General features: G+C 48.5%; 2 protein-coding genes across 5 annotated transcripts; both read right to left on the minus strand.

The window, feature by feature from the left end:
• Window positions 1–721: 721 nt before the first annotated feature.
• Window positions 722–10,636, minus strand: SLC29A3 (solute carrier family 29 member 3). Of its 4 annotated transcripts, XM_030453654.1 has the most exons (8): window positions 10,518–10,584; window positions 9,577–9,837; window positions 6,508–6,551; window positions 5,839–5,909; window positions 5,304–5,386; window positions 4,521–4,747; window positions 3,426–3,588; window positions 722–2,807 (listed from the first exon to the last, which is right to left on the minus strand). In XM_030453654.1, exons 2-8 carry the CDS (start codon window positions 9,723–9,725, stop codon window positions 2,138–2,140), a joined length of 1,407 nt encoding a protein of 468 aa, XP_030309514.1. In that variant the 5' UTR covers window positions 9,726–9,837; window positions 10,518–10,584; the 3' UTR covers window positions 722–2,137. The 4 variants fall into 4 exon arrangements, with proteins under 4 accessions (XP_030309514.1, XP_030309516.1, XP_030309513.1 ...); XM_030453656.1 differs by lacking the exons at window positions 5,839–5,909; window positions 6,508–6,551; window positions 10,518–10,584 and adding an exon at window positions 10,617–10,636; XM_030453653.1 differs by lacking the exons at window positions 5,839–5,909; window positions 6,508–6,551 and having other exon boundaries at window positions 10,518–10,578.
• Window positions 10,637–16,451: 5,815 nt separating this feature from the next.
• Window positions 16,452–66,553, minus strand: UNC5B (unc-5 netrin receptor B). The gene is made up of 17 exons (XM_030453537.1): window positions 66,455–66,553; window positions 30,790–31,011; window positions 26,846–26,989; window positions 25,087–25,190; window positions 24,025–24,205; window positions 23,323–23,490; window positions 22,849–23,013; window positions 22,078–22,110; window positions 20,994–21,188; window positions 20,452–20,844; window positions 19,936–20,023; window positions 19,678–19,846; window positions 19,330–19,563; window positions 18,225–18,374; window positions 17,804–17,968; window positions 17,523–17,710; window positions 16,452–17,068 (listed from the first exon to the last, which is right to left on the minus strand). The coding sequence occupies exons 1-17, from the start codon at window positions 66,546–66,548 to the stop codon at window positions 16,903–16,905; spliced, it is 2,859 nt and encodes a 952-aa protein (XP_030309397.1). The 5' UTR covers window positions 66,549–66,553; the 3' UTR covers window positions 16,452–16,902.
• Between the last annotated feature and the right edge of the window lie 76,398 nt (window positions 66,554–142,951).

A 142,951-nucleotide genomic window follows, 5' to 3' on the forward strand; every position in this document is an offset into this window, starting at 1 on the left:
GCCTTTAATCTAACACATCTGAGATACAGCATCTTTCCTTCTGCATGTTTCTCTCATCATTCTGCACTTTCTTGCCTACGCAGAGCATCAGATGTGACTTCACCTGGGCACTTTTTGGGAAATTACTTCCCTGCCATTACGTGCAATTCCCCATAAATTACCCATCCCCTTTTGCAGGGGCATCACCCCCCCGCTCCCAACTCCATCCCTATACTACAACACTCCCACCAGTGGTCCCTGCTTCATGTTCAGACCTGATTCTTGCCAACTTCGAACCTGTATTGATTTTTCCCTTCATTTCTCAAACTTTATCCTTTGTCTTTGGTGGTATTTCAATTGCTTCCCCTGGAAGATGCAGAAAGTATGCTCTCCACACCTACCAGCAGGTCATTTCAGGGTATTAATTTAGAATAACAAGGCTCTCTTCTTTTGGGCCTCCTTCACCAGGTTCTTCTCAGCAATTTCTCCCAGTTGACAATCCAAGATGGAAAAGAGGGATGACCAGAAGGAAAAGCACACACTAGACCTGTGCACACCAGTGCATCTCCAACAGAAACCACTCCCTACACCAGCACTTGCACAGGATCAAGAATTAACTTTATTAGCCCACCAGCATCACTACTCTCAGCACCTTCAAGCTGAAGTGGGCCTTTATCCATGTGTGTCTTACCAGCGAGCCCAAACTAAATGCTGGAAAGGATTTGTATAAAAAAAAAATGAGAGCTCATCAAGACTACATGCCACCTGTGACAATAACCACCAGAGATCCTGCTGGTGACCCAGCAATGCTAGGGTGGCTGTAGGTGGACAAGCACCAGCCCCATATCCTCCCTCTTGCTCCCCACCACATCCAGCACAGCAAGGAGACCTCCTGGCAACTCAGACCAGCAAGCAGATGTCAGGAGAGCATCACACTAATCAAGAATCCACTAATGACCCAGTCTTACAGGAAGTATTTTCCATGGGTAGTATCCCTGAGACAGCAGCTGCAATGACAGGTGATCCCTTTTCATCCAGTTCACATCTCACAGGCCATAAATCCACCCAGTTTGTGTAAATAAAAACAATAATGGTTTTCAGGCCAGGCTTTATTTGCATCTGGAAGTTTTAAATGACTTTAAAAGCTGGTCCCTTTTGGGTGGCCCATCTTTTCAGGTGGCACAGTACCTCCACCCCTCTGAAAGCATCTGGAGACCATATGCCACCTGTCTAACAAAATTAATCCCTTTTCTGCTGTGAACATCACGGCAGAGTTTCTCTAATACCTCTCTCTTGCTTTAAGAGACCTTTCAACACAGATTAAAGGCACCTTAGGTTGGGACCACTTGGCATTTTGCTCTCCCAGAGTTCAGGGGCAGGCAGGTAAGTTGGTGTCCATCACACCATGGTCACAGTGGGAGAAATGGTCTCTGTCTGGCCAGGACATACAGCCCTGGCACTAGTAGCACCATGCTGGATGATCCCTCAATTCAATCTTATCTGGAAAAAATAAAGTGCACAGAAATCCAAGTGGAGAGGTTTCCCTTATATTTGCTTTTCTGTGGTATGTGAATGTATAAGATCCTCCCAAAACAGTGCCCTGCTCCCTAGTGCAGCTGCTATCTGGTCTCAAAGCTTGCATGAAGGTGCTCCAGGGCTCGAACTCCCTTGAGCTCTACAACCACCACCACAGTCTGAGGAGAGGGGATGCCCCTGAGGCCACCAGAACATTGCAGACCTACACTTCTAATGACAAGGCAGCAAAACCCAAGGTGCCATCAAAACCCCCGGTTTCAAAAACCCCAGTTTCATTTCCAGACCAGCTTGGTGGCACCAGCAAGCCACCCTTCCCCATGGCACCAGGGTGAGGTCCAGGTTTCCCGGTGCTTCCCTGAGCTCCTTGGAGAGAATGAGAATTTTTCTTTGGTCTGTTTGCTCCAGTTGAGCTGGGAAGTGACAAAGGTCCAATGGAACCTCCCAAGCACAGGGGACATCCCTTTGTAGAAGGAGGACTTTTCCCTTGTATACAATCCACCCCAACAAGACAGGCAGCCTACCCTAAAACCACAGTATGCCTGGCTTTTGGGGTGAAAAAACCCAAACCTAAATACCTGACAGCAGCATGGCAAATCAAAGGCATTTCCCACAAGCTGCTCCTCTACAAAAGGTGCACAATGAGAACAGAGCAGGCAGACCCCACTGCCAGTCCCACCACGATGTAAAAATTCATCGCCACCCCTGCTGCCTCAGCCAGCTCTTTTGGCACAATCTTGGGGCCATAGATCATGACCAGAGTCCCCAGGTAGCCATTGCTCAGCCCCAGCAGGGTGGTGAAGACTACAGGGTAGATGTCTTGCTTGAAGATCACCATCTGGATGTGAGCCCGGGGCTGATAGTTGCTGAGGATGAAGAGAGGGAGGAAGACAGTCCTGAGGAGGACAAGGATGGGCAGCAGCTTGCTCTTGGGGCCGGGCACCTGGATCCAGGCAGTCATTTGCCTCCCACACCAGTCAGCAAAGTTGTAGAGGAGGAAACTGGTGAGCGGTACAAAGTACTTGGTGCTCCACACGCTTCCTGAGGACTTGTTGACAGACTCAATGTTGGAAGAGATAGAAGGGAAGATGATGATGGAGATGAAGAAGACATAAAAGAGGCAGAAGCCGAGGAGGGCAGTCTTCTGCAGGATGAGGCGGAGTGGAGGGACGCTGGTGCTTTTGGGGAGGAAGGAGGTATTTGTGATGCCTCCTGACTCTGCCTCATCTTCCATGCAGCTGTCAGGTGGCACAGTGGCCAGAGATGGGCTCTCCTTATGGCTGCCCAAGTAAAACCTGGAAAAAGAGAATGAGGGAGATTATTAGTTGAGGCTTGGAGAGAGAGCAGGAGAGAAGTTGGTGATGGATAGTCCACTGGATCCAGTGAAGGCAATTACAGAAACTCCATCACACCTTCAGCTCCCATCTCATACAGACAGATGACCCTCAGGGACCCATATTCTGTGAGGCAAAGACCCCTTTACAACCTCTGCTGTGTTCACTGCATGCAGTATTTTGGAGGCCACCTGGTTTTAGGGGTTGCAAGCACCAAGACGACCAGATGGTCATGCACATCAGGGCACAATGCTGCAGATACAGCCTCCCTACAAGGACACTCTGGCTGGCTGCTTCCAGATAATGGCTCTCCACTGACTTCATACATTTTGGAATGCATCAGCACCCCTCTACCCCAAAGAAGGCTTGCCAGAAACTCAGCACAGGCTGGGCCACAAGCCCAGTTTCAGTCCTTGGTTTCGATCAAATGGGGAAGTGTGGCTGGTGGTGGCAGAACACCAGAGCTGGACAGCACAGGGTAGGATGCTGGGACAGTGACAGGCACACCAAGCATCCCATGGGATCCCTGGGCATGGAGAGCAGCAATCCCTCCCAATCCACGCTGGCAGGGGCACAAACCTGGAGTATTCCAGCCTGGGAAGGAGGAGGTAGACCATGATGCAGAAGACAATGAAGACGTCAGCAGTGAAGAAGTAGGCCAGGGCACTGTCGGTGACATCGGCTGCTGCCGCCAGGTCTATCAGGGAGGCGATGGCGCTGATGGTGCCGCCCATGGCCTGACCTGTGCCAGAGACCCGAGAGCTAGAGCTCAGTGTCTGGGGACAGTCCAGCCTGAGGTGAGGGACCTTAAGGTGGCAGAGAGCAAACCACAGCACCTCCCATGAAGAGAACTTGGATGCAGAGGGAGAACCCAGAAACAGCAGCATCCTCTTATTAACACTTTCTGGCTTGCACATCCTCCCCTTCCCCTTCCCCTTCAAATCTGGCTCAGGGCCCAGCCCCACCTCCATTTCCATTTAACCACCTCTCTCCCATCCTACCCCAGATGGGAATTCAAGCCACCATCTTGGGGATGTGCTGATTTCTCCCACCAGATTAAACTCATTAAAACACTCCTGCCTTGGCCCCAGGAATAATTTCTCCCTCTTGATTTTTTTTTCCTCCCTTTTCCCCTCTTGGTTTGCCAGCTGTTCACAGCACATTTATAAGGTTATCAGCCCTGCAGGGAGCTCATCACTCACAGCTCCTAACACACCCCTCATCACTCATAGAAACACCTGGAAATGCTGAACAGAAAGGAGGAGACAAGGCAAATCTGAGGATTCCTCTAGCTGCAAACAAGAGGTGACGAGGGACACGTCTCCTTCCCCCCTTCTCCCTGCACAGGATGAATAACCAGGTCAAGCTGTCACGCTGGCTGGAGCTGCCTTGCAGGGTGCTCATCCCCCAGGCAGGGCTGGGGAAGGACCCACCACCCTCCTCATCTCTGCTCAGCCCTAAGCACTTCGGTATTTACAGAAGCGAGAGTGCCAGCTCATGTGACTGACCATGTTTCTCCTTCAGCAACTTCCCCTTATCTCCGAGACAAAGCGAAGTTTCTAAAATAAACCCCATATGACAAAACGCCAGTTGCAGGAAGGAAAGAAAACCACCCAGTCAGGGAAAACCCAAGAGGATGATCCCTCTGGGATGGCACAGCTCGGGGACACCCACCTGAGATCAGAGCCTGCAGGTTCCTGGTGGGGAAGCGGCTGCTCAGCCCAAAGATGCTGCTGCCAAGGATGGTGGAGGCACTGCTGACAACCACCACACAGCCAACAGTGAGAGTGAAGAAGCTGGTGGTCCAGGTGGAGGTGTCAACCTTCACTAGCACCGTGATCACCAGGAAGATGGCCAGCATGACAAAAAGGGAGGAGAGGATCCGGACACTGGCGGGCACCCTGCAGACAAGGAGATGAAGACACTGCTGAGTTTAAAGCTGTAATGTGAATCATAGAATCACAGAATGGTCTTGGAAAAGACCTTTGAGATCATCAAGTCCAACCATTAACCCAGCAATAAACCATGAGCTTCAGCATCACATCTACACAGCTTTTAAAAACATCCAGACTTCACCACTGCCCTGGGCATGCTGTTCCAGGGCTTGAAAACCCTTTCAGAGAAAAAATTGTTCTTAATATCCCATATAAACCTCCCCTGGCACAACTTGAGGCCTTTTCCTCTCATCCTAGTGCTGGTTACTTGGGAGAAGAGACCAACACAACACCAACTCCTTTGCTGCAAAAAGAATCAAGAAAAATAAAGAAAGGTGTGGAGAGAAGTAGTTAAGATTTTTCTCTGAAACCTTCAGGTGTCAGCTCCAAGGAGGCTGCACTTGTGATGCCCCGTGGCTTTCTCCCCAGGAGAAGACTGAGCTGGGATCCATGGCTAAAGCCAAAGAAAGGTAGGAGAGATGTGGGCAAATCCAGGGAGAACCAGGAATGAAGCAGGACTTACCTGTTGACAAGCAAGAAGTTTCCAATCAGGCACAGCACTGAGGGCACAGTTGAAGCAATGGAGATGTAACTCTCAAAATAGTCCTGCCAGGGAGAAAAAAAAGGTAGGAGGGGAACAACACGCGCATGTCAGGTCCTAAATACAGCCCAATACAGCACACATGGGCAGTCATGATGTAGGTGTCCACCTTGTTGCATCCTACTGCAAAGCTGCTCAGGACAAGAGGCAGCAGGAATGGGCCCCCAAGGATGTCTCATCCTCACCCAGCCCTGGGATAATTCAGGAAATTAGGGATGTAACCAGTTCAGAAGCAAAAAAGGTGAAGGAAATACCTGCCTTACTGCTGTACTGACCCCACAGGGCAGCACCTGAAATGAGGTGGTCTGAATTTCTCCTGCTGTATCCAGCATCATGAACAAACCCCTTTAAGGCTTAATCCTATTTGAGCTCTGTGAAGGATGTTTTTTTTATAGCTCAGGACACAAAAACATTAATATTATTAGCAAACTGCCTCAAAAACCCAACCTGAGCTTACCTTTCCAGGTGTGAGAATGTGCCTGAGCAAATGCAGCCCAAGTGGTGACACAGGAACATTATTTTCTCTGCCTGCATGCACAAAAGTCATGGAGAAACTATACTGAGGCTGAACACACATTTACTGTAGGGACTCATCCATCACCCCAGCTGCAGCATCAGTCAATACCCACCAGCCCCCCCACACAAGGGGCAAGCTGGGCAAGCAAAAAGCAATAAACAGAATAGAGAGAGAGATTTCTTTGCCAAGATTGCAGCCAAATGCTGACATTTTCAACCCATTTATTGTATGACTCTGTTAAAGCTTGTCGGCTCCATCTCCGCCCCTTGAGGTGCTTCATCCTGGATTTTTTCTGTGGGGATCTCAGCCAGCAGGCAGGACAATGCTCGCCAAGAAGATGACCTCCATCTCCACCCCTACGGTGATGGGCTGTCATTTTCTGCTGTTACCTAGCTACGAGAGATGGAGCCACATTGCATCTGAGCTCTAGAAGGCACTTGGCATTTTCTCTTTGTACTTTTTTTTTTTTTTTTCCCAGCTTTGCATTGCAGGCTTTTAATCAGTTTACAAGCATGTTCATTTATTCTTCCCTATCAGGAGCTTTAGTGTAAGCAACAGGAAATCTAATAATCACTCCTAGAGGGTCTTTACAGATGGAGACATAAATACCTGCAGTCAGGGCATCAGCTTGGAGATGCAGGAGGCTCAAAGCTCTATGGCCATAAAATGAATCATTGGAGAAAACACAAAGCAAAATGAAAAGTTTGCTGATAAAACTAGGACATTTTTACCAACCTACTTAAAACAAAGCCTGGGGATACTTAATATATTTCCAAGTTAATTTTCTTTCTCTTTTGAGGAGGAAAAAAGAGTGAGCAGAGGTGTACTTAGAATAATCCAGAGACATTGCTTTTTGAGCTCCCCAGGGAAACTTTCATTCACTCCCAAGCAGGCTCACACCAGTAGTGGGAAGAGAAGTGGGGAAGTATTTAAGAAAACGAGGAGCCTGGACTGCTCTGGGAAATTTTACCCTACCTTACTCACAGAAAAACTCTTCTGGGAAGAAAAGCTAAGGAGAAGGGTTTCAATTGCTGTCATTTCTATGAAAAAGGAAAGCCCATGCCCTACATTTTTAATGCAGCAGCAGAATGGCAGGTGGCAAATTTAATCCATGCCTGGACCCATGGAATATATCACTCTTCATACTCAACCCACCTCTTCATTCCTGCTTGGTAGACGTTAATCCAGCTCAGGCAGTGATGCTTCTCCCATTGCCACCCATCACATACATGTTTCAGGGCAAACTTTTGGCTATGCAAAATATCCTAGATCTTATCCCTTTTTGGCTGAGCCTCCCTGACTGGCCAGCTCAAGGGCCAAATACCCCACCACCGACACAGTTTTAAAGGAGAAACAGCCATGCTGAAAGACTATCACCCATTTCCTGGCTAAAGGTAAATAGCAACACCCAAGGCAAACCCAACCCTCTGTGCAAGGAAAGTGTCATTCCTCAAACACAGAGCTGAGGTGTGTAATGGAGGTGCCTGACCTTGCATTAACTGCAGCATCATCAGCCATGCTGCTGTGATGCACAACACACAAACAGTACCTTAAAGAGAAACAAAACAAGAACAAAGCATCTCTGTGGCAGATTAGTCACCACTATTGGCCAGTGTTGCCGAGATGCTTTTGCAAAGTAGTTTTTACTCTACTTCAGCACAGATTTGGCAGCTGGGTTCCAGCCGAGCTGGAAAAGCAACCCCAGGTCCACGGTGGTGGCTGAAGGCATTGGAGCATTACCTGGAGCACAGGGCATGAAATAAGCAGGCTGGTGCCATGAGCAGGCCCATCTTCCCACAGTCAAGCTCTGTTTGCTGTGACTCACCATCCCAGATCAGAAACAGGGCTGACTGTTTATTTTTTATCAGACTTGATTGCCATAGAAAAGCCAGGTTGTTTCTTACTGGAGGAAGCAAAAAAACCATTGTGTGGCAGCCCCACAAAAAGAGCAAAACCATCTTTTTGATAAAGTAATGGCTGATCTTCCCAGGAATACAGCCATGCAGGAGTTTTTAAGGAAGAATCATATAATGGTTTGGGTTGGAAGAGACCTTAAAGATTATCAAGTTCCTTCCATGGGACACCTCCCATTAGAACAGGTTGCTCCAAGCCCCATCCAACCTGGTCTTGAACAGTCCCAGGGAGGGGGCAGCCACAGCTTCTCTGGGCAGTCTGGACCAGTGTCTCACCACCCTCACAGAGAAGAATTTTTTCCTAATGTCTAACCCAAATGTCTCCACTTCCAGTCCAAAGCCATTTCCCCTCATCTTAGCACTCCACAACCTTGTAAATGTCCCTCCACAGTTTTCTTTAGGCCCCATTCAGGTACTAGAAGGTCTCTGCAAGGTTTCCCTGGAGACTAGAAGACATCTAGTGATATTTGCCCTACTTGAAAATGTGTTTTTCAAATATTTTCTTGGATAAGCCCGACAAAGATGCCATGAGGAGTAGGTAGAATGCAGGGAACGAGGAAGGGCATCATGCCACATAGTGGTGGAGCATCCTTCACCCCCTCTCTCAGAACCCATCCTAACACAGGGGCAGCTCATTTTGGGCTTAGTGCCATCAGTTTAAGCCACCCAGTATCTCAGTTTACACCAGCACACCATATACTTCAGCATTCTGGTACACACACCATCCATGACACTTGGCTTCCTCCCCACCAAAAACACAGCTGGCTTAGCAGCTATTAAATTAACACAGATGTGGAGGCTGTACTGGTCTGAGAAACCACATAGAAAACATGGGTGTCACACCTGGTTCTGTGTTCTTATAAAAATGAAATGTGCCCAAACCACTTGAACCACCAAGCTCAACAACAGGAGGAGGATGGGATGTGGCTTCACTGCACGGACACTTCACCAGCCGCAAAGAAACAGCACTGCTCTGTTTGGGGACATAGGGAAATAACCCAGATACAGCATGAGGAGTGAGAAAAGGAGGCTTTGGGAAGAAGAAAAAGAGAAGCTATCAAGCCTGCTGCCCCAAGGCCTGCTCATCAATAGCCCTGTGAAAAGCTCCTCGTTCCATATGCCAAAAGGCAGATGTTATTGCTGCAAGGAGAGACTCTGGTCACACCTGTGTGATCTTCGAGGGAAAGCAGTAAAACAGCTGAGGGGCTTGAGACTACAGCTCCAGGGCTCCTGCTAAGTCCTGCTGCTGCCTCTGCACCAGCCAGCACAAGGAAGGAAACACTTAAAACATGGTCAGTGCTCGTCCAGGGAGCCAGAAGTTCAGGGAAATTCATCTCCCAGCCTGCAGGGAGTTGCAAATGAACCCAGCTGGAAAAGCACAGATCCCTGTAGGACTTCAGGGCTCACCATGTGTGAAGGACAAAAAAAAAAAAAACAAAACTAAAAACAAAACACAAAGGTTTATACTGTAGAAATCATCCTATGAAAAGCAGCCTTGCTCATGCGGCGGGTTAAGTCAAGTTTTTTAAATGCATCCTAAACTTTAGCACAGGTTAATACAGGTAAAAGACAGACAGACTAAACTTTTAGTTTTAAGCACTTTTCTTGCTACCATTTGTGCTCCCCAAACAACCCCCTGCCTGTGGTTTGCAGCAGGCAAAACTCCAGAAGTTGTTGATCCACCTTTTGGGGAAGTAGAAGGGAAAAAGAGAATTTTGGGAAGGAAATCAGCTGGTTTTTTCTGCCTTGAAAGCAAAAGACTCACCCGCAGATCGGACCCTGCCTGTCCTGCCAGACCTTCCTGATCCGAGCAGTTTTGCAGCTTGTACATCCAGTAGTGCTTTGCCATGATGAAAAAATTCCAGGGTAGCAGTGACCCGATGCCCAGGAGGAAAAAAATAATGTAGGCCCCATGGAAGTGGTCTCTGGGCTTTTGCTGGATGTACCTGTTCACCGAGGGCTCCTGGAGCAGGGGCTCCTCATCTGGGAGAACGCTACTGGCTGCTGGGTGCATGATGCCAGGACGCTGCAAAACAAAAACAAAACAACCCAAAATAACCCCTCAAAATTATATTATCAGTTGAAGGTTTCAAACTGTTGCTCAGAAACCCCTGTATACAGCTCTTTTCTCTGGTCACTGATTGTCCAGCAAGTAGCAGATGAATGAACTGAACCAGCTGGGCTCAGACACCTCCAGCTTCCCGAAAGGGAGAGTTCCCATGTTTCCGTCCATAGTTAATAATTAACCCCTTGGCCTTGAGAAAGAAGGAAACGGCAGCACATTAAAAAGAAAAAATTTAAAAATTAAAAATTAACATATTGTAAACTAACACCACCATCAGGCTTTGCAGAGCGACCTGTGAGCTAATGTAACACCAGAGGGCTTTCTAAAAACTCTTGTAAATTAATGCAACATCACCAAGCTCTGCAAACCGGCTTGGAAACTAACAGAACGCCACCAAAGCCTTGCAAAAATTACTCATAAACCAGAAAAACGTCACCGGTCTTTTAAAAACAGCTTGTAAACTAATGTAATACCAGCAAGGCCAGCTTAAACCACCGCAGCAACACCACCAGGCTTCGCAAAAACAACTGGCAACCGGCTCCAGCACCCCACCCAGGCTTTACAAAGCGCCTTGTAAAGCCCAGGGGGAGGAGCCGGGCCGGACCGCGCCGGAAATCCGGGATTTTGCAAACAAAAAAAACCTGGCATTCCAGCAGGGGGAAGCGCCTCATCCCTCCCTCCGCGCATCCGTGCATCCCAACCGGGCATCCCCTGTCCCCCCTGGCCGCGGCAACACTCACCGGCCCCGCAGCCTCCGGCCCCGCCAACCCCGTCCGCCCCGCCCCACCGGGGGTGGCCCCGGGGGTGGCTCGGCCCCGGCACCGCCTCCTGCGAAAGCTTTCCTCGTTTTTTTTTCTTGTTTTCCTCCCTTTTCCCTTCCCTCGCAGCTATGAAGCGCTGGCACTCCGGCTGACCCCGTGCAGCTGACCCGCAAGCAGCACTCGGGGACCTCACGGTTTCAGATCAGAAGAGGTCTCTTAAAATCGGTGTTACTCCTCGGCTGAGGGCTTTGGGATAGAGTAAGCTTTCTCCCGGACTTGGGTATGTGAGACCATTGTCCCCTGTGTGAGGGCAGGGAATAAAAAGCATCCTCCGGAGACCCCTCACCGGAGCCAGGACACCAGCTCCTCCTTCATCACAGAATCACAGGCTGGTTTGTGTCGGAAGGGTCCTAAAGATCAACCAATTCCAAACCCTCTGCCGTAGGCAGGGGCACCTCCCACTGGTGTCAGTTATTAATTGAAGTAAGTGACATTTTGGGGGGGAAAAAAAATCACATTTGGAGAAAGAAATCTCATAAAAAGAAAACAAAAGAGATACACGGAATAAAACCAGCTTAAAGACAGTGAAATGGGAAAAATTGGAGAGAAACACGTCCCAATTAGGGAAAAACACATCCCATTTGTAGAAAAAAAATCCCAAGTATGCAACAGCCCATCCTTGAGACAGTCCTGCAAGACAGTTGAAAGGGATGGAAAGGGGTACTCCCCACAGCTTATCTTGGTTATAGCCTTGAGCACAAGGTAGAAAACACTGAGCAATTGCATGCAGTGTATTAATATATCATTAGCATATTAATGTACTAGTAGGATACTAAAATACCCACCCCCAAGCTAGAGAAACCCCTACTAATAAAAAGCCCCTCACTCTGTGAGCATGCATAATAACATTTCTAATCTTTGGCACTTTAAATGGAAATGAGGAACTAGTTAATCAATCATATGTGCAAATGACAGAATATATAATTAGAGATAAAGTTATTATTCATGTTTGTGGGTATTCATGTTTGTGGACACTTGTGTTTGAGGAAGCTGTTTGCTTTTTTGGAACACCATCCTGCTCCCTTTTCTGCACAGCAATGGGTATTAAAGCGATTATCTCCATGCTATGTGTGGATTGGCTTATTGCACACCAGGTGGTAGAACCCACCACCAGGACACCACCACCAGACCAGGATGCTCTAAGCTCCACCAAACCTGGCCTTGAACACTTCCAGAGAGGGGGCAGCCACAGCTTCTCTGGACAACCTGGGCCAGTGTCTCACCACCTTCATAGCGAAGAATTTCTTTCTAATGTCTAACCTAAAGCTTCCCTCTTCCAGTTTGAAACTGTGCCCCCTCATCCCATCATTCCATGCCTTTGTCAGAAATCCCTCCCCTTCACGCCCCTTCACGTACTGGAAGGTGCTCTGTGATCTCGTCAGAGCCTTCTTTTGTCCAGGCTGAACAACCCCAACTCTCAACATGTCTCCATAGCAGAGGTTCTCCAACCATCAGAGGATCTTTATGGCTTTCTCTGGGCTCATTCCAACAGTTCCATGTCTTTCTTGTGTTGAGGAGTCTAGAGCTGGACAGAAAGAGCAGCTCCATCACCTACAGTACCCAGAGCACATGGCAGGGTTTTTCCTCCATTGCACCTCTATCCAGCCTTTCTTCATCAAAAAATAAAACAGCCTGGTTTTTTGCAGAAGGGTCCAAGATGGTCTAGTCTGCATTTTTTCCCCCACATACAACTGCCTGTGGGACAGATGCAGACAGACCCAGATACCTCACTTCCCATCAGCACTGGTGCAAGCAGAGCTGGTGGTCACCTGGAAGCCAGGACCAGCCACCACCCATCTCCAGCCTCTCTGAGGATCAGATGGCCTTGGCCACCCAGATGTCAAAATAGCCCAAGACATGCTGTAGTGGGTTTTTTCCCCGTTTTGCAAGCAAACAAGCAGAAGCACATGACCTACCCACCGGCAATGTGCTGAGATGGAAAGGCTTCAGAGGAGCACGTGGGTTTCTCTCCAGAGGTTTCTCCTCAGGATTTTCATCCACATTGACATGCTAGGCTGGAAAAGCACCTGAGGAGATGGCACAGCCTATCTGAATCAGTAACCCATCAGCTCAGAGGGATTTGCTTGATATTTTTGACCTGCTGCTGTCTATCATGTCAAAAAACCCATTGCTGGAGAAGAGCCTCAGATCACATCAGCACAAGGGACTGTGACAGCTGAGCAGGGTAAACAAAGCCAGTCCACGCTTAACTGGAGCTGTGCGAGCCCCTCGGGCCAGCATTACCCACACCCAAGAGACCCTCTGCAACACAGACCCCCATGTCAGCTCCAGGCTGATTTTAGGGACACCCCTATACTTCAAAACAGGGTTTGGGGTGCTTCCCCTCCACCCCAACCCCAAATCTAGTCCATTCCTGGTCTGAATGCAAGGTGAACTGTGCCAGAACTGAGTTTCTTGGTTATCCCAGAGGATTACCAGGCATCCCATAGCACTGCTTGCCCTGGCCACACTGGAGGTAACAGAGCAAAGGGCAGGCAAGTAATGGTTAAGAGACTGAAACTTTCATGGACTGGAGAAACCAAGAGACCTTGATGTGGGCTGCTTTGGTGCTACTAGGTGTCCTCTCTGTGGCAGAATAAATCTGCCGATGCATAGTGATGGCAGGCACTCAGTTTCGGACCTACCATGAGGACTGAGTTCAATACATCAACTGAAGAGAAAATCCGTACCAGCTAGATTTCAGGGAGGAGCAAGGTGGGTATTTTGATAGAACATCAGATGGAATCAGACACCAATTGGCCAAAGCTATTCAAAGATCTGGGCCCTTAGAAACATGCAAATGGTTCCTGCAGAAAGAAACTTTGGAGACTGAGGCTAAAGGAATTAATATGAAAAAAACAAAACCAAAAGATTATCACTTGGGATGCAGCAGTTATATTTGGAGCTGGAAAGGCCACGTGGGAGCACTGTGTATCTTTGCATGGCTATGTTGTAATTGCTGCCATGACCGGGCAGCAATCTTCCCCCTGTATCTTCCCCTGGTCGCAGAATCCCCACGCCTGCCCAGAGTAGGGACAACATTGCCATCTCCTGGTGACACCTTGTTTCCATAGGCTGCGACCAGCTCAGATAGGGACAGTGGGACCGCTCCCTGCAAGACCTGCTGGTGGCTTTGCTTTCTCTGATACAGCCATTCCCCCTCCCAGATTAGGTCCCCTGGTCCTGGTCCTTGCTGGAAGAGTCATGACTTTCTGCAGGACAGGTGGACATCCCTCAGGAAAGTAAATTAACTTCTTGAGACAGTGGCTTACCCCATAAGACACAGATGTAGTGGCTCCTCTCCTGCCTTGTAATCACCCATGTGAGTCCAAAACAGCCCATAAATCAATCTGTGCATCTTACCTCCCTTAGGGACTCTGACAGCAACCTCCTCCCACCACTGGTGCTGGCATCCCTGCAGCATCTGACCCAAAACCAGGTCGAAGGGATGCTGATGGGGATCCCCACACTGCTGGTGCTGCTCCAGCTGGACCCAAATCCCTGCAGATGCAAAACCCAGCAAGAACTGGTGAGTGATGAGCACAAGAAGAGAGAGCAGATTGTTTTGGGGTTTTTTTTATTAGACTAGGAAATATAATTTATTGCATAAAAATTAATTTGTTACAATAGGAATTACAATAGGAATGCTAAACTTTATTTACAGTTCTTTAGTTTACAGAATAAACAGATGTGTTTTTTAGAGGATGCCACCAGGCCCATCCCCCGGACATATAAATATGGAAACAGATTGCAAAGCTCAGATTGCAGACAGACACTGCCAGCATGACACAGCTCCCAGGGCTGCCTTTCTCACATCACCCAGCCAGGGAAACCCCAGGTCCTGAAGAGAGACACAAAGGCCTCCTGGTAGCTGGCACCTATGGGAGATACTCAGAGGACTGGAATAGGGGGCAAACCCTGCCTCCTCCCTGCCCAGCTCCCAGTGCAGGTTCCCCAGTCAGAAAAATGGGGAGAAGCCCCCCCAACACACACCTCAGTGGGTCCAGGCCCACCGACAGGAAGGGGAAGACAATCACAGATGGATGGATGTATGGATGGATGTATGGATTGGATGGGAGGCAGAGGTGGCTGTGGGTGGGACGGAGGGAGGGACAGGCACACATCTGGGTGTAGAGTGATCCATGAACCAGACACAGAGAGAATGACAGCGAGAGAGATTCGGACGGCCCAAAAGAAGAGCCTCTTGTCTCACAGAGAGCACCATGGCGCCCAGAAAGGAGCCCTGTGAAATGCCAGCAGCCGGTTCGGTACATAAATTCTTCATTTCTTTCAAACTTACTTAATCCCCCCCAACTGCACAGAGATGGGGTCTCAGAAAACTGATACTTAAATGTATCTAAAGAATAGATAAAACCCTTCCTATGTGACACAGTTTGCCCTGCAGATGCCTTCACACCCAACACACATGAAAAAAGTTCCCTTTCTCCCACAGCCTTGAACACCTAGCAAGAAATGAACCCTGAACACCCCAAAACACAGTGGGGAGCAGCTTTAAGTGCTCAATTACTGCTTCAAGAGCTGCTGAAAGGAACCAAACCTGTGTTCAAGCAATACTGAAACCTCCCCACTTCCACCAAGCCATCCTGCAATGGTGATGCTCATGGCAGGGCTCTCTGATTTTGCTCTGGTCCCCGTGACACTGCTGCCCCATTTGCTCATGACACTGGTCCAGGACCCTGCACATCACAGCCTGAAGCAGGACCTGGTCTCAGACTCATAATACTTTCATCAGTGAAGAATCCATAGCCTTGCCCTGGGATCTACTCTAATCCTGAGCTTACCATAACCTTTCTATTTTTATTTTTTAAATAACAGATTACTAAAATATAGCACTTGCTGTGTAACTATTTCTATCTGCAGGCAATCTTAATTTTTACCCTTCATTGAGACACTGTATCTTTATGAGGAACTTTGTTCCAGCTGACCCCTTCATGACTTTCTGATTATCCTACAACTTCCCCATTGTCACAAAAACTATTACAGATCCAAAAAGGAACTGTGAGGAGAGGATGGAAACCTGCTTGATGCTTCCCATGCCATCCCTCATATGAAAATGCTCAGCTGAGGGCTTTCCCTCCCTGAATTCCTGCTGAAATACTGCATCAAAAACTGGGCATGAGCACATGGACCTTGGAGACCCAGGTGGTCTGCACAGGGGCTGCAACCTGACCCACCAGCCCTCTGCTTCCCCTGCACCCCTCCACAAACTGCTCATCCTCTCTCTTCCAACCTCAGGACCAAATTCTTTGGTTTGTACTGAAGTGATGTAAATGAATCCTAAAAACCTCCCCCAAAGGATGCCAGGGAAGAATTTAATAAAAAAAAACAGCCCCCCCCATCAGCTCCAAACCCTAAATGCAGGGCAGCATCCCTCATCCCTCTTAGACCCCTGGCTCTGCCAGGCACTGCAGCCAGGGAAAAAGGGAAAAAAATTCCTGGGGAAAGTCTCAGCTGTCCCTGAAGCAGAAGGGCTGTAGAGGCACTTCACCCTACAGACTCCCCGGGGGTCCCAGGACATGTAAACATGCTTTGCTCCACTTTTCCCTAAATGCTTTTCCCTATAAAAGTGGGTTCATCACAATCTCTCTCTGCCACCGCCACCACAGCAACACACTTGCTCTCACACACACACACAAAAAAGGTTTATAAATCTTTTTTTTTAATTTTTTTCTTTTTTTTTTTTTCTTTTTCTAAAAAGGACTCATCCAAAAATCTGGATAATAAATTATTTGCGTTTCCTAAGAAACTTTTTTTTTTCCTTTTTTCTTTCTTTGCCTCATTTGCCTGAAGCTTTTGATAGGAGCCACTCGCCTGGACTGTACTCATCTCTTCCACCTGGAAATGCTATTAAAGAAGGAGGAGAAATGGAGGGAAACCCAGAAGAAGGAGAAGAAAAGCCCCCATCCCGACTCGAGAAGCCCTGAAAATTCCTCCCCACGCCATGAGCACTGCTGGCTGCCACCCCAAAAGGAGAAGAAGGAGGAGGGGGAAGAGGAACACCGTGTAACACTTCAGTTGCTTGTAAACTCTGAGGATGGGTCTCTAAGGCTGAGAGTGAGCAGAAGCCACGGCCTCATCTCTTCCTCACTTGGCTGCTGCCTGGGGATGGACAAGTCTCCCCGTGACACCAGGGAAGGGTCCCTCCTTTTCACCCTCCTGCGCCTGCCGGCAGCAGGAAGCATCATCAGCAGTCCCCCTCTGTGGCCATGACCACCAGCATCTCACTCTTGCCCATCTCTTCTAAGGCACTGGCCAAGGTGTTGAGATCACCGTCCTCTTGATGCTCTGCTTCCCATAAGTCCAGGAGCACCCCGGTGGGGCTGGCTTTGGTGGCAAAGTAGTTCAGATACCTGCAGAGGGAAAGCAGAGAGGAGGTCCAGGTTGGTGAGGTGCCCTTCAGGGATGGAGGGACGGAGGATGCTGGAGCAGCAAACAATAGGAACCTTGATGGAAAGGCCTTAACACAAATGCCAAAATCCTTGAGACACAGCCTTCAATGTTTGATATAGGCATTGATGCAAAAGCAAAGCAAGCTTTTTATGGCTGAAATTACCCTCCCTTCCTTTGGACCTTGGAAGTGAACCCAGGCAGGAACAGCCCAACCATGGTTCCAAATAAAGAAGGACCAGTTCAAAGTGGCAAGAGACCCAGGACTGTGGCACAGATGGATCTAACTACACCTAGCTATATCCATAGTTCATTGGTGGGCATGTAACCTAACTGTATGCCTGCAGCATGGAAGAAGAGGAGTAAAACTTCCCTGCCCAGGGACAGGAGGGGAAACCAAAGCACAGGGAGACCCACCGATCCATGGAAAGCTTCTGGGCAAGAAGTCTCCAGTCGTTTCCCCTGGAATTGGGAGCATCCAGGCTGTTGCAGATTTTCTGCCGGATGGAGAGGGGGATTTTGAAGGCGTAGGGTCCCAGCTGGGTGGTGCTGGTGGTGGCAGCACTGCTGTGGTGGGAGCGAAGGGTGTCAAAGGAGCTGGCGTGCTGCAAGAAGAAGGACAGGGAGAGAGACACTGAAGCACAAAGTGGCTACCAAGCATGTCCCCTCACTGTCCCAGTCAGCTCCCCACTGCTCACCTCTCCCAGTGTGATGTGGAGCTGGAAGATCTGCCCTTCTCCTTCAACCTGCCGGACGCAGATTTTGCAGGTGAGCTCCGTGGAGGCCTGGCTGTACCTCTCCAGCGTGAAGGTGCAGTGCAGGGCTCGCTGGCTGCCACTCCAGATGTGATAGAAGGGGATTTCCTGCAGGCCACCAAAACATGGGCTAAGTGAAGGATTCAGCAGCTCCACTGGGAGATCCCACCTCGTTCAGCCAACCCATGGATGTGAATGGGAAAGAAGGACCCCACAGATAGCATCCCACCAGGAAAGACCATTTGAAAACATCCCTTTGGGAAACAACTCTGGAGACAAGACCAGAGCACTCAGCACCCTGCTGCTTGTCTGAAGATAGTGTCCCTGGTCTCAGACCCTAAGTGTCCCCAGCTCAGACACTAACCTGGTACTTGGCCAGCAGCTTGCTCCTCCACAGTGCATGGGGGATGTCGTGGATGGAGAGACGTAGGTTGTGGTAGCTGTCCTTGAAGGGCAGGGGCTTGGGCTCCTCCAGCAGGTACCCACCCAGCGTCCGCTCCAGCTCCAGCACCTCCTGCAGGCAGTGGGACAGGCAGCATGAGACCTAGGAGGTAAGCAGGGGCTCCTCCTCTCCCCACTCCACACCCAGGCAAGAGAAGCCAGCCCATGGGGATCCTTCCCCAGGAGAGCAGCCTTTGCCACCCTGACAGCTGCTCATCTCATTTAGCCCAACAATCCATGACCAACAGCCCAACCTACAACTTGAATTTTAGAACACATGAGCACCTGTATAGGGCTCTGCACTTCTCAGAGGATGCAAAGCTCCAAAAGAAAAACCAGGTACACTTTTCAAGACTGCCACCCAGTCTGGTTTTAACACCGTAATTACACCAGCAATTTTTAGGAGCAAACTGGAATTTGGGAGCTGGAGTGCTGGCTACATCTCTGCCTAGAGGCACCACAGCAATCCAGAACCTCAGGACAAGTCATAGAGAACTAAATAGCCACCACACTGCTGGTCCAGGCAAGAAAAAGCATCCAAACTCAACCTTTCTGTGCTGTACTCAATGCTATCAATGCCTCAAACCCTCCCAAGGAGGGAAGAGATATGTTTCCACTCAGGACTAACAGGACCTATGGAAAACCCGAGGCAATTTTCCGCAGAGGGGGAGAGAAAACCCATCCAGCAATAGCAAAACCTCTGGACTAATTAATGTCTGCAGAAAGGGGAGCCAGTATGGGAATTACAAAACACCCTCCTCATTTCCTTCTCAGAGGGTGAGGAAGGGCAGGGAAAGCAGTAAACATGCTTATTAGTTTACTGCTCTGGTCACTTTGCAGGCAGTTGCATCAGGTTGTCTGCTCCTCCCCAAGGGGCCAGGCCACCCCAGGAGGCACCAGCCAGCATCTCACTGCTAGCATAAACAGCTTCCCTTCTCAGCAGGGGGACCAGAACCACATGATCTTCAAAGTTCCTTCCAACCCAAACCACTCTAAAAACCAGGGGCAGCCAACACTGGTCACCTTACCTTCAGAGCATCTGGCGTGTCCTCCAAGCAGTAGACCTTGAGACTGTACTCTAAGGAGGTGCAGACAGTGGGGGCAAAGATGGCCAGCTGGAGCCTCTTGATGGCTGACCTGGAGTAGGACTCGCCCACAAAGACGTAGGAGCCAAGCTGGTCCAGCAAAATGTGGCAGGACTTGGCTTCCAGTTGGCAGTAGCAGGGAGTGTTGAGGGTCTCCTCATCTAGGGTCACAACTTCCTACAGGGAATCAAGGCTGAGGGTCAGCTTGTCTTCCAGGCAGGATTTGCTAGGACCTGTGTCCCACAATGCCAGTGGTCTTCTCTGGCTGCAGGGGCTTGATTTCCACCTTACCTCCCAGTTTCCCTGGTGGGACTGTGTTTTCAGCTGGTAAATCCAATCTGAGGAGCTGACATCAGCACAGTGGGGAATGGTCAGGACAACGGGACGGCACAGGAGCAAACCAGTAGGTCCACAGGTCACCACTGGGCTCAGCACTGTCTGTGTGCCTTCAGAGGGCAGGCTGGGGAGGAGAGAGGAAACATGGGTTAGAAAGAAAGCCTCATAGCAGCCAACAAAGATCAGATGTATGGCTGGTGTGATGTGACTTACAGGGCACTCTCTGCCTTGTTGAGGATCAGGTACATCTCATAGAACTTCCCCTGGGGGATGGCTCCATGGGGCACCAGCAGGCTCACCCCTAGCAGGGCAAACACAGGTGTTAGTCACAAAATGAGGGAGAAACCAGCAGGGAGAAACCACCCTTCCACCCCAGCTGGCAAACATAAGGACAGCAGTGAACTAGAGCAGTCCATAGTGCCCAAGAAGAAACATCTCCAGATATTCTTCAGCTGCACTGCTTGCAGGCAAGAGCCAGGCCTCTGCTTTAGACAGGGTGGATCTGCTTGGCAAGGCCCTGGATTGATGGCAGGTCCAGCCAGGGGAAGTCCCAGGAGGCTATGATCTCTAACTTCTGAAGCCTGACTTGGGAATGACCTGCTGCCTTCCTCCCCTGAGCCAGATTTGGGATAGCTAAAGGCTGCTCACAGGAGGCAAGTCTGCTGGGGCAAGAGCAATCCTTGATCATTCAGCAGCCAAACATGCCTTTCTCCCCAGCCTAGGGCTTACCAGTGCCTGGGATGGTCAGTCTTCCTCCCAGGTTACCAAAGGTGCCGCTGGCACTGTTGCCATGCTCTCGGGGCAAGCTGAGAAGATGCTGGGAGCCCAGTGTTTTGTTCCTCACGTTGGCAAAGTGTCCATCCCTGGTGTTGTCCCCTGGGTAGGTGCCAGTGGTGGGGACACCCCCAAGCAGGTCAGTCCCATCATGGAGCCCAGGTGAAGAGGAGACAGTGGAGGAGTTGTACACTTTGATCTTTAGGTTGGGGAGGGGGTCAAGCAGGGGAGAGTTGGTCATGGGGATCTTGTCGGAGGAGTCCTGCAGGGCGTACATGGGGCCACGGTACACCCCTGTGCTGGCTGTCAGGTCCGGCTGCATTGAGGGGTGCAGCAGCTGAGGGTTGTCTGCGGGAGGAGAAAGCATGGATGGGATGGAGATGGCAAACACAGGGATGTAAAAACCCTGTTTGACTAGAAGAGGTGCCTGTGGAAAGCTCTTCTCTCTACCTGAATGTGAGCTCACAAGGAGGACCACCATGGGCTGTGGGTCTTACCATGACGGGAGGTCTTGAAGTTGACAGGGTGGAAGCCCCCAGTCAGAGCAGCTGAAGAGTCTGTGATGTCTGTGTCAAAATCTCGGCATCTCCTCCGGTACACAACAACCCCCACGGCCATGAGGATCACGATGAAGACAAAAATGGCCACTACCAGCCCGGCATACAGGGCCACATCACCTGTGGCCTCCAGCACTGGGAGAGATTAAAGAAATGGAGGTGAAAAAAGGGGCACCAGAAAAACACATCAAGACCCACCAGTACTCCCCAACCCCACCACTGATGTGGGACACAGGCATGAAGGAGATGATGTGTACTGTGCCTGCTGCAAAAGCTGTGGCAAGAGGATGGAGGATGTTTTCTAAGAGCAAGAAATTCTATACTATAAAGATGATAAGACACTGGCCCAGACTGCATGGTTTCCTCATGCCTTGATGTGTTGGCTTCATGGGGCTTGGAGAAACCTGGTCTAGTGGTCCTTGCTCATGGCAGAGGGGTTGGAACTAGATGATCTTTAAGGTACTTTTCAACCCAAACCCATTCTATGATTCTATGATGCTAGGAACTGAGATGGAGGTGAACCCCTCATACTTCTGGAGAACACCTTGCCACTGCTCATGGAAACTCTACTTGGGCACCAAGGAGCCCAGAAACATTAAGTGTGTGCAGCTCAGATTCATGAAGGATCTGTCAGCCCTCACATGCTAACAGAGACAACCCTGAAGAGCAAACCTAACACCTACCCATGTGTCTCATCTATATGTACCAGAGCTCTGCATTCATCAGGACAGACTGTCACTGTATTTATACACACTCCTCAGTTTCCCCATTAAACCCTTCCTCTGCCACAAGGCTTTGGACCCTTTAACACCTGGGGTATCTTGGCTATGTCTGCCCCAAAAACAGAGGACGAAGAAGGAAGATAGAGCACGGTGAAGCCTCCAGTACCAGGACCTGAGTATGCTCAGCCCATCCCTGTCTTTCCTCCCCCTCCAGGCATCTCTAGCCCTGCTACAGATGTGACAGAAGAAAACCAAAGCAATATCTAGAAATCAAACAAAATGGCCATGAAATGAACACTTACGGTGGCTTTTGGGTTCGCTTAGAACTCTTTTATCTGTTAGGGGAAAAAAAAGTTAGAAAACAAAAGGTGAAGATGGTGATGGGGATGAGATGAAGCAGACGGGATGTGAGGAGCTGCAGCATGGTGGGGAGGTACAGGATAGCAGCATCATTCCCTGGGGCACATAGAAAGCCAGGCAGAAGCCTGGTGAGGAGGATGCCTCCATGCACAGCAGGCCCCCTGGGCGCATACCCCTACCTAATAGGACTTTAAAGCATTTCTGGCTGAGGCAGTGCTAAAGGGGACAGCAGTGTCACACGGCAGCAGGTGGCAGCATTGGCTGCTCAGATGCTGGTGTGCCCACTCACCGTCCAGCAGCACAATTACAATTATTACCATTAGTACAATTATTATCGGGTTTTTTTCTTACCTGCTGCTTTCAGGGTAAGGCTGAGACACATCCCACCCCCGGCTTAAATCCCTCACCACAACCAGCAGAGCCCCCAGACCTAGTGCTGCTTCAGAAGGCTCCATTGAGCATTTACATCCCACCAAATATCACCAAATTTCACCCCTACACAGAGTTCTTTCCAAAGCTAGTTCTCACATGGTGAAAAGGGTGAGTCTGATTAAAAAACCTTTTGTTTAAGACACAAATTAAAAACCAGGCACCAGCAGGGCTGCTGCCTGCCCCAGCGACCTGGAGGCACAGCCAACAACGGTGTGGCCAACAGCTGGAGTACCATGGTCAAGAGCATCACCACCAGCACGGGTCCCTGTCTGTGTACTCACTGTGGAGGCAGAGCCCATCGGTGCAGTTTTTGGAGTCAAGCAGCAGCCCGCTGCAGTCCTTGCCACCGTTGCGGGGGGCGGGGGCCGCACACTCTCGGCTGCGCCAGTGGGTGCACTCGGTGCTGCACGCTGACCACTTGCTCCACTCTGTCCACGCGCCGTCCACTGTGGGCCATCAAACATAGATGCATTGGTACAACCCTCAGCATGACTCCTTCCCCAGGGCAGGATGTCTCTGGCACCAGAAAGGTGGCCAGGCCCATCTTAGGGCTTCCAGAGACCTTCAGTGAGCATCATTCCAGTAAATCCAGCCCTGGTGTGTCTCTGCAGACATCTCTGCACCCTTCAGGTCTTGGCAGACTGAAAGATGCTGGTGTCCTGAGCCCCTGTCTCCTTGGGGAGCACCAGGAGCACAGCTGGACTGTGCAACCTGGGGGACAGCCAGCACAGAAAAAGTTTCTGAGTCCTCCTTACCTGGGCAGAGGGTGGTGCAGGTGATTTTCTGGAAAGGCTGCCCGTCACAGAAGGAGCCACCATTCAGCGGTGCGGGGTTGGTGCACGTCCGGGTGCGCTTCTGCCAGCCCCGACCACAGCGATTGTTGCAAGGAGACCATTCAGACCAGGTGGACCAGCCACCATTCACTGCAAGAGGAGATACGCAGTGTTAACATCTCAACACAGCCCATTTCAGCAAGGACTGGAGCTAAGCCTAAGTTTCACCAGGTCCTTGCATCTTCTGTGGCAACCTGGAACAGCTTTCCCTCATGAGTAGCAAATCAAGACACACTCTCTCCTGTCACACATCCCATGCACAAGATACTCAAGTCTGTTTTGGTCCTTCTTTCACTTTGTCAATATTTTTGCATCTGGCTACTGCAGATCTTTGGCTTCCTAGAAAAGTTCAGCTAAATGCAGCTCTTCAGTTGCTGCAAGAGTCAAAGCTGGACCAACCTCTGCCCACCGCTGTACTCAATGGAGAAGGCTTGCAAATACCTACACCTACTAACCTCCCCTAATAACCCACAGAGGTATCTGCTCTGCAGACTTCAGCTGTTACCTAATATAATGCCATGCCTTGATGGGGTTCTTTCCTACCACTCCCAGAAGGTGCCCATATGTCCCCTTGGGGACACGTCTGGCAGCAAAGGCCCCCTCCCCAAGAGCAAAGGTTGGTACCATAGACAATGACAGCAGCCGTGGTGCTCCGGCGCTTGGCCACGATGTTCTTGGCCATGCAGGTGTAATTAGCAGTGTCCAAGAGCCGGGCTTGCTTGATGATGAGGTTGTGATCGATGGTGATCAAGAAGTTGGTGTCCTGGGTGGGATCAATGACATCCTCATTCCTAAGCCACTCCACCTGGCAAGACAAAGGGAGGGATGGGGTAAGGATAGTGATTAAGCTGAAAAAGAACTGAACACATACCGGAAAAGCACATAATGGACTTTGGTGGAAGTGTCCATCCTCACCACAAAGACCTCCAAGGGATTAGGACACAACTGCTTGTCTAGGCTGTTTGGCAGAGGAGTGAGTTGATACTGGCACTGAGCATGGCTCTGAGCACCAGCAAGGACAAACACCAGGTTGGAGGGGCTGAATTCACTATCCCTGATGGAGAGCAAACCATCTCCAAACAGCCAAAGCCTTCCCCAAAGCTCTCCCCATCTTCATCACCAAAACCACTGATGTTCTCAGCAACACAGCCACTGACATGCCAACCTTGCGTCCAACTGTATTCCTTTCTTTTTGAAAGCTAGATCAAAGCAGGCCTGACCAGGGAATGTTAGTGCTGTTTTGGCCAAGGATGGGACACCATAGCTACCACCAATGCACAACTCTTGGGGAGTCCTGGAGCTGTGGACAGGGAAAGCACTAGTACCATGCTAGGAAAACCCATCAGTATTGACTTTACAAGCTCTTGGCTCTCACTTGTGACTACTCCCTTTCAGACAAGCCATCAGATGCCTCCTCATTAGATCTTCCCTTTGATAGGTTAAGGACACATCAGGAAGCCTGGAAGAGGTGGGTTGAGCAGGTGCTGGAGGCTACACGTTACTTGGTGTCAGAATATCAGATCCACTGCCCAAGATAAACAATTCTGATGAATAATAAAAGCTGATGTTCTCAGCATGAGGCCATCCATCACAGCTGCAAGCCATCTGCAAGGGCATGCCTTGTCTCCCCCCAGGATGGGAGAGGACACCCCACTGGGAAATTCTTTGGGGTGCTGAGCTGCTCACCTCAGCCTGTGGCACCCCTTCGGGTGGGCGGCACTGCAGCAGGACCTCGTGCTCCAGTGGGACCTCCTTGCCCAGCGGCTCTTGGTCAAAGTTCTTCCGTAGGTCTGGGAGGAAAAGGAAAACCCTGAAGGTTACCAGCCCACTGCAGAAACAGGGAGACCTGCTAAACCTTGGGGGATGAAGGAGAGCACTGCCTTGGCACCAGTAAGGAAATCCCTCCAGCATAGGACAGCCAGAGCAAAACACATCCTGGGAGGAAGCAACATCTTTTCCAGGGATGGACTGGGGACAGCGTGTGTTGGTTGAGGACAATGCCCTTCCTCCATCATGTGCTTCCAAGCTTATCTCCCCTTCCATTCTTCTCCTTTTGGGGTTAAACCTCGTCTGAACCATTGTTCCTCTAACCTTCCCCCTTTCTTTCCCCTACCTGGACTCTGCACCAGGGGCCTTCTTTGTGGAAAGGGGGAGGAAAAAAGATTTGCACAACAGCTTCCCTGCCATGGCGGTGCCAAAGCAAATGCCCAAATTTACAGGCAACAGGGGCTTGTTGCTTGGCTCAGCCCAGATGATCCTGACTAAATGATGACTCCAGACTTGCAGGAAACTCAGCCATCATTCTCCAGTGCCAAAAGGGGGAATGGCTGCTGCTGAAAAGCAAGGAGCCGGCCAGTGCTTTGGGGAAGAAGAGGGAAGAAGCCCAGCAGAGCCCCCAGAGATCTTGGATACATGACAGGGTCCAGCTCCAGAGCCTTGGAAGGAGCAGGAACATCACTAGATGGTGCTGCAAACCTCTGCTTCAGCACCCAGCCTGCTTTGGCATCTCTGAGAAGCACCAAACGCTTGGCTGGGACCATTTTTTTTTCCTGTTCAGACTAAACCCTTCAGCACTGTAGCTGATTCACCAGCCACCTCCGTTTTGGATAACGTACCGGATTATTAGCCCTCTAATAGCAAAATCTGTTTACAACAAGGGAAGCCTGGCTCTTCTCCTCTAGCTTTGCCATCTCATTTACTAAGAGAGCAAATTCAGCTGGGTAACAGCCTGATTAACTCGCCCTTAATCAGGCTGACGCCCACAAACAGCAGCTTAGAGAAGTGACATATGACAGTGGGGGCTCCACAGGGACACGGAGCCGCTGATTCAGGCAAAGCGTGCAAGGTGCTCACCATTGGGTTATTAAGAGTAATAAAGCAGAGGGAAGAGCTGAGCAGGCTGATGGGCAATGCAGCATTAACCCTCCCAGTGCCACGGCCACTCGCCCAGGCAGGTTGGGATGATGCCTGCTCAGAAGCAAGTTTTGAGATGGGATGGGGAGCTAAGACAAGGGGGCCAGCCAGGGAGGACAGGTTATCTCCAACTGATCAAAAAGCACTGCTTTCAATTTTTTGAGACAGCCAATCCCACACAGCTGCACCCACTGTGCCTTGAGGGTCCCAGGAAGCCGGGAATGAACAGCCTGGCCACTATTTCAGCTGGCGTTGGTGCCACCAGTAGCACATACCCGACACAACATCACTGCTCCTTCAGCCTGGGACCCAGGATCACATCTCAGGCTTTAAAAGCCATTCCTAAATCTGTCCATTGTACCTTCTGGAGCCTCCAAAGTGGAAAAGAAGGTGGGAGAAAGATTCATTTACATTAAATTAGTAGCCTGTAAGCCAGGGCAGTGCTGGGAGGTGGGTGCAGTTCTGGCAGGGGGTCAGGAGCATGGTGGGAAGGGTCAGATCTAAGCAAGCACTGAGCCCAGCAGGCACTTACATGCTATGCGGACGTATGCCCGGCGGCTCTTCGTGGTGCCGGCGGAGCTCCAGGCCACACACTGGCACCAGTAATCTTCTAAGCCGAAGAGCTCCTCTACCTGCTGCCGGGAGACCTCGATCTGCACCTCCCGCACCAGCATCCCTGGAAGGGGAGAGAGGGAAGGCATCAGCTTGGTAAGAGGGAAACTGAGGCAGCACCCAAGAGGAGGGCTGCTGGATGCACCAAGCCAGAGGATGGAGGCAGCAGGTGGGAGGCAAGACAGAGGGCATCCAAGCTTGGCAAACCTCTGCAGATCTCAGAGACTGTTTCTCCCTGAGAGGCTGACCTGGAGCTGAAACCAGGGAATCATCTCGTGGAGGAATTTTGTCTTTTTTCTTTTTTTCCCCCTGATCTGTCTGGGCAGGACCAGGACCTATTGACCATTTCAAGAGGCATCACCCTCCTTCACCAGCTCTCTTCCCTGACACATCCCTGTCCCTGTCCAGACCCCTTCCCACTTGCTGAGCTTGAAGAATGCCTCCGAGACTTTGCTGGGGGAGAAGCTATATGCCAGCTGCCATTTGAATACAAATACAACACAACAAATAAAAGTTCTTACAGAAATCATCAAAAAGATTATGGTATTTCAAGCACCAACACCCCCATGAAGTCTGCCAGGGCACTCTGGCCATGACAAAGGTGAAACTGCCACATGCAGGACATGATCCCCTGGACCACAGGATGCTGAGGCTCAGCCTGAAGCATCAACCCCTCATAGCACAGTCATTGCCAAGGGCAGGAGGGCTTACTTTTCCTTATTTTAAGCAATACCTGCCTTTTTTTTTTTTTCCCAGCTTCTATTTATAAAGGGGTCTCAAGTTCAGGGAAACAGTGAGCTATGCGCTCTCCAGCTGTAATTCTGTTAGCTCACTCCCAGTGCTGTGAGGAGCAATTACCATCTCCCTGCCACCTTCCTGAGGAATTGCTGACAAATGTACACTAAGGAAAGACAATTTATTTTGCCACTATTATGGGGGAAAGAATAATAATAATAAAAAAAGGACATTTGGGCCAAGCACTTCTGGAAACATTAGGGCTCAAAACCATCCTATCTCCCTGGAAAGTCTCAGTGGGGTGAGCTGAGCAGCCCTGGAAGGGTGAGGAGCACCCTGCTGTCTCTGTAAGCCCTGAAAGTAAAGCCTCCCTGACACTACAGGATGCTGAGCTTACAGCTCACAGACAGAAGTGATGACAGAAAGGACTTACAGGCATCCAAACACAGCTGCTCTTACCCACCATCCCTTCTCATCTGGATGAATGATCCTCTCTGACTTGGCCTATTTTTGCTTTCTTCTGCATGAAATGGTTTGGATCAGACACAGTCAGAACATTACCGAGCCTGGCTGATTCAAGACACCGTCATCTTAAAATTTGTTTGGTTTTTTTTTGGTTTTTTTTTAAGGTTACTTTTCCCAAGCTTATAAAGGAAGGTACTTAAAAGCTACCAACACCTAACAGTGCTAACTCATTGCTCAGTGGCCAGCTCTCCCCCATGCCCTTTGCAGCAGCATGCACTGCAAATGCAGATTATTTTAGCACAGCAAACCATTTTGGTCCAAGCTCCCTTTCTCTTGGGCAGGTATGCCCACACCAGCAGAGTTTTACATGCACAGCATCACCTCCGTACCAACAGCACTGTTAGGTTTGCTTGCTGATAGCAGCAATACTGTCTTTGAAGCTTGGGTGAAGAAGGTGCACATTGTTTCCTCCCCAAATTGCTGGCAAGCATTCTGCACCTGCAGACGGGGATGGCCCAAAGCAAATGAATGTCCCCTAAATCCATGGAAGCTCCTGCTGCACAGGCTTTCTGCTCCCTTTCCTCTATGTTTTCTCCTGCTTGTTTTGCTCAGGAGCTGGGCGAGGCAGGTTATTCAGTGAGGGGTATTCATCCGAGAGATGAAATGAGTGGTGGGGGCAGAAATCACAGAATCATAGAACTGTTCTGTTTGGAAAAGACTTCTAAGATGGAGTCCAACTATTAACCTGACTTTACCCAGTCCACTGCTTAAATGATGTCCCTCAGCACCACATGTACATGGCTTTTGAACACATTCAGGGATGATTCACACTCCACCACTGCCCTGGGTAGCCTTTTCCAGTGTTAAATTATCTTTTCAGTGAAGAAGTTTCTTCTTATCTCCAATCTCAACCTCCCCTGGTGCAACTTGAGGCTGTTTCTTCTTGTCCTATCATTTGTTACTAGAGAGAACAGACTGACCTCCCATCACTACAACCTCCTCTCAGGTGGTTGAAAGGAGTAAAAAGGTCTCCCTTTAGCCTCCTTCTCTCCATGCTCAACACACTCAGTTTGCTCAGCTGCTCCTCAGAAGACTTGTTCTGCAGGCCCTTCACCACAATAAAGTCCTTTCTTCATGTTGCACATGACTAAGCCATGAAACTCCTTGCTGCAGGATGCTGGATTTCTATGAGGAGAAATGAGTCCTAACAGCATTTAGACAAATTAACAGGGAATGAATCCATAAGGAGCTGGACCACGCTGTCAAGATACCATCACTGGAGTTGGGAGTCCCTAATTATAGATTGCAGAAAGCCAACAGGGTAAGAGAGCCATTCCTCAGAGTCCACCACTCCCTCCTTGTCCCAGTTCAGTGCTCTTCCCCCAAGCAGCCACTGCTGACATGAGGACCTTTGGCCCAACCTACTGTGGCCACATGTTATAAATAAATGAATAAACCTTGGGGGAAGGCTGCTCAGTCAGCCATGAACACTGACTTTGCCCCAAAGATGTGAGGGTTTCAAACTCTGGCCTCCACAAGAGCTAGGACATGGAGATACACCCTGAAAGAGAGAATGGGTGTTGTTAGTGCTCCTGGCATCCTCTGGTAAAGCACGGGGACAGCTCTCCATGCATTTTGTAGAATAACAGAATTGTTCTGTTTGGAAAAGACCTTCCAGATCATTCAATCCAGCCACTAACCTAACTCTACAGAGTCTGGTGCTAAACTATGCCCCTAAGCACCACATCTACATGGCTTTCAAACATGGTGACTCCATCTTTCAGGAGGTGAGGGATGCCACACACTCACGGATTCCCAGGGAACAGGTCTTTCGTGGGAAACACAACCATTTTCCTCCCCTCCTGATCAGGCCATAGTTACCAAAATTGGTGGGAGCCAAACTGAAGCATCCCACTTTTGGCAGATCTAATTGATAGCATGTTATACCCAGTCCCAAACTCTCACTCTCATTCCAGGACGTTCCAAAGCAGGGGAGAAGCAGCTTCATGATAGCCAGTCCCACAGAATAAGAGACATCTTATGATGCCCAAGCCACCTCCTGACCCTCATTTCAGGCAGCCAGAAGCTGACATGACCTCTGAGGCAGGGGAGAGCTCATCTGCTGTTAAAAACAATTTCAAATCCCACCTGCCAATGCTCACATTACCCATCTAATCCCTTTTTGACCCTGACTAAGCTGCCAGCCTTTGCCACCCCTCATGGAAAGGACTCCTATGTGTCAATTAGGCCTTTTGTAGGCATTATTTTTTTAATCAGTTTTAAACTGATTAGGCCTTTTAAATCCCAATTAACAACCCAAAAATCTGCAAAAGGGTGAACATGCAAGCAGACAGGCTGACTTCCCCAAGCTTCTCTGGAGTATGGCAACCCATGCCATCATCACACCTTCACCAGTGGTCTGGAAAGGGGCAGCTCCTCTACCAGAATTCAGGGATGACAGGGAGAGACAAGCTGTGCATGAATGAAGAAGGTGGAAAACATACAAAAGCACCCTCATAAGATTGGGAATGACATAAATGAATCAAAGAGACCTGCTGGTCTACCTGAAGGAGAACCATCTCCAGCATGGATGCGCAAGAGAGAAAAGGGCAGAAGCTCCTGGGAAGAAGGAAGGGGAAGGGCAGGCAGGGTGACTTTGCTCACCGGTGACCTCATCCAGGCTCTCCTTGGTGACGTGGTCATTCTGGTTGACCCACTCCCCGTTGCACTTGAAGTAGATCTGGGTGGCAGGGTTGGCACGGCAGATGAGCTCCACTGGCTTGTTCTTCACAATGTAGGCATCCTGAGGCTCCAGAAGAAAGTGAGGGAGGGTCTCTGCTGGGGCTGAGGGGAAGGAGTCAGGCAGCACATCACTGTACTCCGGCCCTGCCAGGGGAGAGAGAGGTTGGTCAGGAGGTGCCCTTAGTCCCATCCCAGCAGGAATCTAACTCCCACCTATGCCATTCCATCCCTCTCTCTCTCTCCTTCCCAGAGCTGCCCTGCACCTGATGGTGTCACCACAAGCTGGAGCTCCAGAGAGGCTGGAGTCCCCCATCCCAAGCCTCCTTCCCACAGTCTGAAGGAATGAATGGGCATGCTCTGAGCAAAATACTGGCAGGGCTTGTGCTGGGAATGCTGCCCATGATCCTGGCACAAATCTCATACACCCCGTGCTCTTTGGTAGAGCCACGTTTGGGACCTCATGCCCCTGCCAACACCTGGATCTCAGCATCACACAACTGGGGGAGACAGAAGAAGCTCCTGCAAGAGCAGCCCCCAGGGACTGGACACCTGCCCACTCCAGAGGAGAAATGGTTTCCAGTCCAGCCACCTCCAGAGAACATCACCCAAAACCACGATCAGGATTCATACTAACCCACCCCAGAAAACAGTCAGGGTCAGTGCCCTGGTGATCTCCATCAGTCCTTCTTTGCTTTCAGAAGCAATCTAAATGCAAAAATCACCAGAAAAAGAAGGCTTGTTTGCTCTGAAAAAGTCCTGAAAAGGGCTAAGCACCACGGTGCTCACCCAGGGACATAATCCCTGAGGAGCAGGAACCCTTAAGGTGGGTGGCTTATGCCCAGCACCAGCTTAGGAAGATGCTGTGACTGACACCAAGCATCATCTGCAGTATCCAGCATAAGAAAACTGTTGCCAGCCATTTGGCTCATGAAGATCAACCCCAAATATTGTAGGACTAAGAAAAATAAACAACCCCAAAAACCCCCACATGCACATGCCAGGATGCTACTGCTTAACCTGTTTGGGCTTGGTTTTGGTTTTTTTTTCTGAGGGGGGGGCATCATGCTAGCAGTCAGATCACATCATGAGGCTTTTATTTAGACCTAAAATAATAATGAGCTTATGAGCTTTTCCTCCTCCTCTCTTGCGATTCTCAACTTCAGGCATCGCAGCATGCAGAAGGAACAGTAAATATTCCCAGCCCCATGATAACATCTATGGAGCTGGCAGGGAAGAAAGGAGCCCACTCCCTTCATCACCCTGGGCACAGAGAGGATCAGAGAATTCTGAGATGGAAGGAGGAAAAATATATAATCAGATGCATCAAGAAAACAAGATGACCAAGCTGTCTCCCAAGCAAAAATCAGTGAAGGGGAAAAAAAAAAACAAAAAACAACACATGAGGTCAGTCGTTTAAAATCCATTTAGGAAAATTGACTTTCCATTTCCATTTAACACAGCGCTAAGGGAGAGCGGCAGGACATTTGTCATAATCCATTAACTGCTCTTTTGGAAACAATGAATTAAACTCTGGGCTAATTTCTCTCTCTCTAGCTGGCCCTTCCCCACCTCTCCACCGCTGGCCATCTCCTCCCCCAGCTCATTTGCAGACCTGTAATTTTCCCAGGAACGGTCCCACACTTCTCCCTGTGCCCACATCAAGCCACTGTTCCTGCTCCCCTTTCCTGCTGAGCAGCCTCTTACATGTATCACAGCAGCAAATACCACTTTTTTTTTTTTTCTCATTTTCTTAATTTACTACTAGATTTTGCATTCAGCAAGTTGTTGTTTTGTTGGCTGTTTTCTTATTTTTTTTATTTTTTTTAAAACCGCCTCAATGCCACAAACCTAAATTCCCTGGCAAAGGGGGCTGGCAAGAGATAATCCAACTGGCAAGGGAGGCAGCCAGCAAAACTTCACTCATGGGCTTGTGTGAAAACCTCTCTGAAATTATGCTCTCCGCATCCCTGCAGCCTGCAAAGTCAGACCTGAGCTCAGGAAAGGGCCTGGGAAGCACATGCTGAGGACCCTCCTCAAAAAACTGATGGGGTACCCCCTGGTGCGATGCTTAGTGGGAACTTGCTTGCACGCATCCCAGGAGAGGGGTGGCTCCTGGGCTTTGTTTTACACCTCTAAGGGGGTTAGAAAGCTACTTTGCTATAGAGAACTCTTGAAGGCCAAAAGACTCCCAAGGTTTGCCTGGCAGAGGGAAGCCCCTACACTGCCAGCCCTGCCCCAGGCCAGCACCAGCTTCCCTCAGGCACCCCCAAGACAGCTGCTCTGAGATACATCATCCCTGGCCATGATGAGTGCCTAAAGCTCCCTGTGAAGTTTTAATTCTGCATCTGCATGTGCTGCTTTTTTTTTTCTTCCCTCTGTTCCTTTCTTCCTATTTTTTTGTTTCTCCCCAAGCTAGGTGGAACACCCCAGGATGCAGGTGAGGAGTCCTGCAGCCCATCCAGCACCATAAGAGTGACCCACAAAGACCAAATGTCTCTGAAGAAGCTGATATGGGGAAAGACCTTCCCCATTGGGGCTTGCCTCTGGCAAGTGACACCTCAAAGTATCCCCTGACCCAAAGGCACAAGCAAGCAGAGGTCTCCTTCCTGAAGCCAACACCAAAGATTTGTTTTCTCACACCCCACCACCACTTTGATGACACTAAATGAGACTCTAGGTCAATCCAGAGGATCTGGGAGAGGGAAGTGGGATGAGTCACAGCCCAAGGGGGATGAAAATCAGATTTGACTCACCCATGATCATGAGCAGCAGGATGGGTGATGCTCTGGGCTGTGGTGGGAGCCACCTCCGTCCTCAAGCACAGGGCTGGGGGCTGAAACTCTGCCAGCAGTGCTGAAAATCCATCAACCACTTCCATCCTGGGTCCCATCCAGACCCCAAGATGGGGTCTGCCCAAATCCATATCGGGGGTCTCAAGCTCACCACTTTAGGCTTCTTCCCCAAGAGAGCACAGTGAATCTGGGAATCAGAGTGGCTGAACAGGATGATGGTGGCTATGGAAACCTGCTCAGTTTAAGGTGTAAACCCCCAAAAACCAAAACCATTAAAACTAGGAGCATCCTAGCTGCTGGAAAAGATTAAATCCTGCAAACTCACAACAGCTGCGAGATCTTGTATTCCTGGGCAAGAGAGATCTGAGGCCAAAAAAGCAGTTTTAAGAGGAGATGAGAAAAAAGATGTTTTTTGATTGCAGACTTGTAACCGGGGCCGTGTCACAGAGTCCCAACCCCACAGCTCCCCCAGGCTCCTAGCTGCTCATAGACAGGAGCAGAGCAAGGGGAAGGCTGGTTTATCCTTCCAGAAATAGCAGGCAGGAGTTCCTCCATCCAGAAAAGGAAGAAGAAAGGCAAAGAAAGGCATCTGCAGCTGGGCAGGGTGTTTTGCTCCAGCATGATACCGTTACTGGTATTTAAAAGTGCTGTGGAAGAATTAAGGCAGAGGAACAACAAGGACTTTGGATAAGAAAAAGGAGGGGAACCATGCTGGGCACATTTATCATAAGCCATCAACCCAGCCTTTCAACCCTGCTCCTGATGCCCGGCCACCTGCTGCATGGGAACCTCTCAGCTCCCTTCATGTTCAGAGGGTGGGGGGTGGGGGAAACCCACGTACAGTCCATGTAAGGGGGAAAGGATGCCTGGTCCTGCCACGAGGATGAACAACTGCGGCTCCCAGCTGCCCTGACTATCTGCAAAATGAAGGAAAAAGCAATTTCCCAGTGGAGCAACACCATCACCTCCAGAGGGCTGCGGAAAGGTTTTGGTTTGCTGCAGTGTAATAAGGACATGGACAAATGGCCTTGTAAGGACAGGAGAGTGTATCCTCTACTAGGACAACCCTTGTGAATGTCTTGAGGTTCCTCTGCCTTCTCCAGGCTGGGCAGTCGACCTCAGGTTGCAGGTACTCACTGGGATGCTCAGAGGGTTTTAATACCAAGGATGACCTTGTCAGCAGGAATGCTTGCCAGGAGCAGTCATAAGCATCTCCTTTGGGAACAGATGCCTTAAACACACACTGTTTAGTCCAATGCTGCTCTTAGTCCACCTGAGGTGACAATTTGGCCCATTGACTGCAGAAGCAGCACATACAGGAGAAAAACTTCTGTGAGCAAAGCCAGGGAAGGAGCCCTGGGCAGCTGGGATTTCCAGTACTGCAATCAAACGAGCAATAAAACTCCCAGCAGTGACAAATTATTAAATATTTGAGGGCCTGCGACACTGACTGTAATCATCATCTCCCTGGCAGATGTCTACAGGGGGTTCCCATCTGCCAGCTTCCCTCCTTCCTGCTGGAGGTAGGTGCCTGCTTCCCAGCTCCCTTCTGGGGATTTTTTTAGAAGTTTTAAGACTGTTGCCATCCCACAGTCTTGCACTATTTGGAGCATGTGGTAGGGTGCTATGGGATGGAGTAAAGGCAAGGAGGGGGGCAGCTCCTAGTTTAACTCTTAGGATCATATCTTGAAGCCCTAAGGATGAACAGGATGGGAGCAGCGAGACAGAAAAGGGAGGAGGGGAATAGGCACTGAGTTCTTTCCTCGCCCCCATCCCTCATCACACATTTTAATCTGCTAGGGTTGAGCTGGATTATCTGCAGCATCTGTTCCCGTGGGGAGTGACTTGCAGATGTTTGCAGCCAGAGTTTGCAACTTGATCAAAGACTGGTTACCCCAACTAACCAACACCACCAGCCTGCACGGGGAACAGTACCAGAGCCAGGGTCCAGCCTTAACCCTTCCCTCCATCACCCCAAAACACACAACACAAGGGATGATGAAGCAAGAAAGTGGTTCCCCTTGCAGCCATGGCTGAGCAAACATCCGCAGGAAAGCGTTAAAATCCTCTCTCTTGCTATTGTTATCCCTCCAAATATTTGGAAGATTACAGGAGCATTAGCAGCAGCCAAGCCCGGTGCCCATCACCCACACATCCCTCCCTCCCTCCCAGATGATGCACCGGGCAGGCAGGAATGTGATGTAAGGATTAAGCCGGGATGCCTGGGTTTCTCCAGCTAAATCTCAGTAGTGGTGGGTGCTTAACCCCTTCTGTTTCCATCTCCCCCTCTCAGGCCTGTCTTGGGGGGAGTGCTATTGCACACCAAGGCCTGAAAGGCAACAGTTAAACTCACTCCTGCCTGCCTGATGTGGAGGGGGGAGAAATCCTCCTGGAGAAATGAAAGTACATGACAGCTTATCTCCAGCACCGAGGAGGAGAGATGTCTGCCTTCTCAATCCCCTGGTGGGGAGGGGGACAGTTCTGGCTCCAGAGATGGAACTGGTGGGGATGCTCAAGCCACCAGTTTGGCTTGAGAAAGTGTATGAAAGGCTAGAGCAAGGTTCTCCTTCCACCCCAAGTTCACACCTCCTATTGCCTCCAAGGGAATGAATGTACGAACAAACTCATTTAGGGATTAGCACTGTTGCTGTTGAAGCTCCAGTAAATAGTAATTCCAGAGCCGTGCCCTGGTGTGGCTCACCCCCTTGGCAGAACATCCACCAGACTGAGGGCATCCCTGCTGCAAGTCCTGGAGGGAGGTGAAATCATCCCCACCTGGGATCTTCACATGGGATGCAGTTCTCATTCATCCATATATTTCATGGATGTTGCATATCAGTCCATCCCTGAGCTCAGGAGGTGCCACACCCACCTATCCAGGTCTGCCCTATCTCCAAGGGCTTCCCACCATAGAGTGCCCTCCTGGGACAGAGGATACAGATGCAGCAGTAAGACACAGACAGATTTTTCTTCTTAAAAGCCACCTGAGCATCCTTTCTCGCCAGAACATCATCCTCTCTTCCTCAAGCACTGCCTTCTCCTCTGTGCTCTGCTTCCCATGGCACAAAGTCAGCCTCCTGCATACTAGCATGAGCCCCCCCAAAATGAAGCCCCATTGCCAAGGAGGTGCTCATGGCACCTTTAAAGGTAAAGTCTCCACGTGCAAACTTGTGGCCCACTGCCCCTTCCCTAGAAATGCATCCCAGCAGAGGCAAACCACGGAGAAAGGAGCATGACCCAAAATAAACAGTGTTGCCAAGGATGGGTTTGGAAGATCTGAAGCCACTTGCACCAAGTGGAGCTTCCTTCACAGCTCTCTCTGTGCTGCTTCTTTACACAAAGGTCACAAAATCTCCTGCCTTGGAAACCCTCCTAATTGTTTAAAGCAGCCTGAGACACAGGCTGATGAAAGTGAGGTGCAGGGGATGTAACAGGCCCTCAGCACCACTGTCCCAAGGGCTGCCATCACCTCCAAGCCCTTGCTTGCAGCTTGCTGATGTAACACCAACACACACACACGCACACACACACACACACCCCTGGCTTCATTAACTCAGCTTGGTGCTTGCTAACAACATCTCCCTCTGCAGGAGGACCAAGATGGGATGACATGGACACAATCAGCTCACAGACCCAGCTGCAGAAAGCCAAAACCTGAGCATGGGGTAGCTGGGGAGGGCAGGGAATGGAGAAACACCAGCACTCAGCATCTCTCCAACCCAGAGATAGGTTGGGGTTTGAGGGCAAGAAGCCACAGGGATGTCCATCCATCGATGTGCTCATGAGGTGCCCATCTGATACCTCCCCCAAGCATGTGTGATGTCAACAGCAAAAGCTGAACTGTAAAAAACACCAGACTCAGAATGTTGCTGTGTTCAGCCCTCCTCAATGTGCTGGGGTCTGCAGAAGGGGTTGCTCTACCTTGGGGTCATGCATTTATATCACCTTCCTGTTCACCCCCTAAAAAACAGAGCCCAACTCTCCTACCACCCAGAATAGCACCTGGTTACACAGGCTGAATTTTGGGGCAAGCTCTTCTGTTACATGGAGCAGAAGGACTCACAAGCAGCACAGATGGACTGACATGGCAAATCCAACCTTGTCCCTCCACCCCATCACCTCCAGCAGCCCACCCAGCCCTGGGCAGGGGACACCAGAGACAGACAGGCACTAGGACTGCATTTCATGGCAGCATGCCAGAGGGGTTAGCAGATCCCCCCAGCCTGACAGCAAGCAAAGGCTATAATTAGAGCATTCCTTCCCAGCACGGGTAATGAGGGGGTGCACCCAGCCAGCCCTAATTACACCCCTGGAAAAAAAATATGCAGATTCCCCTCCCAGCCAAATGAAAAGCCCGCAGCTGGCCTCCCTGGGTCTGGATGGGGAGGGGGAAAAAATAAACCAGAGAGCAAAATCTGTGCTGAGAAAAGGTGGGAAGAAGGAGCCTGGCAGCACCAAGGGTGTTTTTGCATGCAATGGCCTTATCAAACAAAACACACTTCACCAGACCAAAAATAACCCCAAAAAACTATCTTTCACTGAACACCCAGGGTCAGGGTCTTGCAAAGCAGCCTGAGAGGAAAACTAAAAGCAGAGTACCCTGGCATGGAGCATCCCACCACAGCATCTCTGTGCATCTCACGGAAGCATCCCCACAAGCCATGGCAGCCAAAAGGGTCCAACCTAAATCCCAGCCACTGCCATCCCTGGAGGAGAAAGACCCAGGCTCTGCCAGCAACTTCCCTTATTGGGAGTTGGGAGGAGAGAGATTTATCTTGTTGATTATGCATTACACTAGAGTATTTATGGAGCCACTACTCTTTTGTTTATCTTTATGATTATGATAATCAAAGGCGAAGCCTCCTGAGAAGTGTAAACAGCTGAGCTCCCTTATGGTATGAACCTCTTCATTTTTCAATATATAGATTTATAATACAGCACAGGCAGATTGGAGTAAATTGTTCCTTATTGCTGGTTTTACCAAAGCTGTGAGCCTCACGAAACCCTGCAAATACCCGTGGAAAGGAGAGATTGAATTAAAAAAAAGAAAAAAGAAAGAAAGAAAAAAGGAGGAATTATGTAGCAAATCCCCGTTACACTCTACTGAGCTCACTTCTTTTGTGCTGTTTTATGTATTTCCTTCAGGGAAGCAGTTATGTTTGAAAACTATCTCCAAATTTCATCTAGCACTGGTTCTTGTTACGGGCACGGGCACTTTTCTTTGTGCTATTTTAATTCCATTGTCGCCGCACTCTTGTGTAGTTTGTTGTGTTTACTGAGCTACAGAATTATTTTTAAGGGATATAATAATTATATGAACTTTTATTTATTTGCTTTGGCTTATGAAAGAAAAGAAGCCAGCAGAGGATAATGCAGTAATATGCTGTTTGTTCACATGTATGGCGTGTACTGTGTTTCTGTTGTGAAAAGAATAATAATTTAAACAAGAAAAAAAAGGGGAAAGAAAACAAGGAACAAACAGGGAGGGACTTGTTGACCCGGTTAATGCCAGAAAGTCCAAGGAATTATTAATTATCATTCAAACTGCAGTAAATCAAGGGCAAGATGCAATCTCACCCTCGAGGAAAAAAAGAAAAAAAAAAAGAAAAAAAAAGAGAAAAACAAATGTTCAAATGAGCAATGCAGTTTGAAAACGCCAACTCTGTGAGAAAGAAAGTTGCCGGTTTTGCAGACAGAAAGCAATTTTCCCTTTGCCCAAATGACATCCATATTTAAAAATGTAAATTCCCCAGCATTCCCCTTGGGAGTGCAATTTCCAGGCGGCTGTTTTGCAATGTGTTTTGGTTTGTGTTTTTTTTTTTCCCCCCTTCAATGTGCAAATCCAGAGGCAACTGCCTTGGCTTTGAGCACAAAAAGCAACTTAAAACTGGCAGCAAGTGGGGCTAGAAGAGGAGGATCCTCTGCTGCCCACCAAGCATCCCAGCTTCAAGCATCCCTCCCTGACATTCCACATGGGGCTGGAGGGGAGCGGGTTTCACTCTCTGAGCATCCAGATGCCAAACACCGAGGGGAGATAAGTGGCTCAGAAGGTCTGATGGTTCACTTCTGTGCCAAAATCCAGGGAAGGAGGGCTCTGTGTGTCCTGTCCCACTGCGAGGGGATGCGAGGGGTGGCAGTAGCCCAACAGTGTAAAGCAAAAAGTTTAAGGCAGCTGGCCGCAAAAAAGAGAAAAGCAGTGGGGAAAACAAAACAAAACAAAAAAGGAAAGAAAGCTTATTTCTCCCCCATCCTTTTTGTCTTACCCTCACCCACTCCTTCCTAGCAGCTCCCTCGAGCCCCAAGAAGGAAAAGCTGGATGGAAGGATGGATGCTCCCCGCTGCCTCCAGACAGTCCCCCCTAGCTCCCCCACCAGACCCTGCCCTACTTTCCCCGATGCTTTCCCCATTCTCCTCCTGCAGCTCACTCAGCAGCAGGCGTGGGCTGGCAGCAGCACCCACTCTCTGGTACCTGCAGCCCCCACTCCCCAGGCTAGGGGTCCCACCACCAGACCCATCAGGCATTCAAATTCACTAGGAGGTACTTGCTGCAGTGCTGCACTGTTTTTAAATCATTTTAATCATGGCATTATTTTTAAGTCATAAAACACAAGAAAATAAAAGGTCCATTTGATGCCCTAAATTCCCCATTTATTCATCTGGGGGAGGAACATCACAAGAGCTGCTGATTAAGGCGCCTTTATTAAACAAGTCTTTAAAGTCGCCCTTAATCTTTCAGATTTGTTGCTATAACCAAAAAAAACCCCAACAAAACAAAACAAAAAACCCAACAAAAAACCAACCACTACAAATGCAGACTGGAAATATTTTGCTTTTCATTGTCCTTTCTCTGCCCTTTTCTTCCCTTCTCATTTTACTGCAACAGTAAGAAGGAAAAAAAAAAAAAAAAGAAAAAAGAAAAAGAGAAGGGCAAGAACAGGGATGGAAAAACAGTCAAGAAAAAAGTGAAATAATCCCTGCTGATGTTGAATATCAAATATTAGTACTTTTCTCTCCCCTCTCTTTCACCAATATTCTTATTAAAGAATAAAACCACCAAACAATCGGCGAGACTAGCTTAGAGGACAAGGCTTTCCTATCCCCTTGCCTCCATTATACTCTAATCCCCACATCCAAGAGCAGGTATCCAAGACCAGAGCTTGGCTTTCCCATCATGGCGTGCACAGGTACCTCTGGGCAGCTGCAAAAGGATTTAGCAATTACCTTGATCAGTTTTATTCCTTTCCTTCTAAAACCCTCAGCCAGCCGGGCTCCCTAGCACTTCACATTTGCTTTTACAGAAAGCAGAAATCCTTAGACTTGATTAAAGCCAGGAGGGGTTTGGGGTATTTTCTGGTGGGTGACTATATTGGGTACCTGCCTCACCTGGCATCGTTGCCTCCCCACCTGTGCATGAGGGAGAAACAGCCCAGCTCCAGAGGAACGAAAACCCTATAAAACACAAAGCCTTTTCCCTCCTGCTTCCACTCCTATTGATGGCAAAGTGGAAAGATTTAGGGAGCTTCCTAATGCTTGGCATTCGTCTTCCCTCCAGGGAACTTAAACACTATGGGACCCTGAGCCATCACAGTTGGTTTCTTCCTTTCTCACCACCAGGAATTTCCACCTTTTCTTCTCTGGAGGCAGCTCATGTTCCCACAGCCCCGAGTTTCTCTTTCCTCCATTTGTCCACTGGCACACGCGCTCCCAGCTCTGCCCCAAACCCTATTCCCAGGTGGATCAGCATCCCCATAAGCATCCTCCCCTGGGCCTGTTGGAGTGAGTCCAGAGAAGGGCAATGAAGATGCTCTGAGGGCTGAAGGACATCTGCTATGGAGACAAACTGAGAGAGTTTGGGTTGTTCGGTCTGGAGAAAGTCCAGGGAGACCTCGAGAGAACCTTCCAGTACCTGAAGGGACTACAAGAAGCCTAGGGGAAACTTCTGACATGGGCACAGGGGGATGGATGAGAGGGAATGGTTTCAAGCTCAAAGAGGGGAGGATTTAGGTTGGACACTAGGAAGAAATTCTTCAGTGCAAGGGTGGTGAGACACTGACCCAGGTTGCTGAGAGAGGCTGTGGCTGCCCCACCAGGTCGGATGGGTCTCGGAGCAACCTGGCCTAGTGGGAGGTGTCGCTGTCCATGGCAATGGGCTTGGAACCAGATGATCTTTAAGGTCCCTTCCAAACCAAACTGGTTGGTGATTCCATGATTCTCAGCACTTGGTGCTAGGCATGGAAATGCCCTGACTTCAGGGCTCTGTGCCAACCCAGATGGCAGCATCCCCACCAATGCTGCAACCTGTATGGACCCACACATAGTGACACACATAGTGACACACCATCACACAAGTCACTCCCTCCTGTGCCTCGCCTCCCCTCCCCTCCCCTCTCTCACCTGGTGCTACAGGACCCCACAGTATCGATAAAAATTGCCCTAAAACATTGGGATGCTTGCTAGCAAGGCAGAGCACCATCAAATTAAATGAAGTTTGGGATGCTGAATCCTGAGACTTTATGTCAGCAAAACGTGCTGGGAATCTCCAACCTCAAACTGAAGCACAACTAGGAGGGATGCAGGACACCTAAGGCACAGCCTGAGCCAGGCTAGCAGGGAAATGGCCCTTGTGGGGCTCAGAAAGCACCTCCAAGGGGTGTGCCATGAGAGAGGGACCAGGGGTGACCCAGAAAAGTCTCAAGGGAGCAGGGGCAAAGGATCGCGCATACTGAGCATCAAGTGCACAAAACATGGGAAAAGGAGGAAAAAACCACCGTGTCCCCCAGCCTTGGCCTCTTCTCCCCTCTGTCCCCCAGCAGCTGCATTTTCATAAGTGATTTGCACTAATTGCTTTAAATACGACCATGCTGCGAGTAATGAGAGTCATTAGGTAACCTCTGCTCCAGGAGGGCAGGCAGGACTGGTGCAGAGCCCCATGCCCAGGGCCACGGGCCAGCCTCCCCCCTGAGCAGGCCACGCTCCCCGGCATGCCCCAAGGATGGAGCCTGGCTCCAATTTGCTCTTCCCTGGAGCCCAATCAGTAAATAGCATCCCTCCTGCAGGGACAGAGCCTGCTGATGCCTGGCTGTCCCTGCCACGGCTGGACGAGCTGCCAGCAATGCCACAGCATTGTGATCTGCACACCACAGGGCTGGTGGTGACCAGCCTGGGTTTAAATTAACCATGAACAAGTACCTGAAAAGCCCCATATCCTCCCAAAATCGTATTCCTGAATGCAAAAAATAGGTATTGCCCCATCCTGGAACAGGGCGATAGGACAGAGGAGTCAGCTGTCATGGCTCAGGGGACACTGGCCTTCAACACGAAGCACCACCAACTAACCATGCTGGATCTGCTTCTACACATCCCCACAGATACCTCTAACCTGTGGCCAAGGGCCTTCACCTCAGAAAGCCCTCAAAGGCCTGTGCCTTGCTCCCCAGATTAATTCTGTCCTTCCCTAAGGGACATATCCACCACCACGGGAAGTGTCCAACCCCAGCTAGGCAGCTCCTGTACAGGACAGGCTTAAGCTGGAGCTTGCCATGATCCTCCAGTGCCTTCCCACATGTCTCTCCCTGCTCCTAAACAGACAAGTTTTCCTGGAAACACACTGGTTCAGCCACTTGGTGCCTGCAGGTGCCCCTGACCAGGGTTCTTCAGTGCCAGTAAGCAGCAATCACAAAATACAGGGATACAGCTCTTCTGGTTGAATTTATAGCCAGGTTCAGGTTTCAACTCTAGTGCTAAATACAAGCTAGAACCTGCTAAAGACAGTGTTGCATTCAGCCCAGGTCAGAAGGAAATATTTAGGTGAGCTCCATGTAATGCAGGAATTGCAGCCGGGCAGTGCCAGGCTCTTGCAAGCAGAGCTCAAACTGCAAAATAATAATAATAAATAAATAAATAAATAATACAACCCAGCTACATCAAAACTCCAGAAACCCTCTCCCAAGGATATGGGGCTGCATTTGCCATCTGCAAGCATGCAGGAGGAGTGCCACGTGGATGTCAGGCTCCCTCCTGCACAGCCCCAAGCCAAGCCAGGAGGTGTAAAGAAACTGCCTGCTTCCAGGAAAATGCACTGCAGCACGGCTCTGCCCCTCCACAGGGACCCATTACACTAACAGTGTGTCCATTCAGCCTGAGATATAAATTATAATGTAAATTAATGGATTATTAAAGCCCTCTAGTCCTAAATATTTAAATCATTTGACAGGCAATTAAGAGAGGAGAAAGAAAAAGAGGAAAAGGGGCCTTAACCCCAACGGGAAGGGGAAAAAAAAAAATGAAGTGAGAGGAGAGCAGAAAGAGCCAAACATACACATTTCAGAGGGACACTGCCAGCCTCATTTCATTTCCCTGCGTGTTGGAGCCCGGCGGGCGTTCCAGCGGCTGCCCGAGCCGCAGGGGGATGGACGGGGGAGCATGGGCTGTACCAGCCCACTGAGCAGCAGGACCGGTTCTGCTCCAGGTCCTTTCCAGGAGAAGAAAAACTCCATGGCTACATTTGTAACAGCTCTCGGTTAAGGCGATCGCAGGGACCTCCTGACGTGCCAGAACACACAACACTTATTGTCTGAAAGTTATTTCCCCTCCTCCCTACCCCTAAGCTGACAGCATTCCCTTACATAATACCCTTGCTGACCCCTTTTTGGGTTTTTTTTCCCTTTTTCAGCCCCTGCATCCGTCTGATCAAGTACCTTTGATCCAAGTGTTTGAACTTTTTTTTTTCTTTTACAAGTGGTCTCGGTGGTTACTTAATTCCCTCAGCATCCCTCTCCTATCCCTCTCCAAACATCCTCAGCAAGCACAAGAACAACCCACAAGGCTGCTGGATACCATCACTGCAATGAGTTTCCCATCCTCAGATGGTACAGTAGAAGCCTTCTAATAGTACAGCTCGCAGCAAGGATGAAGTCAGGACCAAAGTACATGGTGTTTCCTCCTCCTGCCTCCATCCCAAACTGGCCAGGGATATTCCCATTGCTTCCCCCAGTGCTGGAAGAGGTCATAAGGAAAAACAACCAGTGGCTTGTTGAGAAAAAAAACGTCATGTGGGAAAAAAATACACATTTTAACAAAAGCAGTGTGTGAGTGTGTGCGTGTCCAGGGACGACACAGAGGGCAAGGAGCGGGATCAAGACAATAGTGAATAGACTTCAGATTGTATCCTGAACTTGCAGCCCCATGGGAAGGGGGTTATAAAAACCCTTTTTATTTTGTTTGTAGTCCAAAACAAACAAGTACATAAAAAGTACATAAACGTGGAGAAGCCAGACAGGAAGTGAGTAACATCTGGGAAACATTTGGCCCTGGCAGCCCTGCAATCCCAGCCACCAGCACAGCTCCCAGTACCTGTTCCCACAGTTCCACATCAGCAAAGGTACCCAAAAGCCCTGCCCCTGCCCCAAAAGGGCACTTCTTGGGCAAAGCCATGCTCACCTCTCAGCTGCTGTGTCACACGATTTCTGAGCTTCCCACCCATTTCTGTGCTGGGTGGAATGAGGAAACTCTTACACTATTCCCACACACGGATGCCCAGGGATGCACAGGCATCACAGGGACATGTTACTACGTAGCAGGACTCCAAGCATTACAGGACACTCTGAGCACTGCAGGATGCCCCAGTTCAGGGTTCTGGTCCTCACAGGACATGTTGAGCATTGCAAGACTCCGTGGTAGAGGGCTCTGAGCATTGCAGGCTGGAGGCAGATTGGTCATCTGGCACCAGGGCACACTTCCCCAGCCCTGAGAGATGCCCCACATCCTTCTCTGCCAAAGAGAGGGGAGGCTGCTGCCCAGTGGATGCAGGGGCTGAAGGTATTATCTTCTTTCTGTTTCTCATCTCCTGCTCTTAACTCCTCCAAAAGCCCTGTAGAAAGAGCCACCCAGCACAGTACCCCACGCACAGACCTGGGAAGCCTGGGGAAGTTGCAGGGCCTGATGCTTGGGCTGGCTCAATCTTAACTGGGTGGGAGGCAATCCGGCTCAGCAGGCTCACAGCCCAGGCCCTGCATGCAGGGGAATTCCCCCATGGAGACCAGCCCAAGCTCCCATCCTACCTCTTCCCTCTCCACCCATCCTAGCAGAAGGGGTGCTCCAGGGGCAAGGAAAGAGAGGAGCAGGTAGGTGGCAAGCAACGCCCAGAGCTATTAGATAGGGAAGTTGCAACTGAAGAGCAGCAATGCTCAGGACCAGCCTGGATCACTGCAGGAATCACTTCTGTGATTTCAGTTTCACTCAGCTCCTTGGAGCAAACCAGCCACTGCTTCCACTGGATGGGATTCCTCCCACTCACTAGATAAAACCAAAGCAAACCTCAGATTGACACCACCACCCCCCCCTTAAACATCTCCTCTGTGTTTCCTACACGGGCAGAGATGTATTTTCCAATTGCTCTGGCAAAGCCTGGGATTAGCATCTCATGTTTTCCAGCAGGGAGGATTAAAGCCGGTCCGGAGCTGGACCATGCTGGTGAGGACACAGCAGTCGGCTGCGTGGCATCTGGCACCCACTGCTCATTTCCCCATCCTGTACATGTGGGCCAGCAGTGACAGTGCTTGTGGCTTGGGCATCCCACAAGAGCAGGAAGGACAAGGACATTTCTTTTGGGGGTGTTTTTGCACCCATGCTGGCAGCACGCCTGAATTTGGAGCATCTTCTCTTAGAGAGCCAAGACAAAGATACAGGGGATCTGGGGAGGAAAAGGAATGGGAATGAGAATGTCAGAAAGAAAAACAGGGAGAAGGAAAGAAAAAAAAAATCTATCAGAGGAGGAAGGACAACAGTTTGGGAAGGGAAAGACTCAAGGAATTTTAAAGGGAACAAATTATCCAGGAGGCTGGCAAGGTTAAAGAAGCAAAACCACTGGGACATCAGAGGTTATAGAGACCTAGTTAAAGAAGCCTGACCCAGAACATGCCACTAGCAAAAAGCAATGGATGTATCAGGGACAGAGATACCGGGTGCTCCCTGCCCACCCCATGTCACTGCAAGCCCTGCAGCAAAGGGCACAACTCCCAAACCTTAACCACCAGACACCCCAGCCCTACTTTGTTCCTTGATTTTTGGTCAGCTTTGCACCACCTGGTGCCCACCTGTACTGTTTCTTTGTGTGCTATTACTTGTCAACTTTAGAAACATCTAAATTAAAAGGCTACAGCAGCAAGCAGCTGCCCCAATGAATGAGACCCCCATTGCAAGAGGCAGTGAGAGCACCTAAAGTCATACCCAGTGTGTAACACTGCAGCTAAATTTGGCCCAGTGAGCAGGCAGACTGGCTCCTGAAGATGTCTGAACACATCCTGGCCATCGGGGCAAGGAGGGTGATGCACAGGAACCCACCAGAGCCAGGCAGCCCGTTCCCACCATCTCTCGTTCTCACCATCCCTTACACACGTGCCATTTCCCTGCTTTTCTTTAAAATTCCCAGCCTAAATAAGGCTTTGGGGAGGAAATTAATGAAAAGCAAAGCTGATTACAAAGAACAATACAATGACTCAATCTGTTTCTTTTACCTCAATTGTATAAAGCTTTTACATTTAGAAAGGTTTCTCTCAATACACAATGAAACACCCTCAGAAGGAAGCAGTAATGGCCCTGGGGACTTCTGAGCAAGACTGGACAAAATACCCCCAAAACAATCCCTAAGGAAGAGCCAGATGATCTAACAGGTCTTTTGCATTTTTAATTTTTCACCCTTTTCTTTCTCCTCCTGTTTCAGGCAGGGTTTTTTAGCTGCTGCTAATTAGATGTTAATGTGAGAGCGGTTGCATTTTCAACATATTGTATAACCAAAAGAGAAAAATATCAGGGCCCTAAATGACAAACAGATCACAGGGATGGGCATCCTTATTCCAGCATGCTCTCTCCAGAAGAAAAATGGGCTATAAGACATTGCTATCCTTTACACTCCAGGATGAGCTGCTTCTGCACCCACTGATAGGTGCCTGATGTCCAGGGGCCCCTGATTCAGATCTCCTTCCTCTCCATCCCTACATCCAGTTTCTTCAATGGGGCACAGGAAGGCTCCTCAAGATTGTTTTGCCTAGATGTAAGGCAGCCAGAGACAGTGCAAAAGCTCCACCAGCGCTATGGACATCCAAACCCAACCTATTTTTAAGCTAATCACAAGATCAACCAACCCTCTTGGCTGTTCCTTGGTAGACCATTTCCTAGGAAAAGGCAAAAGGATGCTCTTCATCACCACCTCTTCCTCCTCTTCACTGTTTGCTGGGTTGTGCATTTGAATCATCCCTAACACCCACCTCAGCAAGTTGCCTCTGAGCAGAGCTGCAATAAAACCAATGAGATGGGATGATGCAGAAGCAGAAGTCTGTGCCCTTGCCAGCAGTGCCCACTCCCATGGGACACAAGGACCACCACTTGTCATTGCCAACTCCATCATTAACCCAACTGTGCTCAAGATGACTTGGCTGAGATGCTCCAGCATGATGCTCTCCCCTTCACCCTATGCCCAGCTGACTGTTCTCAAAAAGAGTCAATCTAATGTCAAAAAGTTTTATTCTCTTTTATCACCCTACCTGAAGCTTTGTAGGAGAAGCCAAGGCCCTGGTTGGCACCCTGGGTGTACACCATGATGCCAGTAGATAGAGACTGCACAGAGTTTGTGTTTCACTCCAGCTCCACCGCACCTGAGAGCTGACAATGTGGAAGACCAGGCCCAGGTCAAGAATGGATGGGGAGCCTCAAATCTGTGCTGATGGCACGTTACCCTCCTTGTTCATGGGGTTAGGTGCCCTCCACCAGCTCCTGGTGCCCCTACAGACAGTGACCTCCCTCCAGCCCCATGGGGGACCCAGTGCCTATGCCCCAGCTGAGACAGGAACCAAAGCCGCTGCTAAGAGACACATTTATGACCATCCAAGAGGGCGACTGCTGACAGCTTAACGAGCTTTTTGTTTTTCAAGTAGTGGTTTTATATTTACGACCTGAAAGGGAAAGATGCAAGTAGGCAGACAATCACGGGGCTATCTGCTCCTTCTGCTCCTGACCTGCTGCTGTCCAACCCACATCCAAGCCATTCCAGGAAGCCATAAAAAACGATTGCATTTCAGCTTTTCCCCCCTCCTTCTTCTCTCTCCCCAGTAAAAACAAAAAGCACCTTTTTTTGGTGGTCATTTCTTTTTAATGTTCACCCCAAGGAAGAGCATTAAATATTAATGCAGGAAGCTTCAGACAGATCACACCAGAAACCAGAAGCCCCATATGATGTGGAGCATCACAATGGATACAAGATCCCACCAGTTCATTCCGAAGGACTGGCTCTTTAGTGTCTGGGAAGGAAGGAGAAAGGAGGAGGCCAGAAGCTGGGTTTTAGGAGTGTGAGAGATCACTCTCCTGGGACATCGGCCCAGAGTTGCACTCGAAGGAAGAAAAAAAGTAAAGGGAAAAAATAAAAAAAAACAAACCCAACCCACTACCTCTCCCTGGGATGCTGCACTCTTTTAACGGAGAGAGTGAAAATACAGGGCAAAACTCCATTATTTCCCACCCCTCCCCCAGACCTCAGCATTAGTGGCAGAGAAATGCCATTGGGCTGCAAGAGCATTCCAGCTGCCAGCAGGAAGATAAGCCTCTTCCTTCACCTCCAGATTCCTTGGCAGAGAGAAGACACATGGGATCTAATTGCATACAGAGATGTCACAGCCAGGACACCAGCTTGGCAAGTGTTTTTGTCCAGTGGTGGGAACTTGGAGGGCACCTTGGCCAAGCCCAGCTTGAGGGGTTGGTGGGGCACATGCCAGGCCAAGATGAGCAATGCAAGGGGAGGGTGTGCAACGTGGTCACGTCCCACACAGCCATGTCCCACGGCATATTGGATACACGTGTCCCCCTCCCCAGGGAGAAGAGCACCATTGTGTGCTTGGTGGCAGCATCCTTGTGCTGAAACCTCATGGAAAGCAATGAAATGAGCTTGGGACATCTCCCGCCTCCCTGTCCATTCCCACACAAGCCCTGTCTGCAACTCCTCTGCAGAAGGCTACAGAAGCATGCAAAAATATCAGGGAAAAAGTTAACAATTTCCTTTCAAGCGGGGTTAAGAGCAACAACAGAGGTCCGGGGGGCTGCAGAGGGGGCTGTGGGGCAGGGCTGGCGGCAGCCCCCCCCTATCCCTTTCCCTCTTTATCTGCTGCCTGGGGCTCTGCCCCCGGCGCCTGCTGATAATCAGGGAGCACATTTGAAACCCCGGCGCCAGACAGGATCCTTATCTCCTCCAGAAGAGGAATGTGGGATGGGGGTTGCAGCCCCTGCGACAGCTCCAAGAGGAAAGGGGGGAGAAAGGGAAAGGCAGAAACCACCCTGCCATGGCCCCCTGCAACCAATTAAAAGAACGAAGGGAAAGGGAGGGGGGTAGGGAACCCCTCAGGAGTGGGTGGGTGACCAAGACCTGGTCTGCTTGAAGGGAGACGTGTTCCCTACTGAGGTAGGGAGTGCCAGCACTCGCTAAAGGGATGGCCGGAGGGGTCGGAAGCACCCACCAGGCCTTGTAATTATCCCAGGGATAATTGCTCTGCTTAATTTTCTCCTATAAAGGCAAGTCCTGGGTACACTGGCTCCAAAAAGAAAGCCTAGAGAGGAGCCAGGGCTGGGCTCCCCAGGGAAAAGCTCAGGACCTGGACCTGGGGGGCAGGAGGCGATAGCCATGTCTCCCCACCCTAGCTGGCAAAAAAAAAAAAAAAAAAAAAAAAAAAAAAGAAAGAAAAAACCAAAACAACATCGAAGACCTTCAGGGCTTGGCTTGTGGACCCTCAGAGACATGAGCAGCCTTTAGGGTGGGAGGGAGATGACTGTCCCCCCCCAGAGCCTTCCCTCCCGGTGAGGAGGGTGTGGGGCTCTGCTCAGACACTAGAGCAGCCCCGGGGTTGATCTCCATCCCCAACAGGACCGACAGGAACTTCCAGCAGCCTAATAAAGCAGAGGAGAAAGCCAAGCTGCTGGCTTTCCTCCCACCCGCCTGCTGCCAGGCGGGACATGAGCCGTGGCTCCAGCCCGGCACTACCTCGGTTCACTCTGGATAGGAGGGCTGGGTGCTCCAGCACCTAAAAAATCCCACAAATGGTTAATCTTGCAACAAGGAACCCACATTTCTCATCACTGGGGTGAGCATCCCACCAGTGCTGCAGTGAATTTGTACTTGCCAGATGATACCAGAGGTTCATGACTGCCACAGACCTGGCAACTCTCAGCTTCATCCTGACCAGGGGCTGCATGGACATTCACCCAAGGAGGACTCTGTTAATGCCATCAGACCCCCAAGGAATTCATATTCAATTAAATAATAAACAGGGGGGCTGATGAAGTTTAGAAGCTGCCGACACCATCCCCAAATATGCACAGTACTGCTGGTGCCCTGCAACATAACAGCAGGTATCAGCTCACCTAATCAGCTACCAGAAGAAAGTCTAATTTAAAACAAAGCTCTTATTTTATTTATTTGCTGACAGTAGCAGAGTGATTCCCTCCAGCATGATGTGAAAGCAAACACACTGTCCTCAAAATAAACTGCCACGGGCTCTTTAATTTTATCCTTCAACAAGTGTTCCCTGGCTAGTCCTTGGGAATAATAAAACCAAAACAAAATCAAACAAACAAAAAAATCCAACAAACAAACAAACAAAACCTACCGGGAGTGCCAACCTGCATCTCTCATTAGCATTACATAGGGCTTGCAAAGACAGCTTCCAATCACTGCCACACCAAACAGCCAGCACACACACCATGGAAGCTTCTGCACCACGAAGGGGAAACTGCCTTTAAGAAAGCGTCCCTAAGAAAGTGTGTCCCCTCCTGCAGTCATTATTTGAGGTGATGCTTGCTAGAGACACAGGTAGCAGCACAAGCTGGCATCAGGCTCCCAACCCCTGTAATGGGGTGTACATTGTCCCCTGGAAACTAAGAGGCTCCTGATGGTCCCCATCCCCTGCCCACGTTTACCTCCAGGTGCATCCTAAAGCAAATATGGAAGGGGGTAAATAGAGAAATCCCTAGAAGCAAGGAGAGAGTACAGGGCAGCTGCAATTTTATTTAATATCTTTATTTATTGAAGTGCTTTAAATAGATATGGATTGACTCTCTTAGCTCTGGCTATTACAGCTTGAAAGAGGAGCTGCAGGCTCTTCGATTAATGCACACAAGGCTGCTTCCATAGATGCACGGCATCCCACACCACACAGTACCAAACTGCAACAGGGACACCCCTGTCTGCCTTCTTCCTCCTTCCTCGTAGGGGCAGAAAGGTGGCACAAGTCCCCACCCACATATGTGTTAGCTCTTGAGTGCCATGGTTGGGTGCAGGTTGCTCCAAAAGTGCCACATCCTTGCTTTGCCCGAGCAAAGTTTCCCTAAAACCCCACTTTGACACCATTTTAAACCACAATTCCCTCCAGCCACATGCCAGTGCCAGATAAATATTCATTTATCCCTGAGCAAGTCCCAGCCTCATATCCAGAGGGTCCTGGGGAGGCTCTCCTTAATCCCAGCACTGCAAACCACACCCCACTAAGAAGACCCAGGAGCAAGATGGAAGGGGCACAGCAAGATGCCAGCCTGGGGGACATTCCTTCTCTTTGGACATCGTACTAAAGCTTTTGGAGCTGTCAGAGCATGGTCAGTGCCTGTTCAAAGCACCATGTCCTGGTGCCTCCAGCACTCCCCCTTTACACCATCCACATAAACCCACCATGCCTCTCCACCACTGCCACTCTCCATCACCTCTGCATTTAACACACCACCAGCTTCACACCCCAGCAAGACAAACCCTTCATCCTTTCCCTGACAACTTTTTCATATGGTCCAAGCCCAACCGAATAATCAGAGGATTATTCCTTCCTAACAGCACATCCTGCCACTTGATTATGAATTTATGAAAGGCATCACAAGCCTTTCTGGACAATGCTGGCTAGGATGTGCATTTTTATTTCCACTGATGAAAGTAATTCTGTTCAGTTAAGGAGTAAGTAAAAATCACACTATTCTTAGGCCACTGGGAAAGAGAAGGAAAATCTATTGCAGAGACCCTGAACAGGCACTTCCCCAGGGCTTTGAGGAAGAAAACTTATCAGACACCATACTGATAACATATTCAGGCTGAACCATATGTCTTCAGCACATAAAAGATATTTCTAACTGCAAACTGAATGAGCAGGGGGATAAAAGGTTAAAATCCACAGAGGCCAGAAGCTGGGGGATGGTCATGGGTGTGAGGCTCACCATGGGACAGGCAGCAGTGCTGGCATGCATTCCCAGGGGATAAGGAGGAGCATGTTGACCTTGCGGACCCATCTCCTGCCACCAAGCCACCCAGGGAAAGTTTGTCTTCTGTGTGTTTAAGGCTTCAGATAAGTGAGAGAATCAGTGTCCACACCACTATGAGGCTGGTGAAAGATTTCTCTCCCCTGACTAGCACCCTCAATCATCCCCAACAATGTGTTTGCTCATTATGGCCCCACTGGCCTCTCTTTTCCATGTCCCCATCCCAATACTCATCTTACAATACCTTCCCCCCCAGCCCTGGTCCATTTCTTCCCTGTAACTCCAAACCAACTCTTTGTCCGTGGCACAAAGAGCCACGAGGTTTCCACCGTGACTTTCTCCTTGCACTGGTTTACCATCTTGAAGAGCTGGATTTTGCATCTCCTCCCTGTGATTTGTAGATGCTTTTTTAAGAAAAAGTCCATTGGAGTTTTCTTCACACCTCGTGCAACAAAACAAAGGTTGCAGCACAATCTTGGAGGGGTTCACCTAGCAATCACCTGCTCTCTCTTCACCTCTTAAATCCCATAAAGATCACTCCAAGCTGGTAAAATTAAGCAACACAAAACAAGCTGGAAACAAAGCCCTGTCCTGTTTCCAAACCACCTTAGCAAGGCAAGAAGCTGCATATGATGCAGCTACATGGTAACCTGCCTGGCAGGACCCATATCCAAAAGGGAGGCTCTGCAGATCGTGGCTGCCCTGTGAGTCCTCCATCTACCTACAGGTCTAGTTAAATATTCTTGCTGAAGGAAAAAAAATAAAATCCACATTTGCCATGCCTTAGTGCATCCCCTCTGCACGGCTGACCAGCTTATGGCAGGAGCAAGCAGTGACTGCAGAGCTGCCTCTGCAAGCTCCTCTTACAGTGCCTCGGGCTCAGTCTTCTGAGCAAACCCAGGCGCCAAACACCTCCCCATTTCTAGGGGTGATCACCACCTCCTCCCCCAGCTCCACAGCTCCAGCACCGAAGGCCACCCAGCACTTCCCACAAACTCCGTGCTGCATCCAAGGTCCATCCCCAGGGACGCCTCCTCCATCCTTGCGCCCACAGCAGGGTGCCTGATCCTGGCACCACCCAGACAAAGCCAGAGCTCGCTCCCTCCCCCTGAGGCCGGTTTTCCAGGCAGAACCAGGATGGGAATTACTCAAGGCAGCATGTGACATGACCACCAGAAGGAGGGCATTGCATTACTGGAGCTAAAACTGGATACTGGTTTCTATTGTCTATTCTTTTGTAGTGATGGGAAGAAAGAGCTGCTGCTCTGTAATCAGGCCTCTTCTGGCTTGTTCCCTGCTTTTAGGACCAACCAGGATAATACAACATTGCTTTCATGCGGCAAGAGAAGCTTACAAACAATACTGTTACACAGAGAGACCGCCAAAATTAAAGCCTTGCTCTGAGTCACGGTTGCTCCCAGGGGCACCCTGCTTGCCTCAGACTTGGTATCTTCTCCAAAAGTCTGTCGTACAGTGAACAGACTAAATTTCTTTCTAAATAAGCACCCGTGAAATTTAACTGCTCCAAAAATAATGCCTACTACCTATATCTGAAAAGAGGAGTAATTCTTTCCAGTTTTTGGTAGCGTTCTTTCAGCAAACACTCTGCATTTCCTGCTTCCCTTATCTGTATCTGCAAAATTCAGTTATAGCAGAGCAGCTCCACATCATGATTCACCCAAAAACCTGAAAGTCTTTTCTTCACTGATGCTTCTTCATAGCTTTATTTTACTTTGTCATCCAAAATTACTGAGATTTCTCCCCTCCCCTGCCTCCAAAAATTCAGATTCTGAGCTCACCCATGCAGACAGATTGAGACTAAAGCCTCCAGAGTGGATTAACTCCGCCAGAAATGATCTCAGCTGCGAAATATCACAAGGGGCAGTCACATTCTCAGCAGCTTCAAAATAGAGTTTTTGCTTTCTTTTTTTTTTTTTAATTAAAAGGGATGCCATCTCTGCTTCTGTGCTTTATCTGGAACAAACACCCTGGTCCTGGAAGAAAATATGCTTTTGCTTTCCTAACTTCAGGTTCTCTTTTTCACCACCTTGAGAATCTGCTTCATAGTTTCTCAAGTCTTCTTCGGCACTGCATTAAGAAACTGTCTCTGCAAACAACATGGCTTAAACCCTGGGGAACCCTGCAACAGGACAAGGACTCATTTCAAGTAACCTGAGCAGTTCTTCCCCAGGCTCTTGGCTTCAAACATCTCATGGACAGCTCAGCTGGGATGAGCCAGGAGGCTCTTCACCTTGTCACTGAAGCAAGGGCCAGGTGTACTACAGATGGCACTTACCTATGGACAAATGCCACCCTCAGGACCAGCAGAAACAGCTTGTACCATGCCAATAGGAAGATGCAAAGCAAGCCCCAAGAAACTGCCACATTCAACACATCAAGCTATTTCTTCCAAGAGGTATGTGTAGGCTACAAGGAAGGCCACCTTTCTCTCCCCATTCCTCCCTGTCTGATCCAAGAGTGAGATGCTCTCCTTCTGCTTCCCCTTCAGCCACTCAACCACCATTAGTGAAGGATCATTTCCTTGTGACACAAAGGTTATCTGCCAACAACTGTCTTCTGCTATGACCTGAAAGCATCTTTCAGCCTTTCTCTCTCCCTGCCTAAGAGTTTTCCAAAACTTTTCCTTGTTCTTCATATAGTTGTGAGGTACCCCACCTCAGCTAAAACTACACAGTCCCATAAGCAGCAGAACAAAACCTGTTTTCCTATAGACCTGCTGCTCAAAATACTCACGCCCACATGGTGTTTGTGTTCCCCAAAGTAGGTGGCAAGTGTTATGCTGTTGGGTTTTTTTAGTGGGATATTAATAGATCCTCCTTACTGTCTGACCAGCTTGCCTAGATAAAAAACTTTATTGATAATTTCCTCATCTGGCAGACACTTAATTACAAGATATCTAAGACAAAAAGGAGGGGGGGTGCAGACACACAACCAGCCCGACTGAAAAAAAAAAAAAAAAAAGTGTCTGGATTATTTTTCTTTTTTAGGAAAACACGCTAAAAAAGGAAATCTCGCCAAATAAACAAACAAAAGCAAATAAGGCAGACAGCCAGAGGATAATTCCATAGGGATTTTTTAGTGTGTTATGCACAGGAGCTCTTCTTGGTGCACAGGCCAAGGAGATGCTGTGATGCCTGTTCCCTTCCGTGGAGGGGCTGGAGCTGTCGGCTGCTCCCAGGGGTGCACAGCAACGCCCCTTTCCTATCACCTCCTAGATATAGCACAGTCCCCGCGGGCTGCAAGCAGATGGTTACCAAGCTGACAGGTTGCAAACAGTTCTGTAGAGCCAGTTGGGGAATCAGATATTGTCTCCATGCCTTTGGTTTTGGAAACAAAATATGTCTCCAGGCTAAAAAAGTTCGCTGTGGGACCCCATGGCTCCCCCCTATTTTCAGATTTCTTTTTAAAAGCACTTCAACCCAGCTCACATCTCTTAGGTCTGAAGTCTAGACAACTCTCTGGGCTGCATGCACATAACTTTTTCCACTCTCAGAAGGGAAAATGGATCTTTTCGTGGGGCTCTCCTCTCCGTAGCTGGAAGGAGAATGCAAGGCCAGCCACAGTGTCCAGCACAAACACAATCTTACATTGCCAGCAAGCTGCAGGCACTGCCTTCCCTGCAAAAAGCTTCTTCCCTTGACTTCCAATCAAACTTGCAAATGCCATGAACTTCAGGCAGCCTACAGAGGCTTCTTCCCAGAATCCCTGCTGCTTATTTGTAGGAGCCCCAAGGGTATGGGAACAGCCCTGGGCCCCAGCCCTAAACACTTGAGAGAGCAGTGACACCACAGCGTGCTAGGTAGGGACCCAAATAATCTTTTAAGGTGGGTTTATTTTTTAAACCCCTTCCCTTCAATAGGCCATGCTGGATACCCCCATGACACCTACCAGGATGCAAAGCGCAGCCAAACTGCAGGACTCTGGCTGCTTCCCTGCTGCTTTTAGCTCTGCAACTTGACCCTCACCGAAACATATGGTTTGCATTCTCCCCCCTATACTTTCCATAGATTCAGAAGCTTTTCTCCCCCTCCTTCCCATAGGCACACAAATCCAAGCCCTTTTCTCTTACAGCAAGAAATCACCCTGGCAGCCTTCCCTGTTGCTTTCTAAAGGAAGGAGACGGGCACGGGCAGAGCAGGAGAGGCTGCAGTAAAATCTCTCGGCCAAGACCACTAAGTGGACTTTGCTATTTCATGCAAGGGTCATTAACAGCCTGGCTAGATCTGCTGCATCCCCTTATAGCCAGTCCATAAATACAATCGTGAACAGAGTCAGGATGTCATTGGGGTATGGAGACAGGAAGGGGGAGGGCAGCAAGCACGTATACAACAAAAAACCCACTTTAAAAGCAAGGCCACAGACCACCAAAAAGCCATCACCCAGCCACCAGCCTCAGAAACAACAAGCCCTTCAGATTCAGGGAAAGCAATGCCAAGGTGCCACTGGTCAGAGAAAGCTCCAGGGGCAGGCACCGACCATGGACAGGGTTAAGCAGCAACTTCACCTCCTCTTTTCCCTTCTCTGAGTGCAAAACTAATCTTTCTTTTCCTGTTAGGCCATTTTATCTATTTTTCTGCTTTATCCAGCAGTCGGGCTTTTCCTCACAAAGAGACAACGACAGCCTAAGCTGGTTTTTGTTCAGCCCAGAGCAGTGATCCAGCGGGAAATGGAGAGAGGGATTTTTAAGAAGTGCTGCTTTGCCTTACTGACAAGCAAGGCATGGCCTTCCCCCAGCCCACACCATGGGATGAAGTTAAGAATTCAGCAGGACCCTCGTATCTGCTGCTTTTTCTTTTATTGTCCTTAAAGCACTTGTGAGGAGTCTTGCAAAGCCTGGGAGAGCTGTTTGATGGGACGGATGGGATGGATGGGACAGAAAACAAAAGCCTTGAGCTCTGCAAACCCAACTGCCTTTGCAAAGCACGCCAGTCATTGCTGGCACACCTGCATATACCACATGATCCTCCTGAACACAGCAAAAAACCCAAAGAACCCCCAAATATATAAATTTTTCGGCAACATGGGACCAGCAAGCCTAACAGTTTCTTGGAGCTGAGCACAGCATGCATGCCTCTTAGCAAGTATTACAAAAGTGTACTTTAAAAGATCTTTGACCCCATGTGTTTTTAGTCTTGGCATCACTCAAGGTTTTAGCTGGACAGGTGAGGTGCTGCAGTAACCTGAGGCTTTCCCTACCATTTATCCCCTGAGATCTTCCCAATCGGCTGGGACCCCTTCCACAGAGCCGGTGCGTGGGTTTTTCCAGCCCCAGCAGGACCAGCCCCAACATGCCCCAGACTCCTGGGGTTTTGTTGCAAACTACAAAGGAACCTGCCCAATTCGTCCCAGTTTGCATAACCAGTTTATCCCAAGCATTTGTTTTAAAAACTCAACTCCCATTAGTCACCGTTCAGCCCAAACAAAACCCAACCCTCCTTCCAGCTTTTGGATCTCGCTTTTCCAGCTTTGGGCAGAGCAAGCACTTATACCCTGATGTATAAATTTAGAGTCTGAAAAATGTGCCTCTAATACCTTATTTTATATATATAACAGGGCATCCCAAGCACCCATGACAAGGATGAACCATGTGGCTGTAATTCCTTCAAGTGCAAAGTCGGGATCCCTGGGCTACAGCACCACCGGATTTTTATTGTGCCAAACCTCCCCAGCCACACCTCCCAGCCCTGCTTTCTTCACCCCAACACAGGTCAGTCATTCCCTAGTAGAAATTCATTTAGTGTAGAAAAAAAAAGGGACTGCAAGGTGGGGAAAAATTAAAGTTTTATAGGCTTTGGCACCTCACACCCCAGCAGCATGAGACTCTGGACCCCAGTCACCGGGAGCAGCACCGTGCTGCACAGCCATGCAAGCAAATCCCCTCTCTACCAACAAATCCTGTTTAGTGCCGACACCGGAGCGAGGCAGGAGGCGTTTGCAGGGCCCTGACTGCAGGCAGCAGCTCCAGAGATGCACGGTGGGCATCACGTGTCCTCCGGGAAAACATCCTTCCAGAGCCAAGTCAGGCATCTCCTCAGAAAGACTGGAGGAGGAGGACAAGAGGAACCACAGACCCAGGTGGAAGTGCATGGGTGGAGATGGCAGGAGAGCCTGAATTGCCACTTCCTTCTTCCTTCCAGCCAAAAGCATTAGCCTGCGGCTCCAGCAGTGCTGACAGAGCCAGGTGTGTAGCCAGCAGTGCCACCGTGTCACCAAGGACTTGTCCCCGAAGCATACAGACTAGCACAACTCAGAGGAGACCCTGAGGAACTACAAAGGGATACCACAACCCCCCTGAGCATTGGAAACAGCTTACTTCCACCCTTACACAATACTTGACGTCCTCCAGTCAGGTCCCAGAAAGCAGAAGGGGCAGGACAGTTAAGCTTCTCCAAGATAGGCTGTAAAAGAAAACCCTTCAATGATCCCACTCTCTAATGCAGCAACCTAGACCACTGATTACTTTTAATTGCTGCGTAATTGGGCTTGGGAGCCATACTTTTATTCTAACTACTTCTCTACATTTCACATTGGTCAAAGGGGAAAGAAAAACTTTTTTAAAAATAATATTCCAGCACAGGCACCATTTGGCAAATGCAGAAACAGCCACACTGGGTGGGGAGGTGAAGGTACCCGCACCCTGAGCAGCTTCCCCAGCCTGTTTGGGATAAAGGGGGGTGGAGGGAGCCTGCTGGGATCCCACACCTGAGCAGCAGCCATCTGAAACACAGCGATGGCCCCAGGCCAGACCACAGCAGACAGCACGGCCACATTGCAAGATCCACCCTCATGACCAGCACTAATTACAAGCTTCACTTGCAGGCCCTGCAAAGCCTTCAGAGAGGTGAGGGTGGGGATGCTTGCCTGGCTCCATTTGGCTATGTGGATGAAAAGCAAGCAGCAGACCGCATATATTTTTTTTAGGGGGGGGGGTTGTTTTAAATAGCAACCACTTTCTGGCTGCTGGAAAACACCCTCCTGTTTTTCAAGCCAACCCAAACAGATAGAGCCAGTAACGAAGCCAGGTGACAGCGTGGGATGGTGAGGTTTCCATGGTGGATAACAGGCACACAGAGATCAGTCCCCACTCACAAAGAATGTGAGAGGGGGATGAGACCTCCCTCAAGACAGCAGAGAGGCAGAGCTGATCACTTCAGTGGAAGGAAGCTCTGTTCATCCAGCTCCACAAAACTGTCTTAAGGCCTGTTCCTCCATCCTGAGCGCTCTTGGTCCTCAAACTGGGAGTCACCATCCTCTGAAGGAAGAAATTCCCAGAACATCATGTCAGTCCACTGGAAAACTTGCTTAATGAAGCAACATCTTCTGCTGAGGACCTTCTTTGTCCCTCCGACCACTGCTGGTGGACGTGCCCATATATACCACTGGTCATGAATAAGCCCCAAACCTCACAGCCTAGAAAGCTTTGAGGACACTCACTGACAGCAACCTCAGACAGGAGGAGACAGCAACACCTCATCCCAGGCGTGTCCCTTCTCTTTAAATCTGTCCTGAGGAGTTTCTGGGCTCTCCAGCTTCCTGCCTCAGGAAAACTCCCACGCTATACAATGCAACACAACCCTTTTAATAGCCTCCCGCCCCCGCAAGCCACCCTGCCAGCAAGCCTGGGTTTGTTTTACATCTTGTGGCTCCAGCCTCCCATCACTCCAGGAGATGCAGGTATGCCAAGGAACCCACTTAGAGGTGGACAGCCCATGCTGCTCCCTAAGTTGTGGAGGAAGCCACATGTAGGCATTTCAGTGCTACCAGCCAGGGAGGGAACATGGCAAGAAGAGGGCACACAGTAACGTCAGTAACAAGAGCATTTCTACACTTCTACAGAAGTTTGGGGAGAATTCTGGGGGCTTGTTCTCCCCAATACACTTTCTAGCATCCAGTGCTATCCACCAGGATGGATCCTCCAGCCACGGATGCTGCCCATAGCATCACCCTCCCCCAGAGCCCCTAGAGCCCACCTGGGCACTGAGAATCTGCACTCAGAGGTCCTCTCCTCTCCTCCTGTGGTGGGTCTGTGTTCAAGAGAAAGGCAGATGGATCTAATACGCATTAAACATCTCAAAATGAGATTTTCCACGCTCTTTCAAAGGGAAACAATCCCACAGCTTTCACACTTGGCGTAGGCTTGTGAAGGAGGGGAGGGCAGCAAAGGTTACTCAGGGGACCTTCACAGACCCTCTAGAAGCATGAAATGTCGGGACCTGACTTTTGTCTCCAGCTCGATGAGGGGTCTGTACCAATTAGAAACATAGACCATGCTTGCAGCCCTGGGCATCTGGGCTGAGAAGAGATCACTTCTGCTGCAAACAAAGCCCCTTCCCTCCTCCTTACCTCTAAAGAGATAAATGGGAATAAAAATTGAGGGCAGCTGGGCTATACATGTGTATATTATGGACTGCTGATCTGCTGATCAGACTTGTGAAGTAAAGGGATGGAGGTGAAGGGGAACCCCTGCAAATCTATACAGGTTGTCTCCCCTACCTGAAGGGACTCTCTCCCCCAGGGAAAGGGACAGCCCAGACCCCAAATGCAAGGAGATAAAAGATTCTGAGTTTAAGCATTTTGGCTTACTTCTCATATAACCAGTTGACTGCTCATTAATAAGTGTCTCCACTGGTGTCCTCCATCTCCCAGGGTTAAAAAAAATAAACAAACAAACACTGCCTTTAACAACAGGCAAAGCTACAAGGGGAAGAAACCACCTCCAAACATTTGTTTTTCAGGTCCTGGGGGATTATGCCAGCCCCATCCACTCAGACTGTGTGGCAGGCAGCAGAGATCTGCCTCCTGGTAAGCATTTCCCCTGCACAAACCCAGCTCTAGGAAAAAGCCTTGTCTCAGTCACAGCCCAGTTTGGGGACACCTGTGCCACAACCAGCCCTGCCCCACAGCCTGACATCCCCATGCACCTTGGTGGCACGTGGCTTGACTTCTTGCATGTTTTCTCCACCTTTCCCCACCTGAATTTCTCAATGGAGCCTAACACACATGGAACCAAACCTGTCATCAAGGTCCCTATACCAAATTCAATCAGGATTTGGGTTAAGGCTTGCAGCTTCAACACCCCCCCAAGTTACACTTGGTAGCAGTGCCTGGATCCCCAGTTTGGGGATGAAGACCACAACCCTCACCAGTGTGTTTCATTATAAACCTAACCCAGATATAACACACCTGGTGTGGGTCTGGGGGAGATTGCTGCAATGGGGAACAGCCCCCCAAAAGCCAGGAGGTCTGGGAGAAGCCACTGAAGGCAGCAGGGAGTAGAGGAGATCCAAGAAGGGCCTTGCTGGGCTGAAGTGGGGAGGGACTCGCAGGAGCTTAAAGGCAGAATACAGGACACGCTGGAGCAAGCCCTGTGCTAAATAATTACTGCTTCCCTTTCCTCATTTTCCAGCATGGCTTTGCCCAGCCTTTCCCAGCCTGGCTCATGTTTAATCTCAGGGTTCACTCTGCTTCTCCCTTTCCTTCAACCAGCCGATGCAACCCTTGCTACAACCCACCCAGCTGCCCCAGCCCCACCAAAAAAGCAACCCATACATGAAAGACAAATAGCAAAGAAAAAAAAATTAAAAAAACCTAAAACTCCAAGCTCAGCAAACATGTGGCTGCTACCAGCCCAGCCTGGCAGTTTGGGAGGAGAAGAGTCGGGGAATAAGAGTTCGGGAGGAGGAGAAGACGGCAGCTCTTCCCTTCCACCAAGGAGCAGGTCCAGGGCTGCCAGCCCAGCGCATTCCTGCACCGTGAGTCAGGCATCTGAAAAACCAGAAGGCTTCAAAAATAATTCTCTGTGCAGCCGGGATGCTTTGCTTGCCTTCTGGCTCCCCAAGCCTTCCCCACGCACACAGTTTTAGCACTTTGCTCCACAATGGGACCAAAGCTCATTTTTTAGATCCTCAAGAACAACATCACCCTCCATTCCGGGACCCCAGCATGAACCTAAACACTGCAAAACTGCGTTGATAGTGAAAATTCAAGCTGTGGGAACAGGGAGACAGAGGACTGGGGGAGTGGTAGGGAGGGTGCTGCGTTTAGCTAGGGGCCTCTGGGTTCCCACCAAGAGAGGTCCCTTATAGGGTGGGTGTGAAACCAGACATCAGAGCAGTTTTATGAGGCTTTCTGCCTCTCCCAAGTCAACGTTCTGCATTTCCCAGCCATGGTTGCAACCCCACTTCAGGTCATACAGGATTTTTTTTTTCTAGTGCCCCAGCCTTAGGTGGGGAGCCACATCGCTGAAAAGCTACTGGTTCACTGCTCCTGGGGTACACAAAGGCTCCAGCTTGGAAAAAAAGCACCTTGTACATTTCTTTTAGGTCCTGAGCTCTGGCAGCAGCAGGGGATGATCATGCCAGCTCCCAGCCTTCATGCCACCAGACCCTGACCCTCTGTGTCAGCTGGGTGCCACCACACTCTGACTCACAAGCACGGGTGGCTTGCACAATACAACTGATTGCAGCAAATTACAGCTCTGCGTATTAAGGAAAAACCAAAATTGGAGGCAATGGGTGTTAAAATACCACGGGAGGGCCAAGGGCAGCAAGCGAGCAGCTCAGGCATCCCTTGCACCATATTAATCCCCCCACGCTTCCCACAGTCAGACACCCAGGTGGGATGGCAGGAGGGAGCAGAGGGAACAGGCTGGTGATTTATTTATGCTCCCCCCCTCTCACTCCAGCAAATGTTTTTGTTCGTATTAGCATCGCTAAAGCCGGGAGGATATAAGAGAATATGGAACAGTGGGAACCTGTGGCTTTATGGCACCAGCATCTGCTGTAATTAACTCCTCAACCACTCCATCCAGCCCTGTCCATCCTCACCCCCCAGCCCAGCACTTCCTGCCCTCTCCCTGGCTCCTGGCTTTAGAAAAAGCACAGCCCAGCTCTCCTGAAAACCTACAGGGATGATCCCACCAATTCCAAACACGACAGGGGGAGAAGAACACAGGGCTGAGGGCTTGAGAGTGCTGCTGCTAGAAACCGAAGCAAAACCAAGCTTCTTGCATCATCTTTGCTCTCTTAACTGATGCAAAATACAGATTTTTATTTTTATTCCTGCACAGCTAGGAGAGGGACAAAAAAGGAGCCAACTCACACAGCACCAAAGGGACCAGTGGAGTCACATACAGAGGAAAGGAGATAAGGAACACAGCTGGACTCCCCAAGCTGCTTATTGGGTCAGCAGCAGTACACTTCATTTCCAAACAGAGAAAATGCAATCTGGGCTTCTCCCCTACCCCCAACTACTATTTCTAAGAGATCCTGCCTTCTTAAAAAACGTGGTTTTCCATTTCTGTCCTTTTTTAGTTGCTTTATTATTTCCTCCTGCCACTACCACACACAGAGCACCAGCTTCTAAGAGAGAAGGCTCCATAACCAAGAAGCTGAAGGAGAAGGAGACAAAAAAAGCCAAAGCAGACCCCTCCACGCACAAGCACGCCCCCATCTCCTGCAAAGGCAGGCTTTGCTGATGAGCAACAGGTCCTGTAGAGCTCTGTCCCAGCCATCTGCTCATGGTGACAGCCAGCCTTCTGTCACTGATGTGCAGGTCCCACACTGCTGATATTCCCCTCACTCACTCCCTTCCTCAGTGTTTTCCTCAAGGTGGTACAGCAGAGGGATGGGAGGACAGTCCATGCCCAGGATGGCTGTGTGATACTGCCTGCAAACACCCTTGTCAGCTAAGCCTCCCTCCAGCATCACCCCCTGGATCTCAGCAGCCCTTCTGCAACCTCCAGGTTGCAAGAAGCAAGCTCTCCAAATCCTTGCAGCAAGTTGTTCTCCTACCAAGAGCAGCCCAGAGCAGCAGAATGAAGCACAGCGAGCAGCCCAGCAGGCAAAGCCCCAAGGAATGGGTGGGGAGATGCAGGTGGGAGCTGGGGTTCACCCACAGCAGAGGGGCACACAGCAGCGGTTCTGGGGATGGCTGAGCTGACCACTTCTGTGCTTCAAACCCCAACCCAAAGCAAGAGTTCTCCCTGCCCTGTTGCAAAACCCAACACAAACAATATGTATGTTCTCTGTTAGTAAAAGAAAAGTTTTATTTTCCAGGTGATGCCTCCCCCCCCCCCATCCTTAAAACCAAGCAAAGATGAGAGAAAGGGAGTGGACTACCACTGGGGCTGAGCACCCATCTCTGCTCCCTCCTCTGTGTCATCACATGCAATCTCTGCACAACTCCTAGAGAAACACTAATTATAGCTCTACAGCTAAAAACTTTGTACACATTTTCATTACCTCCTGGCTGAAGGATAATGCTGCTGCAGCAACATCCAGGCCACTGAATAAGTCCATAGTGCCATTTCAGTTTTCCATTTGCTGAAACACACTAGATCTTTGTGCGGCGGAGGCGGAAAAAATATTAATGTAATTAAACTCCCTTCCCTAAATTCCTCGTCACCTTAATTACGCTTCAGAAAAGAAGGCTTGGTTCATTTTCCTAGAAAATCAGCTTGTCAGCAGATGCTTTTAACTACTAACTAGACCAATCTGTGCTGCACGCAGCTCCGTGACACGTCCTCAACCCTCACCACAAGCTGCGGGAAGGGAGCAATAGGCTCTCCTCTCGAATTCCCACCCGGATGACGACCTTGCCCATCACCGGAGCCCCACAGCCTGTTACGGTCATGTTTTCTTCCAATCTCTAAAAGCCACCAAACTTTATAGGGCTCCACTTCTGAGTTCTACACTCGAGGACATCTTTTTTATACCTGGTGGATAAACACCCGCGCCTTTGATTTGCCATCCGCAGGGAATGACGAAGGACAAAGTCCTGAGATGCAGAGGATGGTTGATGAGTTTTAAGGGGGGGGTCTATAGCGGAAAGGCTGAATTTTATCACAGGAGTCCTAACGAGAGAGGGCAGCAGGGGAGACGCGCCTCTGTTTATTGTCTGTGGCAGGGATTACTAGCGGAAGGGCTGGATTTAAGTGCCTCTCAATCACAAGATTGGGCTGCGCACTGGAAACTTTAAAGAGCCATAGGAAAAGCCCATTTAGCTGCTCTGGCCATCAATAACTCAGATTAGAAAAATGCAGCTTTAAAAACAACAAAACAAACAAACAAACAAAAATCAAAATATTCAGGCTGAATAATTACTTATTTAAGCCGCTGGGGAATCACTGCCAGCGATACCACAAACAGGGCTGGGTTTGTTTTGCTCAAGAAAGAGAATAATTATAAATATATATAAATATAAATAAAAAGATACAAGGAAGAGGCACCGGCGCGGCTGGCGGGGCAGAAGCGTTGCCATCCCGCATACTCGCCGGAGCATCCCCCCGCAGCATTCCCCCACCTAAACCTGCGCTCGCCTGCACCACCACCCCCAACCTTCATGTTAAAACCAAAAGGAAATAAAAGCTTAGAAAAACCCTCGAACTCTTCCTCAAACAGGGACAGACCGCAATGAACTTTTTTTTTGGAGAGGGAAAGGAAGGCAGCAAAGGCTCCTACCTACCAACACCCCCTCTCCCAAAAACTTCGTCTCCCCCTTACCTGCGGCGACCAGCGCCCGGCCGAGCAGCAGCAGCAGCATCAGGAGAAGGAGGAGGACGGCGGCGGCGGGGCGGCGGGGGCCAGGGGCCGGCATGGCGGCGGGGCCGGGGGCCGGGAGAGGATCGGAGCAGCCTGCCCGCCCGCCTCGCCACACTGCCGGGCTGCCCGGCGCCGAGCGGGGCGGAGCGGGGCCGGGGGGGGTGGAGCGGGGAAGGGAGGGGGGATTGGCACCGCCCTGCGCGGTCTTGAGCTGCTCCCGGCCTCAGCACGCCCCGGCATCAGATCCCCCTCCTCCCCCCCGCCAGCATCCTCAGCAGGCGGGGAGGGGGGTACCGAGCCAACCCGGGAGAAGGACTGCGAAGCGGGATGGGGAAACCGCCTGAAAACCGAGGCAGCGGAGCCCGCTCTGCAGTGGGAATGTGCGGGCACAAGAGGGAGCCCCGCAACGCGACCGGCGCCGCGTCTCCCCCACAGCCCCAACCCCCGGCTTTATCTCCCCGAGTCCCACCGAGAGCCGCCGGGTCCACCCCCTCGGACCCTCGGCTCACCTTCTCGGCACCCCCCGGGTAGCCCACCCGGAGGTAAGAAGTAAGAATACTTCAAAGCAAGTGAAGCAACGTGTCCTTTTGCTGCTAAGGATGTGAGTGCCACAGGATCACAAAATGCGCTGTTACATACCCAACAAAAATAACCGGGATGGAAATCCAGGCTGCAGGATATACCCGCGGGAGTGTTAAAACCCTCAGGCGCGCACACAGACACACACACACACACTAAAACAGAAATAAAATTCACACGCTGGGGGAGGTATCCTCGCAACAACTCCTCGACATCTGTATTGCAAAGAACTGTAAACACGTTCACTGCTCTGCAAACCGGGGCTGCAGATTTCCACGTGGTGAAACTCTCCTTAAGCTGGGTTTAAACTGCCCCTCCTGCCTCCTCGCTCTCTGGGAAGGGGGGCAAAAGGAGAAGGCAAAACCCCAAGTTCTGCAAAGTTGAGTTTGGATGGAGCCAGTGCTGCTCCTCGTCCAGTAGCACTGATTGCAGGGGGCTGCAACACATAGGGTGAGGGCACCAAGGGAGAAGGGGGCTGCCACTGCTGCCTGTAAATGGTTCCAGCAGCATGGGAACTGATAGTTACTCTTAATCATGGCAGCTCCTGGTTTTCCGTGGGGTAGGGCAGTGGTGGGCAACAAAACCCCAGCAGGCAGGGAGAACTGACAGCCTGGTCCTCTCTGCTGCCAGGCCAGTTATGGATTTGCTCCTTGGCCTGAACTCAGCTGTCACCTTTGGAGCAGTATAGAATCATTGGATGGTTTGGGTTGGAAGGGACCTCAGAGATCACTTAGTTCCAACATCCATGCCATGGGCAGGAACACTTCCCACTATACCAGCTCCAACGGAGAGCTGACTTTGAACACTTCGAGGGATGGGGCAGCCACAGTTTCTCTGGGCAGCCTGGGCCAGTGCCCTGCCACCTTCACTGGAAGGAGTTTTTTCCTAATGTCTTACCTAAAGCTCCCCTCTTCCAGTTTAAAACCAATCCCTCTCATCTTATCACTCCACGCCCTTGTGAAAAGCCCCTCCCCAGCTTTCTTGTAGGCCTCAGATGGAGAAGCTAGGACACGGCTTCTGCTGTTGAATTTGGGAGCTGCATGTGGACCATGGGCTTCCTCCTGGGGATACTCCAGGCCAGCATTTGAACTTGGAATGGGACTGTTGAGCATCACACAAACATGCAAACCCACCTCTGGAAAACTTTCAGAGACATCACCGACTCTCTGTGCTGCCCAGTTGCCATCTCTCACCTTTGCAGACCCAGTCCCATGGGTACCCCAACCAGACGCCAAAACACGGGCCACTCATGGAGTCACCTGGGAAATCAGCAGAACAGGCTATTTTCCAGTAGGATCAGGTGACAGGTTGAGCTCATAACAATGACACACATGGGCACATTGGCTCTTGGCTCTGTCTCATGTGCAGCCCTGAAGGCTGCTGGGCACTTGTACCAGAGCTCAGTGATCATTTGTGCTCTGTTCCTGGGTGGGTGTTAAATATTTTATTAAATAGCACCAATAGCACATACATGGGTGTAAAGCACTTGGAGGGGCCCTGAGGAACAATGCAGTATCCATGCAGGTGTTGGTATCCATACATAGCGGAGCCTGCTTTGGGAAGCTGATCAAGCCTGCCTTTTGGATGGGATTTTTTGTAGAAATGAGTGAGAACATGTGGGTTAAATTGGGTGGTGTTTAAAGTCATTGTCCGGTATTCAAAATATGAATTAAAGCAATGCAAATGAATGGTTAGCCTGCCACTGTTTCATAATTTTTAGAAAAATATGACATGACAAACTATCATTAAGGCAAAGGGCTGTTTTTCTTCCTGGGTGTTTACACATTACCTCTCATTTTCTCCTAATGGCCAGGCGTGCACCTGTCAGTCAAATCCCCAGCCCAGCAGGACCACTCCCAAGAGCTGATCAAAAGGTGCAATGAGTTGCACAGCACTCAGTCTCAGCAGGGCCTGGCCCTTATCACCATCCCTGGAGGGATGGATGGCAGGTGATGGATGACAGGATGAAGATGAGGGGAAGCTTCAAAAGGCACATAGGAAAGGGTCTGCATCACCTGGTTTTGGCTATTTTTGGTATTTCTACACATATAAATACATATATTTGGGTATTCTGGTCTTTAGCATGGCCAGGAGGGGGGATCATGAAAGTGTTAAAAAAAAGATCGCTATCAGATGAATAATAAACAGAAGAACCTCCCAAAGTATAATTAGGAGGGAAGACAAAGACTCAGTTGTTCAGAGTTTGAGGTCATGGTGCCCTTCAGCCGTGATGGCACTGCCACGGGAGGGGTGGGGAGGGGACCCTAAGGCTGAGGAAATCTTAGGTGAACTGGAATGTCCTCTAAGAGTGTTGTCATCTTTCAGACATTGACCATGTTCCTCACTACACATCTCAGCTATCTGGGATCAGGCTGTGCTGAGATGCCAAGACATCTTTACAGCATCAAGAATTTTCTATTGGAAGGGAGAGGGTGATTATTTTTTCTTATTATTATAATTTTTATTTTAAAGAGCATTTTCTTTAAAGCCCCTCATACTATTTGCTGTCGTGGTTGGCTGGAAAGGCTACAGGCAGCTAAGCACAGGGGTAGCTAGAAGCACTTATCTATTTGGGGGCTCGTAGGTCTTCAAGACAATTTGCATAGCATTATCCATAACTATGCTATCGGGCCAAACAGCTCTTCCAGCCTAATTAGGCATTAGTTAGAAGAGAGTGTCTGAAGACACGCACACAGGGGAAAAAGAGGGGACATGCAGCAAAGCACATTTTTCTAGGGAGCTGCTTGTTACCAAGAGAGCTTCAGCACAAGTAAATGCTGAGTTTAGCAGTGGTTTATTTATGTTTTTTCCACCCTGCTACTGGCAACGTCCTTGCCTGTGTGCTTTCAGTGCACCAAAGGAGGCTGAGGAAATTGCCACTGATGGACGTGCTGCAAGACTGCTGTTTGCTATCACCCAGAAATCCCAGACCCTTCCTTAAGGAATGGGAATTCACTTATTTCCATAATGCAGGGAGAGCTGGGACAGGAAAAGGGCTGAAGGAGGAGAGGACAGGTTTTGTTTTTTTTTCCTAAAACAGGAGGACCAGCATATTTTGCTGGGTAGGTTTTTGCTGACAGGCACCGGGATGGAGCCCGAGTCTCCTCCCCGCTTGTTTTGCTCTGTGCACAGCTCTACGGAGATGCTCAGAGGTGCTCAGAGACAGCAGTGTGCTCATTGCTTGATGCACTGTCAAAACCTGAATGAACAGCTTCCTCTGAAACATCCACATCAGACAGCAACTCACCAGCTCTCTGAGGGTGAAATATCCAGCTCCAATCCTTCCTTTCTCCATTCCATGGGATCACCCACCTAGTGATGGGAAAGGCACCGTTGTGGTCCCCACATTTTTTCTTGGGACAGGTAAGTGAAGTCAAGGGACTGTTCTGCCCCTCACCTCCAAATGGAGTGGCTGCACATCCCACACTTGGGAGCCAAGCAAGGTACAGGAGATGTAGCATCTTCACAGAACCTGAGGGTGGAGAAGACCCACTGGACTAGTAAGACATGGTGCACACCCAGTACCTGCTTGGAGGGAGATATCCCTGCTGGGGAGATGACCAGCAAGGGCAGAACTTCCCCAAGATGAAGACCAAGACCATGGAGCACTTTACACATCTCCCAGACCCATGGGATACCCTCATGTGGTGGGCCTCCACCAGATATGGCTCACAAGGTGGGATCTCTGAGACTTTACAAAGCATGTGCATGGGTAAGAGATGGAGTAGACAAGAGGCAGGGACTTTGCAAAGGCACTAGGTTGGGAGGAGTTTGTAGTTCACTGGTTCCCAAGTCCTTTCTGCTTTGTATAGAGCTTTACTGGTGAAAGTGTGATTTGATTAGGCTTCAATTTCTACCAACTCCAAAGCCTCACAGAATCATAGAATGGTAGGGGTTGGAAGGGACCTCTGGAGATCTAGAATTCTAAACCCCTTGCCAAAGCAGGAAAACCTAGGACAGGCCACACAGGAATGCATCCTGGGTGGGTTTTTAATGTCTCCAGAGGACACTCCACAACCTCTCTGAGCAGTCTGTTCAAGTGCTCTGTCACCCTCACAGTGAAGAAGCTTCTCCTCATGCTTTGGTGGCACTTCCTGTGTTCTATCTTAGACCCATTATTCCTTGTCCTATTACTGGACGCCATGGAGAAGAGATTGGCCTCATCTCCTTGACACCCACCCCTCAGATATTTATGGACATTAATAAGATCCTCTCTTAGCCTTCTTTTCTCAAGGCTAAACATCCTCAGTTCTCTCAGACTTTCTTCATAGCAGAGATGTTCAAGATGTTCAAGACTCCTTGCAATGACAATCCCACTTGGCCAGGGGAGAAGCAATACAAACACCACCCTACACTTTCCCATGGACCCTTGTGTCACGTCTCTCCATCACCCCAGGTGCTCCCTGTCTCACATCAGGATGGAATTGGGACACCTGAGGCCAGGGAATCATAGAATAATCTAATGGTTTGGGGTGCAAGAGACCTTAAAGATCATCTAGTTCCAAACCCTGTGCATGGGCAGGGACACCTTCCACTAGACCAGGTTGCTCCAAGTCCCATCCAGCCTGGCCTTGAACACTTCCAGGGAAGCCTGTTTAGGAGATAAGTAATGCCCAAGGTGACCATAATCCATGTTACTACAAGGTAACCATAATCCGTGTTACTACGTTCTCCTTGTGAGATCCTGAGCTGAGTGGACATGAAAAGGTCCACATGTGCACACGTGGGTCAGTCAGGGAGAAGTGAGTACCCAAACCCACCAGAAGATGCTTTGGTGATTTCCAGCAAGGTTTGCTCCAGAGGGAGCCTGGTGGCATCTGGACCAGCAACAGCAGAGACCTCCAAGCATCTCTTCCACACTCTATAGAAGAGGATAGCAGGAGAGAAGTGGAGATAAATACAGTCATGAAGCAAAGCAGAGATGTTTCCAGCTCCATCCTCTGCACAATGCCAGGCTGGGCTGGCAGGGGCGTGGGAGATTACCAGAGGGTATGAGTGAGGGAGTTAGGGGGAGGCAAAAAAAAAGCTGAGGCAGGCTGGTATAGAAGCACCAGAGATGTGGAGCAGGTGCAGAGGCAGTGATAATTCTCCATTTTTTCCAACACAGGAAATAGGAGTGTCCAAATTGAGTTATTGGGCAGCAGATTTGAGGACACACAAAAGACAGTGCCTTTTTACATGCCACCCTTGATTAAATTATGGAACTCATTGCCATAGGATGCTATGGAGACTTACAGCCTAAATGGTCCCCAGAAAGTGTTTAGGCAAACTCAGGGGTCACATAGGTCTGTTGAGGTCTGTTAAACATGATGGAGCTGTCACCTCAGGGAATCCCTAAACCCAGAGCTGCCAGCAGCATATACAGGACCACTTCCAGGGATGCTGGACCACCACAGCCTGAAGGATGAGCAGACAGCGTGCCTACTCTACAACTTGAATAAACTGTTGCCCAAATCCTCTTCAGGGCAAAGGGGAGATTCTTGGACCTCCAAAGTGCCGAGGCTGATGTTACAAGATAGGCAGAATGGTGGGACACAAGGGTTTATGTGCAGGGCCCCAGCTACATTTGGGACCAGGCTGAGGTAACTGTGCAGCTCCGAGGGAAGAGTCCTCACCCCTTGCGTGAAGATGAGTGTCCAGGCTGACAAAGCATGACTGTGGTCTCTATTACATCCTTCTTGCTGAGATACTGGTCTGCTGGTTCCCTGAGTCTCTGTATGCAGCAGTGTTTGAAAGGCACTCTCTTGTCCACAGAATGGGTGATTTTGCTGTATCTTCCATCTCCAACACAAATGTTATGCAGCTGTCTACTGAGAAGATTACGCTCAGTTTTCCTTCCTCTCCAGGCAAAAAAAATTATGCCTAATGCTATGGAGGGAGAAGAAACTGCTCTTTGCAGATAGGGACCAACAGGTTGCCCTTCCTCCTGCTTCAGGTGCTCATCCCTATGATGCAAGACGAACCTCTCTTAGGGTACGATGCTCCAAGGTCCAACCAGGTGTTCCAGCAGAAACTCACAAAGAGCGCTCTGAGTCTGTAGCCCTGAGGGTTGACTAGCCTGGATCAGCACTATTGCTCTGAGTGCAGCTAACCTCTCTGCTGGCTTGCTCTGGAGTGAGCTGAGGCTGTGCTTCAAGCCTCACCTTTTATTGGCCCCCTAATCCTGCTCATGTGCAGTTGGGGCCCGCCTTAATAAGGCACAGGTGGGCTTAACACAAGCTCATGCCCACTACCTGGCAATTAGTGGCACCTGGTTGCCTCATTTCACTACATCCCTACACCTGTTTATTGAAGGACCCCACCTCACTGCCTTTTGCAGACCAGCTTTATCCATTCCCAAACCCAACAAGAGCACAAGCAGCAAAACCTGTGGGACTGGGAGGAATCCCTTCCCCCCAGACCCCTCCAGGATCCCTTGCCAGGGATTTTCTCCCATGGCTTCCCTCACAGCCGAGTCAGTGAGCTAAGGTGGGCAGAGCCCTGCTGTTCCTTCCACTCCAGGCAGAGATGCTCTTGCTCAGAAAGAAAAGAAGAAAAACATTCTCCCCCTTCCAGTAAAGACACCATGTGCCAGATCTTCCTGCCATAAACACGGCCCTGGCTCCTCAGTCTCCATCCAGCACATCAGATCAATAATTTATCTTCCAGGAGGTACAGTAACTATCCATAATTCACAAGCAATAATGTTCTACAAGTTTGAACCTGCAATTTGGCTCCCTGGACCACATGCCATCTTCCCAGGCTTTTGCCACATCTGAGGTCTCATTTCTTCTTGCCAAAAGGCACAAAGGCAGCAGCCACCTCTAGTTTGATACAGCTGTGAGGGGCATCCAGGTTTTGGAGCCATGTCTGTCTGTCTTTGCTCTCCAGTTTTCCAAGGGCTTCCTTACCTGCTGGTCCCAAAATTATGAAGAGCTCTTGTTTTTTGGTCTTAAAAGTCTGAAAAAACCCACAGGTTGTCAGACTCTGTTAGCAGAGCAACAGAGACAGAGGTGCTTGGAAGGAGGATGTCAGGGTGGATCCCCCGTGCAGAGACCTGTCATCCACCAGCAGCTCATTGCAGCAGCACCTGGTGTTTATCTGCATCTGAGGCTGATAAACAGCTCAATCATGCAAGATCCAAGAGATGATCTGGGGTCAGGAGTGGACAGGGGACAGCAGGAAGGGCTGGGGAAAGTTGCAGGGGTGGGTTACAGCCCAGGAGGTAACAGAGAAGCATTGTGATATCAGCCCTCCAAGACATGGGGAAGCAAAGCAGCTTCAGGGATGAGCCACCGAGCTCTCAGATTAGAAAAACACCTCTTGCTCAGCAATCTCTGTTAGTCAGGACTAAACCTTGGTGAACCAGAGCATGCTGAAGCTCCTTGCCTCCTAGGAGAGATGTTTATTAACTCATCAAAATATAACGTCTGTTGTTGCCAGCAAGAAGCTAGAACTGTTTTAAAAAAAAAATCCAGAGAGAAACAGAAAGGGGGAGGAAAAATAAAAACCACAGGTGAAAAACATCATTTTCTTCCCTCTGCTGGGCTGGAAGTACTTGGTCCATGTGACTGAGCCTGGACTGTGGCAGGAGCTCCTGAAGCATCATCCCCATGTGGCAGGAGGAGAACTGGGGGGTGAGGATATTGCAGCACCCAGCTCCAACTCATTCCCTACTTGCAGGAGCCACTCCCCAACCTTCCCGTAACTGGGACAGTTGGCATACCTGGCCTGACATGAATTAAAGCTTCTAAAATAAACAAGGTGATAGCTGGAAATGAGATACCAATTTAATGTCGAAATAGCACGGGCCCTGCTTCTGCTGTCATTACATCCTGGTGACACTGTGACAAGAAGCAGGAGAGCAGCCACCCGGCTGCAGCAATTATTTTAATCCTATTTGTTTAAGCCCTACAGATCAGGGACTATCTTTCTTCACCAAGCATTTGCTGTTGCTTCGCTCACCTTGAAATGGAGAATGAGTGTTGGGGGATTAACCAGGGGGCCCATCCTGTTACCTTACTTTTGCCCAAGCACATCCCTCTGAAACCATGCCTCATTTATTTTCCCAACCTGGATTTCAGATCCAGGACCTCAATTGCTGTTTGCCCCAGGGCTTGCAGGAGACCAAAGGTGGAAGATGCTCTTCTAGGTGGGAAGGCAAGCAAAGCTTTTAAGTAACAAGGATGGGCCATTACAGACTGAGGTTGTGGCACTTTCCATGCTCACTGTAGGGTTTTTCCCACTGTTTTTGCCTCCAGTACTGTCAATATGTACTTTAAGGAACAATAGACACTTAAAATTGACCCCTCCTGGAGAAGTGCCCCCCATACAAAACAGCAGATGGTGTTTGAGCACTGCAAAATAAAAAATATATGTCTTTAAAGAAGATAACCTAGAGTCTTCTTGGTGCTATGCAGATGCCTCAGGGTCTCAATGTGTCTCTCTCTGCATGTGGGAAAAAAAGATAGAAAGTGGTATGAGATAATATTGATGGTGGGAAAGCACTCCTGATGGGGCCTGGGAAACTACAGTATGATCTGAAAGGACTGAGGTCCCTATGTGGTGGCACCCCCAGCCCCCCAGGGCCAGCACATCTGCCCAGCTGGGGATGTGACAGGAGCAGAGCAGGCTTTTTTCCTCCCTTTTTCCTGTTTATGGAGAGCCAGGGTTGGGTGGAAGAAATGTAAAACATCTGGCTCTGCTTCCATCTGGGGCTGCTGGGGAGAAGCTGCTCCTGTCAGGATGCTGACACTTTCCCAGGTCCAAGCCCCAAGTAAGAGCTGCAGGACTGATGCAGTGGGAGGTTCTGCACCCTGAAAGGCAAAACCCAGTGTGACAAGAGCACTGATTTTGTACATGTAACATCAAAACTGCAAAGCCTTCTTCTCCCTCCCCAATCTGAAAACAAAATCCCACCTAATCTCTGTCCTCTGGACCACACTGCCCATGTGAAAAAACCATTTTCTTAGAGCACTTATGAATAAAAAAGATTGAGAACTGCTAATTTCCAAAATAAACAGCAAACCTTCGAAGCAGCAAAGGGATCTCTAAGGTTCCTCTAAAGGTCACCAAAGAGCATTAGTCCTAAAGTGTGCCTGGCTGTCACCACCTCCCTGGCCCCTGCTCCAGACACCAGGGACATTGGGAAGTTTGGCTTTGGTGGAAGCAAAGGAAAAAAACCCAAACTCAGCCCCACGGTAGCTGATTTGAAGCCACTGGGCTCTGCAACAGGAAAAAATTAAAAAAAAAAAATTTTTAAAAAATGTGTTAGCCTTTACTCCTAGCAGCAACATTCTGACAGCTTCTCTTTCAGGGCTGGAGTTACTGTTTTCCCTCTAGTCCTCAATTAATGCCTCACCTCAGAATAGCTCAAAGCCAGCAGGACTTTTCCCATCCCCTGGCTGTGAGCTGCTCTCAGCTTCCCCCAGGTGCTGGCATTGCTCCCACCTGGGGCTGGCTGCCCCCAGCCCGACCCCAAGCCCCTCATTTCTCTCCCTTTGCCTTGATCAAGGACAACTTCCCTGCTGGAGCAGGTGCTGATGTTTGGAAGTCAAGCAGGAGGAGAAAGCAGCTTGTAAACTGTTTTTCCATCGATCTGAGGAGCATGTGGAGACCAGGATCAGGTCAAGCTGCCAGGAAGAGGCAACAGCCAGTGCACTGGGCAGCCACAGGGTTGGGATGCTCCAAAAGACTGCAGGAAGGAAGATAGATCAAACACTGACCTTTACATCCCATGATTGTTTTATGGAGCTGGGAAAGGTTTGGTGTGCATTAGCCTGGTGGATTTTCCCCTGTGGGGCATCTCTCTCCTCCCTGGGGCAGCACAACCCAAATCTTTCCAGACTGTCTGCTCCCCTGGACAGAGCCTAAACTTATAAACACCCCTCTCAAGGTTACCCAGCACTGGTTAAAGATTTAAGAAAAGCCCTGTACAATGTATACAGCTCCTCCTGAAATATTCATCCCTCGGACATCAATGTTTCATCAATTTTCTATCATAGCTCACCCTTGACACCAGCTCCAATCACAGTGGTGCAGACTGTGAAAACCAGATATATTTACAGAACCTCCCACCCTCTGTTTTCCCACATAATTTAGTATCAATTAGCCTGTACAGATACCACCTTTCCCTCTGCTCCCAGCTTTCCTCCAGAAGTGAGTGAGCAGCCGGCCTGAACATGGGAAGCTTCATCAGACCTCAGAGCTCAGCACTTAGCCAGAGCTGCCCCACAGCCAAGGACCCAAAGGTTCTGGATTACTGTTTATTCAGACAAGCCCCTGTTGTAGGATGCCAGCTGCCCTTTCCCTGTTCCAAGGGATAGATTTCAGATTTGACCCAGTCACTGGCAGAAAAAAACACTCTGTCGTTTTTGCTTTGTTTTTTTTTTTTTTAGTTATGCCTTTCCTTCTTAATCCCTCTAAATTGTTTAACCTCTGTTAAGTGCCTACCTTTGCCTCTCCTGTCCCTGCTAATCAACCCATGGGCTCCTTCAAACTGCCCATGAGTCCTCACCCAGCTACCCTGGGGAATGGGGAAGAAAATGCTCTCTTGTCACACTCATCTTTTGACCCTCAGCATTTCAGAACAGCTCAGAGAGTTAAGGGAGACCTTTCCTCTCCTCCTCCAGCCTTGAACCAAAGCAGCCAGAACATTTTTGCCATTATCTGATTTGATCTCAGTGACAGAAATGACCATGGAAAAGCCATATTTCTGCTTCTCCATTCCTCAGTGCCCCACTCCATGCTTGATCCAGGATCTCCCTTCTCCAGAAAAAGGACAGCAATGGTGGCCAGGAGACCCAGATGAACCCACCACAGACAAACTCTGCCTGCCACTGCAAGCCAAAAAGCACCAAAATCTCTACCCCACCAGTCTGGAGACAGGTGTTTGGTGGCACTTTGTAGCTTTCCTAACATTGAAAGCACAAAGCTAGAGAGGTCTGGGCTTGCACACCCACCAATGTAATCCCAAATACCAGAGTATTGAAACAGTGGTGGCTTTACCTTGTCACCACCTTGAGTAGTTCTTCCCACCCTTCCTAGCCAAAGGGCTACTTACCCTGCTTGTTAGATGTCCAAGGACTACCCCAGATGTTTGGAAAGACGTGCATGGACTTCCAGGGGCAAGTCTGGCACAGAGTTTCACTTACGATCTGTCAAAAATCAGGGGAAATACATGTGGGTTTTTACAATTTCATTTTAGCACAGGGATTTCATAAACCCGTCGTATTCCCTAACACCCAAACCCAGCCTCAACACCCCCAGCAAGACTTTCTCTCTTTGTTCTACAAGTTAAAACAGTGGGACACAAGCATCACTCCCCAAGCAAGCTGGAAAGTCACTTGAAGGTTGCGAGTGACCTTGAGGAGCGCTGGACGTTGGCTGCAGCAGCGGCGGAAGCGTGAAAATGTATTGCAGCCCTTGGGCAGCCTTCAGTTCTCATTTAAGCTGTTAATCAGAGGGGGGGTAGAGGGAGGAGGGTGGCAGGAGCAGCTTTTCCTGCGAGCCTGGCTGTAAAAGTGTGAGTGGCACTGGAAGAGCCTCCAGGACATGGGCAGGGGGGTGGAGACCCACTCTGCCTTGCCACAAGAAGGAAGGGCGTTAGGAGCTGAAGGAGGAAAAAACCTCCCTTATTCTCATTAGTCCTTTCATGGACGGAGTTAACCCAGCAACTTGTTTTCTCAGGGTTTGTTTAGTTGCTTAGGTGTGGGCAGCAGCTCTGTGGGTCTCTTCTCTGGTGGTGGCATCACTACCTTGGGAGAGGGGGGATTTTACGTCCTCATGCTAAGGTGCTGCTGCCCTGGAGCATCCTGTCATCTCTGTGTTGGGGTGAGAAGGATATGTAAGAAGGACCTTCCTGCTCTCAGTCCACGTGTCACCATGCCATGGACCACATCTGCTGTTCTCAGAATCTCTGGGAGCAGGACAGCTCCTGTGGACACTGTAGGAGAGGGACAAAGTGGGACAGGCTCTGCTTCTCAAGGGAGTGGGGCTTTTGGCCTGCCCTACTGAAGGGACTAATCCAGAGAGAGGTGGGGTGCTCTAAAGGAAAGCAAAGTGGAGTTTCAGAAGGGCACCAGAGAAGCCACCTCCCCACTTACCTGCTCCACACACCCTTCTCCAGCTCCACAAGGGTTAAGACAAGTCTATTACTGTTTGCTTGTCATTTTGTCACTGATCTAATGACCATCGATAATAGTTGAATCAGAATTGATGGAGAGATGGATTTAATTAACCCCGGTGTCAGCAGCCAGCATTGCTGTCTGTTTGCGTTAATGGAGCAGCTCAGGAAGAAAAAAACCCCAAAGTCTCTTGAGCTTTGGGTGGCTCAGCCTGCAGCAAGTGAAACAGTTCTGCTCATCAGCTGCACCCTCCAGGTGTTCCCTGGGAGGGCAACATGTAAATTGCTTCCTCTTTCCCTCAAAAGGATAAAATAATCACTGTCTCAGTCACATTCCCAAATCCCAACAGCAGACCCTGCCTCCCCACCTGCCTGCTGCTGCCAGACACTGACAGCCTGGGCAAGGGCAGGAGCCCAGGACTGCTAATGTTTGGAGCTTCATCTGGCAGTGGGAAGGTGCAGAGGGGGTTGCCAGGGGGAGGCCAACAGGAAAGCAGCAACTCCTGGGTGTCACCTGCTGGGATGGGTGTCAGGCAGGGTGTTTGGGATGGGTTGGGGATGCAGGCAGAGAGGCTTCCACAGCCAGCCAGCCAGCTCTGCAGCTCTTGGGCTCTTTACAAAAGCCAGGTGCTGTACACACTCCTGTGGGAAACACAGCATGGGCAGCACCGGCCATACGACATGCCAGACCTGCCAGCTCCTGCCCTCTCCTCAAGACACAGACTGCTCAGGCTTCTGTGCCCATCTTATTGGGAGTATCATGAGGGAAAATTCCAGCCTGGCAGGAATGTGGGTTTGTGGCCCTTCTCTCCTTGTGGATTTAGGCATTTCCACACAGCTCAGGGAAGCAGCGACTCAGCATCCAGCTGCCCCAGAGCAGTCATGGGTGGGTGGGTGTTGACACAGGTCCCTCCCTGGGGACACCTTTCAAGGCAGGCTCAGGAGGGGACTTGTCTGACACCCATGAGGTCTTCTTCACACTTCTCCTTCCTCTCATTTTCATCTGCAATTATTTTTCATCCTCTAACACATGGCCAGCCTTGACCCATGCCAGCAGGTGGGCAAATCTGGATCCATCTGTAGTGCCAGGGATGCAGGGGAATGGTGCCAGCACAGATCCCAGCTGCCTGGGATGCTCCTCTGGGCTCTGCAGCAGGTGAATCCTTGCATTAGCTCCAACAGACCAAGGTGTTACTGTCTGAAGGAATAAGCTTCCCAGTACAATGCCTTAGCTAGGCTAAAAATATTCCTTCTAGTAGAAACACTGGCTCCTGCTACCAGCACTGCCTCATGGCTAGAAGTTCCAGGTAAGATGGGGGACACATCCTTCACAATATGGGGTGTATGAAAATACCAGTTGCTGGCAAACTCATTTCCTGCTGAGAACAAATGAGGTCATTCTTGGGCTTCAGCACCTCATAGAATCACAAGATGGTTTGGGTTGGAAGGGACCTTAAAGATCACCAAGTTCCAAACCCCTGCCACTATGGGCAGGGACACCTCCCACTAGACCAGGTTGCTCCAAGCCCCATCCAACCTGACCTTGCTAAACCTTGTTTAGCATTTGCAGGGAACTCCAAGGATGCAAATGTCTCAGCCAGGATTTGTAGGGAAGAGGCAGGCATGGAAAACATGCACATGGAGAAGTAAGGCAGCAGGCATTGCTGGGGACGTGGAAGCCTTTGTCAGCTGAGCAGAAGGTTGTGTTCCTACCCTTGGGCCTCACTCCTCTAGCTGCACACTGAAGATAACATCACCTGCTCACAGAAAGGTGGAGAGATTAATCCAGCAGTGGCTAATCGGGAATTTCTAAATCCTTAACACAGGTCCCAAGCAGCCCTTGGGGCATTTTGGACCTGGTTTGAGCCTTAATGATGCCATGGGGCACATGGCTCCTTCCCTCTCCCAAGGGCTTTCCTCTAGTGGGCCAGCAGAGAAGCTCAGTAACTAAAATAAGCAAAGCTGGCAGTGCAGTGCAAACCTAAACCCGGCCAGAATGCAGTTCCTGAAACAGCAAAATTCATCCTTCTGTGACAAGAATGCAGGATCCTCAGAAAGGATCCCAAAACTGAGCAACATCCCAAGTCCATCCTAGCTTGGCAGGGCTCCCAGCTGCTAAGATGGGCCTCAGCAGAAGCCTTCCCCACCCTCAAAAAACCCCCAACACTCCCAAACTTACCCATGTTTTCCTTTTTTAGCCTCATTTGCCTGATGGTACAGCATCTAGTGACTGCCCACAGCTCTGCTTCACCCCAGCCAAAAGATGTGCAAGGCACAAGCAAGGTCTGTCCTCCTCTGGAATAGTCTGGGTCCTTGGAAGGATGCTGATTTAGAGGGAAGCAGGCTTCCTGTTTTGCTCATTCCCATCCCAGACAGAAAGGATCTTTGCCAAGTACATCTTCACATCCCTGCCAGTAACCTGCAGTCATAAAATATGTGAGGCTGGGGAAAAAACAAAATAGAACAAAAACCAACCAAAAAACAACCAGCCCCACCCCAAATAACCAAATAAAAAACCAAAAACCCCACAAAACCCAAACCAAACAAAAACCAAACAAAAAAACCCCAACAAACCCAAAAATCTCCTAAACAGAACAAAAAAAACCCACCACCACCACCCAAAACCCAACAGAATTTAATTTTGAAGACCCAGCTACTCTTATAGCTTTGCAACTGCAGGAGCAGGTGAGTCAATAATAAAATCAACTGCCCAGAGAGGAAATGAATATTGGGTTTTGTTCCAAACAGATGAGTTCAGCCAGAGTCTGAAAAAGAGGAAAAAAATAATTTAAAAAACCCCACAAAGCCAAACAACAAGAAAAGATTAGGAATTGTTCTGTGACAAACGTATTTTGACAATCCAGCTGAAAGGGTTGACAGAGTTATGAGTGAGGGACAGGAATGGTCGGGTGTCATCTCTCTTGTTTTTCCTGATCCAGCCTGGCCTAACAATGTGTGTCACTGCCCAGCACCTGGAACATCCTTTGCTGAATGACACCCAGTGCTCCCCAAGGCAAAGCCCAGTTTCCTCCAGCAATATCCCAGCTGACAGCACCGGGGGCATTGAGGGGAACTCACCAGATCCAGGAAGAGCAGGAGGTGGAGGGGCCGGGGTCTCCAGCCACATATTCCGGTGCACTTCCATGTGTGACAAGCCTTGAGTTGCACCTCCTGGTCTTCCAGCTGGCCAAAGCCACCCAGTGCTTGGGGACAATGCTCTATGATGGGACTCTGGTGGCACAGAGTGCTCCCAGTCTCTGCCAGCAAAGGAAAATGCAGTGTGGATTTCCCTCACTACAGAGGCAGGTCAAGTAGCTCCGTCCAGGGCACTTTGTACTACATCCAGTCATTGGTGGTGATGTTAAAGGAAAAAGCAGCTGTCCATAATTGCTGTTCTCTTCCCCACATGCCAAAATGGGGCTTTAAGTCTGTTTGTCACCCCAGCCCCACACTGGGTGGAGAGGAGGAGGACAGGAAGATGGTGGCCGCTTGATTTTGGGCTCACTGGATGATAACAAGAGCCACTCTGGAGGAGGGACAGCTGGAACAAAGCCTCCCACTGGCTCTGCCAAGGGTGTGGGCAAAAAAAAAAAAAAAATCTATCGGAAAGGAAAGGCAAGTGTCACCATACCTGGAAAAAGACAAGAGCTGTGGCTTCCTGGGGGCCTGGAGGTGTCCAGGTCAGGCATCCATGCTGACTAAAGCCAACACTGGGCTTTTGGGTGAGTCACCAAAGGCTGTGATTTGATGGTTGGCATAGAGACCTCCCTCCCTCCCCCAAAACCAGGATGGTGTGTGTTTACCAGAAGAGGTTTGAGGGACTGGAGCCTTTCCTGCTGATGCTAAATTAACACTCTGCTTACACCGACCTAAATCCAGAGTCCTGAAGTCCAAGGCTTTGGAGGCTGCCAGAGCCTGAAGTCTCTTTCCATGAGTAACAGGGCTGGAGGTGCCTGGTTTTGAATGGTGTTTGTATTTCTGCAGTGGGTGGGTGGGTGTTGAGGAGGAGACTCTTAGGTCTAGTATTGGCTGTGCTCTTTAACACTCTGTGCTGTCCTCCTTGGTGGGCACACAGGCATAGCACATTCAAGTCCTGAAACTGCTCCCCAGACCAAACAACATCTCCAAACTTCCCTAAATCATGCAACAGGTTAAGAAGGGATGAAATGGATGCTGGCAAGAGGGACACTTAGGCAGGCACAGCACAGAAACCTGAGCTATGTAGCTCAAGGAGTGGCTTGTGCAGTGACAAGTTCTGCACCCCCACCCCTCTGCCATGGCATCTCTTACCTGGGAAAACCTGAATGGAGGAAAGCTGTAGGAGCCCATTAATTTTAATTACAGGAAAAGCACCTCCCTGTAGAGCAGGACTAGGTGCTGACGTGGGTGAACCCACTGGCATTTTATGGCATTTGGAGAGGTGTTCTCTGGCTAGAGGACGCCAAGCTGTGACCAGGCTCTGGGAAAAGGATGCTCCCTGTGACTCCTTATGAGTCAATTTGAGTCACCTGCCCCCACTCACTGCTGCTCATTTAATGTAAGTTTAAAAATTTGGGCTTACCAACTGCTTATTCAATTTCTTTTAACCTCCTAGAAGCCAATCTGAAAAATATCCAGACCATGTGTGTGTCCTATGGCAGAAGTGAGTCCTGCAGTAGCTTCCTCCCTGGCTCTCTGATCTTAGCAATGACTCTTAGCAATGCTGGCCAGGGGAGAAATTGAGACCTTCCTTCCACTCTCCTGGTGTGTTTCCCCCAGCCTGATTCTGAAGCTTTTCAGAAGTCTTTGCCTTGCTTCCCCACCAAGTGTCATCTTGCAGGACTTGTTTTCCAAAGGTTGGGACAAAGGGCAACCTCTCCTGGAGGGCAGCACCATGCTTCTCAGTTAAATAAAGCTCTCAAAGGAAACCTCCTGGGGCAGGGAGGAAAGTGGGGAGACACAGCAAGGGCAATGTGAATTTCTTTCAGTGCTTGAGGGATGGCTCAGTGTCCCCAGGAACAACTTGCTTGTCTTTGCACTGACACCCATTAAAACTGTGGGATGAAGTTCAACAAACTGAAGGTCAGGTCATCTGGGATGGGAAGAGCTCCAAGATTTTCCAGTGATATATTTATATTTTTTGGCGTTTGGCCGTGACTGACTCTTGAAGGTCTTTCCCACCCAGTTTAATGTTTGGATCCAGCCCAGCCTTGGGAGAAAGAAATCCATCCATTCAGGTTGTTTTGAATAATCAGGGAGAGCAAAATAAACAAGTGCAGACATTTTCAGTCATCCTGGTTGCTCCATTGTGCTCCCACCACCCCTGCTATGATGAATTCAGGTGAAGAGGCCAAACAAAGCCAAGGCTCCTGTTTGCTTACCATGATGAAGGTTACATGTTAATCCCTTATCACTTCTCTCCCTGCTAGTGGACAACATCTGCTCACCATGACACCACAGCTGCCCAGGCTCCTGAACAGCAGTACTGCACTCCAGCTCCCATATGAGCATCCCAAGGAGCAGATGCCAGGCAATCAGCTCCCATAGGCCTGCTGAAGAGGAACATTGACATCCAGTTACATCCTTTAGTTAACCCACAGGATAACTGGAAGTGGCACTGCCAGGTTTAATAACCCTTCATGCCCCACCACTGCTTCCTGGGCTGCAGACCTTGTTAACATGCAAAATAATGTAAGGATGCAGGTGGGGCTGCTTAACCAGGAGATGGTTCAGTGAGAATTATCCAATTAAATCTCCACCTCTCCCTCACTTTCATGCTGGTTCCCCCACCCATTGTAGCAGAATTATCCACTAAACCAGGAGACCCGAATCTTAATTGAGTGCTGCCCACATTAAACCATCACCCCCTGCATGGAGTACAGCTGCATGTCCCTGCAGCACTGCCTCGGGTCTCTGGAAAGCAAGGACAGCTAACCCAAACCTAAAATATACAGGAGGTGCTGAGCCTGACCAGGTTGGCTTTTTTTCCCCCCTCATTCTGAAAGCACAGGTTCCTCTTCACTCAGCCTGTCCTTTGTCCTTGGCCAACAATAAGCCTGAGTGGCACAGGTAGGTGCTGCTGCTCTCCTTAATTCTGAGCCCTGCTCTTGAAAAACAAAGGGCTAATATCTTTCCAGTCCTGCTTTACAGAGCAAGCTGTGGCCAGCACAGCACCAGGATCCAGCCTCAGCCTGTCTCATCCTTGCAGAGCTCTTCCCACTGCAGGAGTTTGCACTGCATGGTTTCTGTGTCACCCCTCAGTCCCAAGGATTTTCAAGAACTCCTCGCCTTGCCAGCTACTTTTCTCCAAGGGTATTTGCAAAGCAGCAGGTACCAGAACCCCTGGAGTGACAAAACCAACCAACCAACCAAAAAATACAGCATTGGAATAAAGATTAGATTAATTTTGCTTGACATACAACCTGTTTGCTGACAAAACACAGATTTTTGGATGTGAAGCTGGGAAGTTTTAAGGAGTTACCTCTCTTCCCACCCACCTACTGGAGTAATAGCACCCAGTGATCTGTCTGGGTGGCTCAGTGTGGCAGTGGGATGGTGGGTCCTGCAAGAGGGGGCTCAGTGGCCACCTTGGGTTCAGGGGGTGTCACACTATGTCCCTGCCCTGGCACTCAGTGCAGATAGACCAGCAGGTCAGGGATGCATCCACGGAAGTGGCTGTGAAAGACACAGGAGCAGCATCCTCTCTCCCTCTCACCTATCCTGGTTCCCAGCCAGGAGCTGGGATCACCAGTGGAGCCTTTCCCAGGTAGGCAAGGCTGGTAACTGGGTGGGAAGGGGGCTCCTGCAGCCTCCACCTCCCACAGGAGAGGACCCAGCTATGCCTGGACAGTCCATGCTGTGGGATTTCCCCTTTTCCCTCTGGTTGTGTGTGCAATTACTGCAAACCCCTCACCACAGGTGCTGTGAGAACAGCTAAAATTGAGCTCAGCTCCAGGATGTACCCTCCATCATCTCCACTCACCTCTCCCACTGCCAGCACAGCCAAGCTGCCTGGGTCTTGCTGGGCACCAAGCAAGACTGGGAAAACCAGCAGTAAGTGAAATCACCTTGACGTTCCCAGCCAAGGTGATAATTTGTTTCTGTGAGGCCATCTGAAAGCCAGTCAGGGCACCCAGCAGGGAAGCTGGGGCCTGGTGGAGGTGGAGATTGTCACCATGGGGACCCTTCCATCCCTGCCACCTCCTGAGCCCTCCCAAAGAGGTTTGCACCCTTTATCCTGCTGGCAGGGGGGGAGGGCTGAGCCCAGTTGGTGCCATTAGGCCATACCCAAACCATGACAAAACAACATGGTAGTGATGCATCCTGGTCACTACATCACCTCTGTGAGGAGAGGTTTGCATCAGAGAGGAGGCATCTCCCTCTCCCAAGAGTCAGAGCCAGCTGAACACCTCAAAATCCTTTTCTCCACCCCTGGGAAAAGCAGGGTGCTGCAGGATGAGCACCTCAGGATCCCACACTCACCAGGGATGGCAGGAAATGGAACAACTGTGCTCAGCCAGCCTTAGACCCATGTTTGAAGCACCAGGGGATGCAGCCCTGCTGCCAACAAGGAACCTAAGATATCTTGCAGTTATACAGGGGGAAAAAGGGAGGTGATCAGCTGAAATGCTGGTTCCCATCCAAATTCAACCCCAGCATGACTTGTTTATCCCATGCAGAAACCTAAAATGAGCTTTTTTTTTTTTTTTTTTTGTCAGCAGTGCATGTGCATCATGAGGACAAGGCATTCAAGATATAAAGAGCAAAAAGGTTACCCAAGAAAACAAAAAAAGCCAAGCTCAGGCTGTTGAACCCTCCCCAATGACTGGAAGGTGGGGGCTTTGGGGTCGGGCAGCTCTTTCCAAGTAATTTTGGTTCATCGGGTCACATCACGGGGTGCATAGCTTGGGTTTCTGTTTCAATAGGAAAGCGAAATTAAAGAGAGCAAACCCAAAGGGCTGGGGAGCTGTAAGGAGAAAGCAGGATTCAAAAGTGAAGCACACACCTTTTGTCTGTGCTTCTTTCTCATCTGCCTGGATGTGGAGTGGGAGGAAGGCTTCTTCGCTCCCTCAGAGGGAGCAGGACCTTTCTTCCTCTGTTGCTGCCTTTGAAATTACCCTTCCAAGGAGTGCAGGGGCTGAAAGGAGAGCTGTGACATCTTGATAGGACCTGGGGGAATGGTTTCAAATGGAAAGAGGGTAGGTTTAGGTCAAATATCAGGAAGAAGTGCTTTACTGGTGGTGAGACACTGGCCCAGGTTGCACAGGGAAGCTGTGGCTGCCCCATCCCTGAAAATGTTCAGGGCCAGGTTGGGTGGGGCTTGGACCAACCTAGTTCAATGTGTCACTGCCCATCCAGAGCTGCTGAATCTAGGTGATCTTTAAAGTCCCTTCCAACCCAAACCATTTGAGGTTCTGACAGCAGCTTGTGTGACAGCTCAGCACCCTGCCAAGGGAGGGCTGGCAAATGTCCCCGAGCCATGCTGCTCCCCAGCCATCTGGAGGCAAAGCCACACCAAGCCCTGACCAGCAGGCAGAGAGCATCCTCAGCTGTCCTGGGGAGGAGCTGGGATGCTCTCCCTCCTTGAAACTTTCTACTGGGGAATTCTGGTGGCATCCAGCTGAGATAGCAACAGGGAAGCAGGGGGTGGCAAGGACCCTCTGTACGTGGGTTAGAGAGTGCATTGGCAGGTCCTGAGCCACCGGCCCCGCTCCCTTGGGTGTCCTGGATTCCAGGTGCTGAGGCCACCTGTGGCACGCAAGTGTTACCCAGCCCAGTGACTTTGCACAGGAGCAGGTGTTGTGGGGCCCTCAGAGGAGCAGAAAGGCAGTACTTGCCATCTGAGAACCATTTTTTCTCTAATTTTTGAAGCTGGTGATGCACACCTCCTGAATCTGCCAGGCACATACAAAACCTACCAAAAGTAAAGGCATAGACCCTACACCAGAGAGAAATTCTGGCATGCTTTAATATAAAATGGGGTGATATTTACTATATGTAAATGTCACATTATACACAAGTGTTTACCTTGCTTTGGCATCTGTATTTCTTTATGCTGCTCTGGTTAAGCATGGGAAATTTCACCTTCCCCATTCCTGTAATTAAACCCTGGGACTTTTGCTTTGGCAGCAGACATGGCTTCTTTCTTTCATCTTTAAAAACTACCCCTAAACTTCATTTTTGCTCCAAATCAGTGATGTAGATTTGCACCGTGTAGCTGGATATCACCATGGCAACAGAGTTTGTCCTTCTGCTCCCCCAAACCCTTTCTCCAGATGAAGAAGGGGGGGGACCCTAAAAATAAACAATTTTAATAATGTCATGAGAAGTAGACAGGAATCTAAAAATCCATTAAGAGCTGGAGTGGTCCTTGCAAAGGGCTCCAACTCCTTCCCTTTCTGGCACTCACTCTCTCTCCAGCCCCCTGAAAGGTAACCTTTAAAACACACTCACCAGCATGGTACTTAAACCTCTGGCATTTACCTTCATTTCACTCTGGCTTTTCTTTTTTTCGAGGGGAGGAAGGCTTTTATGTTATAAAGAGGACAAGCTGGTTTTTTTCCTTCCCCTTGGCTTGATTATTTTCCCTTCCTGTGCCTGTGGTTCCCCCCCCTCCTCCTTATTTTGCAGTCACCACCATCCATGTACAACCCCAGGGTGCCTGGACCCCTGTGCAAGTGGGTGGAAGAGAGGAGAAATGGATTCAGCCTAACATCCAAATCCCCCCCAAATTAACATTTTAGTGCAGGAGGAAGGTGGGATGGGTGATGCTGGAGGAGGAGCAGTGACCTGGGGTCCCCAGCAGGCTGCAGGAGGGGACCTGTGCCAAGAAGGGGGTGCTTTACAAGGGATGCTCAAACCAAAGCAGATTTGTGGGGGAGCTTTTCCTTTTTACAGCAGCACACATGCACCCCTCAAGGCTCCCCAGGAAAAAAGAAAAATCTGCAAGCTCTCTTTAATATTCCTGTCCCTTGACACCCACCTTTTGGTCCATTAAGAGCCAGATCCAAGAAGCTATTGGCCAGTGACTGCCTCACAGTGGCTTCACTACAGCCCTGTGCATCCTGTCTTTTATCTCTCTACTGAAAGATATCAGCACGTGCCAGTTGCACCAGATCATGATTTTATCACAGGCTGCCTACTGCATTTGCCCCCCTTCTCCCCCAGAAGACCCTGCTTCAGGAGTCGTGGGATCAGCAGAGCATCTCCCTTCTTGTTACAATGAAAATCTTGTGTTTTCTAGGTTGGAAGAGATCTTGAAAGCATGACCTAATTGTTCCTGGATACCCACAGGCAAAGAGAAGAGTCCAAAATGTAAGAGTAAAAGGAAACTTGCCCAGTTTTTTTCAAAGCCATTCATTAATTTCAAGTGTGACCCAGGAACAGAGCCATGAATTAGTACTTCTTTCTCACTCAGCAGCACCTATGATCCCAGGCTGGAAACCTGCGCTGACCTAGCCCCCAAATGGACACCCCCAATACAAGCAAGATGGGATCCCCAAGGATGATGAGGATACCCCAGAGCCCCTGACCCTCCCCAGCACCTCTCTTCTGCACCAGAGTTATGCCCTGGGGACTTCTGCCTTGCAGCCCAGACATGGGGACATGGTGAGGGCTGGATACAGACATTAGGCGACACAGTTTTTTGAATTTGTACTAGATAGAGATGATTATTTTTAAGCTCTGAGGAGTTCAGGTGGCTGATGCTCTTGACTCTCACTTCTCCCAGGAAAGTAAGTGGGCCTTACCTGGGTTTACAGCTGCAGGAAGAGCTTCTGGGAGACCCTGACTAGTGCCACCGTGCACTTAGCAAGGGAGAGAGAATCAAGCTGTGTTTACCCTGGAGAAACAGGACCAGGAAATCGTGCAGAGCAAGGCTGGGTCTCTACACCACCATCTCCAAAGGCTTTCAGGCAACAGCCACATCACCTGGGACTTCTCCATAATCAGGGCACCCCAGCTGCTGCAGACAGGCAGCTTTGCAAGTTCCACTGGAAACACACTTCACCTCCCAGGTTCAAATCTGATTTTAAACACATTCATCCACTCCTACTCTGCACATAGCACAGCCCACATTTGCAGTGCAGCTCTCAGCAATTTTGTTGTTGCCTCCAATTTTTCTGAGAGCAAGTCCCTGCACTCTTTGGGTCACAAGTCTTTTCTGAACTAAGGAAAGCCAGGAAACTTAAACAGCCTTGTGAAGCAACCCCAAGATTTCCATCTCCTGGGGACCATCATCAGGCATGAAAAGTCTCCTCATCTCATTCAGTTATTGACCAGTTTTCCAATGTAAACTAGACCTGAAGAAAGAGCCAAATATTTGAGTCAATGGGTAGAGGCTTGGGGATTTTATTAGGGCTTGTAAGGGTTTTAGGTTTTTAAGGGATTTTTATACCAGGCTGGTAAGGCTCCAACCTTCACCTCTTCATGGCTCTGAATCAAAATAAGTCATCATAAAATAATCTGTGCATCAGTCCAGTGCTCTGACCAGCTTCAGGTACCAGCTGGTTTCCAGACTGCTGCTCTCTCTGGCTCAGGCCCAAAGATTCATGGCAAACCATCAGCACTACAAATGGTCATAAAGAAAACAAGGCTCGCCAGCTAATTGCAACAGATTAAAACACCCAGAAACAAGCAAACCACAAAATTATGCAGATCAGGCATCTCACAGATGCTACAGAGGATCATTCTGCAGCTCTGCAGGTTGGAGGGGGCTGAGAAGCCTCTTGGTCAGTGAGGTTTCCTTGGGACATATAGTGCAGGGTCAAAGGGCTGGGCCATGTCTCCAGTTTGAGCCAACTTAGGTGCTTTCAGAAACCCTTTTGAAAGGGGCTTCAGATAAGATCAAAGTCCTAGTACACCCCCTACCCAAGTGGACAAGTGCAAGAGGGACAAACTAGGTCTTGAATCAAGGAGAGCAGTGCAGTCACAAGTGGAAGATGAGAGAGAAACCATCAGATAGATGTTTCTCTCAGCAAAAGGTCCCCAGGGAAACCAGGTGAATTAGATGGCAGATAAATCCCACTTGGTCATATCTGTTAATCCCTCAGCCAGGAGAGCAGAATTTCAGTTCAGTTCAGATGGTACATCTGCCAACCCTCTGGACATGGAGGGATTTTCATCTAAAGAAAGGAAACAAAGAAGTGCAAAAAGTGCAAAGGCATGAAATTACCCAAAGCTTTTTTTCTGAGCATGATGGGATGGGGACCTGGTGGCACTGAGGAAAAAAAAAAAAAAAAAAAAGATAAAAAGAGAAATATCTTGACTCTTCAGTGTTTGCAGAGATTAAATTGGAGCCTTCTGGTCTGATCCATCGATTGCATTTCACTTCCACAAACAGTTGTGTGGCAGTACAAATTACAGAGGACAAGGAGTGCACATTTTTCAGCCATCCAGCAATTTGCTCATTTATCAGTGAGGGTCTCCTTAGAGCGAACGGTGACAGTCAGGCAGAAGGTTGGGATCTATAGGAATTAAATTCAAGGCAAAAGCCAGCAGTGTCTTCCTTCCTCAGTGCAGGGGCCAGCTGAATATCTCCAGCACGGTGTGGATGTGTCATTTCCAGACACTCTGGTATGTGTCTAGCAATTTGCATTTCCAAAGAGCCCACTCATCAGATTCCCCAGACTCCTCAGAGTTAAACTACTCTAATATATAGCTGCATTTTTATTCTAAGAAAAGACACAGCAGAAACACAAGAGGCTCCAAGATGAGTAACAGAAACCAGCAGAGACAAGAAGAGATTGATGGGTCAGGGACTGGCCAGAAAGGCACAGAATAAGAGAGTCATAACAGAGCATGGACACAGCTAATGCTCCTGGGAAGGTATTTCCCATTTCTCACTGCATGCAAATGGGCAGTTTGATTTAATTTCATAATATATATACTATAAAGTATATATAAAATATAATATTTATATATAAATACATAAATTTATAATATGTATTATATAAATAAAAAATTAATTTTTTTTTTGACTGGGGGAAGACTTACTGCCATAACTCACTGCTGCAGGACACAGTGCCCCACCACACCATCTTGCCTCAGTCTTGATTGCCTCACATGCAAACCTCTTGCCAGCCCCAGCACGAGTGCTCCACCCTTGCTAATTCCTGGAGTTGCACAGGTATTATCTGCAAAGGTTAACAGAGAGGAAAAGTTGGGAGGATGATGGGGAGAGGAGGAGCTACCAAATTGTTTCAGCTGCATCCAGCCCTCTGGAGAACCATCTCAGCAGGGCTGGAGCTTTTTGGGAGGTCTGCTTGGAAGGGTCCTGCCCTTGACATTCAGGCTCGGATGTTCCTGTGAAGGCTGAATGGTTTAAAATGGCTATAAAGGATCTTGCCTAGAAGCATCAAAATTGCCAAACATCTCCAGGCATTGATTTCTGCCAACAAATACATTCAAATCAGCCAACAGGAATTAAAACTGCTGTAGCTACTGCTACACAATCTGATACTCAGATAAGGCCTTCCCCAACAGGACCTGGGGTTCAAACTTCAGTGTGACAGTTGTGTTGGCAAAATCTTCCCTTGGGCCAGATTCTTTTTCTCTGTTTGATCCATAGGCTTCTCCTACTGATCCCTGCAAACACAGATACCCAGTCCCCATCCTGGAGCTCCCCATTACCACCCTGAGCCAATTTTTGAGCTGTCCTCTCTGACTTTGCAGGCCAAGTGCTGACACAGTACTAACAGCTTGTTTTTATCTTCCTCCCAACCTGCAAAGCTGGATCTCAAGTGCAAGCAGAGAAAAGGTGTTTTACTGTAAAAGGTGTCAGGCAAGGTGATGAGGGACTGCAAGAAGCTTCCTCATGGATGCTACTGGGGTCACATAATTACCTGACTTACCAATTTTTTTTATCATGACCAATCTTTAATTTCACCCATGTTCAAGAGTGGTTTGCAGGCTGGAAACGTGTGGGAAACCCCAAAGAGCAGGGAGAAGTGACAACTGTGCAGAGAGAGGAATATGAGAGAGAAAGGACCTTTCCAGAAAAGACCAAAGGATGGATCACCCTGTTGCCAGGAGGGAAAGGACCACAAAGACAACAAAAGCCTGTTGAGCACATAAAAAAACCTCCCTACTTGCAGACCTTCCTCCCAAGGGGACAGATCTAAGGTCCACAGATCTAAGTTTCTCCTTCCAGAGGAGAGGTGGAGTCCATCAGGGTTATTGTCATTATATCAGCAGCAGTGACACAGGCTTTTAGCCCTTCACCCAAAGCAGTGGGAGGTATCAATGGTACCAGCTGCGACTGAATAAAGAACAAATAATTTCTAACAGCTTAACCCTCCTGTTAGACACAGGCAAAATACCTCTGCCTAGACCCTGGGTCTCAGCAGGGAAACACGAGCTCTTCACTGAACCCCTACAACTGCTGCTACTGAAGTCAGAGGAACATTTTGGGTGAGTAGAAGAGACTGAGTGACTTACCTGGTGTTGCTCAAATCCACACTCTGGAGCGGTCCCCAGGGGATAGGAGAGTGAAGGAGGATCAGCTTTCTTTTTTGCTTTCCACCAGATTTATCCAGAGGGGCTGGGAGAGCACCATAGATGGATGGGATAATGGGGCCTTCAGTTAATTCCACTTTAAACCCAAATTAATTTCCTTTCTAATTAGAGCAGCAGGCACGTATTAACAACTGATTATCTCTCCTGAACTGTTGTGTGCATTCTTCTTGGCTACTTTTCCCAGTTTTTCCCAAGCAAAGCTTGGCTTTAATTGTAACATTATTATCAGGGAACAAAGCAGAGCACAGAGGCAGTTTGGAGAATGACCAGCCAGGAACTGGGACCAAGCTTTTCTTTTTCATTCCTAAAGGTGAAAACTAGAAAGTACTCACACAGCTCTGCTATTAGCAGAGTACAGACCTCAGCAAACAATTATTAAGGGCTATTCATGAAGAAAAAATCCCAAATGCCTCAGCAATAAGCTGAAAACCCCCCAAATCTCTCACAGCCATGCTATAGCTGGTCTCCTGCTTGTGCATCACACAGTACCCAGGCAACACTGCTTCTCCCAGCAGCTCCAGGTCCCCTGAGACCCTAACTCCAACATCTCTCCACCACCAGCTCCTGGAGCTCACAGCAATATCTACAAGCCACTTTTCAAGGCATGCAAGGGCACAGAGGAAGGGATTATGACCCTGCTGTGGTTAACATCTCTGCAGGTGGATATGGTTGCACATCAGAATAACCTGTGACCAATTTCTGTTAAGCCATCCCACATGACTATATTGATGGTTTCTCAGCCTCATGGAAGTAACCCTAGAGCTTCTACACTCCTGGATGGCTCTTGCCTCCTGCATCCACCTGGCACAGCCTGGCTTGGCAGGCCATGGCAGATGGCACTGGGATGCAGTTGGAGTAGTTGGACTCTGATGCTCTTCAGGGTTGGTGCTCAGCTTTGCCAAAGCCTCAGCAGGCAGGAGGGACATCAGTGCTTCTCAAACCAGTAGAAAGACAGGGATGGAGGGTCCCCAAAGCCTCTCTCAGGCACTGAGCTCTTTCCCCCCAGTTCACTAAGATTGCTGGGGATGGTCCATCCCATGCACTGTATTTGAGAGCAGCCAGAGCCACCAAGGGTTAAACACTGTCATTCCTCCAAATCCAGCTCCATAGACACATCTTCACTCTTTGTTTTTCTGGAATGTGTCATACTTTTACTTGGCTTGCTTCTCCAGGCTCCAGTGCCAGCACATTAGCTTTGTCCCCCAGAAAGGGGTGACAGCACTGGGACATGGGCACAATGGTCCCTACCATGACCCCTTGCATTGGTGGAGGTGCTGCAAGTGGTGTGCATGCAGGGCACAGCACAGCCAAGCCCCACCACCCCACCCCCTATCTCTGTGTGCAGAGAGGAGGACTTGGCATCTTGGCAGGGGGGCCACCATCCCATGATGAGTATCAATCCCTTGTAAACATTGAGTGTCACTGAGTGTGACAGAGTCACATCCCCCAACATCCCCCCAGCTTCCTGGCATCTCATTCTGAAACAAGCAAACCCAGAGTGGTTTTCTGCAGATATTGTTATTTCTTTTTCTCTAGTTTCCCAAAACAAACTCATTTGGGCAAAAAGACTCAGACTGAACATCCCACCACCTTCCCATCCCCAAGGCTGTCCTGAGCCCTCTGCTACCAGCCAAAGGCTGGGAAGACACAAAACTCCTTTTTCCAACCTTCTTCATCACTGGCAGCTGATTCCTGGACATGAGATGTCATTTGTTTTCCCTTTTCCATGACCTCACCCCCACTTCTTTTGGCTCTGCCTCTCCCTAAGCCCTCTCTGGCCACCAGCAGCACCCAGGGGTGATGGGTTTTCAGGAGAAGGAGTTGTTTTTTTTTAGCACATAAAAATGAGTCTGTGGCCAGTAGATGTGCTGCTATTGCAGACATTTCATGTTGCTGGGACGGTACTTGGAATATTCCCATTCTCTTCATCATCCAGGAAAAGTCCACAAGCTCTCACACCCCCCATCCCATAATAAACAAGCAGCCATTCAAAGAAAAGAGCATGAAAATGAAAAGCAATGTAAATACCACCTTTCCTAACCCACCCATTTTTTTCTCCTCTTCAAAGTCCTGGGGTGCTTAAGATTTCTGCACCCCATAAAAACTCACTAAAAAGTTTTGGTCACCTCAATGGCATTTTACCTCCCTCCAAATAGGAAGCGACAGCTTAGAGTTAATAAGTCCAGGAGGAATAGTTATAAAATAGGATGGTGTCATGCTGTGTTGTTAAAATAGCAGGTGAGCCGACCCACTTGGAGAGCTTAATGGCCTCACGTTTTAAAAATATCTGTGCTACATTTCGCCCAACAGATAATAAATCTGTGGCAGATATGGATTTTCCTGCCTGGCCTCTGCACTGAGCTCCAGCTCAGCCTCTGCATCCTGTGGGGAATCTCCTGCTTCCCCTGCCTGGCAGTTTTGGGGCTGGTGGCTGCAGGAACAATGCCTCATGCCTGGTTGTCACATCTGAACAGGCTGCTAACACAGACCAGAGAGGCAAGAAAGGGCAAGTTATTGCATTTTTTTTTTACCTTGTGCTGTTTGCAAGAATGTGATACACAACACAGTTTTCCACCTGACAAGTGAAATTTAGTTGGCAGAGCTTCTATTGTTCCCAATCTATTACTCCACTGGAGAGTAGTGTGTGTTTAAGGGCCAAGGAAAGGAAAACACAGAAGCCAGCAAACCCAGCTCAAGGCTCTTGCTGAATGATGCCTCACAATTTATAAACCGTTCCGTGCGATGGATTTGAACTGTATTCATTGCAATGCGACTGCTGGCCAGTCCAAAATCAATCTGGGAAATGCAGAGGGAAAGGGTGAAATTATTAATATGTTTTATATAAAGGCTGTAGCTTATCCTCTCCCCAGTAAATAATAGTGAGCCCTCTGCTTGCCAAAGGCAAGATTTGCTGGAAGGGATGGCATTCCAGACAGAGAGAGATGGGAAAAGAGAGGAGAGATGCACAGGGTCTAATAAAGGCAGGCACTACAACAGCAGAAGAGGGAGGAGCTTTGGGATCAGCAAAAGGATACAAGGAGGTGAGTTTTTGGGGTGGGAAAAGGTCACAGGGATGAAGCAGAGAGCACCTGTGTGCAACATTTGGATCGGTTTGGGGTTAAGGACATGGCAGAAATGCTTCAGAAATACCAGTGGGTGAGGTCTCTTACCTCAGGCAGGTGAACAAAGCAAAATGCGGTGGGTATGAGCCCCTCCTGCCTCTGGTCATCACCTGGAGGTGTGGCCCACTGCCTTCATGGGAAGATGCATGGGCAGGGAAGACCTAGCATGAAGGTGACCTGGAGTACACTTGACCAGCTGGATCAAACCCCAGCTCCTCAAATATCTGAGCAGCTTTACTCCCATGTTAGTGGATGTCCAGGATTGCTTCTGAGGAAGCTCAGCTTTCTTCTACCTGACAGAGTGCACCAGGAGCCCAGGTGGACATACAACATGGTGTTAGGAAGATGTCCATGGAGCCACCTGGGATAGGGACAGGGAGGCAGGTGTGCAGCAAGGGGAGGGGAGTGCTTGGGTAACCTGCCATCAGATTTGAAGGAAAGGCTTTTCCTGGCCTTGTCAAGCAGTAGGATGTTGCTTCAATTACGTAAGACCGGGGAAATGAAGAAAAAAGACTCTTGGTCAAGGGTTCCCATCATCTGAGATGGAAACTACAGGCCCGTCAGCCTGACCTCAGTGCCTGGCAGGGTTATGGAGCAGATCATCCTCAGTGCAATCACACAGCACCTGCAGGATGGGAAAGGGATCAGACCCAGCCAGCACGGGTTTAGGAAGGGCAGGTCCTGTCTGACCAACCTGATCTCCTTTTATGATCAGGTGACCTGCCTGGTGGATGAGGGGAAGGCGGTGGATGTGGTTTACCTGGATTTCAGCAAAGCCTTTGACACCGTCCCCCATAGCATTCTCCTGAAAAAGCTGTCAGCCCACAGCTTGGACAGGAGCACCCTGTGCTGCGTTAGGAACTGGCTGGAGGGCCGGGCCCAGAGAGTGGTGGTGAACGGGGCTGCATCCAGTTGGCGGCCGGTCACTAGTGGTGTCCCCCAGGGATCAGTGTTGGGCCCAGTTCTGTTTAATATCTTTATCGACGACTTAGACGAAGGGATTGAGTCCATCATCAGCAAATTCGCAGATGACACCAAGCTGGGAGGAAGTGTGGACCAACTCGAAGGCAGGAGGGCTCTGCAGAGGGACCTGGACAGACTAGAGAGCTGGGCCGATTCCAACGGGATGAGGTTCAACAAGGCCAAGTGCCGGGTCCTGCACTTTGGCCACAACAACCCCATGCAGCGCTACAGGCTGGGGACAGAGTGGCTGGAGAGCAGCCAGGCAGAAAGGGACCTGGGAGTCTGCATTGACAAAAAACTGAACATGAGCCAGCAGTGTGCCCAGGTGGCCAAGAAGGCCAATGGCATCCTGGCCTGTATCAAAAACAGCGTCACCAGCAGGTCCAGGGAGGTGATTCTTCCCCTGTACTCAGCACTGGTTAGGCCACACCTCGAGTACTGTGTCCAGTTCTGGGCCCCTCAGTTTAAGAAGGATGTAGAGGTCCTGGAACAGGTCCAAAGGAGGGCAACCAGGCTGGTGAAGGGACTCGAGCACAGGCCCTATGAGGAGAGGCTGAGAGAGCTGGGGCTGTTCAGCCTGAAGAAGAGGAGGCTCAGGGGAGACCTCATTGCTGTCTACAACTACCTGAAAGGAGGCTGTAGCGAGGTGGGAACTGGACTCTTTTCACAGACGACCTTCAACAAGACAAGAGGACACAGTCTTAAGTTGTGCCAGGGGAGGTTTAGGTTAGATATTAGAAAGAATTTCTTCACAGAGAGGGTGATTAGGCTATGGAATGGACTGCCCGGTGAGGTGGTAGATTCTCCGTCCCTGGAAACATTTAAAAAAAGACTGGATGTGGCACTCAGTGCCATGGTCTAGCAACTGCTCCGGTGGTTCAAGGGTTGGACTCGATGATCTCTGAGGTCCCTTCCAACCCGGCTAATTCTATGATTCTATGATAATACAGAGGAACACAGAGACTACCTCCTCCAAACACCCAACCAAAGGTCACATCTTTCTCAGTGCTAAACAGCAGACACAAGGAGGCCAGAGCTAGGAAGTATAAGACAAGCTTATGGGGCTCCAGCAAAGGTCCATAGGAGATGACATTGTCATAAGGCCTTAAGAAGGCATAATGCCTGGGCAAGGCACCCCAGGCAAGGGTTCACAGCAATTCTGCTCTTTGAGCTGTGCTGGGAAAGGGGGAGGATTAAATTTATACACAGGGAAGTGATGAATGGAGACATCATCTCCAGTTTGAACACCTCACTTACTGCTGTGGGAACAATAAGCCCAACTTTGTCATGAAAGCTCTTGAAAGCTGTAGGAAAGGTGGTGGCTGGTGTCTCAGCTGATGAGCACTCTGGGAAATTGAGGCATCTGCTGCAAAAGGTTGGATGACATTGGCTTTTCCATTTTGGTGATAGGAAAATCACAACCATATGCAACCATATGGTGCACTCTGAAAGAGAGGGTTTCTTCTCCAAATTAAGAAATGGAATGAAAAATTATGTGATTAAATGAGAGGCAGAGGGGTGTTTTACATGTCTTTAAGGATGACCTTTCTCTGGGTTTCTTCTATAAGGCTGGCAAGGAAACTTACTTCTATTTTAAAAGAAAAAAACTGTGTTTCTCATATGTTCAATGATTTCTGATGCTGGTACTTTAAATTAATCATTGCAAAGAGCCACCACAAAAATAGTGGTGCCAGAAATTAATATCCTCTGGGCAAATGCTGCAAATGCTGCCTGATGTGTTCACATTAAAAAAATCATCCCTCTTCCTTGGCACCTCTCCTTGGGCTCATCTTATCCAAAGCATCAGACAAAGGGGAATTGCACAGGCCTCGACAGAGGCTGTCAGTGGGGCAGATCGAAGAAGCAAGTTCACAGGTAATTATTTATGTGTGAACTCAATACAGAGAGATTGAATCTGAACTACCTTCTCCACCAGGGTCTGTTTTCCCTCAGAGTGATGGTGGTACACAAAGCTTAATCAGTCAAGGAGGCAAAGGTTTGAAATACTCCAAAATCTGGTAGATCCTGTGCATTGACAGCCTCTCCCCAGGCCACACCCCACCCCACATTTAGGGGAGTGCAGAAAACACCTTGTGATTTGTGTGAGCAGCTTCTGCCAACCTGCACAGCTCAAGTATTGGATGTCATAAGCCCAAGAACAAATTTTGAAGTGGTGAATGATTTCCAATAACCGGTTGACTTGAGGAAACAGAGGGTCACAGTGTGTTCACAGGCAGTTTGCAAGAGGCAAGAGAAGCTCAATTCACTTAGCACGTTATTTGCATGGGATTTTTTGCCAGGCTCTGCTCGTCACCCAGCAAAGTTTGGGGGCGGAGTTTTATTCATGTGACCCAAAGTCATCCCAGATTCAGCAAGGTTTGTCCTTTTCTCCCTGGGGTGAAATGAGAGCAGAAATAGCACACTGGTTCTGAACCAGGGTGGAGGTATTTTGGCAAGACCCATGGCTTTGAGGTGCTGCTAGAAGCAGATAAGTGATTCTTCATGAAATGAAGGGTACTGGAGCACAAGGCTGCTTCCTACAGGATGTCATGGATGCCAAGAGGTTGTATGAGCTCCAGGAGAGACAATATAATAGGTAAGTCTCCACTGCAGATAATTAAATACACAGAAGTAATTTTTGGTCCAGGCATCCTTAAGGAAAACATCTGCCATGGGCTGATGGTGAGAATTGCCTCCTCCTGCCCTGATGAGTGAGACCAAGCAGTAGCACCCATGATTTCGGTGAAGAGGAAACCTATAACTTTATCCCCTAACCAAAGCCAGGACAGGGGGAGAATTATTCAAATCAGAATTTGGCTCTCAGTAAAGGCAGATGCCTCTTGGGATGCATACCCCCATCCCTGCCTCTGCCTGACAGCCCAGCACTGCCTGCTGCACCACCAATATTTTCTTGGCCTTTGCAGTGGGGAATGACAGGGATGGGAAATTACTGTTTTTACAGGAATTGCTACTCACCATTAAGCTTAAACTACCTGGAAGCCAGGCAAGAAGCTCTGACCCTTTCCTGTCTGCTGCTTTCTTATGGTCACCTTGTTCAGGAGCCCCCAGTCTGACTTCATCTGGGTAGAAAGCAGAGCTGGCACCTCCCTGCCCTGAATCAGGAGGCTTTGCTGGGATACATGAAGACAGCAAAAGGACAGAGAATGGATTTTTTTTCAGCACTTAAACGATGTTCCTTGCACTCATTGCCATGGGTGGGAAGAATGTGATCCATGGCCTTTGGGCTGGTGGGCCACCTGATGGTGGTTAAGGTGCGACTTCAGCCAAGAAAGGTGGCTTGCTCAGCTCAGATACCCATGCCAAAAACAAGCAGGGTAGGGGTGGAGGAATTTTGGCCCCTATACCTTCTTCTGAGCCCTGCTTGTATTCATCTCACTGAAAGAGCTTTCTTCAGCAAATGTGGGGGGTGCAGGGGTTTTCTGCTCCATCTCCACAGGATTCAGCACCGTGCAGATGCTTGCCCAGCCAGATGCCCATCCATCTACCTCCTCTGGCTGCCTCCTCAGCGCTAGGGTGGCTGCATGCCTTGTTTCCCCCAGTTTTACACTCACATTTTTCTATCAGTGCTGACAGACCCACCCAGGGGACACGAGGAGTGAAGCAGGGTTTGCGGCTCCCCTTCGCCCTCCCTCCATCCAGAGTGGTTTCAGCTCAGCGCTGAGGAGAGGAAAAAATGCACCTTGTATAAGCTGTGACTGCTGATGACTTCTGACATTTATCTTCCTTCTGTAGGAGGCCAGGAGAAGTCACTTCTGGCTGGTTTCACCTAGGCTGTCAGGTCGCTCGGTGCTGGGTTTAGCCTTGGGGTGACAGTCACGTTTCCACAGTGTTGTGCTGCAGATGCTTTAATGAGGGGCTCCCCTAACTTCAGCCCCATGCTTTTTTCCCTAAGTGCAAACATCACCTAAGTGACCAATGAAGAACACAGAGTGCTGTCATTCCACCAACACCGTTTCCCTCTCATGAATAAACACCCTCCAGAGTGATTTGTTGATCTGCCCCTTCCTGCAAGACTTAATAGGATGTGGTTGGAAAGATGGATGGCATGTGCAGTGTGTAGATGCAGATGCTACAGCATAGCATCCATCACACTTGCTCCACATCTTGGAAAAGTCTTGCCTGGAGGGGCTGAACATCCCAAGCAGACGTGTCTGCCGGCTGCACAAGAGCTGCTGCTTCTCCCTTTAGCTGCCCAAAACCAGACACAGAAGCTATGCAAGTCTTTTACCATAGACTTGTAGGGTGGGAAGGTACTTTTAAAGGCTATCTAGTCCAATCCCCCTGCTCTGAGCAAGGATATACTCAATTGGACCGAGTCTCCTCCAACTTGACTTCTTTTAATGCTTCCAGGAATGGGGCTTCTACCACCTTCCTGGGCAACATGTTACAGTGTCTCATCACCCTCATAGTAAAGAATTTCTTCTGAGCATCTAAGCTAAATCTCCCCTCATTCAGTTTAAAACCATCACCTCTTGTTCTATCACTACAGGTCCTATTAAGAAGTTTGTCCCCAGCCTTCTTGTAGGTCCCCTTGTAAGTATTTTCAAGTACGTTCAGTGCTGCAAGGTCAGGATGCTCTGCTGGAGTGTAAAGTCCCTGAGGAGGATTTTGACAGCAGAGCATCTCTCGAGGAGACAGAATCAAAGGGGCTGCAGCTTGGTGTGACCTGGTTCAGTCTCAGATGGAAAGTGTCACTTTTCCAGGCTCCTATGGGAGTGGTCAGCCAGCGAGACCCCTCCCTGCATCACTTGGTGTCAGAAGATGTTTCTGCGAGGGTGGATTTAACACCCTGCAAGCATCAGGAATGAGCTTCATTCCCAGGGACACGAGGGGAAAGGCAGGGAGGGCCCTCCCGCTGGCTCCAGGCAGAGACTTTGAGCTGGAGAAGAGAACAGCAACAGAACCAAGGGAAAAGGCTAGAAAGAAATCTGACCCTTTAAGGAATTCGGGGCCTTATTTCCTCTCCCTGTGCCCATCTGCAAACTTCAAGCCCTTCTCTGTAACGCCTTTGGGAGGAAGGTGTCTGTGAGGCTCACAGGGGCATGGAGCCGGTCAGAGAGGAAAAGCTGTAGGGTGTTACCAGGCAGAGAAATCACATCAGACCGCGGGTTCCCTGGAGAGGGAAACAGTCGGAGGTCAGGACAGCCTTTGTGGTAAGCACAGATGCATTCTTCAACTGAACCATAAGAACCTTTCTTATCTCCTTAAAGGCTGAACTGCACTGGTACCGTATTTTGTTGCCAGGTACTCCCCCCTCTTCTATCTAAATACTTCTGTAATTCTCCAAAACCGTTTTCTCTCTGGTTTTTCCCCTTTCTGAAAACACCAGAGATTTAAAAGAAGGAAACTAACTGACCTTCTGCTGACTGATTTTCTTGGAGACTTTCACCTGAAAAATTTTCTGCCAGCTTCCCATCAGTGGCCCTACCAACAGCCACCAGAGATATCGATCAACTCCCCAGTCACTTTTGAGCCAACACAGACACTTGGAAAGAAAAAAAATAAAGTCCTCTAAAGGAAAACCTATCTAAAGTACAAGAAAACAAGGAAAGAGAGAACTAAAAGCATAGGAATTAAGTGCAATACAATCTGGCTTTATAGAGAGTCATTTGTAGGTAATTCCAAGTTGCCTTACATGAATTTAGGAGGAATTAAAGGTAATACATCCTTGAAAGAGCTATTCTATTTAGGGAATAGGGTTGTTGTTTTGGTTTGGTTTTTTGTTGTTTTTTTTTTTTTGTTTTTGGTTGATTGGTTCGTTTTTTCTGCTTTTGTGTTTGGTTTTTTTTGTATTTGTGGTATTAATGCAACACCTAAAAAGCCCATTCACAAAGTCCTATTTGTATCTGGGGGGTATTAGTGCAGAACAAAAGGGACCCACAACTGACATAGAAGAGCCACCAGATAGGTGTTGATGGCCAGGGGAGAAGCCCCATGATCCACCAGATCCACAGCAGCCTTATCACATCAACATCAACTTTGCTGGTAGCTGAGGGACCTGGTGTACAGAGGAATAACCTCCATGGCTGAAGGAGATACAAAGTGGTGGGATGTGAGGACAATGAGATTAGGACCAGTTATATCACAGAATCATTGAACGGTTGGGCCTGGAAGGGATCTTAAAGATAATTTAATTCCAAACCCCCTGCATGGGCAAGGATGCCTCCCACTAGACCATGTTGCTCCAAGCCCCATCCAAAGCTTGCCTGCTTTCATTCTTCCCTGGAAATATGCCTGTAACAACTGTAGAAGATACTGGCCTAGATGGCTTTTGATTTCACTCTGCTACAGTTTTCAGAGGTGAAGCTGTTGTGAGGAGATCCCTACCCTTTCCTTTCCACTCCCTGCCTCTTCCCACACTCCAGCATATCGCATGAATCTCCCAGATTTGGGATTGTGCTAGAGCAAAAGTTCAGATGTGAAGGGTAAAAGACAACCCTTATGAAGACGTCCCAGAAAACCAGGCTGCCACATCTCCCTTGCAGGGCAGACAGCATCACCCCTGCAAGCAGTGGGGTGACTTAGCCCGGGCACAGCTCTTGGGAAGGGGCTGCCTGGGGATGCTCAACAAGAACACACCCAGGCTACCAAGAAGTGGAGGATGCAGCAGGGCAGGGGTAGAAATAGAAAGGCTTTCCTTAAGGGGGGGCAGCAGCAAAGGGTTCATTTTTTGGTGGCAGTAGGCATTTGATGTTGTGCTTTTTTTAAAAGATAAATAAATAAAATGAATGGATTTTATATTTAATTCAGCTCTTGGAGTAATGTACTTTGGAAAGGAGAAGGCGATTGGTGAACTATTAAATATTGCTTTTCCATAATTCTCTGTGTGTTTATCTCTGCTGCCTGCAGTTTTTCTCTTTGCTGTTCTCTTCCTGAAAGCATAATAGTGGCTTTTGCGTTTTTATTACACAGTGCATCTGTTGCCACTTCTGTTCACATCCTCCAAGCAAATGCATTTCCCTCAGATCCCCAGCACGGAATAAAATTTAAAAAGAAAAAAACAGCCTTATCTGGGTAGCTGTTACCTACCTGTACCCTTTGCTGGTACCTCTCATGCTCTCCCTAGTTCCTCCCTGCAGGGGCCTGGTGGGGCCTGGAGGAATTGTTCCATGGGTGCAGATGAGGAGTTGGGTCTGTTCCCTGATAATTTCCCCATGCAAAGCTTTCCCACATACAACTGGCAGGTTGCCTTAGAAGGAAATGAATGGCCACATCAAGGGATAGCCAGCTGCTGAGGGTCCAAGACGTGGAGGTGAAGGCCATGCCTGGGGCAAGGAACAAGCAGCAAGCAAATCTTCTGGTTTTCTTTCTCTTTTGTTTTTTTTATGCCTCAGACAGCATTAAATTCCATGACTAGGAAAAGGAAATATTACCTGATTGCTTGTGCCCACCTTTTGCACACCAGGCTTCCCTCCTCTCCGTTCTCAAAAGTAAGTGGCCAGCATAGGCAAACTCAGCTTCTTGATGAGGTGCTGCAGATGCACAGGGCGTGCTGCTCCCACTGGCTGCTGCTCCTCTGGCTCTGTTATAACAATAATAAAAAACAATAATGGATGACACTTCCAGTTTTCAGTACAAAATATTAATGAGTGCACAACACACCAAACTTTTCTCTGAGCTGGTAGCAGGAAGGCCAGCATCTGAGGGAGTGCTGACCCACAACGTGAAGACTTTTGCACTCTACAACCCAAAGCAGCACTGACACAAAACTGGTGGCCTCTTCTTTCTGCAAGGCTGTTTATTTCTCCACTTATTTACACCCCTGGTTTGTGTGCAAGAGATAGGCCTGGCCTGAGGAGCTGGCAGCCTAAACTCAGACTAAGTAGAGTTGATTAAATGTAGTTGTGATGGGTTGGTAATGGGCCCAAACCAATGAAAATCCTCTTCTCCCTGCTTTTAAAATTAAAGTGTTGCAAAAATGCATTTACTTTCCTTGAAAGAAAAAAAATTATTCACTTTTTTTGGTTTTTAATTAAAAACAAAAATAAGAAAAAACTGAAGAAGAAAGAGGAAAGCTTTCCCCCTATGCCTGCTGTTTCTGAAGACCAAATGTTGTCAGAGCACCAAAATGACACCTGAAGCCCAACCACCATGCAACCGAGTGCAGCACACCAGAGGATTAGACCCAGTCTTCCCTAGGGCAGCTTCACAGTTGTATGCACCAATCTCTTAAACCTCCACTGCTTCAGCTCCACCATTAATAGGATTGACACTTCACTGGGCTGAAGTTGGGAAGGTGCCGAGTACTGACTCAGCTGGATTTCCTTTACATGTGTTGAGGTCCTTCTTCTTCCTTCAGCTACCCTTGATTTGACACAGCAAACTGTTGCTGCCTTCTCTTCATGGCACTTTCAGAAAAGAAAACCAACTTCAGCATCCTGAAGCTCCTCTTTGTCTTGATTGCAGTATGAAGATCAACTTCATCAAGCTCCATTAGCCCCAGAGCCTGACTTTCTCCTGCACCATAACTGACCCACAGCATCTCCCTCAGTGTTACCCATGGCTACTTTATGGAAACAGGACCTCTACAGTCTATTATGCCAGAGTAGTCCCCATTTTGTAATATCCTAATACCAGGTTAGTCAGCTCCTTGCGTGGCAGAAATGTCAGTAGACCTCAGTCTCTTCTCCAGCCTGAGATGCATTGTGGAGCCTGGAATACTGGCCTGTATCCAGAACAGCGTCACCAGCAGGTCCAAGGAAGTGATTCTGCACCTGTACTCAGCCCTGGTGAGGCCACACCTCGAGTACTGTGTCCAGTTCTGGGCCCCCCAGTTCAGGAAGGATATCGCGGTCCTGGAGCAGGTCCAAAGGAGGGCAACCAGGCTGGTGAAGGGACTCGAGCACAGACCCTATGAGGAGAGGCTGAGAGAGCTGGGGCTGTTCAGCCTGGAGAAGAGGAGGCTCAGGGGAGACCTCATTGCTGTCTACAACTACCTGAAAGGAGGTTGTAACCGGGTGGACGTTGGTCTCTTTTGTCAGACGACTTTCAACAAGACAAGAGGGCATGGTCTTAAGTTGTGCCAGGGGAAATTTAGGTTAGATATTAGAAAGAATTTCTTTACGGAGAGAGTGATCTGGCATTGGAATGGGCTGCCCAGGGAAGTAGTGGATTCTCTGTCCCTGGAGATATTTAAAAAGAGACTGGATGTGGCACTCAGTGCCATGGTCTAGCAACCGCAAGGGTGGTAAAAGGGTTGGACTCGATGATCTCTGAGGTCCCTTCCAACCCAGCCAATTCTATGATTCTATGATTCTATGAATCAAGCAGCACATGTGTGCAGACAGTTATCTGCTCCAGCTTCCTCACCCTCACACCCACCCTGGTTCAGAGCAGAAAGCACTACTTAGTGTGCCTTTTTTGCTGCGTCTAAACACAATCAACTATTTCTTGGCATTTCCTCAAAAGATAAATAGCCTGATCCCACTTCCATCAACGGAGAAGGGAAAATTCTCCTTGGCTCCTTCTGCTGCAGAGTGAAAGCTCCCAGAATATCAGCATGGGCTGATGGTTTAAAATTTCTTCCCACCTTTTCCCCTGTCCATTCTCTGCCAGGAAACCAGGCTTCAAGGATGGGCTCCCCCCCAGGGATAATCCACCCACCCTCCCTCCCATCCTCTGGTTTCAGTTTCAAGGGCCATTAATCCAGCATCTTTCATCAACTCTAAATAGAAGCCAAAAAAATAAAAACCAAAAATCAAACCAGGAGAGAGTCACGCTTGTGTGTATGTTTTTCTTTTTCCTTTTAAAATTTGTAAGTGTGTGTGCGTTTAGTGCTTGTGAAAATGTCAGATCCAAATCAGAGGGAACAAGTACATCATCTGTCAAAACTGCAGCTGGGTTTAGCAGCTCTGTGTGACGTTAAAACAGAGCAATGTGGAAAGAGGGAAAAACAAAAAAAATGAAACCCAAACCTTAAGAAAGCACACTGCCTGACACAAAAGACAGAAGATGAAGGCCCACCTGCCACATCACAAGTCATTAGAAATAAAATTGACACAGAAAACTGAGAGTAAAACACAGTAAGTTAGCAAGAAAGGCCATATTGTCTTAAAGGCTGTTTCTGTCACTGTGTTATGCTTCAAATAACCTTCTGCTACAGGACACGGAATGGCACACATATTTTGGCATCTCGCTCGGGCCTGGGGCTCCTCCTGTCTGCATCTTCCTCCAGCCTTCCTCTGAATAACCAACATTAGTATGACAGCAGTTTCCACTTGTAGATCTCAAAGAGATCCTGTTTTGCCCATCGTGAAGTGGTGCTTGTGGATCTAGGAATCACTGTGTTCCATCAGCCCTTCAGTGCAGATACTGAGCTTGCAGCAGGGCCGTATTTCTGCTCTAGGTCCCACAGAAACCTTGCTCAGGTCCATGCCCAACAGCTATCTCAGTCATTCATGCCCCTGGGACCTCCACATCTTTCCATGACCTCACCTTTTCTCTGAGTTTGCTTTCCAAACTTGATGTTTCCAGGCACTCTGGGGAGGAGGACCTTGTATTCTTAGTGCTTGTGCCATGAAGTGCTGAGCAAATTCCCCATGACACATCACCAACAGTCAGTGCTGTTAAAGATTTCCCCAAAAACTCCAGAGCAAGACAGACATGAACCAAGCGAAAAGCAGTCAATTTAGAGTCACTCCAGTCTTTGTTCCTCTAGCATTTTAAGAGATGGAGACATGGAAAGGCAGAGCAAGGGCATCTGGATGTCCTCTGGGGTTTGATGGAAGATTTTGCCCTGGCAGTGAGCAAGGATGTGGGCTAGTGTGGCTTGAGGGGCAGGAAGCCTTGTGGCCCACAGCACGCTGGTCAGACTTGCTGTAGGTAGAGATAAGGCAAAGAGCCCTTTGCTCTGCAGGGATGGAAGAAGTATTTGCTATAAATCTGCTCTAATTACAGGCAAATTCCCTCAGGGACACCCATGCCACCGCCACAAGAGTGGGGACCAAGAGCTGGGGCTCCTCTACCCTGGATCCACTATCTAGAGGAGTCTTGCTTGGCCAAGGAAGGGTGAATGGCTCTGCAGTTGGCTCAGTGCTGGCATTTAGAAAGAATTAAGTAAGTGTAATCGTATCTTCTGAAGCAGGTAATGCTGCCTGATGAGGAGCAGGGGAGGGGGGAATCAGAAGCCAGGGCAAAGACAGAACTGTTTAATGGACCCATTAGAGGGCATTAGATGATAATGCCAGGACGTCACTGGCATTTTAAGGAGTTGCAGTGCACACAGGTGTAGCCTAAGCTCCAGGCTTGGAGTATGCCCATGCCTCTCCATCAGTCCTGCTGTCTCTGGCCAGCTCTAGAGGTGCTCCCCTCTCCCAGGGTGTCACTCTGACATGGTCTCTCAAGCCTTGCTGGATGCTGGAGGAGTCATGAGGGGGTGGGAAGGCAGAGGGTGGTCAGATGACTGGCCCCAGGGTGCATTTCTGGCTCACGGAGCCATATGGGTGTGGCTGCATCTCACCTATCATGCATCAGGGAGCCCCGATGCTGCGACCCCAAGACTACCCCATGAGTCACCACTGCCTTCTCTCTGAGCTTTTGGGTGCCACCACTCCACCAGAATCATGGAATTATGATGATTGGAAAAGGTCTCCGAGATTTTCAAGTTCAACTACCAACCCAACACCAACCTGCCCACTAAACCATGTCCCAGAAAGGGACAGGACCCATCCTGGCCCCCAGCACCTTGCTGCAGCACTGAAAAAAAATCAGGGACTCTGGGAATGTCACCTGAATTGCTTGTTGCTTCCCAAGCTAACTAATTACCTCTAACACTCCAGGATTCATCATTACTCCCTGTGGCTGAGATGAGAGGAAGGCACGGGGTCTGCAGCAATGCCAGGAGCACCAACATTGCAAGTCCCTCCCACTCAGTCTGGTCAAACCCTTGGCTTCTGCAACCAGCAAGGAAGAAGCACTTAAAAACAAAGAAATAAATACAAGCCAAACCACAGCCCTACAAATAGGACCCAGTTGGTGGGAAGGATGATATTTAAAGACATCAGAAAAATGGGGACACAGGCAAATTGGATACATATGGGTGGGGAGGGCAGCAAAAGAAGCCCAAGCACAGTTTCCCATGGATTTAGCATTCCTGTGTATTTTAGTCCTGGTTCCTGACAGAAGGAAATTCCCCTCTGCGTGTGTGCTCACCAGCAACTCTGCACGTAGGCACAGGCCAGGGCTGACCAAAACCAGACCAGAACACCACAGAGCTCAATGCCACCTGAAAAAGACCTTGGAGCAAGGGTAAGCAACCCCAGCCAGCCCTGCTCTCTGGGGAATGAAATGAATAGGGGTGGCCAGATAATCTGAGGTGGATGCATAATTCCATGTGGAAACCCTTGGTCTGCCCCCTGAGAAAGCTACCACTCAGGGGAGGCTTCCCTGGTGCAGGACACACTTACCCCTTTCAGGACCCTGAGAGGGCCCTTGCATGGGCAGCATCAGCCCAGGGGATTGATACAAGCTGCTCAAGGATGTGTTTTCAGTCTGTGGGTGTTTCTCTAGACAGCACTGCCTGCAACAGCCTCACGTACGTGTGCCAGCAAAGATAAATCCCTGACTCAAAGGGAGGCAGCAAGAAAGAAAGAAAAAAAAAATCCACCACCAAACAGAAAAAGGAAGAAAACAATTAGAGTGACTTAATGATTGAAAGGAAGAAATTCAAAGTCTCTTTCACTCTCTCCCTTTTTCCATCCTGGGCAGCTGGAGAGTTTTATTCTCCTCCAGCTCTATGAGACACACAAAGCCCAGAGCTCCTGTTATTTCTGAAAGCAGAAGTCTGAAGGGCCTTGTCACCAGAGAGGTGCAAGGCAGACACCACACTTAACCCAGGCTTGGTTGACCACGCTCCCTTTTTAATCTAGTTCTGGCCAAGTCACCCCATGGTTGGAATCAAACCTCTGCCCCAAGGCAGCTGGGACTCCTGGGTGTGACATCAGAACAGGGAGGACACCAGTGGAAGAGAATGGGAGGCAACAATGTGGGCTACAATTCCATGGGTGCAGGACAGCCCACTCCTCTGTCATGACTCAAATGCACTTCAGAGACACCAGAATAAAGCTGGTGGGAGCAGAACATCAAATCTGAGCAAGCCAAAGCCCTGTACCCTTTGGTGTGGTGTGGATAATGCTTGGCTAGATGCCACAGCACCAAAAACATCCCCATAGCACTGCACACAAGACTGTGAAATTGCTCTAGGGTCCCTAACATAAGAAGGGTGTAAAGCTGTTGGAGTGAGTCCAGAGGAGGCCAAAAAGGTGATCAGAGGGCTGGAACATCTTTGCTATGGAGATAGAGAGCCTGAATAACAGAAGGCTCCAGGGAGACCTTAGAAGACCTTCCAGTACCTAAAGGCACCACAGGAAAGCTGAGGAGGGACTTTTTACAGGGGCATGGAGTGATAGGATGAGCAGGTATAGTTTCAAGCAGAAAGAGGGGAGGTTTAGATTAAACATTAGGAAGAAATTTTTCCTGTGAGAGTGGTGAGACACTGGAACAGGTTGTCTAGACAAAGCTGTGGAGGTGTTCAAGACCAGGCTGGATGGGTCTTGGACTAACCTGGTATAGTGGATGATGCCCCTGCCCAAGGCAATGGTGTTGGAACTAGATGATCTTCCAACCCAAACCATTTTGTGATTCTACAAGATCAGGAGAGCAACTCAACAACTCCTTTCTCCATCCCTCAGGGCTTGGATCTGAAATGAACATTCCACCTTTCTGACCAAATTTCAGACCCAAAGTGACTTCATGTCTTGTTTTCTTTTTTCTTCCTTCCCCTTTTGCAGATGGTTTCATAAACATGAAGAAGCCCAGGAAGACATGCAAGGCAGGAAGGAGCTCAAAGTCTGGGCAGGTGCTGAGACAGGGCAAAAAACTTGTGAAGCACTAGACTGACTATTTCGCACAGCAAACACTCGTTAGTAAAAGATATTGTTGCCTGCAGGGAGACAGTTTCTGCGTGATTGAATGTAGAGCTGTTTGGAACAAATTCAATAAACCCTGGCGTGCCTTTTTCTTTTAAATATGCTGTTTTCTCTAAGCCGGCATTTTTCGTGGAAGAACATTGATTGAGTCCAGGAGTCGGGCAGGGAAGTTTCCAAGGTGAGATGCTGGGCACAGTGGCAACCTGGAGCCAGGGGGAGGTGGTGACCCACAGCCTGACCCCTCTCATCTGCAGACAGACAGTTCAACCCAGCCAGCTTTGATAAATATCAGAAGGGCTTTTGGTTGTGCTCCAGCATGAGAGACAACCTCAAAACCTGATGTCAGAACCTCAAAAATTGCATCAAAGCCTATTCTGGGGCAAGCCTGGTTGTAATTGTCTTGATTTTCTATGCCTTTCACCCAGTCATCACACATGCCCATAGTGCCAGGCTGTCAGGCAGACAATCCTCAATGGACTCTCCCTTAATTTTCATTTTTAAGAGCCTTCAGGACAGATTTAATTGCTGGGGTATGGACAAGCCATCTCCAGTTATGACTACGCTCAAAGAAAGGTGCCTGAGCTCCCATTTTAATTAAAAGACACGATATCTGTGCAACCTAGAGCACAATAGGAACAATAGCAGGTTATTAGGAGAAGTAATATCAATCTAATCCGATCTGATCCGATCTGTGTGGTGATTATGCCCAGCTAACTACGGGTATTGATTTTATTACTAATATCACTGCTGCAATAAGAAATCAACCACAGCGCAGAATTTTGCATCATTCATCACGATGCTCATTTGTTTGGCTTCAAATCAGCAGAATGTTTTTCCCCCTTGCTCAGAAATCCACAGACATCTTTCGTCTCTAGGGTTTTACCTCCTTTCCCTTATTTGTTCCTTTTTCCTTTTCCTTCTTTTACCTCTTCCTCACTGCACACTTTTGTTCCTCCCCTCTCTTGGGTTGCCCCTTGCCCCCCTAGAAAACAACTTCAAGTAAGATCAAAGCCAATGCATAAATTTTGCTTTCTCTGAATTCAGCCAAAGAAGCTTCTAGCAGTTATGAGTCAGAAATGGGAGACAGAGCCGCTGGTCACTGAGGGAAATTGCCAGGAATTTGGGGAGGATGAGTCACCCTCAGAGATGGCTGAGCAGAGAAACAGAGAACCTCTTGTCCTTTCTCTTCACCATTTAGCTCATTTTTGTCCTACATTTGAGCAAGGAGCACAGTATGGGAATTTTCTTGCATCTCCCTGTAGGAAGGAGCTTGGAGCTGGACAAGTTTGGTGCCAAACAAGCTCCCTCTGTGAGGCCACGTCCTATGGGGTGGGAGGATGCTTGTCCTTATGTGCTGCAATGCCCAAAGCTTTGGTTTGGCTCCTGAGGTTCCCAGGGAGTTAAATTTATCTGCAGTTTCCTTGCAAAGCTGTCTATCACCTCTCATACCTCTCAGCCTCTTCCTTGCTCACTCAAGAAAATAACAGCTCACGCCGCTCCCGGGCTCTGAAATAAGCCCACATAATTGGCATACTCTCCACAAAGTACATCTCAACCAAGAGCATGGCTATTTGGAGCACAAAGGGGGGCCTCATCTTTGCAGTAGGGTCATGGGTTGACAACCTTGTTTATTTTCCTCTACGTTTGTCCAAGAAAAAAACCTAAACCAACCAACAGACAACATTCTGGCTCCTTAAAGTCAAGTCTGGTAGCACTAATTTAGGGCAAGTCTGAAGGAAGAGGACAGGTTTCCATCCCACAGCTGAGAAAAAGCCTCAGCACCAGCCTTGACCTTCTGGTGATTAGCCAGCTCTCAGCTTGCCTCCTCTATCTTTTTGTCCCCCATCTAGGCAGGATGAAGGATTTTTTGACACCAAACTGCAGAGATTTGGGAAATGTGGAGTCTGTTCCACTGATCCTGCACATCCTCAGCTGTTTCCCCCTTCTCATTCTAAGCAGAAGGTTGCCATGTCATCAATTTGTTATAGGTAGTATCTTGAGGACCAGAAGACCAGTTTATTTTGCTGTTTTGCTTCCTGACTTGGCAGTCTTGGCTGGGTCTTGCTACTGGCTATCATTAGCATCTCTCTCTCACTCAACAGATAAATAGCAATACAGAGTCATACACAGTTAAATAAACATAAAAGGAGCATCAATTCAGCCACAAATACAAAGCTTCAGGATGTGGCACCTCATTCCTGTCCGTTGCCTCAGGCATCACAAACTGACAATCAAAATGCACCAAGCACCAACAATATTAGTTTAATATTTCTGTGTGCTCAGCTTCTTCTTGTGCTGGGATGACAAACAGCCTTGCGAAGGCATTGCCAGGGGCACTAACACTTCCATTCTTTCTCTCCCTGATTCTGGCACACAGAGAAATCTTTTCAAACCGATAAATGCTTTCATTTTTGTCTTTGCTGAAAGGAATTCCTTTATGGGGTGATGTTTTGCTAGAGGAAATGGTTTAAGAGAGATACAGTTGTGATTCAATATCGTGCTCAGGAATTCCTTGTAAAGTCCAGGGAGAAGCAAATTCTGACACTACGACTATGGGATTACCTGAATTTCTCCAAGACTTTATGAGTCAGTACTGAGAATCAGGCAACAAAACCCCAAAGACAGTGATGTCTTTTCACGTTGTGTCTGACAGCTGTTACTCCCAAGTGGAAGAGCAGCAACTTGTTCTTTCTTGCTGGTTACATCCAGGCTCACATGAGAACACACAAAAGTAAGGGGACAAAAGCAAAAGAGGAGAATGAGCTGTTCTGACCTCTGTTAGGGTCAGGTTAAAGTTGACAGAGTTCAGAGTGGTTGCAGTGTCACCACAGATGGTTCCACACATCCTTCCCTGCTTGGGAAGCATCAACCATTGACTAAGAGTTGTCAGCTTAATCAGTAGAAAAAGAAGACGAACCATGAGGAACAGATTTTTCTTTTCACTTTCCTTCCTCTTGGCCTTTTTATTGCAGAGATGCAGGATGCCCTGAGTGGATGCACACCAGAGATCCAGACAAACAAATGGCTGTCAGAAACCCTCTCCAGAAACAGATCTGCTCACCCAGGGTAAGCTCCAGCACAGTGGTGTGCTTAACACAGTGCAGTTACCTTCTTGCATTCCAAAGGGATGGGTTCAAATCCCACTGCTGCTGCTGGGGGGCACCACAGTGCCATCCCCCAACCTCTCCCAGTTAGCACAGATCAGCCCAGCGTGGGGGCTTGGGCAGCAGCTCCATCCTACTGATAACACGTTGATTCCTGGCCTCAGGCAAAGATGTTTTGGCCAAGTTTCTCCATGAGCTGTGGAGAAGAACAATGCCAACTCTCTCTTCACTAAGGTGGGCTGTGGCAAGGCAAAGTCCTGCTTTCAGTCCAGCACTACACTGAATCACACAGCTTTGTATTTGCCTGTCAATATCCCAGTTGGATTCTGCTTCTATATATTTAATTTGAGATGAGTACTGCAGGATCTCTTTTGTTAGCTGGATACTGCATGCACATTGTTATTATTTCTTTCATAAAAATCAATAAAGACTTAGGAACAACAACCACTGATAATAACAGTACATCTCTCTTTGTGTCTTTGTGTTGCAACTTGCTGAACAACTTAGAAAAGCAGCAGACAATCAGCCAAACAGAAGAGTTTAAAAAAAAATTAAAATAGTGGTTTCCAAATCAGACTTGGCCTACCAACCTGCTGCCTTTGGAAAAAGTTTCCAGCCACTGGAAACTGAAGCACCATCTCAGCCCATATGAAGTCAGAAGGAAGGGTAGAGATGCTGAGGAGATGATGCACCACAGTTCCTCTAGTTTGGTGTTCCTGTCCCCTTGCACAGGCAAGAACACTGACAGCAGTTTAAGAGGACCACTTTGAAAGCCACAGGCAAACAGTTGCTACTAAAGTGCTTTCCTGGGTACAGCCAAAATGCAAGGAGATGTCTTCTATCCTGCTTGGAAATCAGGAGAGATGAAGAAAAATTCCCCTTCCATCTACCTCTAGGAAACTGCCACAGAAGCAGGAGCTGAAATGAGCCATAGTTCAGTTCCAGAGTTTCATTGAGTCACCTTACTTGAGAGGTTAAAAAACAACCGTGTGCCTGCATGGCAACATCTTCTTCTCTCCTTTTCCTCTCCTAGGTGTGCCACAGTCCCTGACCCAGAGCTGCCCAACAGGGCTCCAGGTCAACACCACCCTCCAGGGAAACACAACAAGCTGAGCATGCCTTCACAGAGAAACACCCCCCCCAAAAAAATCCTTCCCCGGGGGATAACACAACTTGCACTTCACAGTTACCAGGTTTCCAGTATCTGGGTTAAAGAAAATATCGAACATTCCACTACTATTATTTTAAAGGTTAATGTATTCCCAGCCACAACTCTGAGCAGAGAGTTCAGTCCAGGAACAATCATCTGGTGGCAGGAAAGTATTGAGTAGGTGACCTAGATCTTGCCATCTCTAATTTTTATGCATGTATGGCTCCTTTTCTTCATTTCTTTCCTTTTCCGGTTCACCCATCCAAAGCGATGTGAAACTAAGGCTGAGCACAGCTGGGTTTTTTTACACATCACAGTTATTACACACACAGCACCAGCACCAATGCTCCTCTGGATTTTCCCTTCCCACACAAAGGATTTCTGCTCTTACTACACACAGCCTGAGATGTTTGCAGCGGGCATTTTTCCTGGCTTCCTGGCCAGTGTCACCCACATGACACTTTCATACCCCAGAAGGCTGCTCCAAGCCCTACATGATAAAAACAAAAGGAAGAGTTGGTGGCCTTAAATATATGAACAGCTGATGGAAAGACAGGCTCTACCTCCCCAAAATTTTCTCCTATGTTATGAAAGAAAAGTGCAGAAAGCAAAGAGAACAGCCAGAAAGCCTTGCTTGAAATAAAAGGAAAAAGAGAAGTTTAGTAGCTACTAACCTTAAATGCCCTTGGCTGGGGGAATGCTCACCTATAGCCCATGCCTGCTGGCCTCCTCCAGTTGTGTAGAGACCCTCAGATACAACCAGAGTTCGAAGCAGAGATTAATTTATTCAAAGACAGCTTTGGAGAAATCTTCATGCTTTTCTGCATTAAAGAATGAGGTTTCATTAGACCCAGAATAGCATGGAAACGTGCCCTACTTGTTAAACCCAGCAGGTTTTTAATGACCCATGTAGGAACATTAGTCTTAATTTTTAATTTGCAGCTCAGATTTTAGTTTTTCTATGACTCTGCTGATGCTGAGAAAAGGTGAATCTTACACGCAGGCAAAACCAGAGTAAATCCTCCTGAGGAGTACAGGGACAGGGGGAGGGGATGCTGGGAGGAGGATTTCGACTACCCCAGAGAAAATGGTCCAAGAGAAAGCACCAAGCACTCCTGGAGAGGGTTATGAGATGTTCTGAGGGGCATCACATCATAAGATAACAAATTTTAGCAAAACATCACCCTTCTTTTTTTGCTCTGGTTTGCTAGCCTTGACCTCATCACTGCCCAGAAGAACCAGAGCTGGTGTAAACATCCAGCCTGGCACCAGCAGCCAGCCTGGGCAGAGCTGCCTTGCCCTGCAGCCAGGGCCATCTCCTCAGCCTTTTAAATTTCAGGTCAGCATGATCCAGGGATAAAATTCACCCCCGTGCCAGATCCAACACAAGATATCAACAGGCTCTTTAGGAGGCTCGGCCATGCTCAGCGCTGGCTACAACCCACAGCTGAGTTACAATGAGAAAGGCAGAAGCTGGCAATATAACACAAACAGAGCAAATTAGAAAGAAGAAAGGCCCAGCTAAGGTGACTCAGATGAAATTTAGGCCATCAAAACACTGCCCTGCTGCTTCCAACTGGGTTGTGTGACTTTGAAAGCTCAAAGCCTGCTGGTGGGAAAGAAGTAACGATGGAGGATGTGTCACTGTGGCCTTAATACACACAATATTGTACAGTGCCCCCCTCCGTACTCTAGGACTGGGTGCCCTCCTTTCAGAGGAGAAAACACAGACACTCTCTGAAGCAGAGCTAGACAATATCTTATATATATATATATTATTCCAATCACATTTCCAGAGAAGAAAAAAAAATTGTTTTTTGCTATATTCTATAGAAATTATGTGATCTTGGTGCTATGTCCTATTGCTTCTTGTTGGTGTTGAATAATTGACATGCACAAATTTATTCCCTTTTTTTTAAAAAATAAATAAACATTAAATGTTTTTATATTCTTTTCCGTTGCTTTGTTGGATAGCTGAGAGCTGAACTGTTTTGATTGACTGCATGAAGGCAGTCAGAAAAATTCCAGATCAAACATTTTAAGTTGTCCAAACAAAATGGTGATTTTTGGCACTTGGGTCTCCTTTTTTAATAGAAATGTTGACACCAGGTGTAAAGGCAGAAAGAAAACCTGTCCTAGCAAACTCCACCACTAATTTGCCTTAGAACTGCCTGGGAAATAATTTTCCCTTTTTTTTTTTTTTTTTTTTCCTTTTTTTGTGGCAAAGGTGGCCTTGCCAGATTATGACAGCCAGTGGAGAGGGGAAAAAAACATATGGAAATATCTAGTTGTTCATATTTTCATATTTAGATAATCAGAGGGAAAAGCCACATCTGGCACAATGTTGGACAGGCAGCTTCTCTGTTACAAGTCTTACACCTCAGGAGGGGACAACATGGGCCATGAGCTCTCTCACATCAGCCCAGGATTAAGGGATTACCATTAATTAACACTACAGCCCTGCCTGCACTGCCTGTGATACACTATCTTGCCATCAGAAAGAACCAGATGGATCTGAATTGCCAAAGACTTTGAGATGGAGGAAGAGCAGGTACAAGATAGGAGATGGGGGTATGAGATGAGTGGGAATGGAGATGGGAGGACTGTGGATCAGAGAGGAAACAGATATTGGGAATTTGAATTTTCTCTCATTTCCTAAGGAGAAAAGTCACTTGAGAGCCCATCTCCTGCTATTAGATTTTAACTTTGTTTCATAGGTAGGAAGGGATCTTTAAAGGTCACCTTGTCCAACCCTTCCTGCAGTGAGCAAGGACATCTTCAACCAGACCAGGTTCCTCAGAACTCTGTCCAACCTGGTCTTGAATGCTCTCAAAGCAGAAAAACTTCATAAATCTGGGGCAAACAATGCAAAAGAGTTTCCATGTGCCCTCACCAAGGCAAAACAAAGGTGCTACCATGGGAAAGAGCTTTTTTGAAAAGAAGGTTGAAGTGGCTCAGTTAATGGCAGGAAAGCTCAGTTAAATGAGAAGATATCTCCCCATTTCCTTGGTTTCTCCAGGGGAATAGATCCTTCAGTCTTTGCCTTCCCTCGGATACAGAGCCCATAGAAGCATCTACAGCTGGGACACCCTGAAAATAGCAAATCCTCAGCCTGTCCTGCCATTTGTGAGATGCAAGGACTGAGAACTTAACAGTGACTGATGAAAGTGAGTCCTGTTCCGTGGCACTTAGAATCACCTTTGTGTTCAAAGGACCACTGCTTGGCACTACCCAGACTCCCATCTCTTCCATCAGATGCACTGTACTCACAACAGCAAACCTCCTCTGACAGACCAGTGCCTGAATAACTGGTAAAATAGCCTGCATCACTAGGAAAAGACTTATTTACCCAAAATACTGGGTGTGCTGGTGGTGCAGCAGTGCCCAATAGCTCCAGGGTATGCTGGGAGGTGGGGAGTCTTTCTGATGGGGTATCCTCTGCTTGGCAAGAGGTGAGCATCAATTATCTAAGCCCATCTAAAGAAGAAAACATCAAATATGTTGAACAGACAGCCTGGCCAAGCAGCAACAAGAGGGGAAGACAAAGAGGTCAGGCATAGCAGGAACCCAGCTGATATCACGATATCATATTCTCTCTTTTTCTCTCTCTCTCTCTTTTTTTGTTTTTTGTTTGGGTTTTTTTGTGGGTTTTTGGTGGGTTTGGTTTTTTGTTTTTTTTTTTGGTATGAATTAAGAATACTTTCCTGAGGACAAAGTGGCTAAATTTACTCTGCAGTTACACCACCAGCAATATAAATTATGGTGCCCCACAGAACTCCTAGACCTTAACTGTGCCCAAATCCAAGTGCCAGCAATAGGTCTGTCTATGGAGAAGGGCCCATCTGTAAAGCACTCTGAGCTTTAGGTACCAGGAGACCAGGACCACTCAGATACCACTGTGGCAGGAGAAGTTGCCTGGGATGGTCCTTCTCCAAAGTTTGACTGACAATCCTTTCCTCATCAGCAGAGGTACCTCAGCCACAACTTTCATGTCCAAATGAGTGTCTCAGCTTAGTGTTTCCCAACCTCTCTGCCCTTTGGAATTCTTTCTGATGACACTTCAAGGTTGTCACATGCAACCACATGCACAGCTGGTTGTATGTCCCCTGTTTTGCATACCTACCTTGCCACATGGAGGCACAAATAATGGTACACAGGGATGGTTCCATTTCCAGTGGGCTTCAGTTAACTTCCAGCCTGCAGCCCAAATGCCCCTGTCCCACACTGGGCTCATTGCCTTTCTGCTTTTTTTCCCCTAAAAAATAAAGCAGATGAGGAGTGCCAGGTTAACAACTCTCTTAAATTGCTAGGATTAAAAGCTTTTTTCCTAATGGTGGCTTCATAAAAGACTCAAAAGTCTTTACTCATTTATTCCTTTGAGAATGAACACATTATCTATTTTAAAAGATATGGGTTTATGGGTAAAATGTTCAGTAAAAAACTCAGTCTCCTGAATCCATGCTCCACTGATTCTCCAGACAAGACAGAGCTACTGAAGTTTTGGTAAACTCCATCCAAGGTGCAGCCTCTGAGATAGGAATGTCCCCACCTTGGAAAAATAGGATTTTGATGGCTAGATGCTTCCATCCAGGTTTTCCTTCTCAAACAAGTTACAGCTGCTCAGGATTCTGCACTTTTAGAGTTGTAAATCAAAGCAGGGTGGGTTTTGAGTGCTGCAAGAAAGGAGATGTGGCCCTTTTAATGTGTGTCAGCAAATGAAATGCTCCTGTTTCAAGGAATAAATAACAGGTGGGAGAAGTGAGCCCACTGCACCTTTTCATTTGTGTGCATGGTATTATTACTACTGTTGCTATTATTATTATTATTACTATATAAAAAGCCACTCTCCAGAAATGTAGCCCAAGCCTGCCAGATCTTATTAGAATGATTATTAATGGGAGTGCACCTCCTCATAACGGGAATGAATGGTCCAGATACCGTGCACCTTGGTGAGTATTTCCAACCAATTCCCTAAGGCTCCTCATGGACGCAACATCCCCTACAGCTTTCTCCTCCAGCCCCTGATGATCTGCATGGAGGCAATCCATCTTCTAGTTTTGTAATGCTTATTTTTCTAAAGTAAAGTAAATAAAACAAGCCATTCCATTTGGATGAAAAATATGGGAAGGAGGGCCAAGCCCACCAAGGGAGATGGGGGGGGGAGAGGGGGGTGGGTGAGGAGGAGGAAGAAGAGTCTTTTCCTCCTTTTTCCATGTATTTAAGCCATGATTGCACAATCCATCTCCCTTAACACCCCCTCCCTTCTCCAATAAATAATTTCCTCATTGCTGTGGAGCAAGGGAAAGACAGAGGAGAGGAGATTCATCACTCACTGAGATCTGCCAGCGCTCAGGGATTCTCACACAGGGCACTGTGCAAACCCCAGCAGGATGTTGGCTGTTTCAAGGGTCATTTTGCCACATCAAATTCTTGCAAAAGCAGTTTTTAAAGCAAGGGCCACTCCTGAGCCCTTTGCATGGCTCTTCCCACATGGATCTGTAGGGCCAGAAGAAAACAATGAACCCAGGATTCCCAGGAGAGCTGGAATGGTTCTGAAAATCACCAGTGATGGTGGACTACTTGAAGCCCTCTCAAGGGGTCCAAAAACCACAGAGAACAACTCGCCCCAAAAACCACAAGCTTTTTCTGACCTTCCAAATTTCACTGCCCAAATAGCACTGCAAATGCCAGATTTGCATATGTCAGTGCCAAAATACTGCAAATCCCACCCAAATTGATTTGACTGAATTATATGGCTTACAAACATGATAATTATGGCTTTTAGCAGAAGAGCACTCATTGAAAAAGCAGTGGCAGCAGCAGCAGGAGGAGCAGTGGGACATGCAGCCCTGGGACATGGACAAGACAAGGCTTGAGGGGACAATCCCTAGGAGCAGTGGAGCAGCTCCGTGGCACTGCTGGATGGGGCAAAAATAGCCAAGAGGAGAATGGATTAATCTCTCTGCTGTCCCACATAAATCTACTGACTATTTAAGCTGGAATTTGTAATTTGAAATTTACATTTGCTGTTTAGTTGATTTGCTTAAAAAATCCCAACAAACAAACCAACCAAACCAAAAAGGAACAAAAAGAACCCCAACCCAACCAACCAAAAAACCAAAGCAAAAACCAAAACAACACAAAACCACAAACCATGGAAAACAAAAAACAACCCATACCCAAGCAATGCCCCCTACCCCATGTCTCCTGGCTCACAGGAAAATGAAACGTAACCCAAATTTTGATTGAAACTTGACCAGTGGTTACTACCAGTGTCCACCGTGCAAGCCATTATGGCCACATCTCCTCTCCTCAGCTCCAGCTCCACGGCCACCTGCAATGTGGAAAGCACAGAGGGACAACCATTTGCCCACATATATGTAAAAGTGATTACAGACAGAAGCTTGGGGGATTTGTTTCGGAACAATGTCGTAATGAGCCCAAGGATAATCTGGTGCCCTGAGACAGGTCTTTTTTCCCCGGAGGGGTGGCAGCCACAAATTAGATAGTCACATCGTGTTACTTCCAGTGAGTTAACTCCCAACACCACACCTCTGTCCCACCAAGGAGGGAGGACGGTGCAAATTGAACCGTCCCCAGCAGATGTGCCACAAATCAAAGATGCTCAGGCTGGGGAGAAAAATTTTTAATGGTCCAAAGTGGTGGAAATTCATTACTCTGATAAGGCCCTGGGAGCTGCTGGTTTGAGCTTCAGCCATGAGCGGTCCCTAGAGAAATTTCGCTGTGTTCAAGCTAATCTTCTTATAAACATTGTTGGGGGCTTTTTTTTTTTATATATTTTATTTTATCTGACATGTGTCAAGCAGGCCTACTAAGCCTATTACATCTCCTGGGATGCTGGCATTTTCTCTTTTTTCCTACCCCTCCATCTGAACACTGCTTGTCTCCTATTTGACTTGTCTGGACATTTCTCCATCACTGCAGACAGACCCATTTTTTTATAATTAGTGCTGGAAAAAAATCTTACTGGATTTGGAAGCTCAGATGAGATAGACAGATTTAAGGTAGACATTTCTGGAGCTTGTAGGCTTCAGAGATGAGCCATAAAACCTGCCGGACCATTCGTTCTTACCATATTTTTTTGTCTCTTTCCAACAAACTTTCAAAATAAATAAAAAGTTACCTGAATATTTTTTTTCTGCTTCTGCAGTGTGAAATAGTTCAAGCTATTCATAAAGCTCCACTTGGAAAATTACTTTATATGTGTTATTACCTCTGTCTGCATTTACAAGTGGAAAAAAACCAGGGATTAGACCCCTGGATTTCAATTGATGTGACCATGAACCTGCCTTCGAGCTTTAGGCTGAGGGATCTGTGTTGGTGGAGGCAAATCTTTTCCTGTGCCTCTCTCCCCACTCTGGTGGAAAGTTTGTAGGAATCCAATAGAAAGGATGAAAAGGAGCTGGGGGGGCATAAATACAAAAACTTGTGTGGTGAATGGCCATTTTCTGGATGAAGCATTGAGCTCTCACCATACAATGGGAGATTAGAAATACCCAAGGAGCAAGAAACACTCGTGCACGTCCATGCACACACACCAACACGTATACTCTGGAGACTTAGCTACAGAAAATCAATGTGAGCTTATCAGCCTGCAGCAGAGTCAGGACAATTAAACATTTCCCTCCCTGCCTTTATATATTGGATTCAAGTTCTGAAGTTGTTCTCACCTGCAAATGGAGAGAAAGACACATCTGAGCCACCATCTCCTATGGAGAGTTCTCTCTAACGTTGGCAGTAGCCAAAATTATTTCCAAAGCTAACAGTTGCCTTTTTTGCACTTAAACGAAAATATCTGTCTCACATATCATAGTTATGTAGCAAAAATAAAGGAAGGCAGCATGTATTCAGCATTGATTTCTTTGCTGGGACCTCTCCTTGCACAGAGACTTATGCACTCAAGGGAAAAGTCCTCTAACACTGAGCTTTTTTCCTCAACTTTTGTCCAAGACTCAGCAGGAGGAGGTCTGCAGAAACAAGAAATGGGACCCAAGCAGGAAAAGTCTCCCTGGATTCAGAGATTGCTCCCCACCAGGTCTGTGCAGGGGCTCTGGATGAGGTGGTGAATATAAGGTACTAAAAAAACAATGTATGGAATCACTAGTTCTCAACTTCACCAGAGCCAAAGGATGTTCAAAGTCCCTGAAGGGGATCCAGTTAGCACCCAACATACTCTATTCATTTGCCTGGTGTTGTTTTTTTTTAATGAAAACTAGTTACTTCAGCTGAGGAAAGGAAAATCACCCAGATAAATGAAATAATTAACAAACAAAAATTAACAACCGAGACCATGATACCCATTCCTAGTGCCTGCTCCAGTCATCTCCACATTGGAGGTTTGGGTTGATGGCCCAGAAGCTCTGTGTGACACAAAGCTTTGTGGAAGGAAATCAGCACCCCCAGATCCCTGGCTGCTCCTTTCATGTCCTAGGAGCATCATCCACCTCCTGGGGATGCAGGTTTGAAGCAGCAGCTTCTTTTTTCTTCATTTTTTATCTCCCCTAGTCAAAATGGCCAGGGTAGATAATCTGGATTTACATCCCTTTTGAAGTCAACCAAAAGACTTCAGTGAGTATCAGAGTGGGGACCCCAGGCCTCCAGGGACACAGTCCACATGCAGAGCTGGGATTTGGGCAACCTGGGCTCCATCCACACCAATATCTTTAAAGCCATCAAGTCCAAGCCCTGCCTTGGCAAGAGATCAAGCACAGGAGCTTTGCCTCTAACCCTTCTGTCTTATCACACATTAGCCCTGTCCAGATGTCAGGCACTATCCCCACGTTAACAATCTCCTTTGCCTTTTATCTCTCCCTTAAACTGCTGACAAGACTTTCCTGGCGGCCTTTTCAAAAGTAGAGGAGAGATCAAAAAATCAACAGAGTATTTCAAAAGCAAAAGTCCTTGGGGAGAAAATAAAATAAAATAAAATAGGAGGGAGAAGGAGCTTGCAACGCTCTTACAGTGCACAGAGCTGAGAGCACGAGCTGGGTTTTGCAAGCTCTGTACCTTGCTCCTGGTGGGAAAGGGGCTGGGGCTGGGTTGGCATTCACAGAGTTGCCTGCATGAGCACTGCCAGTACCTCCAGCCTTGCACCTGCTAAACTTTGTGCTAAACCTTGTCCTGCTAAACAGCACATCTGCCTGCAGCTGTGCCAAAACAGCCAATGGATGCGGGTGACAAAGGTCCTCCTGGCTCCACAGGGAGCAGGAGCTGCTGGAGCAAGGACCTGTTCAAGGGAACCCATCTCTACTTTGAATACAGTGGCCAGCATGGGGGAAAAATATACCTTTCCTATTCATGCAGAGAAGGGATTTTTTGTTTGGTGGACAGAGAAAGGCAATTTATCTCCCTGCTTAGTCGACTTTACCTCTCCTGTCACTTCTTCAAAGCGTTCCAGCAAAGTTAGAGATTTTTAGCTTTATGCTTGCTTCTGAAAAGGCGATGCTGCCAGCTTTCAAAGGACACACACTGAAGCAGAGGTGGTGCAGGGAGGCAACTGTCCCAACAGCTGACAACAGCAGGCAGAAAGCACCAGATGAAAAAAAAACTTAAAAAAAATATTCCTGGCCTTTGCTAATACAGCCAACATGATGCCAGCAGCAGTACCCACCCGTGTGCATCAGGAGAAAAAAGCAGAATCATGAAGTGAGCCCCGACTCTATTTCATTTTTCTACCTTCTTGATCATATTTGATTCTCTGTTTAATTGTGGCAGAAAGTTCTGGAACAAAAAGTATTAGAGTCAGTTCTCCCTTGAGTTTTTTTCCCCATCTTTTAAAAGCCCTTTCTGTGGATTCAGAGCTGGCCAAATGCTGCCAGCCACCCTGGCTAATGCACACAGGTTGCAAACAGCTCTTTGCTTCAGCAAAACCCAAGATGCTGCTGGAACGAAAAAAAAAGAAGACACCTAAACTCATGGCACTAATAAAAAACTGTGGCATGCAAAGAAGGAGCTCTTGGCACAAACGAAGGCACTTGTTATTCACTCCTCATGATTTGTTATTTATTATCCCACTTCTTCTGAAATTGCAGGAATCTAATCAGGGTGCAGAAGCAACAGAGGGTAATTTCAGTGATCAGTCACACGCTACCAATAAGGAATAACAAGCAACCAGAGTGACCACTTGAGATGATCCATGGGCTCATGTTGTCTGGAGCAAGCTGCTTAGTGACCACTTTTAGCACGATGGATAGGATCTCAGACGGAGCACCCATCCAAGGCCACTGATAACACCAAGCCTTTAGCAATCCCATCCATCCCTGGGAATTATTCCCTGCACTTGAGATCTAAGCACGTGCATCTGGATCAGGGCCAAGAACCATTGCATGTGCCTGCCAGCATGTCACTTAGGAGACACAAAGAAAATGTGTAAATATAAAGGAGCACCCCTGCAGACTAGAGTGACATGAAAAAAGTTATTTTGAAGAGAAGGTTTCCTGGTCTAAGAATGAGGTAGGCCATTAAATCACAAGGTAATGATAACTCATTTTATTGCCTTGCTTCTGATCTCCCTATGCAAGCCAGACTTCTCCCATGTCATTGCAAACCCACTCAAAGAAGCCAGGGAGCAAAAGCAAAGCCCTGCCAGCAGAACCACCTGGGAGCAGTGAGTGGAGCAGCAAGACCAAATGGGATCAGTGCTGCTCTAAACTGCACTCGGTCACTTGTACCCCTGTGGGGAAGAGGAGCAGACATCACTTTCTGCCCATCAGATGCTTCTATAAATAAGTAGCTTTTAGTTCCTGAAGAGCAGGGGACCAAGTGCCCACCCCCAACCTGCTCCAATAATGTCTGCATCTCCTCTAAGTGCCTGCCTTGCTCCCACCTTTGGGAATATATCACACGGTTGCATCTCTGTCTTAACTCTTCATGGTGGCAGTGCTCTGTTCCCTCAAAATACAGCCCTACATTACCTTTCCCTTCCCTTCCAGCTGTCCCATGGGTCCTCATGCCCTGTCTGTGGAGAAGCAAGGGGGTACACAGTTTTGGCAGAGCTGGTGGTCTATATATGTATATTAAATAGATATTTCACCCTTAAGCAGATACTTTGCCAAAAAGCTCCACATGTTGTGTTGGTTTGTTTGGTTTTTTTTTTTAAAGTCTACTTGAGCTGCTGTGTACCTGCTGCTTCCCATGCATTACATGACAGAGGGAATTTCAGTTAATGAAGCATTATTTAATGCCTTCAGTGACATCAGAAGAGGTTTCTGAAAGAGCCCCAGAGTGTTGCTGTCCAGCTGTTGTCTGAAGGGTGCATCGGATGCCGGTGTCGGATGCCACAGGATACTGCCTTGGGATGCTCTCCCACCATGTCATGGGCTATATCTTACTTATTTCCAGGGCACCATGGTTGAAGAGTGCATTGCTGTCTCAGGACCCTGAAGGTTCTCATTTAACTCCCCTGGGACCATCTTTGCCATCCCCAATGGCTCTCATCTTACACAGCTCTGCAGATGCTGCTTCAAAGCCTAAGTAGGGCCTGATTTGCACCATTTACACCAGTAGAGAAACTCTGGCTTTGCCTGACTTCACTAGAAATAAACTGTAACATCTTGTTCAGCAAGCCCTGCCCCGAGTTAGTGTTTACATGGCAAGCCTTGGAGGAACGCACACCTCCCTTGCTGATTTTCCCACCACTCACCTTCTGGGAGATGTTCCTAAAAAGCCCTTCCTGAAAAAGCTGGGACAACACATGTCAGCAACTCCATGTTTATCTAGGCATTGGGGTAGGCATCCAATAATATCAGTAACTCAGGAGCAAAGCAGCCAGCAGAGCTCAGTAATGCCACCAATCTGAGGAAACTGCTATGACCTCCCCTCCATGGGACCAGCCTGGCTTTCTTGGCTCCACAGCAGCCAATCTGCCATGATTTTATTACAGGGACATCTCTTCTATATGAGGAGCCAGCTCAGCTCTTTTGGTGTCTCTGGGGCAACCCAGAAGCAGGAATTTAGTTGGAGGAAGGAGGGGGTCCTATCTAAGATTGTACAGACCGTGAGGAGTTCCTGCATACTGCTCCACAAGGAGCACATTTCAACTCAAAATAAAAGGTTGTTTCCACTTCTAATTAACCCGAGGTACATTCAAGTGATTGAATTAGGCTCTTATTAGCCAAGCCATGGCAGAAATTCCTGCTCCAGCAGTGCTGCAGTGTGCTCTCCTACTGCAGCCCGAGCCCAGCGTGAAGGGTGGAAGAGCTGGGCGGGAAAGGTAGCTTTTTAGGCTCAGACTAGAATATTAATTTATAAAGGAAAGAGACACATGTGAACCAGAATTGGAAAAAAAGGGAATTATTGGAAAAGCCATAGCTGAGGAAAGAACTCTGCCTTTGCTCCCAGGGCAGGAGGGTGTCCATCAGAGGCTGAGCCATGGCAGTAAGCAAAGTCCCACTGATGAACAGCTGAAGAAAACAATGTCACATCATCCCCTTGCTTGAAAAACAGCATCACAACTCAAACCTGCAGCTGAAGGGGTTCTGTAACAAGCTGAAATCTCTGTCACATGAGGATTTCTCAGCTGCAATACCTCCCTGCTTGGCTTTAGCATCAGGTTTCTTATTTTTCCCTTTTTATGGGGAGAAACTATTACTCTGTTAATTCTGAGCGACACCAATTAACAACCCCCAGAGCAGGGTCAGATCTCCTAACAAAAAGTGTGCAACACAGCATCATTTCAAGGGCTCGGATAAAGGTTCAAAAGACACAGGGGCCAATACTGTGACACCAACCTCTAGATTTGGGGCATGTTTCTAATGAACTCCAAAAGGAAACAGTTTAAAATGGCAAAGCTCCCTGCTCCAGAAGGACTGAAACACCCCATCTTAGCATCAGCTTGCAGAAAACACAGAAATACTGAAGGAAAGTTAATTAGAAAAAAAAACCAAAAAAACAAACCAATCAGCAACCAATCTCAACAAAACCCATACATGTAGAGAGCTTGCCATGGCTCCTTCCCCCATTCCTTTTTTCACTTGCATGCTCCTGACCTTCTCCGTTCCAGCCAGGAGGGAATAGGAAAGTTCGAAGAAAGCCATTCCTGTGTTATTTTTAGCAGAGCCAGAAGAAAAGTGACTGGAAATAATCCATGAAAGCAAGCTTTCACCTTGATTTTCAGACTCTGGACATTTTGATAGCCTTGATAACAATCGCAACTTTACCAAAGACATGAAATGCTGAGTGATACCAAGAGCACAAATTGACCTCTTATTCCTGCTTCACATTCAAAACCCAGTCTATAGAGAAAGAGGGAAATGCTTTCCTCCCCCTCCTCACTCCCCAAGCCAGTGATTCAGTGGTCACAGGAGAGTGGGGAGACTCAGACTTGGCTGGATTTTGCTGTACCAGTAAGAAAAATCCATGTTACAACAGAATGCCTCCAAAATACACCCCCATTCTGGAAGATGCTAGTGCTGTGGGGAAGAGGTCACTCCTTCCCAAGCAGGATTAAGAAGAGCTCTTCTGGAAACAGCCATTCACACCCCCTAAATCACTTGGAAAGAATAACATTACAAAATATTATAGAATCACAGATTGGTTTGGGTTGGAAGGGACCTTAAAGACCATTTAGTTCCAAGCTCCTGCCACGGGCAGGGACACCTCCAACTAGACCAGGCTGCTCCAGGACCCATCCAATCTGACCTTGGATGCTTCCAGGGAGAGGGCAGCCATGGCCTCTCTGGGAAATTTGAGAGGCATCTCTCCACCCCTATACTGAAGAATTTCTTCCTAATGTCTAAACTAAACCTCCCCTCTTCAAGTTTAAAGCCATCACCCCTTGTCCAGACACTCCATGCCCTTCTAAGAAGTCTCTGCCCAGATTTGCTGGAGCCCCTTCAGGTACTGGAAAGTGCTCTAAGGTCTTCCTGGAGCTTTCTCTTCTCCAGGCTGAACAACCCTGACTCTCTCAGCCTCTCCATACCAGAGGTGCTTCAGCCCTCTGACCACCTTTAGTCTCCTCTGAACTCACTCCAAGAGCTCCATGTCCTTCTTCTGTTGGGAACTCCAGACTGGGAAACAGCTCCTCTGGACCAGAATGAAATGGTTGCAAACCTCTCCTCTTCCATCAGCCTGTGGAGAAGGAGTTTTCCTCCCAGCCATCCTCCTGGCTCAAGGACACCTTTCAAGAACAGCTTTGCTTCCTTAACACAAGGGCAGCAACCTAAGCACCTGTGTAAATCTGCCCATCTCACCTCCTCTTCTTTAAGCACTGCTAATTGGACGTGACACCATGAGCAAGCAGGTGGTGCCTTGCTCCATGTCACAGTGACTGATTAGTTGCAACCACTGAGGATGGAGGGAGAGAGTGGCCCTGATAAATGATCCTCACCCGTGGACCCATGGCATGGGGAGAGCTGTCAGTCCATAGAGATGACTATTCAGATCCCCCCCTTGTCCTACATTATTCAGACCTTCTGAGACTGTAGAACACAATCCAGATGTTATTGATCCCTTGCAACCAATAAGCTACTTGTTCATGTTGTTTTAATAAGCCTCAGGGGGGAAGGCCCCAGTTGGGAGGAAGATGGTGCACAGCCATCCAGCCTACAGAAGGGAACTCACAACCTCCCCCCAACACCCCATTTTGAGGTCCCCAGGGAGCCACAAACCCCATCAGGCTGCTCCTCCCCACCCTGACCAGGAGCAGCCAGGGCAACTGCAACCAGCAAGTAGAGAGGTGTTTAAAAAAACTCCCACTTTGCTGAGTTTTAAAACATTTTCCTGGATCGAAGAGGCACTGAGAAGTGTTGTGACAGCAGGAGGTATTTATTGCCATCTTAGGAAATGTTTCATTATTCTTTGGTAAGTGGAGGATATGAATTTCAGCCTGGTTGCTCAGCCATAAAGCGGACTGTCGGGCAGGCTATTTCTGGCAGCTGAACTCCACTGAGGAATGAGGCATCACCTTCCAACTCCCAGAACTTCTGCAGCTGCCAAAGCCTGACCAGGCTCTGCTCACCCCCACTCCTGCAGCCAGGGAGGAGACCCCATCTCCCACCTAATCCTGAGGAGAGAGCAGCCCAGCTAAGGGGTCAGGAGCTGGTTTGGTCCCAACCCATTTGCACTATAGGGAAAACACCGTGAAAGCCTTCAGCACACTCTTGAAATGCTTACAGTAGAAATAATAATTGTGTTGAATTCTGGGCTTGGCCAAATGAAGCAATTCTGAAGACTCCAAAATGAGCTTAGCAGGTCTGGATGGAGGCGGAAAAAGCAGAAAGCCAAAGCCACCATCTGGATGGGACCATCAGTTCCTGTGGTATAACATGGCAAGTTCCAACTCCTGTTGTCTGTCAAACCACGCAGCCACTCTGTGCCATGAGGGGGACAAATGACCCTTTCATCACAAACTGTGTCACTTTTTTTCCTGTTAAAATATCCAACCACTTTCCCAGCCTGCCTAAGCATTCACCACCTATAATTTCCCATGGTAGTCAGTCCTACTTTTTAACTGGGTGCTGGGTACACCATTTACCTTTGCCTGTCTTGGAACTTCCCTAGTTCCCTACTCCTGATATGGAGTGTTTCTTGTACTGAGCAATCATTGCAAATTAATTATTCAGCACCACAATACACACGATTTCATATCTGGACTTGTTTTTATCAATCCTTGCCCTCAGTAAATAATTCATCCACTTTTTGGTATGGGCAAATCAGACCTACTCACAAATTACTCAAGGTGAGCTATACCAGGCATTCATTAAGCAGCATAGTAACATTCCCCATTTCATCCTCTCTTACCTCCTTCTAATTCCTATCATTATACTTATTTTGGGGGGATACTATGGAGCATGAGCTCTCGTTTTGATAGATATTTCTAGCACAACCCTCAGATCTCCTTCCTGAGCAGTGATAGGTAGTTCAGAGACCGTTGCTGTATGTGCAAAGTTAGAATGATTTTTCCCCTGTGCATTGTTTTTCATTTAGCAGCCTTGAATTTCATCTGCTGTTTTATTACCCGCTCACTAAGTATCATAAGGTCCTTTCCCCATTCTTGGAGGCTGGCTGTATTTTAATCTTTATGGTATTAAGTCAGAGCTGCCAGCAAACATTGTTATTTCATATTTTTTAGCTCTGGACTCACCTGGACTCCCCAGATTCAGGGAGATGCAGCCAGGTTGATGAATAAGAATTATAAAGTGCATCCAGTGGCAATGAACTCTTTAAAGTTTCAGTACTCAGTGGAAAAAGGTTGTCCCTGCCAGAACATCTGGAATAACCATGCCACATGTTCTCCAGCCAGTTTCCTGACTGGGCTCCTGGCTCTTGCTGAAGGTAAAGATGGAGAAAGGCCTGGCTGGCTGGTGACAGAGCATGCCACCAGGATGTCCCAGCAGGAAATGAGCACAGGAGGGACTGCATGGCAGATGTATAGGCAGGGCAAATGGAAAACAATCCCCTCAGAGGCTTTGCCTCCAGTTACCAACCTGCCAAGCTCTCCAGTTCCCTATTTTTCAGGAACAGCTGTTTTTCTAAAGCGTTTTAGCCAACAAGCCATGGACACCTTGTAAAGCTGCACATTAAAATGAGCCATGGCCACTCCAGTAGCCATTTCTCAAAGCCAGGTGGGAGAAAATAGTTTATTAACTGCTAAGGAACAGTCTCCCTCTATAATGAACCTTTCTTCAGTATTGAAGAAAAGCCATGTCTTACTTCCCTTTTCTAATAAATGGTTTCTTTATAGTTTAATTAACTTCTCCCTGCTCTTCTTTTGTGGCAAAGTGTCACCCTGACCACAAGACAAACTCTGTTTGTTCCTTTATCCGGGAGAGCACTGGCCTGTCAGATAAAGTGTTCTGCCTAATTTGCTGGAGCTTTTCTCTCCCCACTTTGCATATTCGGGGAAGGGAAGGAGTCAAACAGAAAGTGATGTCCTTGGGCAGTCCAGCCCTGGGACTAGGAAAGAGCATCTACTGAAATAGAACATAGACTATGAGGATGCTGCTGGGGCTGGGAATGGGGACCCATTTCACAGACTGGGAGCTGGTAGAGCCTTCTGTGTGCACTTTCATTTCCTTGAACTTGAAAACCAACCTGGAGGAAACAGTTTTTGCCCCTTCAGGGGTTCAGGATTTTGTATTTTCTGCACTGCATGTCTTTCCCCATGTGTGTGTCTATATATAGATATATAGCTCAAAATCAATAAGAATGACATTAGGTCACTGTATTAGTGAGGAACATGCTCCTGACAGCATAGAAAAACAAACAGCTACTGCTTCTTTTTCACCTGCTGTTGTGCTCTATGACCAGCTACAACAAGTGCTGGCACAGCCTGGAGAAGGCAAAGGTTGTTCTCTTATGCCTTGTAAAGAGGATTCAGTGGCTGAATTTGGGCCAAGTCACGAGGGACCATCACACACTTCTACTTTGGCTTTTCAGCTAAGCTTACAGCCCCAGGAACCATGGTGAAGCAGCCAAGGGGGGCAGTAGCCCACCTTGTTGACCTCAGCTGGGAGGGAGTTAGGAGGCCATGAGTACCATCTGGAAAGATGGGTGGCCTTTCCATACAATGCCCAGGCCCCTCCTGAGGGAAAGATGGTGTATTGGGTGTAGCTTTGGGGTCTGAGCAGTAGCCACACCCCTTCTACTCCAAGAAGAGCTTTAAGATGTCCCAAGGTCAGCCTCATTATACAACAGAGACACTGGACTGCAGTTTCAAATGGTGCTAGTTAATTAATCATTCCAGACTGAGAGCAGCAAGGGGGTTTTGTGCACTGATGCTTCCAGACACCAATGTAGTAATGGTCTCCAGCATGCAAACAGTCTCGGGAGACTTGTCCTTCCTACACCAAAAAATTATTTAATGGTGGCAATAAATAAACCAATTGAGGCAAATGAGAGCATCTGAGCGGCTTTTGGGAACACAGTGGGGATCAGCTTGTGTGGGAGCTGGACCCATCTTGGGGTGAAAGACAGCCCAGAGCCAAACATCTGCAAATGTGGTTGGGAAGAGAGTGGTGAGGCACCCAGGGAAGAATCTTTGTTGGGCAACACTAGAACCAAGGTGGTATCAGCTGTGAGCATCTCAGAACCTGCTCCTCCTACTCCCCACACTGCTCATGTGGAAGGCAACTAGCTGAGATACATACCTGAAAGTCTGGGTGGGTGACCTTCTACCATTCTCTTTGTTGGAGATGAAATTTTTGCTGGCAGTGTCCACAGGTCAGGGGAAGACTGCTGAAGGTGCTGTCTGCATAGCATCAAGTCCATGCCTGCTGCTCTGGGGGAAAAAGGGGCCCTTTTGGCTACTCTGGTTATCCAGCACCATGTGACCTCTGCAATTTATACTCTGGGGAAGAGGGCTGGTCAGAGAAATTTTCCTGCAAACAGAATGGAAAAAAAACTTCAAAGGCAAGGTTTCTCTCCTCTACAGATATGGTCCCCTCAGGTCTGCCCTAACCCTGCCTTACGGAACCCAGACAGCAACAATTGCCTTTAATCCTGTTTAATCCCAACTCCTATCCCCTGGGGACATAAACAGAACACAGGACCCATAGCTGATACTGACCAAATCATAGTCAAAACTCTGCATGCTTATGACATTGTTGAAGAGAACCTTGCACTCCCTGTGCTCACCCATCTCTGCCAGAGCTGTCGGGTTCTGCCCAGACAAGAGGTGCTGGCATCTCCTTGGATCCCCACCTCCAGGTCTCACCACTGGCCTCTCCTGTCTCCAGCAGTTCTCAGGCACTTCTAATGGACACTTGACAAAGTGCCTGCCACATGTTGGTCAATACCAATTAGCATACTTATTAAATACCCCTACTTGCTGGCAGCAGTTATCTAATTACTTCACAAGTGCATCAGGGAGAGGCCCTTGCAAAGGGTGCCACAGCCCAGAAGAAGCTGCTCCAGGTGGTTTGCATGTCAACCCTACAAGGCTTTAAACCTACCTGCACCAAACCTGCACTTCATGGCTGATGCAGGGCTTGGGACATGGGACACCTTCAAGGGGCTGAGCACATCACAGACCTCCCCATGCTGCAGAGGGAGAGTTAATGGAAGGGCAGGACACCCTCAGCAGCCCCATTTCCACCCATCCTCAGGGGATATCCCCAAAAGGGGGACTCATCTTCCTGTGGTGCCAACTCAGCAGCCTGGCTCTGGGTCTCCAGTCCTGCCATGTCGCCTTCTCAGGGTCAGATCCCTCAGTTCCTTGGGCAGGACCCACAGTGACACAGATGGGAGCTTGCTAAGGGTGCAGCCCCCAGCTTCCACCACCACCACTTTCAGCACAACTCTGTCAGGCATTTGGGCTTTTCCTGCTGCAGAATTAATTACCTGGGAGCCAGGGAGTAATGAGAGAGGCTCAGACACCTGAAATTACATTTACCAAGTGACATGAGGTGGCTGATTTTTTATTTCTTTCCCTTTTTTTTTTGCATATCACACTGAGCCTAGCCTGTGGGTACCACTGTTATCAGACAGTAACCGGAGTGGAGAGTTGATACGATGTTCATGCCCAGGAACCAAAACAGCCCCTGCATACTATTTTAATTTAATCTACATGAAAGTCTCCAATTCCAACTTTTCTTTTTTTCTTCCTCCTTGGAACTGGTATAGCAAGAGCAAGCTTCTCTGCCTTTTACATCAGGGCTGGCACAGGAGGACTCTTCCAGGTGATGGAGAAGATGCCTTTTTTTTTTTTTTTAATTTTTTTTTTTTTCACAGGGGAAAAAAAGCAAGAAGGGAGGGTGCTGAGTGCTACAATTTAGCAAGGATCTGGGGGAAGACTGAGGAAAAGCCACTGGCTTCTTGCAAACCAGCTACCAGATCTACTCACCATTTTGCCTTTTCTCTCTACCCTTGGCGTTTTTTTTCCTCATCTTCCCTTAAGCTTTCCCATGAAGCTTCTGATGCTTCTCTATGATGCTCCCTGAAAAGCTGAGAAGCAGCACTGGTCCCTCCCTGCTCTATGCTGGCTCGCCCAAGATGGATGGAGCACATCTAAGTCTCCCTTACAGTTAAGCCAACTACATATCAAATTCAAGGAGCACACTGAGGAACTAATCCTTCACACGTGCCTATTTAGCAGAAATTAAAAGAAAATTACATGGGGAAGTCAGCAGCAAGTAGGAGGGGACATGGTGTAATTATATGGCTATTAATTGGTGTGAAGTTCCAGTTTAACGCTCTCCAGCCCATGCTGATATTTCCCTGGGAAATTTTCTCTATATTAGTTTTGGATGAGAACTGGGATTCTCTCTGAAAACTCTGAATCCACCTGAAGAGGTGACTTTCATCTTCAGTTCTCCCAGAAGGTTTTGGTTTTCATGTACCAATGGACAAAACAAAGGGATTGCTTTTAACATGGCTTTGTCTGCCCAAACTTGGAGGGTGGGGAAAGACCAGTTTTACCACTAGATGATGATAGGCAAGTGATGATCCTTTTAAGATTCAGCCCACATGGAAGTATTCACTCCAACTACAAAATTCAGGTCTAGAAACCCCAGGAGACTGTTCCCACATATCCCCTCACAGTTTCTGCCAGCCTTGGGCATTCCCTAGTGGAAGATAGGAACCTCCTGCCCAAGCTGTCCCTCAGAAACTGACAAATAAACAGAACCAAAATGTTTTGAGCAGCAAACGCCCATCAGAACCCATGGAGGATGTAAAGGAGTGATATGCAGTTTCCTGCCAACTCACCTGGCAAGGGACCAGGCAACCCAGATGCCTGGGCCATGATGCTCCTGAATGGTCTTTCCTTCTAAGGAGTCCCACAGGCAACTGGAAGCCACCAGAGAATCAGGCTAATCCACTGTGCCACTGCAAACTGGGGGGAGGAAAGGAGAGAAATGAAAGGGGTTAGATTTTTCTTTGCTAAAACAAGGCATTTCCATTAAAGTGCTCTCAATTTTACATCAGACAAGAATGACCATTTCCTCTGACCCCCTGATGAGGGTTCCTTCTTGGGAGGGTGGGCCCAGATCTGCCCCACTCCAGCAGATACTGAGCATCCTCAGAGCTGCACTTGCCATGATCTCAGCAGGAACTGGTTTTGCTGAGAGACCTAAAGGTTTATCTTTAAGCCACAGACCTATCTTTTTATTTCCTAAGCAGAAAAGCACTCACTAAAGAGAGTTCAGAAAAGAAATTAAAAAAAAAAAAAAAAAAAAAAAAAGGAAAAGAAAAAAAAAAGAAATAAGGATTTTATTCAATCCACAGCTTGGAAGCTCAGAGCAAGGAATTCTCCTTCATGCTGTGGCTCTCCACATGTGGTATTAACATGGTACTACATCCCTTTTGAAAAGGAATGCACTATGGCAAATTTTCAAGCATGTCAAACCCATAAGATTTAAAAAATATATATTTGGTTTTCTCTCAGTCTGTCCCTCTCTTTTCTGATACTTCAGAGTGAACTTCTCTGTGCTAGAATAAGGACTAAAAAGCTTCACAGTCACCTGGGTCCACCAGCCAGAGGCATGAGAAAACGGATCTTATGAAACTTTAAAGAAAATCCCCAGCTAAGGAGGCTCGGCATGCTAGTCAGGAGAAGACTTTTCTTTGACATGCACCCCTAACCAGAGGAAACAATCCCATAGCATAAGGACTCCCACACATGGTCACTAAACACACTCATTAAACAAAAATATATATTTTAATTTTTTTTTTATCCATATCTAGGCTTACTAGTTGCTGCTTCTGTACAGTGTTGATGCTCTGAGGGCTGGAGCACCTCTGGTATGGAGAGGCAGAGAAAGTTGGGGTTGTTCATCCTGGAGAAGAGAAAGCTCCAGGGAGACCTTAGAGCACTTTCCAGTACCTGAAGGGGCTCCAGAAAACCTGGGGAGAGACTTCTTAGAAGGGCATGGAGTGTTTGGACAAGAAGTTATGGCTTTAAAGTGAAGGAGGGTGATTTAGTCTAGACATTAGGAAGAAATTTTTCTGTGCGGGTGGTGAAACCCTGGCCCAAGTTGCCAAGAGAAGCTGTGGCTGCCCTGTGCCTGGAATTTTTCAAGGCCAGGTTGAATGGGTCTTGGAGCAACCTGGTCTAGTTGGAGGTGTCCCCACCCATGGCCAGGGAGGTTGGAACTAAATGATCTTTCAAGTCCCTTGCAATCCAAATCTGCAGCTGCCTCCTCAGGAGAGAAGCACAGTTTGCTGAGGATGGGTTCAGCACCAGGAGCCCAGACTCGACACAATATCAGAGGTGGTATTTCCAACAGCTTCCAGCCTGCTGCCAACAGCCATATGCACCTAGGACAGGGATTTACAGGCAAACTTGGAGCCTGCTAGCTCCAAAAATGCCCTCCTTCTCCAAAGGTCTGTCAACATCTGCTGCCAAGCATCTGGCAGGAGCAGAGGAATATGCAATACGAGGGGTGGGGAAAAAAGCCCCCCAGCAGGCAGGGCTGAATCACATCCCTGCATAGCCCTGTCAGAAGTGACCGGGCAGCACCAGGCAGCACCACTACAGCTTTAATCAACAGGGCAGGTGCTGAGCTGGAAGAGAGTCCATGTAAAATCAGTGAGCCCTTAGAGAAACCACTGAGGGCTGCCAGTTGATGTGCTGAAAGACTGCTGCCTGTGACAGCCTGCTGTTATTGACAGAAGAAGTGGCAGGCTTTAAAAAACAGCATCTTGTTCTTTCCTCCTCCCCCTCCTAAGTAAATTAACCCCAAATCTCTTTGTTTACCCTCGCCCCTAATAAGCTCCAGCGACTCGCAGAAATGGTATTCCAGGCTCTTTCCTGAGCCTTTGTTCCCTTTCATCCAGGGAAAAGGTAGGGTTTAGATAATCTCAGAATGCCAGAAAGCAATTTATTTTGACCTAGACTGTTTCTGCAATGTCATCTCTTGGATCCGGCAGAGGGGAAGCTCCCTTAGCCAGCAACGCAGCCGCATTGGAACTGGACTGCACATCCCAGGTACTGCATATCCTGGGTGGTCCTGTGGCACTGGGAGCAGCCCAAAGTGGTTTGACACCAGATAAGGGACTGGGAGATGGCATACAGCTGCTTGGCACCCGAGCAACACCCTCCAAAGGTCTCAGCTGCAAGCGAGCCAGGCACATCAGCAAGAGTATGAGGAGAATAAAAGGGTTGGTGGAGACCCTTAGAGTGCCTTCCAGTACCTGAAGGGGCTACAGGAAAGCTGGGGAGGGGCTTCTGACCAGGGCATGGAGTGATGGGATGAGGGGGTTTCAAGCTGAAGGAGGGGAGATTTAGATTGTGTATCAGGAAAAAATTCTTTGCTGTGAGGGTGGTGAGACATTGTCCCAGGCTGCCCAGAAAAGCTGTGGCTGCCTCATTCCTGGAAGTGTTCAAGGCCAGGTTGGATGGCTAGTGGGAGGTGTCCCTGTCCATGTCAGGGACTTGGAACTAGATGATCTTTAAGGTCCCTTCCAACTCAAGCCATTCAAAGAGCATGGGGTAGTGCATATCCCAACAGCAGACATGGAAGAGACTTGTGAGGGTCTCTGTCCTGTTTCCCTTGTGCAAAGCAGCATTATCCCTTCCCCAGGGACACAGAAGGAGGGTTTGGTCCTTTCCCTGGATGTTTGCTGCAATGGACTCTCACTGCTCTTCCTTCTTATTCCTAAGCCCATGGGTGAGCTCAGCTCTTTGCTTCCAAAATGTTTTTGGCAGCCTTAAGCATGGAAACTTTCTGTAGAAAGGAAAAGTGCAAACAGAGAACATCACATCTCCATGCAGCTAATAGCAGGAAACAACACCAGATGCTGCAGGACCTTCTCAGCAACAACAAGAGCTGGCAGCACAGTACGTCTCCATTGCAGCTCCCCCATTCTGGCTCCAGCACCCACGAGAAGCCACCTACCAAGCCAGCACAGACCATGATGCTAACACACCAAGACTTGCATTGCTGCAACCCAGGCCAGGAGCACATTCCCAGAGCAGTGGTCAAGGGTGCAAGTCCCCTTTAGAGAGACCCCCAGTGAATCTCCTCCAGTTTTGCACAGGCCCATTCAGGCTGCGCAGGGAGTACAATAACTCACTGGTCTGTCAACAGGGGATATTTATAAATTTCTCCCTCTCCACAGCCAGGCAGAGGTCTCCTCTTCTCTTTCCAGGCAGATTCCTTTCTCATCATTTTCCCTCTAGATGAGGAATATAAATCCCAAATCCTCCTGCCTCTCTTTTGGGGTGGGGGAATGACAATTGAGCAGCAACCCCCAGGAAAACTTGGAATCATTGGTTGCAGGCAGTCAGAAAGAAGAGCTGTAAGTTTACACATCCAAACTTTTGATGCAGAGCGTAAAGCCAGGCTTCTCTTTCCTTTCCCTTCCCCCCTATTCCCAAAGTTATATAAAGATAAAACCAAGCTCTTTCATTCTCTTGGCAGCCAGCAGCACATCCTGCAGAGCAACCTTGTGTCCCCAGACTCTTCTACCAGGCTGGGAAAAAAAAGGAGGAGCAGAGAGCATTCCCTGGCTGGCTCCCACTGAGCCTTATTTGACTCCATGTACTTCCCAGCAGCACATTGATGTGGACAGGCACCTGGAAAGCCTGCAAGAGTTTCACCAAGGCTTTGTTTTGTTCTATACTTTCCACACTCAGTGTATAATTAGTGTGCTTGCTTTGGTTGTGCAACAATGCAGGGAAGAGCATTGGGGCTGATTTGGAGAGGGAGGGGCATCTTTTTGTTTCCCAGGCTTGCAGACTCAATCCACTGATAAATAAAGTGCTTTGCTGAGCCTCAGGTCCTGCTGAGAGACAACTTGACTCCACCTAAAAAGCCTAAGCCTCAGCCACAGAGCTCAGCCACCCTGCCTCGCTGCCTCTCAGGAGCTCTGAGCCCTCTCTGCCACCCAGATGCTAAAGCCCAGACACCACCAGCCCCCTGCAACCTGGGATATCCCTGCCAGGAGCCTGGGATAAATATGTGCTGGAGGGGTGTCCTGAGATCCATCTCAGATACACTGGGGAAAAAACCTGAAGGGCAGAGGAGGTCTTACTCAAGGGTGATGGCTTCTTTTCCCTTTAAAGACCTGTCTGTGGAGTAATTAAAGCTCCTGTTTCTAAGCCACTTGGTATTTTAATTGATTTTCTGTGCTGGCTGCCCACAGTCTAGTCATTCAAATCCAACATTTATCTTGCAAGCCCCAAACAAGCGTCAAGGGAAAGCAACCTGCCTTGCACTTTCCCATGAGCCTCTCATGGCCGGGACTGGTTTGTACTGGGGATGTTGTTGGTTGGGCCACCTGGATGACAAACTGGTACCCTGATCAACATTGCTCAGGAGATAGCATATGATCTCCATAGCAGCTCGGGGCAAGAACAAATTTCTGCCACCATCATCTACATGTTTCTTTTTCATTCTCTTGGGAACTTTATCCAGGCTTTTCAGTTTTCACAGAAGAAGAGAAAATTATTAATTCCACAGAGTCAGATTCTTCACAAGAGAAAACTGGGAGCATGGAAACAGGGTCTGATGCTTTCAAAATTTTCCCCCTACTGATTTTGGCTGCTGTCAGTACCCAAAGAGGCAAACTCGGCACTGCAAACATCCCCATGGCAAAGGGCTTTTCTCCAGCTGAAGAGCTCATTCTTTTGAAAAATGTTCTTTTGAATGTTGTTTTGAAATGGATCCTCTCTCAGCAGGGAATTCCTCATGCTGAAGTTTGATTACAGGAGGGAAGGTCCTCTTTGCTCCTGCTTCTCCAAGATCAGATTTGCTTTTCCAGGGGTGTGTTTTCATACTTCCACCACCTTTCTCTTCCTTCTCAATTCCTCAGGGACCCATCAGCTGTTCAGATGTGTGTCAACACCGGTCACTGTGGCCAGTTGTTTTTGAAACAACAACAGTCCCGCTTCATTTAATTTAGCATTTGAAACTCACACTGCTCCCAGCAGGAGGCTTGATCAAAATGATGAATGACTACGTGCTGCCTCCCTCGCCTGCTGTGCGCTGAGTGCCATGGCAGCACAATCCTGCAAATCCCTCTGCGGATGCTGCAAGAAGAACAAAGCCCAGGCAGGACCATCATCTTCCTGGCACCACCCCTGTCCACTTACACATCCCAGTGAGTTACCTGCAAAATGTCCCATCTTTGGAAGAAACCAAATTAAAACCCTGGTTGAGCACTGGGGTGCTCAGCAAGAGGTGAGGGAGGCTGGAAAACACAGTTTGTACTAAAATTCAGGAGGACTGGAGAAACTTTTCAATAAAATCCTAAGTTTCTCCCAGATTCTTATTGGCAAAGTAAAATTCTAGGGTAGGTTCAGCTTGGGGTTTTGTCTTCTTTTAGCAGGACCCCAGAGCTGATGAAAAATGTGTAGAATAAGCCAAACTTTTGAGTGGAAATATCGAACTCTTACAATTTACTGACAGTGGGATAAGATTCTTAAATCCACAGGGTGACTGCAGGAGATCACTTCTACAAGTGCAGAGATAAATGCTTTCCCCAGGAAGTGAAAAAACAACACATTGCCCTTCCAAAATGTTGTTAATTCTGGCCTTTAACTTACTAATATTAATAGCCTGCATATAAGAAAAGCCCATACATGGCCTCTAGCCAAGTCCCCCAGGAGGCATAGGGAACACCCACCTCCCTAGGTCCTAAGTTGGAAGTCACTTAAAGTTGGGAGCTTCCTCACTTGAAATGTGCTGGAGAGATGCTTTCCTCTCTGCTAGATAGAGCAAGCCTCCAGTCTCCTCTAGGAACTTGAAAATAAACCATGCATGTAATAGGTACACATTTAGCATGAAAAGAAGATACTTCACAGAGGACAAACATTAAACCATAAAATATATCAAGCAACATTTCCTGGGGAGACTGAATTTCACCTGACTCCATCTGAGCAGGAAGCTTCCAGGATCTGCTGCTATGTCTGATGGAGGAACAAAACCTTGGAAAAGGCTTTACAAGAGGAATCTGCGTGCCTTCCCCAGCAACTTCAGAAAGAGGGGTCAGTGACAGACCCTTCTCTGCTGTCAGCTTGCAGACACAGCACTCCCCCAAAGCCAGGAGCTTTACAGTGCAAAAAAATGGATACGGGCAGGCAAGATCAACTTTGTGA

Source organism: Calypte anna, chromosome 6, assembly GCF_003957555.1.
Source record: "Calypte anna isolate BGI_N300 chromosome 6, bCalAnn1_v1.p, whole genome shotgun sequence".
NCBI lineage: Eukaryota > Metazoa > Chordata > Aves > Apodiformes > Trochilidae > Calypte > Calypte anna.

What these genes read in the sequence shown, in the direction of transcription:
- SLC29A3 (XM_030453653.1), bottom strand. Translation starts at nt 10,571, where the DNA reads ATGCACGGATGCGCGGAGGGAGGGATGAGGCGCTTCCCCCTGCTGGAA. An exon ending in AACTTCTTGCTTGTCAACAG is followed by an intron (nt 4,748 to 5,303) that starts GTAAGTCCTGCT and finishes CCTTGTCTGCAG; the next exon opens with GGTGCCCGCCAGTGTCCGGA. An exon ending in CCCAGGCTGGAATACTCCAG is followed by an intron (nt 2,808 to 3,425) that starts GTTTGTGCCCCT and finishes CTCTTTTTCCAG; the next exon opens with GTTTTACTTGGGCAGCCATA.
- UNC5B (XM_030453537.1), bottom strand. Translation starts at nt 66,548, where the DNA reads ATGCCGGCCCCTGGCCCCCGCCGCCCCGCCGCCGCCGTCCTCCTCCTT. An exon ending in ACACGCCAGATGCTCTGAAG is followed by an intron (nt 18,375 to 19,329) that starts GTAAGGTGACCA and finishes CACTGCCTGCAG; the next exon opens with GAGGTGCTGGAGCTGGAGCG. An exon ending in AGCTGCTGGCCAAGTACCAG is followed by an intron (nt 17,969 to 18,224) that starts GTTAGTGTCTGA and finishes GGTGGCCTGCAG; the next exon opens with GAAATCCCCTTCTATCACAT.